General features: G+C 32.6%; 10 protein-coding genes, 2 long non-coding RNA genes and 2 other non-coding genes across 25 annotated transcripts; 5 read left to right on the top strand and 9 right to left on the bottom strand.

Annotated features, from left to right (window-relative positions):
- The first annotated feature begins 8,534 nt into the window (after nucleotides 1–8,534).
- On the top strand, nucleotides 8,535–16,387 carry LOC101260550 (beta-glucuronosyltransferase GlcAT14B). The gene is made up of 4 exons (XM_004243278.5): nucleotides 8,535–10,431; nucleotides 15,045–15,120; nucleotides 15,227–15,342; nucleotides 15,678–16,387. Exons 1-4 carry the CDS (start codon nucleotides 9,795–9,797, stop codon nucleotides 16,193–16,195), a joined length of 1,347 nt encoding a protein of 448 aa, XP_004243326.1. The 5' UTR covers nucleotides 8,535–9,794; the 3' UTR covers nucleotides 16,196–16,387.
- Nucleotides 16,388–16,858: 471 nt separating this feature from the next.
- On the bottom strand, nucleotides 16,859–19,684 carry LOC101260836 (formiminotransferase cyclodeaminase-like protein). The gene is made up of 3 exons (XM_004243279.5): nucleotides 19,450–19,684; nucleotides 17,712–18,123; nucleotides 16,859–17,538 (listed from the first exon to the last, which is right to left on the bottom strand). Exons 1-3 carry the CDS (start codon nucleotides 19,471–19,473, stop codon nucleotides 17,024–17,026), a joined length of 951 nt encoding a protein of 316 aa, XP_004243327.1. The 5' UTR covers nucleotides 19,474–19,684; the 3' UTR covers nucleotides 16,859–17,023.
- Nucleotides 19,685–23,845: 4,161 nt separating this feature from the next.
- Nucleotides 23,846–29,543, bottom strand: LOC101261133 (formiminotransferase cyclodeaminase-like protein). The gene is made up of 2 exons (XM_004243280.4): nucleotides 29,030–29,543; nucleotides 23,846–24,618 (listed from the first exon to the last, which is right to left on the bottom strand). Exons 1-2 carry the CDS (start codon nucleotides 29,424–29,426, stop codon nucleotides 24,104–24,106), a joined length of 912 nt encoding a protein of 303 aa, XP_004243328.1. The 5' UTR covers nucleotides 29,427–29,543; the 3' UTR covers nucleotides 23,846–24,103.
- Nucleotides 29,544–30,728: 1,185 nt separating this feature from the next.
- On the bottom strand, nucleotides 30,729–37,940 carry LOC109120799 (uncharacterized). The gene is made up of 3 exons (XR_002028283.3): nucleotides 37,363–37,940; nucleotides 31,532–34,969; nucleotides 30,729–31,071 (listed from the first exon to the last, which is right to left on the bottom strand). It is a non-coding gene; the product is annotated as an uncharacterized lncRNA (long non-coding RNA).
- On the top strand, nucleotides 31,268–34,302 carry LOC104648384 (intracellular protein transport protein USO1-like). The gene is made up of 2 exons (XM_010325419.3): nucleotides 31,268–31,699; nucleotides 32,226–34,302. The coding sequence occupies exons 1-2, from the start codon at nucleotides 31,520–31,522 to the stop codon at nucleotides 34,038–34,040; spliced, it is 1,995 nt and encodes a 664-aa protein (XP_010323721.1). The 5' UTR covers nucleotides 31,268–31,519; the 3' UTR covers nucleotides 34,041–34,302.
- Nucleotides 37,941–39,119: 1,179 nt separating the features above from the next.
- On the top strand, nucleotides 39,120–39,212 carry TRNAY-GUA (transfer RNA tyrosine (anticodon GUA)). The gene is made up of 2 exons: nucleotides 39,120–39,156; nucleotides 39,177–39,212. It is a non-coding gene; the product is annotated as a tRNA-Tyr (tRNA).
- A 318-nt stretch (nucleotides 39,213–39,530) lies between these two features.
- On the bottom strand, nucleotides 39,531–42,334 carry LOC101262434 (QWRF motif-containing protein 3). Its single transcript, XM_019214746.3, has 6 exons — nucleotides 41,107–42,334; nucleotides 40,903–41,022; nucleotides 40,702–40,818; nucleotides 40,469–40,558; nucleotides 40,241–40,348; nucleotides 39,531–39,959 (listed from the first exon to the last, which is right to left on the bottom strand). Exons 1-6 carry the CDS (start codon nucleotides 42,262–42,264, stop codon nucleotides 39,879–39,881), a joined length of 1,674 nt encoding a protein of 557 aa, XP_019070291.2. The 5' UTR covers nucleotides 42,265–42,334; the 3' UTR covers nucleotides 39,531–39,878.
- Nucleotides 42,335–44,294: 1,960 nt separating this feature from the next.
- TRNAD-GUC (transfer RNA aspartic acid (anticodon GUC)) lies at nucleotides 44,295–44,366 on the bottom strand. Its single transcript has one exon. It is a non-coding gene; the product is annotated as a tRNA-Asp (tRNA).
- Nucleotides 44,367–45,316: 950 nt separating this feature from the next.
- LOC101262734 (homeobox-leucine zipper protein HAT22-like) lies at nucleotides 45,317–46,113 on the top strand. Its single transcript, XM_004243758.4, has 3 exons — nucleotides 45,317–45,592; nucleotides 45,687–45,766; nucleotides 45,846–46,113. The coding sequence occupies exons 1-3, from the start codon at nucleotides 45,317–45,319 to the stop codon at nucleotides 46,111–46,113; spliced, it is 624 nt and encodes a 207-aa protein (XP_004243806.3).
- Nucleotides 46,114–46,590: 477 nt separating this feature from the next.
- Nucleotides 46,591–68,367, bottom strand: LOC104648385 (FBD-associated F-box protein At2g26860-like). Of its 6 annotated transcripts, none has more exons than XM_069287088.1 (6): nucleotides 62,639–68,329; nucleotides 59,367–59,473; nucleotides 48,048–49,051; nucleotides 47,556–47,735; nucleotides 46,970–47,225; nucleotides 46,591–46,883 (listed from the first exon to the last, which is right to left on the bottom strand). In XM_069287088.1, the coding sequence occupies exons 3-6, from the start codon at nucleotides 49,047–49,049 to the stop codon at nucleotides 46,876–46,878; spliced, it is 1,446 nt and encodes a 481-aa protein (XP_069143189.1). In that variant the 5' UTR covers nucleotides 49,050–49,051; nucleotides 59,367–59,473; nucleotides 62,639–68,329; the 3' UTR covers nucleotides 46,591–46,875. The 6 variants fall into 6 exon arrangements, with proteins under 6 accessions (XP_069143189.1, XP_069143188.1, XP_010323722.2 ...); XM_069287087.1 differs by adding an exon at nucleotides 60,081–60,370 and having other exon boundaries at nucleotides 46,591–47,225; nucleotides 62,639–68,278; XM_010325420.4 differs by having other exon boundaries at nucleotides 46,591–47,225; nucleotides 62,639–68,367.
- A 1,386-nt stretch (nucleotides 68,368–69,753) lies between these two features.
- On the bottom strand, nucleotides 69,754–76,913 carry LOC101263041 (putative F-box protein At1g49610). Of its 2 annotated transcripts, none has more exons than XM_010325425.4 (4): nucleotides 75,074–76,913; nucleotides 70,897–71,906; nucleotides 70,400–70,582; nucleotides 69,754–70,255 (listed from the first exon to the last, which is right to left on the bottom strand). In XM_010325425.4, exons 1-4 carry the CDS (start codon nucleotides 75,093–75,095, stop codon nucleotides 69,974–69,976), a joined length of 1,497 nt encoding a protein of 498 aa, XP_010323727.1. In that variant the 5' UTR covers nucleotides 75,096–76,913; the 3' UTR covers nucleotides 69,754–69,973. The 2 variants fall into 2 exon arrangements, with proteins under 2 accessions (XP_010323727.1, XP_010323729.1); XM_010325427.4 differs by having other exon boundaries at nucleotides 76,002–76,790.
- Nucleotides 76,914–77,883: 970 nt separating this feature from the next.
- Nucleotides 77,884–90,525, bottom strand: LOC101262025 (protein LAZ1). Of its 4 annotated transcripts, none has more exons than XR_742386.4 (8): nucleotides 90,162–90,506; nucleotides 90,017–90,073; nucleotides 86,026–86,134; nucleotides 83,469–83,653; nucleotides 83,282–83,370; nucleotides 82,658–82,919; nucleotides 82,215–82,471; nucleotides 77,884–78,647 (listed from the first exon to the last, which is right to left on the bottom strand). XR_742386.4 is itself a non-coding variant. In XM_004243282.5 (8 exons), exons 1-8 carry the CDS (start codon nucleotides 90,336–90,338, stop codon nucleotides 78,306–78,308), a joined length of 1,473 nt encoding a protein of 490 aa, XP_004243330.1. In that variant the 5' UTR covers nucleotides 90,339–90,525; the 3' UTR covers nucleotides 77,884–78,305. The 4 variants fall into 4 exon arrangements, 2 of the variants coding, with proteins under 2 accessions (XP_004243330.1, XP_019070497.1); XR_011210816.1 differs by having other exon boundaries at nucleotides 77,884–78,643; XM_004243282.5 differs by having other exon boundaries at nucleotides 82,215–82,466; nucleotides 90,162–90,525.
- A 4,084-nt stretch (nucleotides 90,526–94,609) lies between these two features.
- Nucleotides 94,610–100,431, top strand: LOC101262325 (uncharacterized). The gene is made up of 2 exons (XR_182939.4): nucleotides 94,610–95,048; nucleotides 100,148–100,431. It is a non-coding gene; the product is annotated as an uncharacterized lncRNA (long non-coding RNA).
- Nucleotides 100,432–106,391: 5,960 nt separating this feature from the next.
- Nucleotides 106,392–111,789, bottom strand: LOC101262828 (probable protein phosphatase 2C 52). 3 transcript variants are annotated; one of them, XM_026032090.2, is made up of 7 exons: nucleotides 111,547–111,716; nucleotides 111,350–111,423; nucleotides 110,026–110,447; nucleotides 109,600–109,944; nucleotides 109,391–109,508; nucleotides 109,083–109,306; nucleotides 106,392–107,188 (listed from the first exon to the last, which is right to left on the bottom strand). In XM_026032090.2, the coding sequence occupies exons 3-7, from the start codon at nucleotides 110,284–110,286 to the stop codon at nucleotides 106,718–106,720; spliced, it is 1,419 nt and encodes a 472-aa protein (XP_025887875.1). In that variant the 5' UTR covers nucleotides 110,287–110,447; nucleotides 111,350–111,423; nucleotides 111,547–111,716; the 3' UTR covers nucleotides 106,392–106,717. The 3 variants fall into 3 exon arrangements, with proteins under 3 accessions (XP_025887875.1, XP_004243332.1, XP_025887874.1); XM_004243284.5 differs by lacking the exon at nucleotides 111,350–111,423 and having other exon boundaries at nucleotides 111,547–111,789; XM_026032089.2 differs by lacking the exons at nucleotides 111,350–111,423; nucleotides 111,547–111,716 and adding an exon at nucleotides 110,777–110,916.
- Between the last annotated feature and the right edge of the window lie 6,553 nt (nucleotides 111,790–118,342).

Below are 118,342 nucleotides of genomic sequence, written 5' to 3'. Positions count from 1 at the left end.
AAATTTGAGTCTGTAGGTTTAAAATTATTTTTATAATACTTCATTATGAGAATTTTTAATATGTATTTAAATTTAATCTGACTATAATATGAAAATTGAACCGTTGGTGTAAAAACAAAAAGAAAACAAAAGGTCACCTAACTAATAACAATATTTCTGCAACTTAATTAACTAAATATTAATTTCTTGAAAGTCAATAACCTAATCCAATGGTTGACTTCGAGATATCAACAACGTCTTGCACATGTACACACAATTATTATTGTCTTGATAATTTAATAGAATGAATATTTTGTTTAATAGAAATAATAATGAAATATTTGTATACATGTTGATTAAATTTGAATTTTCGTTAAAAAGTAGAGTAAAATTTTTCTAAGGTAAACGACTCTATATTTGAGAATAACTTAAATCAGAAACTTTTGTTTGGAATAAAAGAGTAATTACTATCTGTGTTAATTTTATTTCTTTTTTTTAAATATTTGAAATGAAAGTGCCCTTAATTAGAGTTTTCAGATTCGAGCTCTAGGTATGGAGAGAATTCTATTGGAAGTATCACTTACAAATAAGTCTTGCAAAACGCGATTCAAATTTAATCAAAACCCTAATGTAAACTTCAGATACCAGACGAAAAAACAACAACAAAAAACTATATGTATATACATTGAATAACTCCAACCCCATAAAGTCAAGCTGGGATATAGTAGGCCTACCTTTTTTTTTTTTCTTTTTTATTTGAGCGACTATTAACCAAACTTTTTAAAATAAAATAAAACAAATTTTTTGTTGATCAATAAATTTTAAAAGTTATTCTGAGCAATGTATTTGACCGCTCGTTCTCTATTATTTTGTTCTTTTTTTTATTTTTATAAAAGCCTCTTATTTTTGTTTTGTTTAAAAGAATGTTTTTTGATGGATGATATTTTTTTAACTTATGATAAATTATTTTGATTATTTTATATAAATATTTATTTATTTTTCTAAAAAATTAGCTAATTCTTATTTTTAAATTAAAAAAATTATATTTCTGATCTCCCAAAAAACTTAAACAAACTATCACTAGTAATATGCAAATTAAAATCTTTTTAACCTTCTTAATTTATGTACACTAATTTAACTTCGTATATTTATAATAATGTGGCCCCTTAATTTATTGTAATAAATATATAGTAGCATAACTATTACTAGTACCTTTTTTGCTTTAATTAGAATCCGATGGATTTAAATTTTAAGATTTAAATTTTAAGGTTTTTTAATTTATTTATTTTTGTTGATGCCAGCTTGTAATGTTTATAATTTACAATTCCAATATTTTATTTATTGTAGATATAGACCAATGATAGTGACAAGTCTCTAAACATGTTTGTTGAATTGATATAAATGCAATTGGTTAATCTTATGATGTTATTTGTAATTTGTATTTACGTAATTAACTATTAGTAACATGTCAGCATTGTGTAGCATGTTATAAATTATATATTCAGAATTAACTGCATAAAGTATATTTTTATTTTCTTAGGTAAAAGAAAGAATTAATGAATTATAAAAGTACGGAATCTAAACGATAGATGGAAGTAAAAAAAGATACTACAAGTATTAAATTTAGTCTGTTATATATAGTTTTTATCGGTTTTATTCTGACACGTTAATTTAACTTTTTTATTTATTTTTATTTTATTATTTAATTTTCGGACTCAAATTCGTAAAGAAGTATCGAGTTAATTTTATGAAAAAAGGACTGAAAAAAATATTAGCATAATTTTGTTATAATATTAAATGTTTTTAGTTAGACTACATAGACTAAAACAAAATTTGTTGTTTTTTTCGTAATTAATTTGTTTTTATGTTTCTATATAAATGATCTGTAAAGTTTCAATTAAATGGGAAATATTTTTATCAATCAAACCAAAAAAGTAAATGAATACCTAACAAATTCCAGTCACAATTATTGACCGACATGAAGTAAAAACTAAAATAGAGTCGTTTCCATTTGTCTATTCATACTTATATTTGCTTTTAAAATATAATAATGTGAAATTAAAGTTTAGATTAAAATATCCTCAAATCAAATCACCAAAAATAATTGTATAATGGGTTGATATTCGAAATTCACAATTATAAAATTTTAAGATGATGTGTATGAAATTATTTCCACAGATGAAAATTTATATTACAAATCTTATCAGATTTTTGTGTGTTTATATATATCTAGATGCATGTATCTTGAGATATATGGGATCAAAATCAGGTTTTATTTGTTTTAAATACATTGTATTCAAGTGAATTCGCATGTATCTATGATACATAACAAATCTCGTTCGTCTCGCTCCTAATATCGCTTGCAACTATCTTGTGTATCTTGAATACATAACTATTTCGCTCACCTCTCTACCCATCTTACTCGTCTTTCTATTTTGATGTATCTAATAGCAAAATTACATATATTTAGATATGAATATATTAGTTTTTTCTAAATAAAAGTTTCTATTCTCAATTGGAATTTGGGCCCAAGTATTCTTTCATCTATGACAGATAATTAGCCAAGCCCACCATGAAATTTAGTAGTATAAATTAGACAAATGACATACTGTAAATGATTAATTACATTCTATCCCTATAATATCAATATTTACCAAAAATCTCTTATTTTTAAGAATTTCGGATACTTTATAAAACAGAAATGATACTTAAATATAAATGAATATAAATGACTGAATTTATTTTTTATGTAACTGTTATAGCTAAAATCAAGGGTAACTGATTTCCCTTAAATTGATTTATGTTAATCTTGTAACTAATAAACCATGTTAATTGCTTCAGAAATTACTACATTAAATAATCATTTAATGTAATGATTTTCCTTCCCTTTATTTATGTTAATTTTGAAACCAAATCACTGTGAAAACTGATTCCAAATTACTACATTCAATTTTATTCAATTTAAAAATTTTAAAATAGTCATTCAAAATCAGGAAAAAAAAACACTATTCTGCTTTAAAAAACTCTTAAAGGCCAATTCTAATTTTTCAAATATGAATATTTCGATCTTGTTGCGACGTTCTGGAATATGGGAAAGTGATGTTATGTACGAGCGATACAAAAGTGATGGAATAGTGGTTGGTGAAAATATTTCGTTCATGAATCTTATTTCAACAATTGCGGCTGAGTTGGGTATTGACGATTCGAAAAAAAATATAGATATTAGATATGTTGTTGAAGGAAATTCGTCTCCATTGTGTATTCGAAATGATATGGGTGTAAAATTGTATGTAGAAATTAAGAAACATGAGGCTGGGTTCGAAACTTAACCTTTATGCATTGATACTTCAGATAAAGGTGTTGAAGTATTGAGCGCATATAATAATATTAATGTTTTAAATTGTACTGAAAATTGCATAATGGTGATACTAAATATAAATAAACAGATAACATGACACTTACAAATACTATTTGAAACTATATATAAACGAAATATTTAATTTAAATATATTTCTTTGATACATTAAATTTCATGTCCAACACATAAAAAGATACTCAAATTCACAATTTAAATTAGATACTTAAATTTTTATATACTTATCAATAATTCATATAAATATGATACTTAAATAACAAATGTATGACAATATGATACACATATATTATTATTTGATACCTTAATATATATGAAATATAAGTAAAAATAAAACAAAGAATCCTTCTATCATGAGCACCAAAAAATGATACTTAATAAAATTAATTGAACATACTAACAAATTTATTCAAAAATCATGATAAGATTAAAAAGATACTTAATATAATTCATCTTATACTAAAATATAAATAAACAGGTTAACATGATACTTATAAAATACTAATTGAAACTATATATATAAACGAAATATTAAATTTAAAATATATTTCTTTGATACATTAAATTTCATGTTCAACACGTGAAAATATACTCAAATACACAATTTAAATTAGATACTTTAATTTTTATACACATATACTATTATTTGATACCTTAATATATACGAAATATAAGTAAAAAGAAAACAAATAATCATTCTATCACGTGATACTTACAAAATACTATTTGAATCTATACATAAACGAAAAAATTAAACTTAAATATATTTCTTTGATACATTGAATTTCATGTCCAACAAATAAAAAGATACTCAAATTCACAATTTAAATTTGATACTTAAATTTTAGTTACAATATATCATCTCACCGGAGCTCCGGCGACAAATACTTATCAAACGGCGACAAATACTTATCAAAGGGCATCGTTAACAAACGAGCTGTTGTGGTATTTGTAATGTTGGTCGAACAATAGGAGGTGCCGCCTTTCTACCCCTCTTTTGTAGGGTTTTCGGATCTTTAAATGTAGATGCCGCCTTTCTACCCCTCTTTTGTAGGGTTTTCGGATCTTTAAATGTAGATGCATCTTTGTTTTTTGAAGAATTTTTCTTGTTAGAGCTTGATTTTTCATGACCATGGTTTGATTCAACTATAAAGAACTCAGATCTACATAGAATTTGATTATGAAAATCAACAATAATAATTTTTGAACAATAATCATCGAAAATATAAAAAAAGGGAAAAAATTGAAAAATAACAATGTGGATGATGATATACCATCACTAAAAATACAAAAAAAGAGAAAATTGAAAAATCGTAGTAAGGATAATGATATACCTGATTTAGGACTTAAATTCAGAAAAGTATTGATAATAATCCTTAGAATAATTCGAATTTCAAATTTGTATCACAAATTTTAATTGAAATTAGTGGGAAAAAATTAGGAGAATTTTTTTTTTGGGGGGGAGCGGGGGGGAGGCGGAAATCTTGGGAGTAGGTAATTTTTGGAAGGTGATTTTTTGGGGGAAAGGAGGAGTCATGCATTGGGAAGGTAAGGTAAATATTGCCTTTTTAATATTTTAATGTATAAAATTTAATTAGTATCATTTGGGATAAAAAGGGATTTTTGTAATTTAATACATCAATAGGGAATTTATGAAATTAAATAAATTAAAGTAGTGTATTTTAGTAATTTTTCCAATTTAGTATACCGTGTTGAAGCCCAACTCATTGGATTACAAGAATTATTCATTTCTTGGAGGCAAATTAATAAATTAAATTAAATGTCTCTCTCTCTCAAACTCTCGCTCGTCACTCTCCCTCTCTCGCTCGCATCCTCTCACTTGTATAGAAGTGTAAGTGTATAAAATGCGTTTCTTTTTTAATAAAGCGAGAAAAAATTGTATATATACAGATATTTTCGTTCCCCTCTCTACCTTCTCCCAAATCTCGCTCGCCACTTTTTCAGGTCTCGCTCACCACCCTCGCCTCTATCACTTACACAAACAGAAACGAACTGTATAAATTGTGGTTCTGTTTGTATAAAGCGAGAGAAAATTGTATATGCACTTGCAAATACATATATTTTCGTCCTATACACTTATAATTATACAATAATATTTCCCTGCCCAATTTTCCTTTTTTCTTTCTGTCTTTCTCGTTTTATACATACACATACTATACGATTAATTTGTATACAACTGCTTTCTGTTGTATATGTATCGCGAATTATACAATTGGCTTCTTTGTATATGTGTAGAGAGTAATACATATTTATGTTTGCTATGTAGTGCAGGGATACAAACTTTGTTATAGCATATAAATATAAATTTTGTGTTTGCTATATGTGAAAGTTGCTCTTTTTTAAACACTGTTGTTTTATATGAATTTATTTTTTACTTTTTATTTTTTGGTATATATCTATTTGAATATGTGGTATCTAGGCTTAACGAGAAAAGTTCATGTACTTTTACTTGAGGGAATAGTGGTTAACCTTTAGACATATATAACAGAAATTTAAGTTAAAAAAATGGTTTGAGGGAAGCAAAATGACTGAACTTCAATCACGTGTGAATGAGCATCACTCATATAAAATTTCAAATATGCATTTTTGTGAAAATTTAACGAATTAAATGACAATATCAAAATCGCATATTCATTCACTCCGGTTGGAAAACAATCACATTCATACAAAACACTATTACAAGTTCTTTTTTTATGCCGAGTTATAAAATGATTATTTTTCAAAATAAAACATACTTTTTCTATCTCAAATTAAGTATCATCTTAGCAAATAGTATCACATATATTAAGAAATCAATGCAACTAATTACTAAAATATTTCTATCTAATAAATATCTCGTAAAAATTGAACATTACTAAAAAGATTGAAGTATTAAAATATAGTTGAAAAACATACTAATTTTTGTCAACAAACTCTTGAGATAACAATTATTTTGATTTTTTTAAAATTGAGATAATATTATTTTGAAACGGAATAAGTAATAGTAAAATAAAAGGAAAAATTCTTTTAGTCAGAAATTTTGGCCTATTTCACCTTTTTAAATATTTTTATTATTTTAATTTTAATATCTTTTAATTAAAAAAAATTATTTTAAAAAATTTAAAAAATTATCATACATTATTTATTTTTCTAATCATTTAACATTACTGTAATAAAAAAAAAAAAAACTACCAAAACAATTTGGACAAAGATTGATAGTACAAATTTCAAAAAATATTCATTTTTGTCTGCAATGTGCAGGGTCTCTATGAAACAAAAAGTGTACAATATTGAAAAACCAACAGACAAGATCCATTAATAATAATTACATATATTCCATAATAATATGATTAATAATTTGAAAAAGTAGTTGAAAAATAATTACATATATTTAGTTATAGTAATAATTTGAAAAGTAACTGAAAAATAATTGCTTTTCGATGAAAATACTATTTGGACGATAATATTTATAGCGAAAACTTAAAAATTTGTATTTATTTCCAGCTCGATGAATGATCTATGGAGTTCAAATCTTTATGAAAACAAACTCCAGATATGATTCATGTTAATCAAACTTCCACAATCGAAGTGTAAATTTTTGTTAGAAAGACCAATGAACAATTTATAAACTCAAACTCCTAAAAAGAAACAACCTAAACATTGAACAATTTTAAAGTATTCGCTAGAACTTGATTGACAAGGCAAAAAAGGACACATTTTCTCTCAATGTATATAGTATCATATCAATAACGATAATAATATATTTTTTTTCTTATATGATTTTGAATAATTTTTTAATCATGAGATATTTAGAAAAATTGAATTAGACTTGGATTTTTATTTTTAAAGAAAGAGTTAGGTGAATCTTTCATGTGTATAACTTTTTTAAAATATTTACTTTAGTCAACAGCATAATTAAAATTAACGACATAATTATTCCCAAAGCCTATTTTATAATCTGATCAAATTGTAGTTTGGTGAACTTATCAGTACAAAGAAAATAATAATTTTATATCGAAAGAATTATGAAATTTTTGTTAGGTGAAAGTTCTTTGTAATTACTATGAAAGTACATAAATTTTGCCTTAAAAAACATTTGTTTTAAATATAACTTTATTAGTATTCGAGTTCTGATATACATTAAATAGTATTTTATCTTTAATTTAAAGATTTTGAGCTCAAATTTTATGAATACAAAATTACTTTTATTTGATAATGTCTAATATTTTCATGACACTTATAAGTCATAAACCATAATTATTTTATTTTTCTTTCATTTATACTGGAACTATTGAATTCATTAGATACCGATTCCTATCTCGAAAACGCGTTTTCTCCTCATTGATTTTATTTCTCACTTATATGTGCTTAATTTTGAATATATCTATTAAATTAAAATCTAAATAAAATAAAATTTAACACGTCAAAAATATAAAAATCAAACACTCGAAACCAAAACTTTCAAAAATCCAGCATATATCCTATTTTTATGTACAAGTGAAGAAATCTAGGACCTCTAATTTTCTTCTTACACCAATAATTAATTTAATAACAAGGATAATCGATACTATGATATTGTGTTATTGGTTTAAATATGTTATTTATATTAATTATTAATTTTATTGGAGTACGCTAACTTATTGTTGGGAGATAATGAAAAGTTTTATTTATTTTTGTATAATAATATTGATTTAGTTTAAATTTAAGTTTGACTTTTATAAAAAAAAAGAAGAGAAATATTAATTTAGCGTGATTGTGTTATTATTTTTTCTCTCATTTTGTCTATATTTGTTATTTAGTAATTTTATTTTATATTTTATCTTACTTTTAAAATAATAGATCTATCATAGGTTAATCTTTTGAATTATCAATTTATAATATTATATTTAATATAATATTACATAATTCGATACATTATGAAATATTATATAACAATTATTTGAACATAATTAGATTATCTCATAGTCAATAATACTTGAGAAATCACAATCACCTCTTCGACATATGCTTAATTTTGATACTATCAATCATGTTAAAATTAAAATCGATCACTTAAATTAAAATAAAAAAAATATTTAATACATCATAACTCACTATATAAAAACTAAGTTTTATTACCAAAAACTCTAAATTTCTGCATATGTTTAATTGAATATACAAGTAAAGAAATCTTCAAACCTCCAGGGAAATAGAGTTCAACACGCCACAGCTTACAAAATAAAACTATTTAAACATTCAAAATTAAAAACATTAAATTTCTATAAATATTTAATATGATATGTTTCGTTTTTAAAATCTGCATATCATATTAAAATTTAATTAATTTAAATTTAGACGACATAAAACTTTTTTTTTAAACAATTATTTTTTAAAAAAAAATTAATTTAAAGAACGAACTGTTTCGTTCACTGCACCATATTTTTCGATAGAATATATATTCAAATTGAACTTGCAAGCGAAGAAACCTAAGACCCCTCAATACTTTCTTCTTACCTCCAACAAGTAGTTTATTACTATTAAATATTATCTTTCTTGTTCTTAAACTCCAAATTAACAGTTCCATTATATATATAATACTGTACTAATCAAGTGTATAGTATAATCATATACACAAATTAGGTCATTACCTACACTTTAAGCAATCTGTACGGTCATCTCTCCCTCTCCTGTTTTGAAACCCCAGCTTTCTTTAATCTTGCAACACAGCAAAATCAGTTTTTTTTTTTTTTGCTGATTAATTCAGCTAAAAGGGGGTTCTTTGAACTTTTGCTGCCTGTTTTCCCCTACCCAATTCATATTTCAGCAATTTTTTTGGACTTTTATGCTAAAAGATCAGTTCTTGAATCAAACCCATATGGGTTTTGAGTTTCTTTTATTGGTTAGATCACCAACTGTTTGATATAAGTTCTGTGAGGTTCTTGAAACCCATAGGGATAAAGTTAATTTCTTGAAGTAATTTGTTTGAATGGCTCATTAGATCTGAGGATTAGGGAAGTGGGGTTAAGCAGGGGGATCTGTTTGTTGTTTGTGTGAAATCTGATTACTTTGTTTGAATTTGGTTAGATAGTTTCATATGTTTTTTTCCCCCTTTTCTGTACTCCACCACAATTTAGTTGTACATTTTCTTTTTTCAATTTTCAACATTGCCTTTATTGGTTAGTTTACTTGTAATGGTTAGTTGCTTTGCTTAGTAAAAACCCAACAACAATAATTTTACTTTTTCGTCGGTGGAAATTTGGAAGCTTTTGAGCTTTTAGTGCTGTTTCTATAGAAACAACCATTTCTGCTTATAGCCCATATCATCCTTTTTTTCATTTTGATGGTAAAGTTCCATCCTTTTCGTTCTTTTGAGGAGATCAAGACGAAAAGGTTGAGTCTTGGAAACTTTTTGCTTGAAATTTATTTGTAAAATTTGGGTTCTTTTGTATACTGGTTGTTGAGTATGAGGAAATATGCCAATTCTTATTCAGGAAGAGTGTTTAATGATAAAAATGGTAATTCTTACTCGGGAAGGGTATACGGCGATAGACACTGGAAAATACCATTCTTTGTGAGCTTGCTTGTGTCGATTACGCTGTTCACAACAACGATTTTTGGGTTATATTCATCATCCTATGGAAGAAATCAAGTGCAGTTGGATATGGTTTCTTTTGCTAGGCCTGCTGAGTCGGATGGATATTTTGTGGAATCTGATTTCCAGTCATTTCAATCAAATGGATTTGCCAAAAATGAACCACCTAGGTTTGCGTATCTCATATCAGGCACAAAAGGTGACAGTCACAGAATGATGAGGACTTTGCAAGCAGTTTATCACCCGAGGAATCAGTATATTTTACATATGGATCTTGAGGCTCCACCTAGAGAAAGGTTGAACTTAACAATATCGGTGAAGAATGATCCCACGTTCCGCAAAGTAGAGAATGTTCGAGTAATGGCACAATCAAATTTAGTGACTTATAAGGGCCCTACGATGTTTGCTTGTACCCTTCAAGCTATATCTATTCTGCTGAAGGAAAGTGCAAAGTGGGACTGGTTTATCAATCTTAGTGCTTCAGATTATCCGCTGATGACTCAAGATGGTAAGTGTGCTACTTCCATGTGCTATAGGTCGTCAATCATATTATTTCTTTATGTACTCTTTATTATCTTCTTTTTACTTGGTTATTTGAACTTTTGAAGTCCAGTTGCAACATTATCTTTTTGGTGGAGTAATGACAAATTTCATTACTGGCATCCAGTAGAGGCATAATATACCAAAGTTAAATAAGCAAAAAAACTTGGTTAGCTGCTTTACATCAGAGACTATGTCAGGACTAGAGAGCTAACAGTGGGCAACAAATTATAAGGCAATATGCCAGCATATAAATATACTAAATATCGAGCCTTAAGGAAATGGATTGGAGTTGATAAACCATCAAAACATCTTCTCTGTCCAGACACACCAAAAAAATACTTGTAGTGGTCATTTCTCATACTTGTTTGATGGACTTACCAGTCCTTAAGATGCTTCTTTAGTACTTTGGTATCCCCTAGCTCAGCCCAAAGACTGAGAAGAGCTCAATCCATATGTCTGAACCACCATTCAGTGAAGGAATAGGTGTCTGTTTGACTCGAAATTCTGCCTGGTCATATAACATCTGTTGACAATGTGAATGTTCCTTTTACTGAGATTGTCCTGATTTGAACATGCTTCATGAAGGGCTGTCCAGCTGAATGTTGGCAGCTTGATCTTCCACATCAACTTCCATGGCTAGTTATCAATCAGGTCAGACTGGGCACATATTTTGGAATTGCCAGCTTTCATTGAATATATTCCTTCCTTGTCATTGCCCCATATTAGCTGTTGGGGGTGCCTACATATTGTCTTGTAGCCATCTATCCTATATAACAGATTGCTCATATTAACAATATCACAGTCTTATAGCCTTAAAGTTCCTTCTCAAAAGAAGACTCCATGTGTTGTTCTCCCTGTTCTGAGATACGGCGGAGTTTGGTTCACATGATAATTGATACAGGCTGGGTAATCATTTATCAGGATAGTGTTGTTCAACCACCTATCATTCCAGAACCTAGTGTGCTAACTATTTCCTCCTCTAGACTATCAATATCACCCTTAAAATATTCCCTCTCAATACAGTTTGCAGGTTACAGTTTAAATAGAAAAAAGTATTCACCCTTGCAGAACATTTTGTCTACTACTGGTAGATATTCGTTAGGGCAATTAGCACATTAGGTACATTCATTGCTACTTTACACGATTAAGACATCCTAATTATTGCAATGTTTAGACTCTGTGCTTAGGATGATTTAGCATGACATATTCGGTAGAATTATTGTTACAGTGACCGAGACACTAAGATATATTTTTAACCAGCTTACGGACCAAGTCCCTATTCTCTAGGGTCCCTTCAAGTAAGCTTTTATCTATTGCTGAAGCTCTCTTTTGGAAAACGCCTAAAAACATGTAAAAGAAAAATTGAGTGAATGAGCTTTGCTGATTAGGTTCTTTCTACTGAGAAGTAGTTCAATAGGTTCTATTACTCCTAGTTCATAGTCCCTGCTGGTGCGCCTTCCTTCTGTGGTTGACATTCTTAGGAACTGTTTCAGTAGTTTTTGCCGATCGGTAGGATAGCAGGGAAGAGTCAATTGTGTTGATGAAGTGGTGATTAAGTCAATGTATAAATTTATTTGTTTGACAAATCATATAGCTTTTTGATTGTTGATCCACTTCTCAGATTAGCTTAATTCATAAAAAATCGTTCTTCCTTAATGCCAAATTTAGTGATATTCCAGCTGTCAAGGCACCTTACAACCCTATGATATGGGTTTGGAAGGCCATCTTTATATTCTTCCCAAATATTTCAACAATCACTTAAAAATATTTCCAACAAAGCAAATGCAATAACCACATTTAGACTTTCTTCTCTCACATTGTGCTTTAGTCAAGAAGGTTCATTTATATTGGAGGAAGGTACTAATAAAGTATAATTGATAACAAAGGGGTGAACATCTAATGTGGTTTCTAATTTGCAAGCCTATCTCCACAAGGATAAACTTTGTTCCACTTTGGAACATTATGGAAATTGAAAACCACTTACATATGTCAAGTGCTATTTAATGTGGGTAAAAAACATGTCATTTAATTTATAGTTTCGTTTACCAATCTATGCACAAAGCTGATCATTAATGGCAATCCATGGTGATCTATAAGATTATGTGTTTGTTATTGTCTATGATGTTGAAAATAGCTGGTGAGTATCAATCTTGCAAGACAAGGTTGGATTGGTTGTCCATTCCTTATCATGCTTAAGAGCTGTTATGGAATTTAGTTATAGTTTTGTCGTGTAGGATAATTGAGAGGGTCTTCCGCTTGTTGAACCAAATAGATCATAATGAAAGGCTTCATCTCAATGCAGGGTTTGGGGCTTTAAAATCTTGGATCTCATGGCTCAAAATATGAAAGATAACTTATGCTGATGTTTGGTGGAGGTGGCATTAAAACAAAATGAACATTAAAACCAACAAATTGGGAAGTCGAATTCTCAATTCAAGTTTGATATTTAACTAGTTAAAACTTAAAACTTACGAATCTTTTGCGTTCTCAATGAAATTGATTTTGAGGTATCAAGAACAGACAGAAGGTTATCAAAATATCAAGAACAAGGAGAACTGGGCTGGAATTACAAGGTTGGAGGTGGTAAACATAAGTAAAGAGACAAATTCAAGGAATTACTTACAGCATTCAAAAAAGGACTCTTAGGGCCCGTTTGGATGGGCTTAATAAAAGCAGCTTTAAAAAAGTACTTTTAAAAGTGCTGAAACTTATTTTTAAAATAAGCAGTTATGCGTTTGGATAAAAGTGCTGAAGTTGTTATGTCAAACGTGAAAAGGAAAAAATGGAAGAAAGAAATGTTAGGGTTATATGGGTAATTTGGAGATTGTACAAAAATAGTAAGCACAAAAAGATAAAAATGTGGTCAACTTAAAAACAGCTTATAAGCTAAAAAAAAAAGCACCCCTACCCCAGCTTTTAACTTTTGGCTTAAAATAAGTTTTTTTTAGCTTAAAATAAGCTGTTTTGAGTATTGCCAAACAGCTAAATAAGTCAAAAACCAGCTTTTAAGTCAGTTTGATCAGCTTTTAAGCTGAGCCAAACAGGCTCTTAGACATAAACTGGTTAAAAGTAATCATATTTCTGATGGGCAATACAACTTTAGGTGCAATTCATCTATCAAATGAACTTTTGAGGCTATGCATAAAACTGTTGTCAAGAGGTGCTTGTGCCTATAAGAGCACCTTCCTGCATATGCTTTTGGTTTACCAAAACAATTAAGTAGCAATCAGTAATTTACTTCTCCTATCTCTCATTTACTATTTGATTGCCAATTTCTCTTTTATATCATTTTTAGTGATCACACATTAACTCTTACTGGTGAATTTTCTCTATTCCAACAAATGCAGAGCCTCCTCAACTTCCCACTCAACCTATTAAACATTATTAGATATTTTGATTGTACCTGTTGAGAAAATGTATATTTGGCCCTAAAGTAACTCAATGAATTAGCTCATGAAATGAGGATTGCCATGGCCACGTGAGGAGACAACCTGTTATCCCAATTAATATGGGATATTTTTACATCCACATGCCCAGAATTGGGTATTGGAGCATGAACAATAACATGAGCACTCGTCATTAGGTAAACTACGAATGAGGATGGCTTAGCTCTCATATCATGTTAAGAAAATGCACCTTTGGAAACTCATTTTCTCGACCTGTGTAGTATCATTGGCAACTCATTCCCTCAACCATGATACGGAACATGTGTCATAAATAGCATTCTTGTGGATATGAAGGCATGAAAACTTTGAAGATATATGGGTGTCCTAGCGGGAACCATGTATAATTAGAGTCAACTAACAAGACCTTCCTTGGACTTCACACTCCAAATTAGTCATCCATCTTATGTGGTTTTATGTATTATGAGAAACCTTCTTAGATGAAGTTCCTCCCTATCCTCAACATCAATCTATCAACCCACCACCTTCATCCTCTACCACTCAAAACGACAAATTCCTGAAAACCTTTTTTCCTTGCTGGCCACAATTCCTTTGTACCCACTAGTAAGTTCACTAAATCTGTGATGCCTGCATCATTAGCATTATGGCGCTTACATTTGGTATAAAGATGGAAACTTGTGGGAGTAAGTTGGTGATTTGGACGCCAATGGGGAAAGAGATGGTGGAGTGTATGCAAATTTTCTTTTTGAACATTATAGTATATGCATATTTATGAGGGCCTGATGCACTTCACCTACTAAAAGATAGCCCTTGCTAACAAGAGGATTGGTGGTCTCATGTGGACGTTATAATCTTCTGCGTAAAATTGAAAGGGACAGGTAGAAATGATATATTGGCAAGTGATACGAATGGTGGTTCCATATACTGGAATCCAATTGTCGGCTTACGTATGTCTTTTGATTGGACTTTTGTAGTTGGTTAGAAGGTACTTTATCACAAATGCATATGAAAGAAACCAAGAATTCGTTGTTTAGTAATTAATTTTTTCGTGTTAATCTTTTAAAATGTTAGGTTCTAGAATCTAGGGCATAGTGTAATTTATTGTCTTTTCGCTCCTTCAACCACTCTTTTCTTTCACGGGAAAGGAAAATCATTTGTCTGTTAAATGTTGCAGATTTGCTCCATGTTTTCTCTAATATGTCCAGAAACCTGAATTTCATTGAAAATATGCTACTTCATGGGTGGAAACTGTAAGTGAGTTAAAATCATCAATTTAAAAGTGCCTTAGCATGACTTTTTTTTTATTTGTACATAAAATACTTGAAATGTTAATTTGGTGCTGTTTTTGTGTTGTAGGAACCAGAGAGCTAAACCTATTATTATTGATCCTGGTCTTTATTTGTCTAAGAAATCTGAACTTGCCACAACTTCTCAACGACGATCACTACCTACAGCTTTTACATTGTTTACAGGTAAGTTTATTTAACAGTTGGTAATGGACCCAACTATAGTGTCACATGGATTATGTTCTTTACCTGTTATATTCAATTTGCGCTTTTTTCTTGAGTTTTAAAATATGAGACGCTAATAACCAGAGACACTCACAAACCAAATTTTGATATTATCTTTTTCACTTATATTTTCATGACCTGCCCCGCTGATATGATGATATACTCTGTATTGTTAAGAGGACTCGGCTTGTAGCCGCAGGATTTCTCTCTTTTTTTGAAATAATTGAAGCAGGATGAACTTTGAAACTTTTATTCATCTCATTCTTATATCTAGAGTTCTTCTTTTTGATGGTTAGGCTCAGCTTGGGTGGTTTTGACACGCTCTTTTGTGGAGTACTGCATATGGGGATGGGATAACTTTCCAAGAACTCTGCTCATGTACTATGCAAATTTTGTTTCTTCACCAGAAGGTTACTTTCACACAGTAATTTGCAACAAGGAAGAGTTCCGTAGCACAGCAATAGGCCATGATTTGCACTACATTGCTTGGGACACCCCTCCCAAGCAGCATCCTGTTTCACTGACAGTGAAGGATTTCAACAAAATGGTTAATAGCAGTGCACCATTTGCTCGAAAATTCCGCAAGGATGATCCTGTCTTAGACAAGATTGACAGAGAATTACTTGGTCGTACACATCGTTTTGCACCAGGAGCATGGTGTAATGGAACCTCAGCTGATGGAGCTGATCCCTGCTCGGTGATAGGAGACGACTCGGTATTTAGGCCTGGTCCTGGAGCCAACAGGTTGCAAGAGTTAATGAACAAACTGCTGTCTGAAGATTTTCGTAGTAAACAATGCTCAACTAAGAGTTGAAGATTACTAACATTGTTTTCGTCTTGTTCATTGTGTTCTTTACATAACTAATTAAAGAAAATCACAAGTGATTGAGCCTTCTGAGATGTAGTTTTGTCTCATAGGTGAGAGTTCAGATGACCCCAAATTGTACATGTTTTGTATGGATAGATCACAGTTCCAAATGTAAAATTTTGTTCTTTTCTTTTCTCAGTTGGCTTCTTTCAAGATCTGTATAATTACAATGACTGTTGATTTTCCTTATGGACAAGTTTATGAATCATTGGATGATTATAGTTATAGTCGCCAGATGAATCATCTACCTTCAAACTTCTCTATAACGCGATAATGTGTTAGAATATTTTTCAGATGCTATTGCGGAATATCTTAATAGAGAATATATAATATAATTTAACATAACATGAAAAAGCTATTCAACAAAAAAACATGTATGGATTCAACAAAAAAACATGTACGACTCTTGCTTTGTAATGCAAATCTTACAAATAACACCATCATATCCGCTATACTTAGTGTAATCCCACAAGTTGGTCAGGAAAGGGTCGAGTGTATGTTGACATTACTCCAACCTTACAGAGATAAATAGACTGTTTCTACTAAACCCTCGGCTTAAATGAAAAGCAAATCTCACAATCAACCATACAAAAAAAATAAATATGAAAATTATCCACTGGAAAGTAACCATTCTATTACATTTGTCAATGCATTTTCAGATCCATTCAAACATCATTTGGAATGAAAGGAAAATACAGATGAGTTAAATTTCTCTTATTGACAGAAGCTTAAAGGCAGAGTTGAGTAGTTTTATACACAGCTTACAGTGATAAATCAGCTTGAACTGGAAATTAGTTTCATATATCTTTCAATTATCATTTCAGGTGACAAGTCAGTAAAATACCCTTTCTCTACATCCAAGTTTTCTTGAGATGCCAGTGTCTCAACATGGTTCTGAACGCGATCAGCTCCAATTTGGTTCGGTTCTAGAAGAATGCAAGCTATCTCGGTTGAGTCCTCACCGTGAAACAGGCCTAGAGTTTGCACGGTTGGTAAGCCTCCACCTCGAGCACTCACTCTCTGAGCAATACGTCTAGCAGCTGAGAGATCCGTGGACATTATTGGGATGTTGTACATTGCTACCCATTTATGAGCTCCAATCATCACGACACCTCTAGCACGAGACACCACCTCTGGACCTTCATCAGGTTTGACCGAGACCTGCTCTGGTTGAGCCCACCCTGCCCATTGGATGCCCCTGAAGTTAGGCCGGTAATAACCTAGCTCCCTCCTTATGGTGTCCAGTGCTTTCCCCATTGGGTGAGCAGCAGCATATAAATAAACAGGTACTGTATTCAGAGGCGAATCAAGAATGTAAAGTCAAGAACGGCGTGCAAAAGTTTTTTCATATATACACATACTTTGAGCTCTAAAACCGGTTCGTTTTGCATTTTCAAGTCAGTACAGCACATCACATGATAGAAAAGAAGAAGTCATTTAAAGTTACAAACTTTTTACTAACCTTGAAACCGGTTTCCAATATCAGCTGCAATCTTTTTAGCAAGCCAAGAAGCTTCATCCAGTGAAGCTCGCGCTAATGGATGAATGAGAATGTCATCCACAACGCCAAGGCGAGGATGTGCACCAGAGTGCTGCTCAAGGTTTATCGCGTCATAGGCTGCAGCAACCATGGCTACGACAGTTTGATGCAAGGGACTATAAATAGGACAGCCTGTGCTGTCATGAATAACATATGATACAAGAGTGTAGTTCACACGATTGTAATCACGATCCTGAAATTTGTTAATAATGACTGTTTCCGGATCAAGTTTGGCAGCACGCTCAATAGGTTCAAGAGCTTCTCTGTTGCGTGATTCGGATATGTACAGCTTGCAGCAGAGCAGCATTGATTGTGTAATACTTTTCTTCTTGTCCTAACAAATAATGACACTAAGCATCAATTCAAGGTGATATGTTGAGTAGCACAATTAGGTTGACTATACTCAGAGGCGATTCCAGGATTTGTAGAACGTGAGAATTGATCCCTAGTCTTCTAGGTAAAGATATACATAAAATATCTAGTTTTACGAACGTATCACAGGTTCACACGCCCCATATTTTAGCCTTGAATTTGCCCTTGCTCCTATTGAAATGGCATGGTTGCATGCCACAGTTCTGTTTAATATCATTTTTTTTCTTGTATTTGTAGTGTTCATGTTATAGTTTTTTTCACATGATTAATTGTGATGACTTGTGAGTCCAAGAAATACACGATTTTACGTGAAAACCTCCTTGCTCAAGGGAGTGAAACCACGACCTATCATGTTAGGATTTCAGCAACAACTTCACTAAAACACAAGCAACAATTTCATTACAAACTCTTGTAATCGTAGAAATAAATCTCTTCCCTCTCGTAACAACTCTATTACAAGACCTTAATGCAAATAGCTTTATCGCACTTTAACTAAACCAACTAACTCTAGTTGATAGAAACTCCGAAAGATAACATTTTCCACAAAGATACACATTTTCATTCAAGAATTTTAGAACATTGCAAAACCTTAATATATTCCTTAAACTTCATGTTCGATTAAACTACGTCACGTAAATTATAACGAATACGGCCAATGCATTTTATGGATAATGCAGCCCATTATTTTAAGGGATGTGATTGGGCTACTTGGATATTTTGAGGCCCAAATATTAAAGGTTCAGACAAACGAGAATCACGTGTCTCACAAAAATAGTTCTAGAAAGTGGACACGTGTTGTCTTGTCCCTATTTTTTTAAATTTTTTATACTAATATTAGATATAGAAAAAAAAAGAAGCACAATGCTAGTACAATATAATGTGACTCATTGAGTAAATATCCAGAGAAATCTTATCCTTTAGCAATTTTTATATTGGAATATACAAATTATAATGAACCAACAAAATAAAAGAAGTTTTTATTATTTCGTTCGAAAGTTTAAGCGGTTAAAAAAACACATTTTTATTAAATAAGATATTTACGCACTTTAACATGCTATTAGAGTAGATAGATACCGTGATCGAATCTTACTATTATTCAAATTAATTTTTCTTTTTACGTACACACTTCAACATACTATACAAAAGTTGAGCAAAATTGCAAAATAGTTAATTCGAACACCACGATTAAGTCGAAAAATATGAAGCAAAAGTGATGAGAGCCAAATGAAAAGAGAAAATTTACAGAATGAAGAAATGTTTATATCTCTTTAAGAGGGAGAGTTTTTACCTTGCACTCTGAGTTGGAATCCATTTTTTTTCTTCTTCTTAGTGCTTGTGTTTCTCTTCTAATTTTGTGTGTGTTTTGTTGATGATGAATTTAGTTTTTTTTTGAGAAAAAAATGAATTGAGAGGAGGAAGGAAGGTGTTATATATATAGTATTATAATTATATATATATTGGAGGAGTCTATTTCTTGGAGCTAATTTTGGGGTTTATTGACTAAGCAATGATGGGGACACATTACAAATCAAATGTCACAATACCACTAAATAACACTTTTTCATCGTAATTTACTTGACATTATCTAATTAATGATGAGATTTTATTATAAATCAAATGTTATGATATTAATGAATTATTTTTTCTTTCTAATTTAAGTGATACTATCTAATTAATGAACACTTTTAAATTTGTGGTCTATCTGTATAGTTATAAATCATTTCAATAAGATAAAAGAGGAATATTCAATTGTGGAAAGATGATACGTTTTTAGAATGAATTAAAAAAAAAGAGTCCGTCAAATAAATTGAAATATATATAAAAGAAACCAATATTTTTTATTTTTTAATCTATTGTTTTTAACAATTCTTTGATTTTGGTTTTTCAGTTAACAATTTAAAATTATAGAATTAAAATTTTTTTTATAACATATATTTTCTATATCTTTAATTTAATTTTATTGAATTTTTTTTTCATTATTAAATCAAATTCAGATAAATAAATTAAAACAGATAAGTTATAAATTTTCTTATATTAATAGTCCATGAGCCTATATGCCTAATCCTAATTCCAACATCCAAACAACAAAATAAATAAATAAATAAACAGTAGGCTACACATGGTATGTTTAAAACCGTTTTCAGAAATAAAATAAAGTTTGTCACATATCATCTTTTGTTTTTACTTGTTAAATATGTCATCGTCTTGTTTATAAACTTAAAATTATTTAAAATATAATTATTTTATTTTATTTAATATGTGTCCATCTTTACGTGTGATTTGAGTTAAACACCTCTATATTTTTTTTTCAGTTTAAGTCATGTGCTATTTTTTAAAGTTATTTATATATTTCATTTAAACAGTTTAACTAAGATTATTATCTATTATGCATTTAAATTATTTAAAAATTATATTCATTAAACGCAAAATACTGATATGACAAAAGAAGTGTTTTTTTCACTTCCTATGTGCGCGTTAAAGTTCTTGAAATGCTGTTCTATTTTTATTTTTCCAAAAAAACTTATACTTTTACTTTTTTAATTGACACTTGACATTTAAATAAATTAAAATAAATTTTTATTATTTTTAAAAATATTCTAATCAAGTAATTAAACTTACAAGAAAAATGGTGAAAGTAGATTTTTGAATATTGAGATAAAAAAGTAAGTCGAGGTTTCATCTCCATTTTCGGTCACCTTAGAATAAATATTACAATTCAAATAAAATTGTAAATCCCTGAACTTATCAAAAGCAATATCAAATAATTCGTTAAATTAATTTAAGTCCTCTTGATTTCTCCTTACAATTGATTTTTTAAGATTATTAACCATTGACAGACTTCCTTATTCTTTACTCTTTTACCAACTCTTTGAATATTTTTTTCTATCACGTATTAGGAATGAAAAATAATTTTCGATAAGATCAATCTGGATCCTTTCGATTTTTCTTTGCAATCGATTTTCGAATGAGCAACCATTGACAAACTTCTTCATCACTATTATATCAATCTCTTTAAATATCTTTCTCTCACATATTAGGAATGAAAAATATTTTTTAAAAAAAATCAAATCAGCAATTAGAAAGGTTTTTGTTGTTTGAGAAAAAAATTGATGAGAAGAAGATAAAGAAGAAAGGGGATTGGGTAGGGTCGGGTTGAGTAAAATTGATTGTCATTTCATTTGTTTTTATTAAGAAATAGATATAAGATTTTTTTGAAATAATTATCATTCTTTTTAACATAAAAGTAATAATCTATAGTTGTTGGGGTCAAATTACACATGTCATATTTTTTAATTAGTCATTTTTGTCACATCATAGCAAGTATATCTCACATACTTTACCTTTTTTTTTTACTGATTATCAGAAAAGGTCTAATAGGAACTGATTTTGAATAAATAAAAGTGTTCAATGGGTACTAATCTTAGCTGATATATCTATGTGATTATGCGGATAACTTTAAGGGGCCGCAGATGACTTAAGTTTTTTTTTAATAAATGACAAGGATTATTGAATTCATGTGACTATTACACTTATTTTTATTTTTCATATTTTACTTTTCGAGAGTTATATTATACAAATTTTAATTAATATTTTGAGTTATATATTTTCATCATATTAGTATGAAAAGAATTTTGTATAATTTTTGAATATTTGAATAATTTTAAATGTTAAATTAATCTAATTTCATATAGTTTTAAAAATTAATTAATTTAATATTTGAAAAACGAAACGTGATAAGTAAAAAAAAATAGGATAGAAGTGAGTGTTACGCAAGAAACATTTTAAATGTGATCTCATTTTGATAGAACATATAAAAAAAACAACATCCATATAAAATAAAAGTTTTAATTTTTTTTTTTTAAAAAAAGGATCTCATTTTGATAAAATAATTCACACTTTGGGGGAGAGGAGTTTGGTTGCTTCTAAAACTAGATTTAAGAGTATATTAAAATAGGCTACTAAATTATTAATTTTTTATCCAGCTGCCCCTTTATTAATTAGTAATATTATTATTCAAGCAACAATTCAATTAAGAAATCCATGATTTAGGGTAGTCTAATAGTTTTCAAATAATGATGGAAAATTAAAATATTGAATACAACCAAAAACACGTAGTGAATCAATAACGTAATTAACGAGTAATAAGGAGCATTAAAAAAATCCTTTTTTTTTTGTCTATTTTTATTTATTAATTCTTTAATTTAACGCAAAGTAATGATTTATTAAGTTTTTTGAACTCTATAATCACACAATAATTAATAAAGATAGACTGTATAAAAAAAAGAAGAAGAAATGTAAAGATAAGGAATCATAATCCTTTTTTTTTTCTTCAATAAATGGTAATCCATCAACTTTTTTTATCATTTTTTTGAATTCTAAAATCACATAATAAATAATAAAATCGCTTTACATAGGGTTGTCTTATCTCACCCACCCCCACCCCTAAAGGGAAAAATTCAATACAATGGCTCGAGTTTGATCTAGATTAATAAATAATGCGTTATGACTATTATTAGACTCGTTTAACCTTGTAAAGTAATATCTATTCGTTTATTAAATATAATTAGTGAATTGTTTTCGAAATTTCATCCCACATAACATATTTAAGTCACGTTTTCTAGTTTGTGATTTGCAGGGTACTCAGTCTACCGTTGGAAAAATATCATCTCAAAATCTTGATAAAAGATATTGTTGAAGAAAGTGAAGGCTCAGTTTTTGTTGATATGAAGAACATGACAATTTGTAAATTGTACACAAGGACAATAAGATATAAATGAATTGACAAGGCAATGACTAGGACTAACCAGAAAACAACATTATCTATTATTTATTCCAACCATTTTGTATTTAGCTTTTTATGACAAACTCATTTTCTAATAAGACAATCACATCTAAACTATTGTTTTCTCGATTTTTATATTTAAATTATCTTCTTTCTCGTACGAATAAGTGATAGTTTAAGTTAAAGAAAAACAAAGAAATAATTTAAGTATAGTTTTGACACTCATCTCTTTTTTCTTACCAAAATTCATAAAAGTCAAATACTAGCTCCGCCGCTAGACTTAGGGATGACAATTAGGTGGAGCAGATGCGGTGCGGAGTGGGTTTATGGCTATGTGGGGCAGGTCAGATGCGGAGCGGGTTGAAGTGAGGTTTTTTTAAAAATTGATATTTGTGTGTGTTGGGGGGAAAGGGGTATATGCGATTTTATGTGAGTTTAAATTTAATTTTAACGTTTTACATGTTATAGAGTGATAGAACATTATTTATTAAGATAATTTCATTAAAACTACTAAAACATTCAAAATAATAAATGAAAATGGTTCAATTAAAAATAATACAATTTCTTACATGTTTTCTAGTTGACCTATAAAAAATAAAATTTAAAATCACTATCCTATTAAATTAATACAACATAATAAAAAAATAAATACATTTTTTAGTATCGAATATAACTAGAAAAAGAAGATATTAAAAAATTATGCGAAGCGGATTAATGCGGGACAGGGTGGACGGATTGAAAATGGAAAGTGTTGCTAGCAGGACGGGGCAAATTAAAAATTTTACGGGTTAAGCTCAACCTGCACCGCCCCCGCCCTAGATCATTGCCCCGCCCTACATCATTGCCATCCCTAGCTGGACTTCTCAAGATAGATGTCTTTATGTATATATGGAGAGAATCCTTAAAACAATGAGCATTAAGATTACAAAAGTTGGATATACAATAAGAATGTTTCAGAAATGTAGTATGAGCACAATATTGTGTGCTATGAACAAATGTGAAAAAAAAAAAAAATTCAAGATTTTACACACAAACATATATTGCTTAGTTCTGGAGGCTAGAGTTCAAGGTCAAATGCTCCAAAAATCATGGCAAAATACGCGAAAAGAGAGAAGGAAAATAGGAATGACGGATGGAATAATTTTTTCCTATAGCTTCTCTAGTCAGAATGTTGAACTAGTTTCAAGTAACTTTCGATTATTTTTTCTTCTGAGAGATCAGTATAGTATCCTTTCCCCACAGAAATACCTTCTTCCATAGCAAGTCGCTCAACTTCAAGCTGCACTTGGTTACCACCAATTATAGTAGGTTCCAGTAAGTTGCAAGCAACTTCAATTGTCCCACCTCCGTGAGTTAACGCCATGGATTGAACTGATGGAAGTCCACCTCCTCTGCCACTGACTCTCTTTGCAATTTTACGAACAATGGATATGTCATTTGTGAAGACTGGAATGTTATAGTTGTCAACCCACCTTGTAGCTCCAATTGTAATAACACCTTTCGCTTGAGTCGCGTGAGGAGGACCCTCGTCAGGCTTTAGTTGCAACGTCTCTAATTTTGTCCCACCTATCCACTGGTTCTCACTTGAATTAGGATGGAAATATCCCAACTCTCTTCTGATTGAATCAAGCGACCTTCCCTCTTGCTGTGCTGCTCCATATAAGAAGGTTGGAACTGCAGTCTACGTTTAAGACCACTTTTAGTGACATTAAAATGAATAAAAAGCAGTAAAAACTTTGACAACGTAAAGCACAACTTCGTCCTACTGCCATGAAATGGATTTGTCGACACATAGCAAAATGCAACAAACACACAAAGTAATTGTGTTCAAAGAACGTAAACAGCACTTAGTCAAAGGCTATGATGGTAGGTATTAGACGTTATCTCCATGATTTAGTAACATCATGCTTAATATCAGATCTTCTCGAGGAGATACAAAAATGATAAAGGAACTTGCCTTTAGCAATAGCTTTTGTATAATGATTTGATCCATCAAAGGCTCAAAGCTGGTCCAAATACATCGTCCACTAGATCTCAAGTTTATGTATATCTTGGCATGTGATATGAGAGAAATGCAAGCTAGCAATTGTTTACAAACATCCTTAGTAGCACTCAACTAAATGCAAGCTAGCAAGTAGCAATTGTTTACAGACATCCTTAGTAGCACTCAACTAAAGTGTATGATGGTACACCTTTTTTTTCTATGATGGCAAATCCTTGTCTGTCATATTTTCTGGCTTCTTCTCCTTTCATTTTAGTGCCATATCTTGAATTAGGATAGCCTCCATCATTGCCACATTCCGAAGTTTGCACTTCAGTACAAATTAGAGTAAATACTCTAAGTAATCCCCAAAACCTCACAAGATCACTCCAAAGAAAGGTTCAACAAGTGTTTCCCAACATTTACTCTCTTACAAAAAAAGGAAAGGGGTCATTCTCTTTGAAACAGACTAAAAGGGAAACTAAACCATTCTTTTTGAACCAGAAAAAGTATCATTTTAAATCTCTCAAATGAGGTTTTACGTGAAGTACCTGCAGAAACTACTACCAAAGGCATGTGGTAAAAACTAAGAACCTTGTATATGAAGAGGACAGTGGAAAACAGACTTTACCTAAAGTAAAAGTTTTACATATTTTGTATGGTTGAGGGTGCGTCTATACTCTTACATCTTGATGCATTTGATTCCATCCTTGTGGATTTGAGTAATATCGATGCTTAAGTTAATGATGAGGATCAAGTTGTCTTATTACTTATTTCCTTACCCCAATCATTTAAGCATATTAGAGATACTATACTTCACCGGAAAATCAAATCTATATTAAAATCAAAAGAACAGATAGATACAGCTATCTGGGAAAGTAGTGTAACTCATGGGAAGGCTTAGTTGTAAAAGGTAGATATAATAAGAAAGAATCAAGTAGGGAGAGGTCCATATCAAGGTCAAAGTCCAGATACAGAAATATGGGGCGCAAATATTGTCATAAAAAAAAATTGTCATAAGAAAGATCATATTATTTCTGAATGCTATAAGTTGAAAAACAAAGAAGAGCATTAAGAAAACAAAAATGAGCATCAAAATATTGACCCAGCTGTTGATGAGTCTGACAGAGCAATAATTTTAGCTACTAGTAATAGTTTTAAATCTAACGATGAGTGGATTTTAGATCCAGGTTGTTCTTATCATGTGTCCCAAAAGGATTTATTTACCATATACGAATATGTTGGAGGTGGAGTTGTCTTGATGGGAAACAATGCTCCCTGCAAAGTTTTTGGTAAATGTACAATTCAAATCAGAATGTACGATGGTGTGGTAAGAACTCTCACCGATGTTATATATGTTCCTGACTTAAATATCATCTCATTGGGCACTCTAGAATCTCTTGGGTGCAAATACACAGGTGAAGGTGGACTTATGAAAATATCTATAGGTGTCCTGGTGATAGTGAAAGAACACAGATCTGGTACGTTGTACACTTTGTTGGGAGCCACTACCGCAGGTGTCATTACAGTTTCTACCCAATCTGATTACGACATCACCAAATCCTGGCATATGCAATTGGGCATATGAGTGATAAAGGTCTTCCATCCTCAGAAAGAGGTCTTCAGGGTGGACAAAGTACCGGGAACATGGAGTTCTCCGAACACTGTGTGTTCGGGAAGCAGAAAAGAGTTAGCTTTAAATCTCCAGCAATTCATCGAACAAAAGGTACTTTGGACTATATTCATTCAGATCTTTGGGGTCCTTCACGTACCCCGTCAAAAGGTGGTGCCAGGTATATGTTCACTTTCTTGATGATTGTTCAAGAAAAGTTTGGGTTTATTTCCTGAAAAACAAAAGTGATGTTTTCTTAACTTTCAAACAATGGAAAGTTTTGATTGAGAAACAAACAGGAAAACAGGTCAAGCGGTTTAGAACAGATAATGGCTTGCAATTTTGTAATAATGAGCTCTTTCTAGGAGTATGAAACAAGACAATCTTGTGATAAGCCTATTGTTATTGTTAAATGATTTAATTGATTAGAGGTAGTTATCTACATAGTGTAAAAATTCATTTTCTATTAGATCTTAAGCTTATTTAGAGCTCTGCATGTAATCTCGCACCATCTTTGCTGTGGTTTAATTGAAGTTTCAATAATGGCACTAATGATGGAATGCCAAAGAGAACCATACATATCAGCTATGCTTGCCTCACACTAGTCAGAAGTCAAAACATCTTAAAGGAAAGTTAATGGGAAAGAGATAAATTAAGCTCTGGGAAATGTTGATTGAAATAAGGTAATTGTTTTTGATGAAGATGAAATAAGGCAATTGTATAAAACTCTTCTATTACATTTTGAAAAAACCACTAGGTAGAAGATTATCCTATGAATGAAAGCGAGCATGGAGGTGGTGAAGCACCTTCTTTACATCATATGGAAAATTGACTAATGAAGAATTGTGATTCACTATACACAGAATAATCAGCTATAGGCACCAAACACCATCCCAGTAGTAGCTTTTCTCATGTGTCTCTTTCAAATGTAAGAACTATATACCACTCAACAAGCTGATTTCAAGTCCATAGCAGCATATATTAGTCACAAATATACGTCGATTAGTTTCATCAAGCCTTCCCTATTCACTGTTCCAAACCTTATCTTCAATTTATATATAACTTTAAGCCTTCCTAATTGTGTAATTTTTCACTTTTGTGTTACAATTGCCATCTTTTGGAGCAGCCTTTAGAAAAATGAGTGAACTTTAGACCACAAAAAAAAGTGAATTAGTGACCAATGCAACACTCCTAAATGTGAAAAACAGCCATTTATTTGTCCTTTATCTTTATACCATTGAACAATGAACAAGCATAGATGAAACACGATCAATACCTCTCTATTATAGCAACATTCAGAAATTAAAGACAAACAAACCTTAAAATTGACTATGGTTCCTCCATGGTTTCAAATCAAAACACAATAAGTACTAATTATCATACGCTCCATATCATATTAACCACATACTTTTGCAACTCTTTTTTATGAATATTATGATTAAAGGTTTTGAGAAGGAGAAAGATTGGTTACAACTTAAAATAAGAGAAGGAAATGCATCAACTACATCTAAGTATCCATGTTATTGATCTTCCTGTTAATGCAAAACAAAGACTCAAATCTTTTTTAGAGCAATTTCACTTCCAAGGGGGGGCATAAGTCAAGTGGGACTACAAAAATATTTGAAAGACTCACAAGATTTTAGGTCAACTTGCGCTCTCAAATAATTCCATGGGTACATGCTAACTCCCACCAGCACAAGTACCCACCAACTATGTCCACCAAGCCAGACAGATGGAAAGAAATCACGTTTTGGCCTCCGCTAAAATTTGAACCTTCACACCTCATTATTCTCAACCCCACTTCATTGATCACTTGGACGCAACCTTGGGTGCCAAAAAATTAATCTTACTACTAATGCAAGAATTCAATCTTGCTAGCTACAATAAAAGCCAAACATACAATAAGCTTATCTATTTATGCAAAACAAAGACTCCAATCTTTTTTTAGAGCAATTTCACTTCCAAGGGGCATAAGTCAAGTGGGACTATAATTTTTTTTCCGAAAGACTCACAAGATTTTGGGTCAACTTGTGCTCTCAGCCTCTCACTAATTCTAGTATTCCATGGGTACATGCTGACTCCAACTATTACAAGTACCCACCCAACTATGTCCACCAAGCCAGACAGATGGAAAGAAATCATGTTTTTGTCTCCGTTCTCCCCTAAAATTTGAACCTTCAAACCTCATGATTCTCAACCCCACTTTATTGATCATTTGGAGGCAACCTTCGGTGCCATAACTTAATCTTACTACTAATGCAAAAATTCAATCTTTCTTAGCTACAATAAAAGCCAAACATACAATAAGCTTATCTATATATGCAAAACAACAAGATTCACTCTTTTGTAGCTACAATATGTGTACAGAGTCAGTACACGTGAAATTAATCGAGATGCACACAAGCTAGTCCATACAACACAATTATGAAAAAAAGAAAAACATCATTTATAAGGGGTATGTGTTGATATGACTAAAAATATAAAAAACAAACCTTTAAGATTAGAACCAACTTCAAATGCCAAAGTCTTAGCAGTGTCAGCAACCATGTCCAAAGAAGTTGTGCCCAAGGGATGAAAACAGATATGGTCCACAACCCCAAGCCTAGGATGAGTCCCACAATGTTCTTGGAGATCAATTGTCTCAAATGCAGCTTTCACCATAGCAAAAGATGCATTCTTTAAGGTCAAAGAACATGACCCAGATGAAGAATTGGGAGAAATTTTGGAAACAAGGGTATATCCAACTCTGTTGTAAATCTCATCTTCAAATTTGTTGATAATGGGGGATTCTGGAAACAATTTAGCAGCTTTTTCAATTGATTCAAGAGCTCCCCTGTTTCTGCTTTCTGATATGTACACTTTGCAACAAGCCAACATCAATTTCAGCATTTTCTTGTTCTTGAGATTAAATTTTTTTGGTTGAGTGTAAAGAAAAAAATTGAGAGGTTATGGAACATTCATTTCTACACCACATGAACAATTTTGAGATTATTTGGAGTTTGGGCCAGTGATCTATGTTATCAATTGGGCTTTAATAGTTGTCCAAGCCCATCCCTTTTTTGAAGCCCATCTTGTAAATGTAGTTAATTTGAATATTGAAAAATTAGTTAAGTTAGTACCCTCTTTTTAATAAATAATTACTAATTTTAGCGATGTTTTATTTATTACTACAATTTATAGAAGTATATAGCAATATTACGATATATATGCACTATGTATTACAAGTGGTTTATGCATGCTATATATGTATTATATATGTTTTAAAATATATTATACTTTTTTTAAAAAAATTGATACAATATATTATAAGTGTATTAAAATGTGTGATAAATATATTTTGTATCAACAATATTTATACTATATGTGCTTTTTTTTAATAAATTATTCCAGTGACAAAAATGTTATTTTTATAAATAATAAATATATTTTTAATATAACATATTTATGTAAGTTTTCTATATCGAAAGAAATGTGCAAATAGACAAATTAACAATTTCACCTTCAATGTTCGATTAAAAAAATATCAGCTTCAAGCTGTAGAAAAAATTACGGAGCATGAATTGTCTTGTCTCTCTTGACGTTTGAACTATACATTTGAAACTCTAAATATATTGTGTTTGAGTTTTTTTCATGTTGGAGATGGAATTTTTTTTCAAAATTTTATTTTTGCTTTAAAAATCATTTTGAATAATAGCTAAAAATTAATATGCGATAACTTAGCTTTTACCTTTTTGTCATGACTCATGAGCAACTTATATCAATAAGGATTGTAACAAATAATTTTTTTTATAACTTCATAAGAGGAGTCTGAAAAGCGTGAATTAGAGATAACTTCTTAATAATTTTTAAGTTAAGGTGCAGAATAGTTCTAGGGATTTATTCTTAGGAGTGAAGCTAGGCTTTTGTATCAGATCTGTTTGGTTCTACTCAATCATACTGCAATTACATAATAATGCTTATTAATAAAGGGTCAAACAACATAATTGAGACTGATTGCTTGTTGCTAAATACAAGGCCAAACCTTTTGACCTATAGTTCACTGCAAAAAATACCAAGGATTATGGACACTTGAAAATACGCGCAAAAGTTTATTCTATTTTTGAATCCAAAGTATCTAATAAGAATACTTTATCACGTCTTCAGATGCTCAATTGAAACAAGTCATAGTCAAATTTATATGAAACTTACTAACAAGTTTAAGAGATGGTCGATGTATTAAGCATATTGTATGTCTCAAAGATACATGTTATGCAACGGACATAAATATTCGACAACTTGTTTAAGATCGAAACATGATTATTATATCCAGCTTCTTACGTGCACATCAAATAAATAATTAGAAAATTATAGTTTTTCCATCTTTTCACTCTTTCACATCTTGGAGAGACGAGACTTTGTGCGGAGTAAAAATAACTGCTTTGCGTGGTTTCAAATAGGAAAATCTAGCCAATTCCACAACAACACATCTAGTATAATCCCACGTACGAGACCTGAGGAGGATATAATATATCCAATGTAATTCCGCAAGTGTGACCTGTGGAACGTAGAGTGTAAGCGAAGTAAGCAAATCCTACGCCTACATAGAAAAGTTATTTCTGGTAGACCCTCCGCTCGAGGAAAAAATAAGCGAAAATTAAAAATGTCAGAGCAAAATACTATAGGAAGCATGACAAAGCATTTTCGAGAAAGGAGCAGTAACTACAAAAACAAAAATTGTACAGTCACCATGCGATGCACATGTTTCCTTCAAACTCTCTACTCTTTCTTAGCTCCTTATAGATCAGAACTACAAATTTATGTGACTCTTCTGCATGTAGAGAGAGAGGGGAAAGCAGTTTGAGAACCATTTTGAGATGACAAGCAGCACTCAAGCTGTGAAACATTAATCTAAATTTACTAAAGACAGCCAAGTGAGGCCATTCTTGTTAGGTTACTCACAACTCTTTACACATCTCCTGGAGGACATAAGATAAAGCAAAAGCATGAAAAGGAACCTGCACAGTCAAAACACTGGAAGATCATATGGAGTTGTGCTGCTGCTCGCATTTGGTGCTGCCGTATTTGGAATTATGACTCTCCACAAGCTCAGGGACAGGCGCGTCTGCAACCTCTTTGTAAAGGAGAAAGAACGTGAACTCGATGGCCTTAAACACCTCTTGCAGGTTCCTCTCTCTCCTATGTGTCCGCTGAATGAAAAAAAAAGAAATCTTGTCCATGTCTAACAATCTATTTACATGAAAAATCAGGAAACAATACTTCCAAATAGACTTCTGTTGTTCGACTTATTTTGATAAAGTATGCCAGGAATTACACTTGAAACCATATCTGCCTCTAAAAAGAACAACTAACTGAAAGAGTACATGTTGCTTAACGGGGTTAAAATAAACAGTTTTATAACAATTTTCCGGGAAAATCTGATGTTAAATCAGATCAGGTGACAAATATCACAGACCCTAGATGTTAAATCAATCATTAAATGAACAAAAGTGCATTTTGATTTCATAAAAGGGTAAGATGGATGATAAATTTGTAAATCTACTGTTTAACAGCTAACTGTACAAAGTAATCTATTATCAGTAGAGTTTTTTCAATGAAACTAATGACAATAGGCATTGTCTTCTGCCACCATTAGCATAATTTTGTGTTTATTATGCTACCCAAGCTAACATTATTTGTCACCTGTGACAGAAAGAAAGAGAACAGGCAAAAGAAACCAGAAGGCAAATGGAGGACATGAAATCCAATATACACTGGCTTGGTACGCAGAAAACGGATCTTGACATTAAGATATCAGAGATGAAGTCAACAATCTCTTCCCTAAAAGAAGAACAAAGAACAATTGGAGTTACTCTTGAGGAAAAACAGAGTGAGATTAAGATGCTTAGGGAAAAACAGATGGAAACAAAGTCCGATGATTCCCAGGTTTCACTACTTTCTGAAACTTTAAGACAGAAAGACGCTGAAATTGAGGGTTTAAAACACCGTCTTGAATTTTCACCAACAAAGGTCTTGTCAGTAAGTGCAGATCACCCGTCAAATACAGCAACAAATTTCACCACCGAGGCTGCTGGAAGAAGAGGAAACAGTCGAAGAAGAAGCGGAGAATTGCATGAATCCATCAACTTAGAAGGCCAGGAAAATTCAGTAAAAGAGACCGACAACAAGGCCAATGATTACAAAAAGAAGGAACCCGCTGGAGAAGGTGAAAACACGGGAAAAACTGGGGAGAGATTTGACAACGTGAAACGGAAAGCTGGATACGGGCAGTCTAAGCAGCTGGCAACTTCTCAAAAAGATGTTCCAAGCAGCATCACCGCCATTTTTCAAACTAATAAAGGCCAAATACAAAACACTGACAATCATAAGAATAAGGAAGAATCTTACCTAGATGAGAAAACGTACACCAGTGAGACATCTAAGGAAAATGAGCATGATAGAAATCAAGTGCAAAAGCAAAACACTGAAGTTGGAACAAATGACAAAGGAGTGACTAAGATAGAAATGCAAAAGAATTCAAACAGCAGAGGAACATCAAGAGTGAGCAAGGACCGCATGAGAACCACAAGAGGGAAGAGACGGCAAATAATTGCTAAGCACCAAGTAGATGAAAGTGGCATGCATCTGGAAAGTCGTGGAATTGCTAGCATGAGAAACAGAAAATTCTTGAAAGTCAGAACGGGAACTGAAAGGGTCGCGAGGGTTGGAGGCACTATACTGGAAATAAGGGACCATCAGAAAGACAACGACATGGACATGGACATGGACATGAGGAAGAAATCTGACGAGGAGGATTACGGGATAGAAATGAAAAAAAAAATTCAACAAGGTGAAGATTCAGCATTACAAAACAATAACCAGATAAGGTCAGAACAAGGAGCAAATCCAGATACAGGGAGATATAGAATGCAAGATGTTGGCACAAATCATGATGATAGTCCACCTGGTAAGACACGGCCAAACCCTAACAATTTTGCAGATGCAGAGGAAGGGAACCAAGATGTCATGAAACATGACATGACTCAGAAGATTGAGAAAGAGCAGGAAAGAGAAGTCAGCAACAAAGAGACTGAGCTGCTCCACAGTTCTCAAGAAGAAGGGTTCACAAATACAGCTCTTTCAAAGAAGAGTAGCATCACAGAAGAGGCCAGAAATCAAAAGGCAGATGAAGTATTACAATTAGAGGAAATAATCAGCACCATCAGAGAAGATACAGAACCAAGGCAAGCTCAAAATCTTTCAAATTCTTCTGAACATGTGACAATTGCTGAAAGGGATGTCAAAGAAGATGACAACCAAGAGGTTGACTATTATCAGGAACCAAAAGAAGCGGAAGATCATTCTGGAGGATCACAAGATTCCAGAAATCAAAAACCAGATAACACTGCACGAACGGAAGGAGAAACCGACAGAGTCAGAGAATATAGAGACCAAAAGCATGCGCTCAATCTTCATTATCTTTCCAACCATGTAAGAACTGCAGAAAGGGATTTAAGAGACGATTAACTTGAAGTTGAGAATGATAAGAACACAGAAGAAGAGGTAAGCAATACGACAGGCTCTGCTGCCAGCTTGGGAGAGGAGGGAGAAGATAGGGACCTCAACGATGAGGTCTGAACTTTAGTCTAACAGCAGTGCGAGAAAGTGTTATCATTATGCTCCATTTAGATCAGTGTAAGTATTCATAACTAAGCTAGCTTAGGGAAATACTTCTATTTCTATCCCTAGCTGTTAAGTTTACGCATTTATTGCTTCCATTCACTAATTACTTTATGTCTTCTCTAAACAATTCAATGTCCCCAGCCCACACACTTACCCCTCTGATCAAAACCACATACACACGGAAAAGAAGTCATGCCCTAAAATAGATATTGGAAAGGAAAATAAAAAAAAGCATAACCAGGTACTATAAAAATAGAGCAAATGAAGAAGGAAGCCTCCTCAAGTTCACTGGGTAAAGGCAAAATCGAGGCATTTAACTTTTAGCCCCATGTTCTGGAAGACAAGTAAATGGTAAGAATACAGATGGAAACTAAAACACCCTTACGAATGTCTCATAACTGTCATTAGATATTACAGATTGCATGACATTCAAACTACGGGGTCTGAAATGCATGTGTAATTTAGACACTGCATTAGCAAGACGAAGATATCCAAGAGAAGTCAATGGGCAGAACCATTTCGTATATTGTTATAATATTAGGAGAACTGCAAATGTACCTGTGAACCAAGTTTTGTCTACGAGTAACTAGCTCAACAACTACTTTCATTTATAACAACAGGATGAAGCCAATACAAAGAAAAGAAAGGAACTTATGTCATGTCCACCTATTGGATTATTAGAGAGAAACTTTGAGACCTAGGACTTGAGAAATTCTCAACCATGGGATAACGCCTTGTGAATTCACACCTTACTGAGCTGCTTGCACCAATGTCTGCAAAAAAAAGAAATAAATACGAAGTGTAAGTCATTAATCACGATCAAAGAAGGTTCCTCTACCTAGGAAAGAAAGAAGGATTTACAAATGAATTGATTACTTTTCACTGTTGTTAGAAGAGAATCAATGTCAAACAAGACCTCTTTTTACTTTCTGAGAACTCGTATGAAAGTTGAACGAAAAAAAATTAGTTAAAGAATGAGAATAATATGATTGCTAGCTAGAACACCCTCGTCATCAAGTGAAAAAAACAGGATCCTGTTTTCCTCAATCTAATAATGCTTAAATAACCAATTCACCATGCCATCCGACAGTATGAGATTTCCATATTTGGTCTTCAGTAATGCCTGCCAAATATTCTAGCTCCACACAAATACAGGTAAGTAAGCTACAATAGTGCCTTCGTCTATTTCCTAATCAGTTTTTAATTGACTGGGCTTACAAAGATCTACAATTTGAAAATTGAACAGGCCACTGTGAAGTAATTGATTAAGAAGCAACATTATTCTTGCAGAAGATTTGATTCTATCCAATTATTGGAAGTTGGACTAGTGAAAAGTACAAGTATAGCAATGTTCAGGGTTTGTAAGAAACAGGTGAATACCTCTTCTTTGTTCTTCTAGCCTCCAGTGAACAACTAATATCCACAGTAGAAAAGCAAGCCCCATCCAGACAACGATACAATCACAAAATGCAAAGTTTCAGATCATATAAATGTGACACTGCAACTTATATCAAATGCTTCGAAAGCATGCCATATTGAGTGTAAAATAGACAACTGACTCCACGAACTGCAATTGTCACAGTCAGCTGAGAGAATTCTATATTTCTAGATCAATATTTTTTCTTCATCTCTACTAAGAAAACACGTGGCACAAATATATAGTACTCCCTCTGTCCCACATTAAATGACTTACTTTTTTTTTATTGGTCCAAAAAGAATGACACATTTCTATATTTAGTAACAAATTCACTTTAAAATGCCTATTTTACCTTAATGAAATGACTTTTAGCCACACAAATATCTATGACTTATTTTAGACCACAACTTTCGGAAGTCTTTTTTTATTCTTGAACTCCGTATCAAGTCAAACTCACTCATATAAATTGGAACAGAGGGAGTAATGATTAAGGTGCTGGAGAAAACTTTCCTTTCACATAAAGGGTCTGCTAAATCATTGACATATATTAGGGCTTTTCCCTCATTGTTGCAGGGGGTTGAGGAAATTTTCCAGATGGTCTCTTGTGGTGACTACATCAAGACCTTTGATGAAAATCCAAAGTCAATCTTTAGTGTATCCACATTCTCTCTTTATGAGGAGTCTCATGAACTCTAAGTATATTATCTAATTAAACTTTGTACCATACTTGCATTACTTTCATAATTATAAATATATTTAGGCTTTCAACTATCAAGCTAGTGTGATGTTGAAATATACTTATACCAGTCTTTGGTAGATGAAGAAAAAGAAGTAAGCAAACGAAAAGGTTCCCAGTAATGCAGAGTCCACGTTTCAATTCTATTATTATCATTCATATTGTTTTCTGCTTCCTATTAACGTTATTCAATCTACTACTCATAAAATTGGAACGAGAAGGTTCTCACTGCCACCTGCTACTTCCATTATGTGATCCATTCACCAAAAATCTCTATAAAGAGCTTCAAGTAAATGAAAACTAAATATGCAGATAATACATAGGTTGTCAACAGCAGAGACCTATATAGCCCCCCCTAAGATTATTGAGGTTGTTTTTCCCTTTGAATAAAATAGAGCTATCCTATCAGCCGCCTTCCTCAGATGAGATTTCCTCCCTAATGTGCCAGATGTCTACTTTTGCCCCGTTTATGCTCTCACTTCACATACAAGTACAGGTCCAAACCAAAGCCAAAGCTTCCTTCACTATGAAAGAAAGAGAGTGCCACAACTACTATTTCAAAAGCTCGGAAACTCCTTCTACACCATTGCCTGACCATTGAACTTCTCCAATCAATATGCATTTGCTTTTTCCAAATCACAACATACAATTAGTTTATGTTAGTTTAGTGCTGGTCAATCTATTTAGGCGAAAAAAATACATAAAGTTAGAAAGGACAGTTTCGAGTGCCTCAATATACGAGACACGTTCTCAATAAGTCATTTCATCAACTAACAAAAGTACTTGAACCTTAGAGGCACTGAAGCAAAGGAAATAGGAATACAGACAAACAAAAATACCATTCCAAGCGTTTTAATGAGACATGGAAGTTCAAATCCAGAAGTTATTCTTGTCCTTCCACTTATAGGCGCTACTTTTCAGTAATGCTGTCAATCTGTTTACTTCAAAAGGTTGTGGTTGCTTCTCTCACTAAGCTATTAGGCTAACTTGATACATGGTAAAATTGGGCATACCTCTGATCTAGCTGTCTGGAGTACGAAGTAAATCTGGAGCAAGTCTACCTTCCCTTTTGGGATTCTTCTTCCTCTTCCTCTCCGAATTGCGCTCTTTTGTTTTGAGGTCATTACAGAAGGACCTCAATGAGGCAGCCAGGTGATCATTCCGATGTGCGGAAAGAATAACGTCTTCCATGTTTACGGACTTCCGACCAGCATGCTGTGCAAATAATTCTAGGTCTTTTGATAGCTGTTCTGCAAACTTGAAGGCTAAATCAGATATACATGTGATGATCGGTTGAGAAACCTCCATACCGCATTGTTTGGCCTCATCTTCGGCAATAGAGATGGTGCATAATCGGAATCGATCTCGGAGTAAGTCGGTCACAGCTTCTTCCTCTTCTCTCTCTACATCACTTGCCATTCCTCCGTCGAGATCCTCCATTGTAGGAGAATTGTTCAACATATCGCACTCGCAAACTCCCTGCCGATTGCGAAGGATGCGCGGGAAACAGATTGGAAAAAGAAGAAGAATATATGAGAGATTGGTACAACTCGTTATGAATTGGCCGAGGCCTGTTATACCAAAACAGCCCAATCCTATATTCGAAAAATTACATAAATTGGTACATTTTAATTACTGATTTTAGTGATACATTTTATTTATTATTATTTATAATAATATTATATTAAATATCCAATATGAATTAAAAGTAAATTATGTATGCAATATATATGAATTATAAGTATTTTTTAAAATATATTATGTTTGTTTGGTAAAAATTTGACACATTGTATTATAGATGTATTAAAATGTGTGATAAATATATTATCTATTATTAAAACTTGTATTATATGTGAATAATAAATTGTTCTTTGTAATATGTGTTAAACTTGTATTATAAATGAATTAAAACTGATCAAGTGAAAAAAATATACTGTTGCTATAAATGGTAAATATTTTTTTATTATAATATATTTATGTAAGTTTTCCTACTATATTCCCCTTTTCACTGAGATAATAGCTGTGATCCCTAATTACTTGTTCATTTTTTTAGTCGCTCCAATTATTTGTTTATTTTGACAAATTAGGAAATGACAAAAAAAAATTTCACTAATTGTATCATCAATTGCTTACTTTGAAAAAAATTGAACTTAAAATCTTAAATTTTTAATTCACTCACTTTATAATTAATAGGGATAAATGGTAAGCTCACTATGTCAATCACTGTTTTGTTAATAGTTATGTCAATTCAAAATTAGACAAATAATTAGGGACATGAGGAGTATATAGTAATATATCTTGTAATTATTGTTTTTTTTTTAAAAAAATAATTTCTTCACTCGTAAAATTTCACTTTATATGTTATTGTTGTTCCTCCACGAGATAATAGTAAAATTTGCATACACTCTTGTTTGTGGCATGACAACAATAGCAAAGAAGAAAGTTATTCACTCTACTTTATTGAGAAAAAGGGAAATGAGAAAGGAATGACTATGATATCAATATTAGACTAATAAAGTAAGATACTGAAATTTAATTTTTTTGAAAAAATAATAATAAATAATTTGACGATATCAAAAATAACAATTAAAATATTTGTAACGTAGACTTATATTTTGAATTTTTGATAATGTGACATATATAAAAAGTGTGCAAAGGAAAAAAATTCAAAGAAGTATGTACTTATGACTTATATACATATAGGTGTAGAAAAAGATAGCAAAAATGTATTTAATTGTAATTAAATTTAGAAGCAAATATCTATCAGTAGCCGACCATAGCTCAGTTGGTAGAGCGGAGGACTGTAGTGGGCAAAGCCTTTCAGCTAATCCTTAGGTCACTGGTTCGAATCCGGTTGGTCGGATTTTTATTTTTTTAAAAATAATACAACAATTTATATGTAATCAACTTTTTTTTTTTGTCGTAACGGAAGTTATTAAATTAATTTTTATAAAAAAATATTATTTGTTTTCAAGTTGTATTACAAAAGGATAAACTATGTTAAAAAATAACATTATTTCGCAATCGTTAACTCAAAAAGAAGTGAAAGAAAAAGAGTGGGGCAAGCTTTGCCAAACTATAACTGAAGTTAAGCTATCAACAAAAATTATGATGGAATGGATATGATCTCTTTACTCTTAACTTGAAGTTTTAAATATTAAAAAAGTTCCCGTTAAAAATGTTTCCTCCTTAAATGAGCTTTACGTAACACAAATCTGGATTAATTAAAGTTCCAATACGAATACCTCACCACTATCTTCACGCTTGTACTAAATTAATTTGTGTACGTCACTAACATACATACAATGGATAAATCAACAAAATAATGCTACTCTTGCTTCTACCTTCAGAAAGTTGAATACGTGTATGTTAAGAAGTTCACTAAATATGTACAAATATTAAATTTAGAATTCAGATATTAACACTCGAAACTCATCCTTCTCAGACTCAACACCCATAAAATTGAAATTCTGACTCCGCCTCTCTCTAAGAGTAAATCATTGAGCATTTGTCTTCTGAGATCAAATGATTAAACATATACCATTCTCTTCTCTTTTTCTTGTTTCTGTCTTAATTGGATAATGCTGCATATTAAATACCTTTCTTGACTCTGCCAATACAAAACACAGAAAAGATTTACAAAGAGAGCTCAAATGCTAATCTTATCAAGTTATGTTGAACGTATTAAAATGTTTTTTAATATTGTGATTTTAAACATGCTACGTGAAATATTGAAACTAAAGAATTGCCATAAAACAGAAATAAACATTTTTTTTAAACAGACTAAAAAGAAAAGTAAAACAGATAAATTGAAACACAGGGAGTATATCATATGAATAATAAGTAACTTTGTATAATGTAAGCAATAGTTCTATAAATTGAGAAATTAACCTCTAGTGTTGAAATGTTATTGAAAAGCTCCAAGCATTCTTCTAACAACAACTTCTCTTGTACAACTACCTCTGCCATTTCCTTCATTACTTCTGCAGTTTTTTCAGCCTGATCGAAAATTTCAAGCACATTAAACTATCTCGTATAAACTTTGATATTGTCAGCATATATAAATTAAATCCGAGACAATATAAGCAATGCTAGAAACTAGAGCAACCAAAATCTTACTCCTGATGAGAAATTGGATAATCTCAACGTGATCGATGTAGATACATCTGATGCATGTTGAAGAGCAATAATAGCCGATTGTGGTTCCACCTACAAGCTTAATCTTGTCAGTGAAACGCTGTGTGGCATATACGTAGCCACATAAAGTGAAGGGTGGTTAATTGAACATCATCCATCGGAAAATTATAACAGATCAAAAGTTACTTTTTAGACATATTCACCATTAGACTTACCGTTGCTCCTTCAATGAGAGGAACCCTACACAATGCTGATTGTAAACAATCTACGGAATTTGACACTGCTGAAGAATGCTGCCTTTCGATAGAACCCCATCCTTCTAGTAACTTTATCTGCACAATACATCGCGAAAAAAAATTGTGATGGTTTTTTGTTGCTGTCTGATCAATATTCGTCAAGGTTAAATTAGTTCTTACTTGAGAATGAAGAACAAAACTCAATTTCATTTCCAGGTTTTGCCTCTGTATCTGCAGCTTTTTTTGTACCACAGATTGTCTCATTTTTATTAAACCATCCCAAGCATATACTAAATTTGTCTAAGAGAAAAAACAAATAAACAAGGTAAAAAATTACTCTTTGTAGTAATATATTAGAAAAATTTCTGACTCCGCTACTCTGACCTCAGCTTGTTTACTGATATTGTGATGGACTGAATCAGCTCTGGCATTTACATATCTCCACTGCAACAATTTGTTATGAAGTATCTTTAAACGATGAACGCTCTCCGTCATGCCTGGCCTAAGAGGAGATGCTGCACCAGAAGAAAATTTCTTACCTTTGAGCAATTCAAGCCCCATACTAAGCAAATTCCCAACACTTTTCCCTTTAGAAGGACTCGTAGGAGGCTTCATATTCGACGTAAAAATCCCTCTATTTTCAATCAATACAGGAGGCGAATTCGGCCTTCCAGGAGACCAAGCCCATTTAGAAGTTTTGCTAGTAGCAGCCTTTTGTATTGGATTTTTGAATTTGAGTCCTAATTTCGGAGACTCTGGCTTTGGAACAGTGCAATCTGAACTCCATCTTCGCGATTTGGATAATGTATCTTGCATATATTTAGATGGAACTTCGATACCTGACTTTCGCGAACTTATTGTTGGTGCCATATACCCAAAAACAGGGGAATCAAAACTGTTATTTGAACAAATGTCACTGTATTCGGATTCTGATTCATTTGCTATAATATCAGATAAAATATCTGATCTAATTCTTGCTGAATTACATCTTCTTCCATCAACAGAAAATCTTCCAGAGGCAATCTGGCCAGTACTACCATCCGATAAATTCGAAGACTTGGATGAACTATTCGAAAATCTCCCTGGAAACTTGATTTTTCCGGATCCACCAAAAAACGATCGTCTTTTCTCCTTCTCTTTAGTTCTTTCCTTCTCATTCTCAAATCTACTAAACCCAGTGCAGCTCTTTTGCTTACTTAAAAACAGCGGATGAGAATTTGAATTTTTGAGATTTTTTCGCTCTTCAACGTCTCTTGATCTCTCATTTCCTAAGTGATTACCAAAAGTATCCATGATTGAACTCGGAGAAGATGAAGACGGCCAAAGCTTACCCAGTAATCCCGATTTTTCGAGACTTTTATGCTTATTATAATCAGTTGATGATCTTGTTTTCGATACTATACTTTCTGGAGACTGATTCTTATCATCAATAATTGAAGAATTCGAAGTTGGAGACAAATATCTTGAACTCACTTCTCTAGATTTCGAATTTTTTGGCTTCAATGAATCACCAAATCCCACATTTTCATAGTTTTCCTTCATACCAACAAACAAAATTAGCAACAAAACAAGCAATAATCTCACAATTTGTTTGATTTTTTGGTTTATTAGCAAAAATGAATGAAACTAAAAACAAATACGTAAAATGTGGCGGCAACTTAGATGCTTAAGCCGGATTTTGGTAAATATATTAGTGTCTGTTTGGATTGATTTATTTTAGATAATTCTAAATTAAAATAGCTTTTAAATAGTTTTAAAATAGATGGGTAAAATTAAAAAGAGTTTATAAACACTTATTTTAAAGCCAAAATAACAAAAATAACCAAAAATCATAAGTTATAACTTTTGACTTATAAATTATAAGCTAAAAAGTCAATCCAAACGGATCTGGTTTTTTTTTTTTTGAGAAGGTGAAAGGGTAATATTGGGTTTTTAGATTTAAAAGTGAAAATTTGAATGTTTGTTGACTTGGATAGAGTCCTTAAGAAAACAAATGACATAGATAAGGATTAATTTTTGGGGTGAGGAGAAATTAATGGTATTTAATTTTTTATTTACAAAGAGTGATGTTTGAGGAGTCTGTTTGATTAACTTAGCCGGCATTTTTAGTATTAGCAATTTAGCAAAATAGGGTGCCACTTGTGGCTTTTAAGTTTGGGATTTGACTTGTGTTATTTAATTAATGTACTGAGTTGATTGTTTGATTACAAATTTTGAATTAAATTTTAAAATTTTTATTTATAAATATAAGTTTGATCATCATATATTTAAAAATCGACTTTCGGAGGAATTTAAAAATACTATATGATGGCTCCATTGCTTTATATGTTTATTTTTCTTTAAAACATCAAGTAATTTTTGAGAGAATTTCACTTTCATTCATAAAAATTCACTTTTTTTTTCAAAATAAAATTATGTATTCAAAGTTGAATGCAATTTCAAGAATCACAACTTCATAAAGTACGAAGAGAGTATAATATAAGCAGGCCTATTATGATACAAATATTAATTACTAAAATCAGCCAGAGGAGAATATAATATATACAACCTATTTTTAATATAAATATATATGATTAAGTTCAGTAATGGTGACTCGAGTTAATTAGTAGTGATGACTCAAATTTCTTTAATATTTCGAAATGAACTAAAAGAAAAACACAATATAATTTATTCTTATTAGTTATTTCCATAACTATTAAATTATAGGTCACACAATGATAATCTTATTTGCATCATGCTTTCATCACTAAACGATAAGAACCTAATATGGTAAATAAAAGATTCTAAGCTTTATATTTTTGCAAGCATATGCGTATATAGGAGGAGGGGACATCGGATTCCCATTATTACTTAATTCCTTTTTTCAATTATATCTTTACATAATATTTTAAAATATTATTTTACCCTTTACCTTAATTATTTAAATAGTCAAATCTCCTATACTAGAATGATTAAGGATATTAAATAACAACAAACAATACAGTTTGATCAAATATTGTATCTACCATATAATACAGTACAATATATATTATGAAATAATGGGTAAAAATGATCTAAACAAAGTATAAGTGAGAATTGGTAGCACTTGTTGCATTCTTATTAATTCAACACACACAAACACACACAGACATATATGAATTAATGTTAGACCTTTAATTTAAAGTTTTAACGATTTTTAGTAGAAGAAATCTAAAGATCGAACCGATCTAATATATATCATATATCAACCTTCTTATAAATAGTGCATTCATCATCTCAAAATCCTCAATACGCCTCTACGTGCGTGGAGAAACTATTCTGCCTATAACTAATTTTAAAACATTGGTTATCCCTCTAATCCTTTTGAAATTTACATAAGATGTTAAATTATTAGCTTGATATTGTTGCTACATCACTTAACCAACGGGTAAGTTTCTTTGTAACTTGTTTTCTAGATAAAGTTATTATAATATTTTATACAGTAAACTTAAATATTTCTTAGTTTTATACTTCAAAGTTAACCCCCAACATAAAAGGAAACAACCAACAACAAAGAAACACAAACACATTTTTAGAAAAAAAAAATTTTGTAGCGCCGTTGCCGGGGATCGAACCCGGGTCACCCGCGTGACAGGCGGGAATACTTACCACTATACTACAACGACCTTGTTGTTTGTTGGATTATTTAATTTGAGTTATCAAATCATTTTCCAAGGCCTAATAGCCGTCCACTACTGACTCAACACATCCCTGAAGAAACTATAAATAGAAAAGTAATTTTACTATATCATCATTTGAATATAATTAATACAATGTCTTGAAAAATATAATAAAAAAATGACTATAGTTGATAAAGGTAAATTAGGAACTAAGTGAAAAATTATCCATAGATTGGATAAGTATCTATTTTTAGTATAGTAGACAAAATTTGTTGTACGAAGGGAGTAGTATAAAACCTCATTTAATAGAGATAGTGTGGTGAAATATCTATATCAATAATTGTTTTCTTATTGGATGTGTCAAGCCAAACAGTAACAAGTACAAATGAACAGAAGGAGTATATGGTTGATTTTTATTTTTTTTAGAATGTTTGTCTGAAAAGAGAAACACGATAATTATTTTGGAATGGAAGCAAAATAAACTCCTACTCACTTAATGGGGTTTTTATTTTAATTTTTAATCTAATTACATGATTCTTTTTGTCATGGATAATAATCGTTACTAAATGTATGAGTCAATCCTATCTCATTTATCAATAAATGTGTTTTAATAGTTTCTATAGTGAATTGGAACAGGAAAAGCCTTTTTGAATACATTAAAATTATTATGGGAAATAGTCAAACAAAATTCTTGTTCAAAGTGTAAGTTATTGGTTTCCTTAAGAGGAGTCAATTGTTTTAAACGCATGCCATAATTATCATTAAACTCATACTTAATTATTAATGACTCTTGTATAAGTAATTAATACACAATTAATCAAAATCTCATTCATTTTGTTGAAAATAAACCACATACCATATAAAGATCCTTCTCAATGCAAACAGTTTCACTACCATTCTCAAATCATATCAGACACATAAAACGCTTTCTAACACAGACGACTCCGACTCCGACTATGGGAAATAATAGCAATGAAGCTTGTGACACCAGGCTCACACTTGGACTTGCTACAAGTGATCATCATAAGAAAAAAATTACATGTCTAGATCTATCTATTATTCCTCTACATGACACCAGCAAGATTGATGGATCTAGCTCAAAAACTTGTAAAAATTATACCAAATTTAACAGTGAAAGTAAGAAGATTGGTATGAGAAAGAAACTGAGGCTTACAAAAGAACAATCAACTTTGCTCGAAGACAGTTTCAAACAGCACACTACACTCGCTATGGTATCGTTAAATGTATTTAACTTATACACTGACTGACTGACAGGTTAAACAAATCTTACACTTATCGTTGTACGTATAACATAACCTGATGCAGGGTCAGAAACAAGAACTTGCAGCAAAATTAAAACTCAAACCAAGACAAGTAGAAGTTTGGTTTCAAAATAGAAGAGCAAGGTAATTAAAAACTTATTTACTATATCTATTTTATTATATAATCATTCTTAATTTTTGATTCTGAATATGTGTTATAAAGGACTAAACTGAAGCAAACAGAAGTAGATTGTGAGTTCATGAAGAAATGGTGCCAGAGTCTGAATGATGAAAATAATAGGCTAAAGAAAGAATTGCAAGAGCTAAGATCAATCAAGATTGATCAACGGGCGCCGACGCCGACGCCGTTTCATCTTTCTAAGGCTAGGACACTGGCTCTGTGTTCATCATGCCAGAAAATTTCAGGAGGTGACACTGATGAAAAACATGAAACAGGACTGGATGATGGATTGTCCAAAAGAGCAAATTGAAACAAAAATCTTGTTTATGGAAAGAAGAAATAATAGAGCCCATTATTTACCACAAAGTTGTTATTTAAAACAAAGCATGACATGCTAATATAGATATTCAATCTTACAAACATGAAATGAACCTTTATGTTTCTCTAGTTCATCAATGTTTGGTTGATAATGTATAGTACAAGCTTTTAAAATCTGCTTATTTCAGAAAGTGCTTTCGAAAAATAGCAGATTGTATCCAGAGAAAAGCTCTGATACTTTCAACTTTCTGAAAATTTCCTGCTAGTACTCAAAAGCACTTACGCGTTCTCTAACACCTCAACTCTCTAAAATAAGCACTTTCAAAAAGCAGCAGCAAAAAAACACTTCTGGTTTTCAAGAAACTTGGTTAAAACAGAATAGTCTTGTGGAGTACTTTTATGAAATGCATGTCAGTGTATGTATGCATGAATCTACCTTTCTCCTCTACTAGGTACTCATGTAAAGCAATTTCACAGAAGAAAAACTTAATAACATCCAACAGGAAAGCCGTTCAACAGTTATTACAGAAAATGCAGGAAATTGTGTCCACAGCACAATTCATTGTGCATATTGTTATCAGGAGTTTTACACCTTATACCAATAACAGCTAGCTGTTTATTGCAAGAGAGTTCCCAGAAACAAACTGTTCGAACTTAAAGCATCTGTTAAATACGTCTGAAGGGTTCGCCTCAGTAGAAGAAGACTGCAGCAGCGGCAGAGGCTTTTGGTGCATTCAGAAGCCTCTCTTTATATTCATGAGCCTTATCAGATGTAAGACTATTTGGGTTAGAGGTTGAAGCTTTATCGGACGTAAGACTATTTGGGTGAGAGGTTTCATGAGCCTTACCAGATATAAGACTATTTGGGTTAGAGGTTCCATAAGCCTTACCAGGGGCTTTCTTTTTTGCAAATATCTTCATTTTCTGTAACACCATGGAATGCCCGAGCAAATATTCCAGAAACTGAATCATCTGTTTCTCCATTACGATACCAGCTACCTTCACCATCTTGAGGTGATCAATCAAGCACTGGACAGGAACATCTACCATATTCCGATATTCACCAGCATCAAACTCATATAGGTGAATCCAGGAGAGTGCATTCTAAAATAAGCACAAGAAAAAATCTCCACATTACGAGTTGTACCAACTTAATAATAACAGACACTGAATAGGACTAAAAAATACAAATTCCTAAGGTAACACTAGACGAGAACACATCTAGATTACTTTCAAACAATATATATAAAACCATACAAGTTCTGAAAATTAAGTATCCACCTTAAATACTATGTTTATCTTTTGGAGAAGAAAATAGATTTAGAAAACATGATATCCCAGTCATACCTACTCTGGTTAGTGAACTGTCCAAACAAACATTGCAATAAACACAGATAGCAACAAGAGCAATAAAACAATTAAAATTTGTCATACGTAGGGTGTAAATTCATCGTAAGAAGTAATTTCGATGATAAGATTCTCCAAGCAAGGACAGCACTTCAGCAAGTTCAGTATTCCTGGTAGGTGCCATATCACAAAATCCAATTGAAGATGAAGAGATTTGCAGCTGAAGGTTGGAGATGGTAGATTGTTCAACTGCCACATAGAAAATGCCTAGGCAGACAAAAATTAAACATAAGAGTTCAAGAAACAAAATAAATAGTGATTTTTGTATTGATCTTAATGAACAAGGATTTGTACCGACTACAACAGGGTAAGTAACAAAAGCCTTAAAAGGCTGATTACACAAGGTACATAAAATATTGACAGATGCCTGAGTCTGAGATGTTAAAGACAAAACCCAACACCATAACCCCTCTAATCCAGTTTATAGTTAGTATATCACCCTAAAAGGTTATCTTTCCATAGAGTCAGGAATCATAATTATACCTGGAGAATTTATGAAGAAAGAGAAAAGGTGTGTACCAGAGCAAGCCAGGAGCATAGTTTTAGAGTTTTGGCCCCGCTAAATATTTGGAGGAATTTACTCATGTTTTGGTAATTATTGTCCTCATTGAAGTCAAATATTAGATTACGCTTGACAGATACTTCAGCAATAGATGCTACATTTGCAATATCCAGCAACTCCACAGCTCCAGACATATCAAATGATAGGAGAGTTGGACAGGAGATACGTATCCTTTGTTGAAACCATCTAATGTGAAGCTTCAATGTCTTTAAATTTGAATTGAGCAGAACCATTCCTTTACGGGAATAGCAAAGCTGTAGCGTCAATTCCTCAAGCATCGGACAACCAGATAGAATATAATTTATTGACTGTTCCATTAGCAAAACATTATCAAGATATAATGTTTTTAGAGACTTGAGCTCACTGTTCCTCTTTAAATTTATCTTACAGTATGTCAACCGGAGTTCAACCAAATGAGGACAGCTTAGAACACAATTAGGCAGCTCATAAAACGCATGTGGGTGGTCTGTACCATGCTCATAAAAAGACAAGTCAAGGACCTTTAAATTCTTATTTAGTGCGAACTGGATCCAGGTACCAATTTCATTAGCCATCCTTTTCTCACTCCTCAGGATATCATACTGCCATATGTTTGTTCTGCCGGATGTTCTTTGCCAAAATTCATAAAATGATCTAAAATGTAACTTAAGGCAGAACTTATGAATAGTTGGGCCCTTATGAAGAAGAAGCACATGACGGACGAAGTTAACATACTTCTCATCATAGATTGGACGACTACCTCGAGCATAACAGCCACATATGTGCCGCGGCCACATGCATTGTTCGAAATTGAGTGTGTGGATGAATGGCCAGAGGTTATGAAATCTTCTAATTAACATTATGTTGACGACATCTTTTGATGGCAACAAGGAGAGAATATGGATGAGGATGGCATCTGGTAGTCCACTGAAGAGGTCTTCGTCAAAAACAGTGCTTCTTTGTTTTGCAGACATATTCATTTCTGTAAAACATCACAACACATTTTAGGTGCGAAAAATTGAAAACTATGAGCTGAAGAAAATCTTCAGCCTTAAATTGGGATATTCAGAAAGAACAGTTTTTTCCAGATTGAGGATTAATCTATAGAGAGTGACTGGCATATGTTATTCCTACAAACCAAGAAGAAGGGAACAAAACTTTTCATCCCCTCAAGTTAATCAGATTGAGGAAATCCTAGGGTGCATCAATCGCAACATATCAAATTTCCATTTAGAGATAACAGTTCATGATGATAAAGCATAAGATCAATCATACTGGGAAGTTTTCAGAAGTACTTAATCATTAAGTTAAAATTGAAAAGAGGTTCTAAGACAAGAAAATACAATCTTAAATTTAATAACTTTCTAAGAGTAATCACTTATATAACAAACAAGTGTAAACTCAACTATTCTTACACAAAACATCAAAAGGATACAACAACTAAGTCTCAGCCCCAAAAAAGTTGAGGTCAGCTATATGCATCCTAGTATCCTACAACAACATACCCAATCCTATAAGTGGGGTTTGGGGAAGGTAAGATGTAGACCTTACCCCCACCTTTTTGAATAAAGAGGTGGTTTCCAATAGACCCCCGGCTCAAGAAAATCATTTCCCAGAACAGGTTTGAACAAAACAAAAGATATCCAAAGTAAAGTAATAGAAATGAAGAATAAGATAATGCTAGCACAATAACAATATTCTTAAGTATATAGGTGCCCCAGTCTAGATCCCTGCTCCACCACTAGGAAGAGGTCACTCGACTACCAACTGATAGTCTACATTAACCTTCGACCTCCATGCTCTCCTATCTAGGGTCATCTCCTCGGTGAGCGGAAGATCTGGAATGTCTGGTTTAATCACCTCTCAATTTTTCCTCGGTCTACCTCTACCTCTCCTTAGACCTATCGTTTTCAACCTCTGGCACATTCTTATTGGGGTATTTGTGCTCCTCCTCTTCACATGCCCAAATCATTGCAGTCTCACTTCGCGCATCTTGTCTGGCATGGATGTCACCGCCACCTTGCCCCTGTATATCTTCATTCCCTAACGTATCTCTCCTAATATGCCCATATATCCATCTATTCATCCTCATTTCTGCTACTTTAATCTTCTGAACTTGAGAGTTCTTGACTGACCAACACTCAGCCAACACTCAACTCTGTACAATGTACAACATAGTTGGTCTAATCACCACTCCATTGAGCTTTACCTTAAAGTCTCAATGAAACATTCTTATCACATAAGACACCAAATATGAACCTCTATTTCATCTACCCATGTTCTAATATGAAGTGTGATATGCTTGCCGATCCTCTTTTCTTTGTATAATAGACCCAAACTACTTAATTCTTCATTTGAGTTCATATCATCATAATTAATAAAATAAAAGTAAAAAGTACGCTAAATATATATAACTGATACTAATAATAACTTTTAAAACCTCTAAAGGATGCCGCTTAAAAAAATTTCAATGGAAAAACAAATGTATATGCACACACATCAAAGGCATTGACCTAAAAGACAAACAAAGAGATCATAAACCAAACAATGACAAAGGCTTGCGAAACTAAGTAGGGGCCTTTTCTTTTTGTTTGAATAACCCATTGTCACTACCTTTAATAAGTAAGGTAGGTAAACACATAGGTCAGTAGCAGTATTGACAAAGAAGAAGGAGCCGTTGAAAAAAAAAAGCAAATATTTTCAGTTTCTTATATAATAAAATAAAACAGAAAGAAATATATTATTACTACTACTACTACTACTACTACTATTATTATTATTATTATTATTATTATTATTATTATTATCAGTATTATTATTATTGTTAGATTATTATTATTATATAGGCTAGCTTGACAAGCAACCCTTCCTTTTGAAAACCTTAACAAGTCTCTAGTATCTAACCAAAAAATATCATTCGAGCTCATGGAACCATAAAGTAGCGATGTAGCTCATATTATAGAGTTACATAACTACATTTTCATTTCGAGATCCAAAAATTTGAAAACAACATAGAAATCCAGATTTTCTATTCTGAATGGCCCCTAACAAGAGTTAACCTGCACACAGATGCAATAAGTGCATGAGATTTATACCAGTTTCTGAACAGATTTCTTCGCTCTAAGATCAGAAATGGCACATATATGCACATATTTAGACATATAGATAATTTGTAGATAGAAAGAGCTACTATTCAAAATAGTACACAAGCACAAACCAAAATCTCATATATAGCATGGAGCTTACAATAGATCTGATGAAATGTGTGACCATCATATCTAAAAACTTAAGTTGTTAAAGAGAACACACATTTATTTCTCAACACGCCCCCTCACGTGCAGGCCAGATTCCTTTTCATGAGTCAAGCACGTTGAAATTCCTTTTTGTATGGGTGGCAGTGAGATGACTCTGATACCATGTTGAAGTGTGTGACAATCTCATCTAAAAGTTTAAGCTATTGTAGAAAGAATGCTTTTATTATGTAATTGTATTCTCAACAAGATCCAAACCAAATTTTAACCGAAAATGGAGATATAATTTACAAGATCCAAACCAAATTTTAACCGAAAATGGGTCAAGACAAAATTTAACTATCTTGAAAGCAGAATATTTGGGATTTTTTACCTGGAAAACAAAGGATAACAAGATACGTTGGCAAAACAAAGATGCAATACAAGTTGAATCAAAGAAAGATTCTCATTTCCAGATTCAACAGTTGAAAGAGGTTGCAGGTTCAATTCTTGCTCACTCACTTTGAAGGGAGGTGTGTACTTAAATATATTCAACATAACGGAAAGGGGGAAATGCTCTCTGAAAACCTAAACCCTTTGTAAACCTATCTCTCAACCACCATGAATGGCCTCATCGGCCAGCGGCCAACGGCCAACCCTACACAAACTCCGAAGCTGGTCTTCCCACTACAACAATTCATTTCCAAAACGCAACACCAATGCCCTAAATAATGCTGATGTTTTGCACAATACCCTGCTACAACAAGAGGAAGAGCCTACAATTATCAAACCAATCACCTTCTTGCATGGCGAACCAACGACAATGTGGACCACAAAGGAATTCGATAGATCAATCGTAAGGCTAAATTTACAATTCGCATTGGTAGCAATATTCTCCTATGGTACAGATTTATATGAGTTGAGGAAGGTAATTCCAATTCAATTGGAGATCAAAGGACCATGTAATATTGGTTTTCGAGAAGACAGACACATTTTGATTAGACTTTCCCGACTGGAGGACTATGCGACGTTAATGTCCAAAGCATGTGAATGAAGAGCAAGGAATAGATATTAGCCATTGACGTTTTTGAAGTGGGATCCTTGGTTTAACCCAGAGGAAGAAACAACCATTACAATAGCATGGGTATCAATCCTAGGATTGCCTACAAACCTGTTTGACAAAGAATCTATGTTCTCTATTGTATTGGCAAACGCAGTGGGTGAACCCCTAGTGATTGACAAAGCCACAAATAACCAAACTAGACCTAGTTGTGTTCAGGTGAAAGTGGAACTCAATCTACTCAAAGAAATTTCTAAGAGAATCCAAATAAACCGTGCATAAGAAGACACTGAAACAGTGAGATCTAAATGTTAGAGACTTCAGTATGACTATCTCCCGAAGTATTGCACACATTGTAGAATCCAAGGCCATGATATGCAAGGATGTTGGATGTTACATAAACAAGAGGATAAGAAGAAAACTGTCAAAGACAAGGCAAAGGGTCAGGAAAATAAAGAGAACCAATCAACCAGCGCGCCAAAGTTGAATGGAGTTTACAAGAATGGAAGATCAACCCATCATAACAGGAATGTGGTTGAAAATAGGAAGAATAAGGGAAAGCAACAATAACTCACCCAAAAGGAACAAGAGGAAAGACAGGAATAACACAAAATTAATCAGCCGACCAATTATATCAAAGGGAAAGCATCTAGTTATACTAACAAATATGAGGCCCTTGTAGACCATATAGAAGACAAACAGGAAGAAGGAAAAGAGATGACAAAGGGCTAGCAAAGGAAAAGAGATAACAGACAAGCAAATACAAAACCCAATCAGAGTTATTTAATCTCGGTGTTTAGGAGAGAGAGAAGCAAAAAAAAAAAGCGACAAGGGCTAGCTTCACCGAAGCAAGAAGCGTGAAGCGAAGCGCACACCTTTATCAACTAAAGCGCTATATAGTACAAAAACAAAAATATATCAACTATGCATAGATAAATAACCAAGAATTCAATAGAAATGAAATGTTTAGAAAATCTTCCAATCCTTGAATAAAAAAGTAAATATAATTTACTACCAATGAAAGAGAAACGGTGAAAACAGAGACTTAACAAAAAAAATAATTATAAAACAGAGGGAAAATTGCAGAATTTGGACCAAAAACAGAGCATATCAGAGAAAGCAATACAAAACAGAGAAAAAAATTTGTGAAAGTGAAAGAAAAAAAAACAGAGAAGATTATATTGCAAAACAGGAAAAAACAAAACAGGGAAAATTGCATACTGCAAGTTGAAAAAAAAACAGTAGCCAGAGAAACAAAGAAAAGAAGAAGAGATGAAAAACTGATCTTGCAGTCAGTTTAAAGAGTGTCACAACAAGAGAAGTGAAATAGAGGGAAATGTTTGGAAAAAAAACACAAAGTGTTTTTACGAAATTAAAAAAAGCCCTAGGAACTGTCGATCTCACTTAAGCAGAAAAGCGAGAAAATTCTCGCTTTTACTGAAGTATCGCTTCTCGCTTCTGGGACTGAAGCGCTTGCTTCTTTACCATAGCTTTGCTTCACTACAAAAAAGCGATACAGCTTCGCTTCATTTTGCTTCTCGCTTTATGCAACAAAGTGCCCACTTTTAATAACATTGTAATTAATCTACTACAGACAATTCCACACAACCCGTAAACAATCAAGAGACACAAGGCTTACAACAGAAAGATAATTCACAGGGTAACCAGGACAATGCCAACAGCAAAAAATAAAATACAGAGACAACATCAGAAGAAAAAGGGGAACAAGAAGAAGATCATGAAAAAGAGGCAGATATTGGAGATGATGATTATCCAAAACACTCTGTAAATACAATACAGAGAAACAACAAAAGAGATTTATCTCCTAGACAGATTGCTAAGGTAAAGAAGGAAATAAAAATCACTAAAAGCAGAGATAAAAGTGTACCTCATAAAAAAGGTATACTAACAAGGAAAACCTCGCCAAAACCAATTCTCAATGAATTGCTCACTTATATGGAATAATCTAAGGTCTGTTAATGCAGAACAGGCTTTTGAAAGAGTAGTGATATTGAGCAGACAAAAACACTTCAACATCACAGCTTTACTGGAACCATTTCAACATCATAGGAACATTGACATGTATAGACTATGGCTAAATATGGGAACAACCAGCCATAAATTGAAGGGAGAAACATGGCTCTTTACAGAAGACAGATTCCAGATGGAAGTGCAAATTGATATAAAACAATTGTTGTCCTTCAAACTCACTGACAATGATGATGGACAGGAAACACAGGTTACAATAGTGTATGCCAGTACTAATAGACACACACGAATTGCTTAGTGGGATGACTTATGATATTGCAACAAACATGACTCTCCCACGGGTAGTAGTAGGAAATTTCAATATGATAACAGATGATATGGAGACACTTGGGGGTCTACCAGCCCAATCAATGGAACTAATTTCATTCATTATATAAACACTCGTCAACTAGCGGATTTGGGTTTCAAAGGAAGCATGTACACTTGGTGGAATCGAAGAACAGATGCAAGTTGCAGATTTGGGTTTCTAAGGAAGCATGTACACTTGGTGGAATGGAAGAACAGATAAAAGTTGCAACTTGAATTTTTTTAAAACTGGATAGATGCTTGGGTAATCAAGCTTTACAAAATCTATTCCCCAACTTGGAAGTAGAACACCTCACTAAGCAAGGGTCTGATCTTTCTCCATTAATCTTAACAACCAAATCAGAAGACAGGCCAAACAGGAAAACATTCAGATTTTTGATCTTTTGGGTGGAGCATGAGACATTACAGAAATTAGTTGAAGACAATTGGCAGGAAGTGCACAGTTCTGACCTCCTTTTCAACTTTCGTAATAAGCTGAAGAAGGTGAGTAGAGCATTATCAAAATGGAGTAGGGATACATATGCAGACATCTTCAAACAGATAGCCACCTTGGAGGAAGTGGTGCAGGTTCATGAAAAGAAATTTGAGACACACCCAACGAACACAAACAGAGAAAATTCCAGAAGGTACAAGCAAATCTAATCAAGTTCTATACAGTGGAAGAAAATTTCTGGAAACAAAAAGCAGAAATGCAATGGTTTGCAGATAAGGATAGATGCACTAAATTTTCCACTCACAAGTCAATAAAAAAAAGGAGAAGATTGAAGTCACAGAGAGTACAAGATGACAGAGTGTGGCTGGATAGTGAGGAAGACATCGCACAGGAAGCTATCAGATTTTATACAGAAGAGATAATCTCAAATTCTCAATACTAGTTTTGAGATGCTAAAATATATCCCAACAATAATAACAGATGATCAGAATGCACAGATTATTGAGATGCCAGACGAGGTGAAAATAAAAAATACAGTGTTTGGATTAAATTCAGACAGTGCAGGAGGACCAGATGAATATACAGCAAAAAAAAAATCTCAGGCTTGCTGGAACATAATTGCCAAAGCTATGACAAAGATGGTGAAGTCATTTTTCTGTGTCCATGAAGCACCAAAGGTAAATAACCTGTAAATTCTAGTATTAATCCCTAAGAAGAAAGACATCACTACTTTTTCAGACTTGAGAACTATTAGCTTAAGCAATTTCACTAGCAAGGTTTTCTTCATTCATGATAGATTGGTAAAGCCCCTTCCTACATTGATATCTCCACAAGAGTCAGGTTTTTTAGAGGCAGGAGTATCATAGAAAACATCCTACAAGTGCAAGAATAATTCATTATATCAGAATAAGGGAAAAGTCAGCTAATATTGTTATTAAGATAGACATGACAACAGCTTATGACAGAGAATCATGGCTTTTCTTGACGAAGGCGTTGAAAAAAAATGGATTTTGGAGAGTCCTTGTTTGATATGGTATACAGGATAGTGTCTAATAACTGGTACTCAATACTAGTACTTCAAAGATTCTTAATCTTCCAGTGGTGTGAAACATGGAGATCCCCTGTCACCTACATTATCCAAATTGGCTGCTAAGTGTTTATCCAGAGCAGTAAATGCATTGCACTATAATAATAGATACAAGAAATATGGAACGCCAAAGTGGAGCCCTATGTGAATCACCTAGCCAATGCAGATGACACAATTCTATTTGCTTCAGCTGACAGGTAGTCTTTAGAACAGATTATGAATGAATACTCTAGCAAATTATGAAAAGGTGAGTGGGCAGCTTATCAACAAAGTCAAGACTCGAGTGCAGTTTTCATGCACCATCTGACCGTACAAAGGTTGGTGGAGCAGGTATATTCAGTGACCACGATCCCAAGAAAAGAGTTTCCTTTTACCTATTTGGGATTACCAATATACTTTAGCAAAAACAAATACTTCTTACAAAGAAATGCTGGAGAAAGTTCAAAATAGATTAAGTTCCTGGACCGGAAAGCTCTTATCTATAGAAGAAAGGACAACCCTGATTAAATCAGTCCTGCAGAGTGCCATCCATTTGCTATCAGCATGTGACCCTCTGCAGTAATCATAACTCAACTTCACAGAATGTTTGCCAAGTTCTTGAAGCAACTTAGTAGGAAACTCTAGTAGACACAGGGCTACTTGGACAATCTTATGTCATCCACAAGAGGAAGGAAGGAATGGGTTTCAAAAGTTTACAAAATGTGTCTAGAGCTTCATTTGCAAAGCTATGGTGGAACATAAGGACTAAAGAATCATTGTGGAGAAGTTACATGACCAACAAGTATCTAAAAATACACAATCTAGTGGTGGTACAAGCCAAGACAAGCACTTACATATGGAAGAAAATGATCAAAGTCAGAGAGGAGCCAACCTGAAATCTGGTGGTTAATTAAACAAGGGATTCATACTTCTGGCTAGATAACTGGACAGGAATGGGGGCACTTCATAAATGTATTCCTCCGTGAGTAGATTATGACCAAACAGTGATCTTAGTCAAGGATGAGGCAGAAGCAGGACAATGGAATGAGCAGTACCTCAGGAATCTACTCCGTCAAAATCTGGTAGAGCATATCCTTCACAAAATTAACCCACCGAAGGATGAGGAGGAATCGGACAGACCTTATTGGAAGTTGAAATCCGCAGGAAGGTTTACAATCACTTCAGCCTTCCATTATATTAGACAGAGACAAGAAGTGAATAAAGTGTAACACTACATATGGACAAAAGGTATGCCTATTAAAATCTCATTTTTTATGTGGAAGCTGTGGAAAGCAAACACACCACTAGATAATACACTGAGAAGATGGGGAATTCGATTTCCCTCCAGGTGATATTGCTATGAGGACCCTAAGACAGAAAACAGAGCTCATGTGTTCCTACGGTCATCAACTGCTCAAATGGTATGAAAATACTTCTGTGGACCAGCAGGAATGAATACAGAGAACAATGTTATTATTCCAAGTGGTGGGACATAAATGTTCATCCCAGGATTAACTACACATTTCATGCTATTCCTTCTATAATACTGTGGGAATTGTGGAAAAGGAGAAACACCTTGAGACATGGAGGGAAGACGCCCAGTAACAGATTGACATACAAGATCTTGCACACACTGGCTTTATTCATAAAAGTTAAGAGGAGGAATTGCAGAAATGTCCCTTACAATTGGAGTACAATGGTGGAGGCTCTATATAACTTCAGTCCCACAGACAAGGTAACCAAAGTCATTTCACCTGACACAGGATGGGTTAAAATTATTACTGATGGAGCATCTAAAGTAAACCTAGAAAGGAGTTCTTGGGGGGTTTGCATAAGAGATACCAAAGGGGATGTACTACAGGCACAAGCTAAGGAGATAGAAGAGTTATCCTGTACTAATACACAAGCAGAAGCATGGCTATTTTACGGGCTCTGAAGTATATAGGGACAGCACATTTGGACAGGGTGATTACTGAAACTGATTCACTACTAATTAAGAATATTGTAGAAAAAACTTGGAAGGTTCCATGGAAAGTGGTGACTACATCAGAGGAGATATGGAAACAGATGCAAGGCAGAACAATGATCACAAGTCACATTCTCAGGAAGCAAATAAATTGGCAAACTTAGCACTGGAGAAAGGGACTGTTAAAGTGAACAATTTTTAAGAAATGGAATTTCCAAGGCAGGAGAGTTTTAAATAGTGATAAGCTACTGGTGCCTACCTAAGAATTAGACTATGCAGAAAGTGAAGGATAGTCAAGAGAAGGAAAAAAAAGGATTCTCAAGTTCAAATCCTTCGGGAGGAGAGCTATGAGGATACGATTAACACAAACTGTTTGCTCAATATTGTAGGTATAGCACACCTGCATCATGTATCAAAGAGAAACAGTACAGAAGAACCAAAAAAATCTAAATACATGGTATACAATTTTAATACAAATGAAGGATCAAAAAAGGAGACACATACATGGGCAAGCTGATTATGTGTATGGGCATCTTAAGATACTCATCTCACTGTTCAAAGGTCGATGGAAAACAGTAAAAGGCCAAAACCACCAGAGTCTATTAAAAAACAGCCAGAAACATTAGATTGAAGAACAGAGCAAAAGCAACAACCACAAAAATCGAGACACGTACATGAAAAATTACCAGAAACATAACATTAAAAATGAAAGGACTAGAATGAGAAAACTCATACGCCAGATCCTCGAGTTCAAATCCTTGGGAGAAGAACACAAGGATATGATTAAAACCAACTGTTTGCGCAATTTTGCAGGAACGGAGCGCACATGCATCATACATAAAAAGAAAAAACAGAACATAAGAACCAAGGAAATTTAAGTACATGGTATACAATCTCAATACAAAGGAAGGATCAGAAAAGGAGACACATACAAGGGCAGGCTGTACTGAATAAATCGAAGTTTGGACAGTGGTGGTATCAACATCGTAAGATGCTCATGCCACCGTTCAAAAGTCGACGAAAAGCAGTAAAAGGCCACAACCACCAGAGTCTCTTAAAAAACAGCTATAAAGATTGGATTGAAGAACAGAGCAAAAGCAATAACCACAAAAATTGGGACAAGTACATGGAAAATACCGAGAAGCACATCATTAAAAAAGAAAGGTTTAAAAAAGGAAAATTCATACCTTACTGCCAAGATCAACACAGAGCCATCAGAATAGTAGATCTGGAATCACTTTCAACAACAACGAACTTCACCAACAACAGATCTAGAATCAATGCCTACAACAACCTAGGAATAAACAAGCAAACGTGAGATACATTTCGCAGAAAAGAAAAAAAAATGCAACAAAACGCCTACAAAAAGGCCAGCAAGCTAAGAAATGATCGGGAATCTCCATACCGGAGCTAAGAAGACCGGCGGTCATGGAGACGGTGGAAAGTTCGAGACATTTCAGTTTCAACTTGACAGAGTGTTACTTTCAGTTTTTTCTTTATTTATTCTAAAGGCTTCTATTATTTATAATAAAATAGTCATCGGGATCGTGTCCCACTGACCTCTTTTCCTTAAAAAAATATATATTTAAAACAAAAAAGCAAAACCGTAGATTTTCCGAACCTAAATACTCCCTACTAAAGATGAACCATTCCAGCCATAAATTTAACTATCTAAAAGGAAAGAGAGTGAATATCATAACATTTTTTGTATACCTACTTAAGGATCGATTTTCTAGAATTAGATCAAAAATCAAGCGCTCTTTTAGCACAAGTTACAGATTTGCCTATTCAGCACAGAAACAGTATGAATTTTGCTTAATAAAAGTTACAGAGTTATACCAAAGATTTTTTATAGAAGATAAAAGGCTTTTTCGGCAAAAATGTCTTGCCTCTAAACTTACTCCACTGTGTGTTTTGTTGACAGTAAATTACACTCGACCATCGGCTACAAGCATTTCCCACTCACAATAAATAAGTCCCAAGCCCAGTGGTCTTGGCTTGGGACTTCCATGTTGGAGGTCTCAAGTTTGAAAGTCCATGCCAGCAAAAGCTAGGGGTTTGCCTTCTGGATCGAGCTCGTCGCACCAGACTTGTCTAGTGCAGGTTACCTCTCCTAGGTGGTTTGCGAGCTAATGCATAGAAGCAGGGTTTTATCATATGCGCAACCAAAGGGCAGTAGTTGCGGGATTCCCTTGTCATAAAAAAAATATATGTCTAAAACTGTATATCACAAGGGTTTATAAACCCAATCATAAAAAAACAGCAACCATTGCAAATTTGCAATAAACCGATAATACAACATAAGCATAACAAGAAACCTAAAACTACTCATATTAAATGTCTAAACTCTCTGCATGACTTTGGTAGCTACCAAGGAAAATAAAAATCAAACTGAGAAATGCTTATTTAAATGAAAAGGGAATAATCAAGGCACCTGCCTCAACTATTCACAAAAAAAACAAATTGTTATCAGAATTCATATTAGTGCCTCTAGCTTGACCTTGATTCCAGCAATTACAAGCATCCAAGAAGACCCCTTTGTCCATAATCGACTGCATTTTCTCATTGAAGAGGAACAAACATTCTAGTTCCATCATATAGAAATATGAAAATGAGGTACCCTGACCCCAAGTACTATTTATCTTGATAACCATGATGTCTGGGCCAGCACTCCATAGATCAAAATCCTCTCTTTTAAAACGAAAAAAGAGGTCCAGTCTTTTACTCTCCATGCAAATTGCAAGGTACTTCCTAACCCCACTCTCTATCAGATATGTTTTTCTCTAAAAGAAGACATATGGTTCAACTCGACCAAACAATAACAGGCGAAGTGTCTACCAAGCTACCAGTAAATTTTTTTACTGCAAAACCTAAAATATAAGCTTATAGCATATTAAAATAGAGTAATTACAAAATTAAGTAGCTCTCGTGCTTCCAAGTACACATTTTAGAGAGAGCTAACACTCTGCACCTCAAACAACAACAACATATCCCGTGTAATTCCGTAGATGAGGTCTGGGGAGGATAGGATGTACCCACACCTTACTACCTTTGTGAGGTAGAGATGTTTCCGATAGAATCTTGACCTCAAAATAATCAAAGTAGAGCACAAAGGAAAATAATGATAGCAGAATAGCAAGATAAACAAAACAAATAAGGTAACAAATAGTACTAAAAGGGAAAGATAAGATACAATGTGAATACTAGCTAAGACTGCCAACAAAGGAGAAGAGGAGACTTGCTCCCTGCCTCTCTAATGTCGAAGTACTACAACACTTGTCTACCTACTACCCTTCTACCCTAATCCTCGACCTCCGAACTTCCTATCTAGGCATACTAGAAGTGGCCTCAACTCGATAGAAGACAAAAACGGAAAATGAGGTTGAGATCGTTTGGGCATGCCCAGTGCGGAGGTGTGAGAGTTTGGCTATGGATGGTTTCAATCTTTTTTTTTTTCGAACAGTCTCAACGTCCTCGTTGAGAGTCGCGACATAGTTGAGCGATGTTTCGCTTATACTATTAGTCACAGTATTACTTTTGTAGTTTCTTGTCCTTTGAGTTTGGTTATTATAAGTGGATATTTTACACTTTGATTATTGTTTTATCTTGATATGACTAATGTCTAGGATGATTTGCCTGGTGGTCTATAGTATTTTTCCACAACTTTCTTCATTTCCGTAATTTATTTCTGTATACTGCTTCAGACTATTTTTCCCTAGGGATGAGGGTCTACAGGAAACAACATCTCTACCTCCAAGGTAGTGGGTAAGGTCTTTGTATACTTTACCCTCCCCGTACTCCACTTTGTGAAATTACACTGGGTATGTTGTTCTATATATGTCGAATCTCCTTGACTTCTTTCTATTTTGAATCTCCTTAAAGCAAAACTCCTGACTCTGTCACTGGATGACCTGCCTTATTTTTCAAGATTATATTTACAGGAAACAACATCTCTACCTCCAAGGTAGTGGGTAAGGTCTTTGTATACTTTACCCTCCCCGTACTCCACTTTGTGAAATTATACTGGGTATGTTGTTCTATATATATTGAATCTCCTTGACTTCTTTCTATTTTGAATCTCCTTAAAGCAAAACTCCTGACTCTGTCACTGGATGACCTGCCTTATTTTTCAAGATTATATTTATTAACTCTAGTAACTTGGAATTTTAAATGGTTAGATATTTTCAAAGAAAAAATCTTTAACTGGTGAGAGTTTACAATGATAGGCTTTGGATTGATATGCAGGATCAGAAACAAGAACTAGCAGCCACTTGAAACTCAAGCCATGACAAGTAGAAGTTTGGTATTAGAATAGAAGAGCAAGGTAATTCATGTGCACATTATTATCATGACTTTGACTTATTCATACTGATAACAACTAACTGTTTATTGCAAAAGACATCCAGGAACAAACTGTTCGAACTAAAAGTATCTAAGCAAACAGGTCTGAAGGGTTCACCTCAGTAGAAGCGCGATACAGCAGACGCAGAGGCTTATGGTGCTTTCATTAGAGAAGAAATTAGTTGGGCCAAAGGGCCTGCTTTTCCGCGAATATCTTCACTTCCTCTAACACCACGGAATGCTCGAACAAATATTCCAGAAACTAAATCACCTGCTTCTTCATTACATGACCAGCTACCACCACCTTCTTGAGATGATGAGTCAAGCACTGGACAGGAGAATCTACCATTCGAATATTCATCCGCATCAAACTCATATGGCGAATCCATGAGAGTGTGTTCTAAAATAAGCACGAGAGAAAATATCCCGTCAACAGTTGTACAAACCCGAGCATATAACGGACACTGATAGGGACCAAAAATTACAAATTGCTAGGGTAACACAAGATGAGAACACATCTATAGTTACTATCAAACAATCCATATAAAGTAATAAAACCATACAAGTTCAGAAAATTAGTTCCACTTTGAATACTGTTTTTGTCTTTTGGGAGAGTAACAGAGAACTAGCAAAAACATGATATAATATGTTTCTATTGATGGTTTCTCAGGATTCCCAATATAATGAGTAAATAGAGAGGAAGATTAATAAATCATCCTATTTCCATATAGTAGAGAAACACACACATTTCATAGTCGGGACAATGTATATGAAATTTGGAAAAAAAATATGTTCATATAAAAAAAACATGAAAATGCCAGAGTCAGTGCTCAACACATCCCAGTTATACCAACTCTGGTTAGTGTCTTGCCAACGTCTGAAACCAAAATGTTGCCAAATCTTTAGTGTACCTGATAATAAGCTCCAATCAAACATTCCAAAGAATGCTATAAAACAACAAGAGCAATAAAACAATTATTTTTGGTCATACATGGAATGTAAATTCATAAGAAGTTATTATGATAAAGATTCTTCAAGCAAGGACAGTGCTTCAGCAAGATCAGTATTCCTGGTAGGTGCCATTTCACTAAATCCAATTGAAGATAAAGGGATTTGCCGCTGAAGGCCAGAGATCGTAGGCTTTTCAATTGCCACGAAGAGAACACCTAGGCAGACAAAAATTAAACACAAGATAAACTAAACTAAATAAATAGATTTTCATATTGATCAAATTCTTTTGTTGCTGTGTGAAACATGAGTATCTTCTATAGTTGAACAATGCATATCTAGACCATGAAAACATATTGTTTTTAAGTTCAAATTAAGCTCAAACACATTTGATACGATGAACAAATTTGGGAGTGTACTTCAGAACATAAGTAAATGGTGTTGGCGAAGGATTATGACAAAAGGGCAATGATATTATGCACTATGAACATGCTATTAATGATCAAGAAAACAAGGGAGGGTCCATCTTCCTTAGGAATTGGCATGATAAAGATGTCATCAAGGATTTCTTACAATAGCAAAAAATAATACATCAACCAAATGTGATGCAAAGACTTCTTACTGAACCATGAAAATTAGCCATCTAAATTGCATAGAAGACCCTTCCGGGTGGCCCAGTGGTTTGAGCTTGGGACTTCCATGTTGGAAGTCTCACGTTTGAACCCCTTGTTAGCGAAAGCAAGAGGTTTGCCTTCTGGGTCGAGCTCGTTGCACCAGGCTTGCCCAGTGCAGGTTACCTCTCCTATGTGATTTGCAAGCTGTTGCATTACCCTGTGCGCACCAAAAGGGTAGCGACTGTGGGTTTCCCTTGTCATAAAAATTAAAAAAAATTGCATAGAAGAAGTAACCTAGAGTCATATGACAGCTTCACTATATTTTTGAGTTTTTACTGTCTAGCATTGAAGAAGTAACCAACTAATTATACTGATATATCTACCATTCTGAGTTTCACAAAAATGTGAAAGCTTCACTATACAATATACATGCAAAAATATGCTAACTATGCTGTAGGAAATATCATGTTGTCTTATTTACCACTCTGAGTTTTACGAAAACAGCATGAGGGGGGTTATTCTGATGACATTGAAATAAATCTTTCCTTTTCCCATAATTTTTCTTATGAGAAGTAGAGAAGCACAAAACCAAAGTCATGATCAACTAGGACTTGTCCTGACTACCACAAGGTAAGCAACAAAAGCATTGGAACGCTGATTGCATACTGTACATGAAGTATTGGTAGATGCCAAAACCTGAGGCATTAAAGACAATATCCAACACCATAACCCCTCTAGTCCATAAATGTACTGATATTCTACCTCTTGAATAGAAAAGTCATAGTTAGTAAATTCACCTTTTAAGTTATCTCTCAATAGAGTCAGAAATCATAACTATACCAGAGAAGTTGTGAAAAAAAGAGAAGTGTGTACACAGCAAACCAGGAACGTAGCTTGAGACATTTGGCCCCCGTAATAGTTTGGAGGAATATTCTCCTCTCTTGGTAATCCCTGTACTCTACGAAGCCAAATTCTTCCATACAATTGACAGACACTTAAACAATAGATGCTACATTTGTAATATCCAAGACCTCTGACCTCCACAGTTTCAAACATATTTAATGATAGGAGAGTTGGACAGGAGACATGTGTCCTTGTTACAAACCATCTAATGCCAAGTACCAATGTCTTTAAATTCGAATTGAGCAGAACCACTCTTCTATGGCCATAGCAAAACTGCAACGTCAATTCCTCAAGAATTTGGAAACCATATAGAATATAATCCATTGACTGATCCATTAGTATAATGTTATCAAGAGAAACTGTTGTTAGAGACTTGATCTCACTCTTCTTTTTTGTATATATCTTTTTTGATAAATACATAAAAGAAGAGAGAAATCAAGTCTCTTTTTTGTATTTATCTTACCAAACGGAGTTCAATCAAATGAGGACTGATTAGAACACAATTATACAGATCATATAAACATGTGGTCAAGTATACCATGGACAAATAATGACAAGTCAAGGACCTTCAAATCTTATTTAATGCAAACTGGATCCAGGTACCAATTTTTTTAGCATCCTTTTCTCAGTCCTCAGAAGATCATTCTGCCATATGTCTGTTCTACTGGATACTCATTGCCGAATTGAATGAGTTGAGCTAAAATGAAAATCAAGGCAGAACTTATGAAGACTTGGGCTCTTACTGCGAAGTCACAGTCATGTTCTGGAAACAAAATCAGAAGTGAGTGTGTGGATGAATGGCTAGAGGTGACGAAATCTTCTAATTAACATTGTTTGACAACAGCTTTTGATGGCAATAAGGAGAGAATATGGATTAGGTATGACATCTGATGCTGGTAGTCTACTCAAGCGGTCTTCATTAAAAATACAGCTTCTTTGTTTTGCATACATATTCATTTCTGTAAAATATCATTACATATTTAACTTTTATGGTACGAGAAATTGAAAACTATGAGCTGAAGAAAGTCTTTAGCCTTAAATTGGCATATTCGGAAAGAACAGGTTATTCCAGATTAAGGATTAATATATAGAGAGGAACTGGCATATGTTATTCATACAAACCAAGAGGAAGGGAACAAGACCTTTCATCCCTCAAGTTAATCAAATTGAGGAAATCCTAGAGTGCATCAATCTCAGCATATCAAATTTCCATTTAGAGATAACAGTTCATGATGATGAAACATGCGATCAAACATATTGGGAAACATTTTTTAATGTAATTAACTTTTGAAGTTTGGATTAAAAAATTTCTAAGATGGGCAAATGCGATCTATATTCAATAATTTTCTAGGAGTACTAATATAACAATTAAGTGCAAACTGAACTATCTTCTTCGAGTCAGTTTGCTCCCACTCGACTAATTCCACGGGATACATGCCACCTACCACCATCAGAGTACCAAGTAACTTTGTCCACCAAGGCTTGGACAGATGAGAAGAAATTATCTAGTGTTTTTGTCTCTACTGGAATTTGAACCTGAGATATCATGGTTCTCAACCCACTTTATTGACCACTAGATGACACCCTTGGGTGTCAGACTCAACTATTTGTTGCACAAAACATTAAAAGGATGCCGATTATAAATATTCAACGAAAAGGTATATGCATACTGATCCAAGGCATAGACCTAAGACAAACAGACAGATCATTAACCAAGAAAATAAAACATAACAAAGGTATGAAGTATCAATAACCAAAAAATATCAACAGAACTAATTGGCCATTAAGTGGAATGTGGCTTGCATTACTAAGTATGTAACTACATTTTCACTCGACATTTTGAAACGACATAGAAATCCAGATTTGCTATTCTGAAAGTGAAAGGCCCCTATCAAAACATAACCTGCACACAGATGCGATAAGTGGATAAAATATATACCAATTTCATAACAGTCCTCTCTTCGCTTTTCGATCAAAAACTGAACATATCTGCACATACTTACACATATGGATAAGTTGCTGCCTTGAAAGACCCAACATTTAAAATAGCACATGAGCAGAAACCAAAATCTCATATATAGCACACAGCTTACAATAGATTTAAACCAAAATTTTAAGCCAAAAGGCGAGCAGGACAAAATTTAAGTATCTAAAAACAGAACACTTGGGCTTGATATACCTTGAAATGAAACAAAGTGAACCTTTCTTTCTTTGTATAAAAAAGAAAAAATAACATAACATTTTTTGTATACCTTCTTCGGAATCAATTTTCTGGTGTTAGATCAGAAAACAAGCCCTCTTCAGCACAAAAACATTTACAGAGGATATTAAGCATTTTCAGCCAAAAATAATTTGCCACTGGGCTTACTCCTGTGTGTGTTTTGCTATCAGTACATTCGATTCAACCATCGGCTACAAGCAACCCCCACTTCACACTAAATAAGTCATAAAACTTTATATCTAAGGGTTACATATACTCAAATCATAAAAAGCAGCAAAACCATCACAATAATACAACATAAGCATAAACCAGAAAACCTAAAACTACTCATACATTAAATGACTTAAAGTCTCAACATGACCTTGATCCTACCATATAGAGCTTCCAAGGAAAACAACTCAAATCCAGATATGCTTATATAAATGAAAAAAAGAAAAATCAAGGCATCTTACCTCAACTATTCTGAAACCACATCATTCCTTTATCTGAATTCATATGAACAGAATGTAAAAATGAAGTATCCTGATATAAACAGAATGTAAAAATGAAGTATCCTGACCCCAAAACACTTACTAATAGATAAAAATCCTGTCTTTTACAACGATTAACAAAAAAAAATTAAAAAAAATCCAATCTTTTACTCACTCTGCAAATTCCAAACAAATTGCAATATGCTTCCTAACCCAACTCGCTAAAAAGAAGAACTATATCTTTAATAGAGTAATTTATAACTAAAATGTGAAATTCTTGAACTCAAATATTAGGATCAAAATCATACACATAAATCAAAATACACAAACCAAACACAACATGATAATCTCAAGATTATAACTATAATTATAGTCTCAAAATTAAAACTTTAACTTCTGAACCAAACAAACACCGAAATTAATAACCAACCCTTACGATTCCAATATTATTTAGAGCCAAATCTTCTACTTCCTCCCCCCCTTATGCTTTTCAGAGAAACTAATTTTCACTATAACTTTAGGTATGAAAATTTTAAAATAAAATTTATATATTTAGAAATTAAATAATTATTAATTTATACAAAGAAAAATTATTTGATTTAATTTTCAAAATTCGGGAGAATAACAAATAACGGGGGAGTATACAGCTATTCTATATAGCCAAAAATATATTCATGGGATATACGAATTCTTGACATTTTGTTCAATATAAATTTTTAAAAAGTTTATTTAAAATTTATGTGACATTTATTGGTGATAATTATAGTAAGTTAAAACCATAAAAAAGATTAGCATGGACCTCTAAAGTTCGATATTTTGTAAAAATATTATTTTACTTTTAAAGGTTAATTTGTATTTTTTCGATATTTTGCACTAAAAATTAAATACTAAAAGTTAATTTTATTTTAATTAAAAAAATCGTGAAATCTAGTTCTAAAAATTATTTTGTATTTTTTGAGCTAAAATAACTACCTCTAGGCTCCAGATGTTAATTTTGTTTAAAATAATTTTAATTTTTTTTAGATTAATCTCTTGAGGTCGATATACATAACTATTGAAGGCTAATTTTCTTTCACAAAATAATTAATGAGAATAAATATTTGAAAAATCCAGTAAGAGCTTGTGTGGATAAGTAAAATAAAATTTAGTAGATTTATTTAATAGGGATTATAATTTAAAATTGAATCAGTGAAAAATATCATATAAATTCTAAATAATCTTTTTCCAAATTCAGTATTGATGTTTGTCAAAAGGTATAACTATATTAGTGAGCCAAAAATATAATTGAATGAGAAATTTTTAGTAAAATAGATGAAGGAAGAATATAATAGCCATTTACGAGAAACCAAAGACATTCTTTAACCCTTTTCCATAAAAAAAAATTACACAAGTAACAAGTATACAATTGATAATTACAAAGTAAATCAGATTCTATATATTATACATATTTTCTTATCTTCTATTATTACTTCTTATCTAAATCATCTTGAAGGAGAGAAATATTACACTTTTTAATGACTTTTTAAAAGATGGCGTGAAGTTATAATTTCAGTAATGTGTTTGGACAAATTCAATGTGTACTGAATAAAAATGAATTATAAATTTGATGTGCGTGTGTTAAATAAAAACTAACTATAAATTTGATATGTTTTTGAGTAAAAACGAACGATGAATTTGATGAAAAAAAATCATAATACTTCAAATTACGAGTTCACCTTTTTAAGTGTAAGGTCTTAAGCAACACATTGTTGTTGTTTCTCACTCGAGTTATTCAATATTTACATTGGAATTTTCAACTTGTGGAAAATTTCTGCTAGTACTCAAAAGCACCAATAATAGTAAAGCCTCAGGGATCATTTGGTCGGGAATAAGTTATCCTAGATATCCGAACTTATCACATCACTATGACAAAAATAGTGAGATAAATAATTCAAGGACTACCTAATACCTTCAACCACATTCCTATATTTATCTTGGATTTATTATATCTTATACCTCATGCCAAACAACTCTGAACAACGAAAAAAAAATCCCAAAGGACAATCTTGCATAATGTTTTAAAGAGTAGAAAACAGAATAACTAATAGAAGGCCCATCAATCTGCCTTTCCATAAATGCAATTTCACAGACACTAAACATCCAACAAGATAGCACTTCAACAGTTATTACAGAAAATGGAGGAAACTGTGTCCACATTGCAATTCATTGTGCACAGACCAATAACAACTAACTGTTTATTCCAAAAGAGTTCCCAGAAACAAACTGTTCGAACTAAAAGTATCTACTAAGGGTTCACCTCAGTAGAAGAGCACTGCAGCAGAGGCAGAGGCTTTTGGTATATTCAATAGCCTCTCTTCATAATATTTAGCGGTTTGCTTTTCTGCAAATATCTTCATTTTCTTTAACACCATGGAATGCCTGAGCAAATATTCCAAAAACTGAATCACAAGATGCTTCTCTACGAAACCAGCTACCTCCACCGTCTTGAGGTGATGAATCAAGCACTGGACAGGAGCATCTACCATGTTCCAGTATTCATCCGCGTCAAACTTATATAGGCGATACCACGATAATTGTTTCTGAAATAAGCACAAGAGCAAATCTCCCATAAAGACTTGTACCAACCCAAGTATAACAGACGCTGAATAGTGTACTGTCCAAACAAACATTGCAAAGAACACAGTTAATAACAATAGCAATATAACTATCAAATTTTGTCATACATGGGATGTAAATTCATTGTGAGAAGAAGTAATTTCAATGGTAAGATTCTCCAAGCAAGGACAGTGCTTCAGCAAGTTCAGTATTCCTGGTAGATTCCATATCATAAAATCCGATTTAAGATGAAGGGATTTGCAGCTGAAGGTCGGAGATGGTAGATTTTTCAACTGCCACGCAGAAAATACCTAGGCAGACAAAAATTAAACGTAAAAAGTCAAAGAAACTAAACAAATAGAGATTTTTATATTGAACTCAATGAACAATGTAAGACTTGTGCTGACTATCACAGGGGAAGTAACAAAGACTTTAAAAGCAGATTGCACAATGTACACAAATATTGACAGATACCTGAGCCTGAGATGTTTAAGACAAAACCCAACACCATAGCCCCTCTAAGACAGTTTATAGTTAGTATATCACCCTAGAGGTTATCTCTCCATAGAGTCAGAAATCATAACTATACCTGGAGAAGTTGCGAAGAAAGAGAAAAAGTGTGTACCAGAGCAAACCAGGAACATAGATTGAGAGTTTTGGTCCCGGTAAATGTTTGGAGTAATATTCTTATCCCTTGGTAATCCTTGTGCACATCGAAATCAAATATCAGATTGCGTTTGACAGACACTTCAGCAATAGATGCTACATTTGCAATATCCAGCACATCCACAGCTCCAGACACATCTAATGATAGGAGAGTTGGACAGGAGACATATATCCTTCTTAGAGACCATCCAATGTCAAGCTTCAATGTCTTTAAATTTGAATTGAGCACAACCACTCTTATATGGCCATAGCAAAGCTGCAATGTCAATTCCTCAAGCATCGGGCAACCAGATAGAATATAATCTATCGATTGACCCATTAGCACAACTTTATTAAGATACAATGTTTTTAGAGACTTCAGCTTACTTTTCTTTTTTGCATTTATCGTACAGTGTGTCAACCGGAGTTCAACCAAATGAGGACTGTTTAGAACACAATTAGGCAGATCATAAAGAGCCTGTGGCCCAACTATACCATGCTCAGAGAAAGACAAGTCAAGGACCTCCAAATTTTTATTCAATGCGAACTGGATCCAGGTACCAATTTCGTTAGCCATCCTTTTCTCACTCCTCAGGAAATCATACAGCCGTATGTCTGTGCTGTTGGATATTCTTTGCCAAAATGAATAAGACAATCTAAAATGAAACTTAAGGCAGAACTTAAGAATAGTTGGGCTTTTACTACGAAGAAGCACGTGACGAACGGAGTGCAAAAAACTTTCGTCATAGTCGGGACGACTAGCTTCCAAATAATAGTTACAGTCATGTTCTGGAAACATGCATTGATCAAAATTGAGTGTGTGGATGAATGGCCAGAGCTTATGAAATCTTCTACTTGCGTTACAGATTCCTTTGACAGCATCCTTTAATGGCAATAAGGAGAGAATATGGATGAGGATGTCATCTGGTAGTCCACTCAAGTGGTCTTCGTTCAAAACACAACTTGTTTGTTTTGCATACATATTCATCTCTGTTAAACATTATAGCACATTTTAGGTGCGAGAAATTGAAAACTTTGAGCTGAAGAAAATCTTTAGCCTTAAAAATTGGGATATTTGGAAAGAACAGGTTTTTCCAGATTGAGGATTAATCTATAGAGAGGGACTGGCATACGTTATTCCAACAAACCAAGAGGAAAGGAACAAGACCTTTCATCCCTCAAGTTAATCAGATTTAGCCATTTTGGAAATCCTAGAGTGCATCGATCTCAGCATATCAAACTTCCATTAGAGATAACAGTTCATACACTCTACCCTCCCCAGACCCCACCTAGTAGGACTTCACTGGGTATGTTGTTGTAGTTCATGATGATAAAACATGAGATCAAACATATTGGGAAATTTTTGAAGTAATTAGTTATAAAGTTTGAATTGAAAATTTTCTAAGACAATAAAATGTAATCTTAAATTTAGTAATTTTCTAAGAGTTCCCACTGATGTAACAAACAAGTGTAAACTCAACTATCTCTTACACAAACCGTCAAAAGGATACAACAACTACACCTATACCCCAAACAAGTTGAGGCCAGCTATATGAATCCTTCAACAACGACAACACACCCAATCCCACAAGTGGGTTTGGGGAGGGTCGGGTGTATGTAGACCTTACCCCTACCTTTGTGGAATAGAGAGCTTGTTTCCTATAGATCCTTGATTCAAGAGAATTCATTTTCCACAAGAGGTTCGAACAAAATAAAAGATAGTTAAAGCAAAAGTGACAACAATAGTAATAGAAATAAAGAAAAAGATAATGTTAGCATAATAATGATATTTGTAAGTGGATAGGCTCTCCAGCCTAGAACCCTGTTCTACCACTAGGAAGAGAGAAGTCACTTAACTACCTACCAATTGTTACATTAAACCTCAACCTCCATACTCTCCTATTAGGGTCATGTCTTCGGGGAGTTGAAGATGTGACATATTTGCCTAATCACTTCTCCTCAATTCTTCCTCCATCTACCTCTACCTCCCCTTAGACCTATCATTGCCAACCTCACGCATCTCCTCATTTAGGTATCGGTGCTCCTCCTTTTCACATACCTAAGTCATCTCAATGTCCGCCAAGGATGTCACCCCACCTTGCGTTGTATACCTTTATTCCCGATCTTATCTCCACTAGTATGGCTATAGATCCATCTAAGCATCCTCATTTCTGCTAGTTCATCTTCTAAACTTTGAGATATATTGGCCACCACTCAACCCTAATACAACATAGTTGGTCTAACCACCACTCTATCAAACATACTTAAAGTCTAGGGTCCTTTATCAAATAAGACACCATATACGAGCCTCAATTTCACCACCCACGTTCTAATATGACGTGTGACATAAAATAATCCTAATAATAATATTTAAACCAACAGAAGGATGCCACTTAAAAAAGTTTCAATGGAAAAACAAATATATCTGCACCACATCCAAGGCATTTACCTAAAAGACAAACAAACAAATCATAAACCAAACAATGACACAGGTTTGCGAAACTAAGGGCCTTCTCTTTTTCTTTGAACAACCCATCCTCATTATCTTTAATAAGTAAAGTAGGCAAACATATAGGTCATTAGTAGTACTGACACAAAGAAGGAGTCTGTGAAAAGAAAGGAAATATTTCCATTTTTCTTATATACAACAACAACATACCCTTCCTCCTATATAATAAATAAAATAGAAAGAAATTTATTATTATTATTATACATATATAGACCAGCTTGACAAGCAACTTCCTCTTGAAAACCTTAACATCTCTCTAGGATCTAAACCTAAAAAATATTAACAGAATTCATGGACCATTAAGTAGCAATAGTGTAGCTGACATTATAAGGTTACATAACTACATTTTCATTTTGGTATCCAAAAATACGTAAACAAAGTATAAATCCAGATTTTTCATTCTGGATGGCCCCTAACAAGAGTTAACCTGCACACAAATGCAATAAGTGCATGAATGTATACCAATTTCTGCATAGTTTTCTTTCCTACTTGCTCAGATTTAGACATACTGATATGTTATGCCTAGAAAGATCCAACATTCAAAATAGTATACAAGCACAAACAAAAATCTCATATATAGCATGGACCTTACAGTAGATCCAAACCAAAATTTAACCGACTGAGGGAGCAAGAAAAATTGAAGTATCTAAAACCAGAATATTTGGGTATTTTATACCCTGAAAGGAAGGATCACAAGATACATTGGCAAAAGAAAGATCCAATACAAGTTGAATCAGAGAAAGATTCTCATTTCCAGATTCAACATTTGAACACAAAGCAAAACCCTAGATTTTTCAAACCTAAGTACTTCAGGATCGGTTTTCTAGTCTAATATCGGAAATCAAGCCCTCTTTAGCACAAGTAACAGATTTGCCTATTCAACACAGAAACAATACAAATTTTGCTTCTTAAAGTTACAGAGTCATACGAAATTTTTAACGATCTAAAATGAAAGAGAATGAATAGCATAACATTTTTTGTATACTTTCTTCGGAATCGATTTTCTAGTCTAAGACAAGCCCTCTTTTAGCACGAGTTACAGGTTTACCTATTCAGCATAGAAACAGTATGAATTTTGCTTCTTGAAGTTACAGAGTCATACGAAGCTTTTAACTATATAAAATGAAAGAGAATGAATAACAACATTTTTGTATACCTTCTTTGGGATTGTTTCTAGTCTAAGATCGGAAATCAAGCCCTATTTTAGCACAAGTTACAGATTTGCCTATTCAGCACAAAACATTGTGAATTTTGCTTCTAAAGTTATAGAGCTCTACGAAGCTTTTATAGACAAATAAAAGGCCTTTTTTGGCAAAAATATATTGCCCTAGGTTTACTCCATTGTGTGCTTTGCTGTCAGTAAATTACACTCTATCATCGGCTACAATCAACTCTTGCTCGTAATAAATAAGCCAAAAAATATGTCTTAAACATTATATCACAAGGGTTTATATACTCAATCATAAAAAAGCAGCAACCATTGCAAGTCAATAATACAACATAAGCATAACAAGAAACCTAAAACTACTCATATTAAATGACTAAACTCTCGGCATGACATTGATCCTACCATATAGAGCTATCAACGAAAACAAAAATCAAATTGAGAAATGTGTATTCAAATGAAAAGGGAATTCAAGGTATTTACCACAACTATTCAGAAACCACATTGTTCATTTATCTGAATATATATAAGTGCCTCGGGCTTGACCTTGATCCCGGCAGTTACAAGCATCTAAGAAGACTCCTTTGTCCATAATCGACTACATTTTCGCCTTAAAGTGGAACAAACATTATAGTTCCATCATATAGAAATGTGAGCAGACTATGAGGTACACTGAAGCCAAACTTCTACTTATTGATAAATGTGATGTCTGGTCCAGCACCCCAATAGAACGAAATCCAGTCTTTTACAACAGGAAAAAAAGGTCCAGTCTTTTACTCCCCTGGCAAATTGCAATGTACTTTTTTTTTTGAGAATGATAACTTACTCCCCGAGCAAATTGCAATGTATTTCCTAACCCCACTCCCTATCATATATGCTTTTCTTAGAAAAGAAGACAATATGGTTCAATTCAATCAAACAACAACACATCAAGAATCTACCAGAGCTACAGTAATTTATTTAATATGTAAAACATAAACCATAAGCATATAGCAAACTGAAATAGACTTTTACTAAAATAAGTAGCTCTCTTGCTTGCAAGTACACATTTTAGAGAGAGTCAACATTCTTCACCTCAAACAACAACAATAGCATGCCCAGTGTAATCCAGTAAGTGGGATGTGGGAAGGGTGAAATTTACCACACCTTACTACCTTTGATGGCTAGAGAGGTTGTTTCCAATAAAACCTCAAAAGAAGTGTAATCAAAGTAGAGCTAAAAGAAAAATAATGACAGCAAAATAGCAGGATAAACACAGAAAATAATGTAAGAAATAATACCAAAATGGAAGGATAGGATACTATGTGAATACTAGGTAATACTGGTAACAAAGGAGAAGAGGAGATTAGCTCCCTGCCTCTCCCACGTAAAAGTAGTACTACCCTTCTACTCTAATCCTGGACCTCCATACCTTTCAATCTAGCATCGTGCCATCAGTACGATGTGCCATGTCTTGTTTAATTACATCTTCCCATTTCTTCTCTGGGCTATAATCAAACGTTTACGCCTCCTTACTGCCTCGCGCACCTCCTCTTCACATGTCCAAACCACCTCAATCTCACTTCTCTCATTTTATCCAACATACAGGTCACTCCACCTTGTCATGTATAACTCTATTCCTCTTCCTGCCACTCCTATGCACATCTCCCTTTGTGCTACCTTCATTTTCTGAACATGTGTTTTCTTGATGGGCCTTCACCTCGTACAAACAATATAGGTCTAACCAGTTACCACCACATAACTTACCTTGTGACACATTCTTATCACACAATACTCCATTCCACCCACCCCACTCTTAACACAATAAGCACCATCATCGCTAATCTCCCTGTTTATTGGATTATAAACCCTAGATACTTGAAACTCCCTTTTTTTGGTATCCCTTGTGATCTGACCTCCATTCAAATACATTTCGTCACTAAACTTAGACTCCAACTTGCCCGACTTGATTTGAAGGTGTATCTCCAAACTACCAGTCTATCCTTTAACTCCGATACGTGTGTCTCGTCGATCAATACTATTCAGCATATCGGATTACTTTGAACTTCTATATAGCTATTCAAAGTCTTTCTTCCGCTAATTTCAGATTTTCAGGTATGCTTCCTGAAGTTTCACAATCTTTAGCTTACTTAGACACATGAGTTAGTGATGTATTATTTTTTAGCGTTTTACGTTTAAACAGAGGTTTTGAATTTGAAACAAAGAAAATTTTATTGGAAGTATCACTTTTAATAGGCTCGAGGTTTTGAGTTTCAGATGAAGAATTTTTTTATTAAAAGCGCCACTTTGAATGAATCCGTGCGATCTAATCGAGCTCCAATATGAACTCCGAACAATGGATTAAAAAAAACAATCTTTAGGTTACTTATGCCATTTGATTGAGGCTAACATTTGAATCTAAAAAAGAACTTACTTAAAATATACGAGGTAATATATTGCCTAATTTTTTATTTGATCAACAAATTAAATTATTAAAAAGAAAATTATAATCGATTAATGGAGGTCGATATTTATTTATTTTTTTTATAAAATAAATGTGTAATGTAAGACTATTTGAATTTTCTCTAAATTTGTCGTAGTTTAAAATTTGACTACTAATAAGATGTCCTATAAAATTTCAAATAAATATATGTAAAATTCTTTATGAAAAGTTAAGTTTGGACAAAAAAAAAAAGACAAATGTGAACTAACTGTATTACTAGACTATTTTTTGCAAAATAGATAAATAAAGAGTATTTACCACTTTTGTGATAGTCCCCCAAAATATAAATTACTCTCTTAATTTAAAAAAAGAATGATTCTATTTTTATTTAATTTGTTTTAAAAAAATAACCCTTTTCTTTTTTTAGTAATATTTTAATTTTTCACGTGGCATAATTAAAACCAGAAGATTATACATTTGACATAACTTTAAATTAGAACCACAAAATTAAAAAGTCTTCTTTTTTTTAAATTTCATTCCAAATCAAACTAAACCAATCTTTTTGAAACGGAGGGAGTACATTACTATACAAATTAAAATGAATTTTACGGCAGGGTTATACACAATACTCACTCTATAATTCACAAAGAAAATCAAATTCGATAAAGTAAAAACATTTTCTTTTACTTTTATCAAGACTTTTTATCTAAAAATATCTTGAATGAAAAGAAATATTTTACTCCTTAATAAGTGACATTTTTTCTACCAAAACGAGTTGTGGTGCACTGCTTATGCACTAACGATGTCAATTAAAGAAAGAGGTCTAAATATTTATAGCGCCCCTTCCTAAAATGCGGTTACCTAAACACCATTTGATGAGATAAATAACTGCCATTAGTTAATTTCATCAAGGAGGGACATACTTCTTCCTAAGATTCAAAATCTGAATGCAAATCCTTCTATATGAAGCAGACTGATCCTGATACAACACGGGATCATACACCGATGAGGATACATCTATCTATACACCATTGAAGACCATTATGTGCAAGTTGCAACAACAATGACAAGAGAGAATGAATATGTATGTAAGTGCTTTCATAATGTAGCACTTTGAACTCTGCAGAGAGCAAAAGCCCCAGATTGACTTTGCTGAAGCAAATACTTCAACTTCCTTGGAGCAGAAGAATGATGTTGTAGAGAGTTAAAATAATTCTAGATTTTCAGGCAGAGGTGTGCATACTGTATAGAAGGTCTTCAAAGCAATTACTTTCTGCCCTTTCTCTTTCCTGACTAATCCTTAGTAAGCCATCTACGGCCACGAACTTGGATACCACCGTAGCTCTGATCACTGCTACTTTCTCCACCACTTTCTGCACTGGTATATCCAGATTTCCGACGATGCTTCTTCTTCCTTGAAGCTCCACTGTCACTAATGCTTCCATGTAAAAGGGGATCATCTATCCCACGTATGACCCTCCGTGTTGGAGATGAAGTTGCAATGCAACTGTCATCCTTCGTTCGCTTCTCTTTCTCATGCTTCTTTATGTTCTGAGAGATCTTATGCAATTTTTGAATTCCTTTTTCTACAGGCTCCACTGCTTGGGTTACCGTGAATTTCAAATCATTCACTATCTGTAGAAAGTATTTGTTAATGAACGGATCAACGATAACAGGGAGAAGGAACAAAATAAAAGTGTCAATTGTTGCAGATACATGTTTTAGTTTTCCCAAGTACGTAAAGATCAACACCATACACAGCAGCCAACTATATTAGTTAAAGTTTGTCTATAGGGTCCTTTATATACATTCCACTCTATCGAAGCCTATTTTCTTCCAACAGTAGATAATTTATTGTTTAAAGCAAAATCTAAGATATACAAAAACAGAGGATATCTGGATCTCACACATCTCAACACACTGATATACAAGTCTAGAGCCAACATAAAGTACTCTTGACAAACATCGAACCATTATTTTTTTTTTCGATGAGATAATATGTCTTTTGAAACTACTACTGTCCAATATAATTTTAGATCGATATCTTACCCTCTTTACTATCTTACTCTATAGCACCTATGAACCACTACATTTGGAGTTTTGCATAGTATATGGTGTCAAAACCGGCTCAGATTGACCTGTCATCCTGTCCATCTGTGCTGCTTGAATCCAATGTTAGATATGATCAATTCTAATTTCACCAAATCCTTATGACCGCACATCAATCTTAACTTTTATAATATTTTTATCAGGTAAAAAGAATGCTTATACATTTATAATATCCATCTTACGATATGGCCTTTGAAGACCTAAGTACATTCACTGTCATATAGCTTTATTAGTCTCGCAATTATTTTATATAACTTGCATTTCACTTAATTATGCATCTGCTTATTGCGTAATGTTCCTGTAGCACTCCTCCATTTCAATCATCCAACGTATTACATTGTCATCTAACAATTCTCTTTAAAAGACTAAGCTTAAATATTCAATTTGGCTACATCAGGTGTCACAATCTCGTCTAATCTCACTTCTTCATTCTTTTTGAGGGACTAAATCTATAATGCATATATTTTTCTTACTTCTACTACTCCCAAAACACATTACCATCTAATTCCTATAATTCTGCTCCATTGTTCCAACTTCTAGCCTACCTTTTCACGAGTTTCAAAAGTTTACACTATAATTTTTAAGTAGATTGCACCATGGAACCTCATCATCTATACTATTGACTACACCATCCACGACCAAGGTAAACAAGTATGGATAGGGGTAGGTGCCCGGCAATGCAGTTTGGATTATGAAAACATCCATATGAATTTTTGAATTTCAGATTTACAAAATACAAATCAAATAAGCTTGATTTGGTTTGGTTATTTAGAGTTTGATTTCAGATTAATCGGTTCGGTTTGAGCCTATAAGTTTGCTTATTCTTCTCACAAATAAGGAACACCTCTAAATAAAGTATTCACAACGAATTGCCTTAATAGTTCATGTCTACTTTAATCGCTACCCAGCTTCGGCTACAGTGTTTTGAGCAAAGAGCAATAAGCAGTAATAGAGGTGAGTAGAGAAGAACTATAAATTTACTTTTTGTTATCAAAGTTAAACTGGAAGCTCAAACACTATTCCTTCTTTTTGTGGGAATAAGGTAAGATAGTTTTACTAATGGACAGTACCAAGAATAAATGCAAGTAAACAATTTCCAAACCAGAAAATCTCAACAGTTACAGCACCAAGTTTTCCAAAAATTCCAAAAGGAAGGTTAAAATTAACATGCGTAAATGTAACCTTAGAACAACTAGTCTACCAACATGCGTATATTTGGTATAAAGTATACACTACCTATACACTCGATATATTTTGTATACTAGATGGTCGAATGGTATTTGGCGTTAATTTTTTCCGCCAACTAGTTTGCCAACATGTCCGACGTATACACTACATGTGCACTGCAGCTGTATATGATGTATATAGGCATGTATTGTATATGTACATCATATATATATTCAGTATAAAGTATACACTACCTATACACTAGGTATATGATTGTAAACTAGATGGCTGAATGGTATTTGGCTGTAAATTTCCCAAAATTAAATCTGAACACTGCATCAAAATCCAGAATACTGAACCAAAAATCAAGATTTTGTTATTACCCAAATGATACCTACCTTTCACAAGCTTTCCTCGTGCTTAATTATATAAATTTCCCCTTTACTTCAAGGAGTTCAATTTAAAGGAATATCAAAGATCCAACCTTGAAGACGCTTGTGGCACTCCACTTCATCTGAATTCAAGTGTCCAATTTTCTAGTGCCTTTGCCAGAGATCATTCTTAGAGCTTTGTTCCACTAATAGATCTTTGCTCCTATTCCATTTGGCTAAATGACTTAAGGATTCCTTCTCTCTCTTTTTAGTGAAAATTGATAATTAAAGATCCTTAAATAGGCAAATAAATTGGAACAACCAAAAATGATTATTACCATTAATATAGTTCACACGCTTCTATCTAAGAGTGCTCCAAGACTATTCTTAGCTTCATAAATTAAACTAACAGGTTGTCAACATCACCAACGAAGCTAGTCAGTGAACTAGTTACTTATGGAGAAAGTAATAGCAACCAGCCAATCACTTTAGAAATCACAGTAATTGGGTCATTTTCAGATGCACTGGAAAGAACAAATAATCACTAAGATGATTCTGTTTCACTTAAGGTAGAAAAATAAACCTAAAATTGGCCAATCATGGTGACCGTGTGACGAGATATGGTCCATTGGGGCATCCCCAAGACCGGGTATCCTTTTTATCAGTCTATCATTATGTCAAGCATAGATCCTGCAACTTCTTGCACAAGCCAAGGAAAAGTATAACAAGATAACTCAGACCACTAAGCAAAACACATCTTCCAATATCATACCAAAACAAATGATGGAAGACGGAAACTGTCGGATAAACTAGGAAAGTCAACAGTCTCCCCACATTTCAGTTGTCCAATACCACCGAAATTAACCCGAATCCAGATCGATTCCAAATTTTTAGCATTGGCAAGACCGCAAGAGATATCAATTCACATGGTTGGAACTGAACACAGCACCGTAGGTTCGATATCCCTTTTATTCACCTCTTGTCCCGTGTTCTTATTTTGGATCATATATTCCTATCTTTGACTTCTGTACATGACAGAGTTCATGAAACCTGAAAATAACTAGGAACTTAAAGAGTTCAATCACAGGTACGATCATTAGGACCCTGCTCCTGCACTTGTCATTAATCAAAGCAGGAAACTTGATTTTGGACGTGAGGATATCTTAGAAAGTTAAGGAGCTATTCTGAAAATGGCAAACAAACTCTTTACTTTCAATATATTTCTGGGTAATAGCAAGAATGACATCAGTTGATTCACCAATATCACAGTGTATTACCCGGTATTAAAGAACAGAAAAGAGAAGGTGCAGAAAACACATTAGGATAAATTCCTTGGAATGTTCTCCCCGGAAAGACTTTCTCCCCCACTTTATTAGTCATCTCTTTTATTATTAACTCTCTCTCTCTCTCATGACACTAGGAGTATAAACATCCGGATGAGACTTTAGTTGTCTCAACATTTGTAAAACAACGTTGTGAGGTTTTGGTACAGCTGTATGGAGATGCACAATATATAAGATAGCTCGAACCTTTTAGCAAAGAGAAAGAGACTTACATATTCTCGACCTCCGATAAAGACGTCCTTAACACTTTCTCTAATTGTCATTCCACCCTTAGTATCAACATCAGGTTGAGGAAGACGTAATTTGGTCGGACGCTCACTGTCTCTAACTTCCTCGGGGTCTACTGGCAAGTCTGCAGACACATAATCCCCTAGAACAGCAACAGCCCCAGTATAGCGCTCTCCCATCAGCTCGTATGGCTTTGCTGGGAAGACATAAAGATGAACTACAGAAGCAACACCCATCTGTACTGGATAAATAAACAGCGCTGTGAAAGTCAAATTGTTGAAAAAAATATCAAGCATCCTTAGACAACTGATAAAAACTTAAAAAGCATAACACTGCACCTGAATAGAATTTTAGAAATCATAAAGGAAATATTCTTGTAAGAATACACTACAAGAAATAAATGCATGCCCAATTCCAGAACAATTACCTCGATGCATATGATAAAATCCTGAATGCTGGATTCAAATTGCAAAGCTCCAGCTATTGGACTTCGAAACAAACCGAGGGTAGAGAGAAGAGCTATAGCCACACCTTGCCACCAAGTTAAGAATACAATTGATTTGAACGTTAAAAACTTGTACAGCGGTTTGATGTGAGATAATTCATCCTTTGTAATGGCATAAAATTGTACTAAGCAATACAGTGCCCATGATTGACTGAAATTTAAAACCACAGCTACATAGGGATACCTACAAAAAAGCAGAATTAAAGCAAGAGATAACATTAATAACAAATGGATCAGCCCAGTAAGACAAGCACAGCACTGAAAATTCTGCCAGATTACAATAGTTTGTAGGAGAATGCTCTGAAGTTTTTATTCAGAGCAACTTCATGCTAATAAAGGAAGATATTTTCCTACTTTAGAGAAATGATATACAAAGGAGAGAGCTGTAAATAGATAAACTTGCAACTTTTGAGGCATGTGCAGTCACTATCCATAAAATAATAAGAGGTCTTTCTTCTTTCTTTTTTTTTCTTCTCCTGAGAAGGCAATGATTTTAGCACAAAGGGAGTGCTAGATTTTCTGTACAAGAATACTAAGAGTTCTTACCCACAATTCAACTTGAAGTCTCCTTCACAATAGACACCAAAAGCTTCAAGAATCACTGCTAAAATAGCAGTAAATGCTTTTATGATCATCTACAAAGAATATTTTGCATCATGATAATCACAAGGAAAAAGATGAGCTCAGCTTTATGTCCAGAGGAATATAGATCTAAGTCAAATAGCATACTCACATATTGGACAATTCCAAATTTGATAACTTGGAAGACCCACTGACCAAGTTTCCATGGCTTTAAAAAATAATTCATAGGAAAAAGATGTTTGACAACTCCCTTCTCAGAGTCATGCTCTAGTAGTGGCATCTTTGAAGCTGCACGTCCTTCCCTCTCCATAAATAGTATAGCCCGCTCCTCCCCACCTAAGTCACAGAATAAAATAAGATTAAAAAAAAAAAAAAGAGGAAAAAGCAATGATTTTGTAAGTAATGATCAAAAATCATTTTTCAAGTAATCCAAAATGTGCATGACTTGTAAATAAAAACTTCCAACACGGTTTAATCTTGGCAATCTTCGACGGGCATTTTCATGATCGGGACTACTAAGAAGTTCAGGAAGCCAAGAAGACATGCCAACCCTTTATATCAAAGAGTTAAACATGTGCTAATATGCAAAGAGAGAAAAAAAGAAAATGATTCATTGATGGAATTAGACTCCAGTGATTCTTAGAGCTCTATCAAAGAAGAACAGAAGAACAATTTACACAACCAGAAGTCCTCAACTTGCTAAACCAAGTAAACCACATATTTTCCTTCCATATGCAGTAAAGCATATAAGTTACTGTCCTAAATTAAGCAGCAGCTTTGTTGTCATAGTAAAGATAATCCCTGCATAAAATTCTGCATACACAATACTATGTTTCATATTATGTAACATTATCTCCTGACTAGTCTGTTCCAAAACGAAATACACATTTCTATGTTTGGAAACAATTTAACTTTGAACTTCTTATTTTACCCTTAAAGAGAACCATTGCTGCAAAACAAATGTCTTTATAATAAAAACAAAACCATAGAAGTGTTGTGATATGCTTAAGAGCACAAGTTTCAAAAGTCTTATAACCACAAAAATGTTATGGCGTGTTTAAGACCACAAATTTTAAAAAAATTCTTCATTTTTTTCTTTAACACCATCTAGAATCAAAGCATGTCATTCTAGTTGGTTGCATAAGAAAAGATAGATCTCTGCATAACTAATACAATATTTTGTGGGCCGCATAAGTAAAAGGATCTGCACATTATTAATGCAATGTTTGGTTGGCAGTATAGTATGCATACACACATAACTTTCTTTTTTTATAACGGGGGTGTCTAGGTCAGCTTGCGCTATCTCAACTATGCCACCTAGAATCAGCATAGGAAGGGACGGACCCACATAGACCCTTATGAGCGCTCGAGCACCCATTACTTCCGACACGGAACTCATATATTTATATAAATTATTGATTAAATTGGATAAATTAAGAAGAACCATCACGCAGGAATTAAAAGAGCCATTGGGTGCATTGGTAGCTATGGCGGGGAGACAATCCTTGTTGTCTCACAATGCGGAAGATCGATACACACTTCTAGCAGTTCTTTTCTTGCTTTCCTTTATTTGCTTTCTTCTTTTTACTTCCTTTTTTCCATTTTTATATTGTTAATTTGTGCATATAAATCAAAATATACAATATATATGTTTAAAAAATAAATTTGGTGTAAGCAATATGATACTACACATAATTTTCAAATTGAAACATCGAGAATGATTGTAAATAAATTGATCTCTTTTTAAAAGGGAAAAATATTTATTGGAGTTTACTAGTTAGATACTTTAAGATCAAATTCAAATAGTTACGCACTTGGTAGTTGTAGTGACTATGCATTAGTGGAGTCAGATCCAAATTTAAATTTAATGGATTCAACCATAAATCTTACCACTGAAACCCATGACACTTTCCAAATTACATATTGATTTGGAATTTAATAATTTTGAAATTTTGATGTGCTTTTAACTTATATATCTATGTTTTTTTGTCGAATGCCCATATCCACTAAATTTTAACGAGCACCCATTACATTAGAACTCTACATCCACCATTGAGCACAAGTATCGAATTAATCTGGCCACCAAGGTTTAGGCAGATGAAAAGAAATCATGTAGTGCTTTTCTCTTTACAGGGATTTGAACAGCGGTCTCCAAGGTTTTCACCCACTTGATTTACCACTGGGCCAGACCCTTCTGTGTTACAACGTAATGTATAAGGCAGTCTTTGTATTATTTTGGGAAAAAATGTGGAACAAGAAAGCACGTATCAGTAATACGTAAATAAGAGTATCTACTATAAAAAATATCCTTAAAGTGGATAATCATTGCATAAATATTGAACATATTGTTTTTCTCTGCAAGTAAATCCTTCTATTATTGTACTCTTATAACTGTTGTGTCCCGCCATCCTGTGGGTACCTCGACTAATTCCACGAAGTATTTACTACCTTCCACCAACACAAGTACCAGTTTTTGCCTCCGCTAGAATTTGAACCTAAGACCTCCTGATTCTCAAACTACTTTATTGATCACTAGGTTACACCCTTGAGTGCACAAATCCATCGATTGTTATTCACAAGTTAACAATTTCTACATTATTACTCACAACATTAAAAAATGCATTTTAATACATAACTAGTATACGAACTGAACGACCCCTAAATTTAAATTTGTAAGATGAAGTATAAGATAAGAAACATAACCATACCTAAGCAAGCAATAAGATACCTCCCAAAGCAGTACATAGCAAAGGATTCATAGCAATCTCGCAGTATCCCAATGTCAACACTAATTGCTGGATGTACCAATGACACGAACTGTGAGAAAGAAATGATGCATTAGAAAATTGACAAAATATATTTTTGAACGGGAATACACATTCAAGTTGAGATAGAACAAATACTTAGAGTTGATCTTCAATAAGAATAAACGCCTCTAGGCAACTAAACATTAACTCTGTCAATGTCAGAACCCTAACTTTTTGAGAGAAATATCTTGTATCAATTTCATATAATATAGATATTGTAGAAGCATGCAATGGTAAATGTGAGAAATACAACATAATGCCTAGTGAAATCCCATATGTGGAGTCTGGAGAGGATAAGATGTATGTAAACCTTACCCCTACCTTTTGCGGGGTAGATAGGTTGTTCCGATAAACTCTCGGCTCTAAAAATGTGAAAAATAATGGAGAAAAATACTCCCTCCGTTTCAATATATTTGACCTACTTTCCTTTTTTCACATGACGTGTTTCAAACTACAAAATTAAAGGATATTTTGGTACATTTGACATATCGTTAATTTAAAAGCACAAGATTTAAAAGTCTTCTTTACTTTCTTAAACTTCGTGCCAAGTCAAAATAGATCAAACAAATTGAAACAGAGGGAGTATTAAATAGTGTATCTATATTGTTACAAAAAGTCCTATTTATAGAAACTACATTACAATTCTTTTCCACGTAAGATACTATACACAATCTTATTCTTATTCCTATTCTAATGCTTCCCTTTAAGCCGGTGCATTTAAGTCATATATACCGAACTTGTTACAGATGTAATTAATAAGAGGATAAGTGAGGGACTTCGTAAAAATATCTACAAGTTGATCACTTGACTTCACAAATTTTGTAACAATATCTTCTTGAGAGTATCTTTTCACTGTCATAGTGATAGTCAATCTCAATGTGCCAAAGCCTCCCACGAAATGCGAAATTTAATGCCATGTGAATGGCCACTTGGTTATTGCATGCAAGTTCTACCTGACTGATTCCACCAAATTTTAGTACTCTGAGCAACTAGCTCACAAGATGCTACAAACATTGCTCGATATTTTGCTTTTGCACTAGATCAAGAACCCACACATTGTTTCTTACTCTTACAAGACACCAAATCATATCCTACTAAAACAAAATATCCGAATGTCAAACGTCTATCAAAAGGTGATTCTGCCTAGTCAGTGTTTGTATATCCAACGATCATGTCATGGCCTTGATCCTCGAAGAGAATCCCTTTACCTAAAGCTGACTTTATGTATCGTAGAATGCGAATAAATGCATCCCAATGACTTTGATTGGAGAATCCATTAACTAACTTACAAAACTCATAGGAAAAGAAATGGCAGGTCTAGTTACCATGAGATAGTTCAACTTATCAATCAGCTGCCTATGTCTTCTAGGATCACTAAATGACTCTCCTTTCGATAAAAGTTTAGCATTAAATGAGTCTACATCTCATCATTCATATCTCCTCAAGAATGTCTAAGACATATTTGCATTATGAAATCACAATACCAAATTTGAACTGAGCAATCGCAATACCTAGAAAATACTTTAGTTTGTCGATATCTATAGTCTGAAAATGTCGAAAGAGATGTTGCTTTAATTTAGTGGTATTATCGTTATGATCATTACTGATAATCATCATTACCGATAATCAGTGTTACTTTAAACGCGCTTAAGCCCTAAAGCGAGGCTCTAAACATGTTGAGCGCTTTGCCTCGCTTTGTGTGCTTCAATGTCGTCATCAAGGTTCTAAGACAAACTTTTCCTTGTCAATGAGCCTCTTATGAAGAAGTAACACTAAAGAATTGATATTTCACTTTATCATTAAAAGAATTCAATTTCTTTGGTCATATATTTGTCATTCAATTTACAATTATTAGTCTTGGATTAAACATATACATTTGTATTTTTTCTCTCTCTTTGCACCTTTTCTCATTAAAACTCACGCTTTATTTACGTTTTTCGCCTTTGATAGAGTTGCTGATTATAACGATATGGTCAACATAAACCATCAAACAAATAAATAGATTTGTAGCAGAATGACGATAAAAGACAAAGTGATCAACTTCACTATGAATAAAGCCAAACTCCTGAATTATTGTGTTGAACATCCCAAACCATGCTCGAGGAGACTGGCTAGACCATTAAGTGATTGCCCCAATAAATACACTAGGGCTTGAAGTTGTCTATACTCTATAGCCTAGTGTGCCGATTGCGCCAATCACCTTATGGTGTGGAACAGGTTTGGATCTTGCCGAAAAGATGGAAGTGATCGACAATGTACAAAAATTATATAGGTAAGGTCGGAATTTCAGCATGAACTGACTGGGGGCAAAAATCTCGAAAAAAATGGCTGAGAATAGCTCATACGCCAGCACGTGTGAAGAACTCTGGCAGGTGTATGATGGTGCATCACTGATTTTTTAGGGTTTGGTCACAAGTACCTTTTGGACCTTGTTGTGGTATTAATTCTCATGAACTACTATCATGGGTGGAGGTGGTGCAAGTCAGATTTGAAAGTCACGGAAATGAAGGTGTGGCATAAGGCTTCTCTATCACAAAGATTTCTCATGAAAGCTCCATGTGAGAAATAATGGAGGAAAATCTTGAATACACACATTGGTACAATGAGCTCTATTTATAGACAATAAATATATGTCTCATTTATTCAATTTAACCAAATACAGTCCAAAGCAAAACATCTTTGCTGATAAATGTTGTTATCTTATTTATAAAGAGATGAAAGGACAGGTAAAAGAACTCATAGCTACTTATATAATCGAAAATGTCTTTTTTTTCTCCTTTCTACTAGCATTCTCAAATATATTCTTTCGTTTTTCCAAACGAACGTTTTCAATGTTGAGGGTGCACTAATCTCTTGAATCTGGCACAAACAGTTATCACCCCACCCCAAACTACATTCTCTTTTAGGTCCTTCAACCAATCAATATGACCCCACATAGCTGCTTTTGCTAAAACTTGAAAAGTTCTCCAGACAACTCATTTGATCAACTTATAAGATCTTGGCAGTCTATAAGTTATCGACTTTTATTTATGACCAATAAATATGGATATATTTACACCATATGTATTCCTTTTCTCCTCTATCCCTGGTAAACTTTTGACTCTTCGGATATTTAGGAACCAATAATCTTGAGAAGTAAGGTTGTTCCTCCTTTTCCCTTACTTTCTTTTCTGTTTTGGTGCTTTAATGTGCTTACTCGGTCAAACGGGATAAAACATAAGAAGATATATCCTTCTCTTTTAAGCTTCAGAAATATAAGTGTTATTGAATGTGTAAGAGAACTAGAAGGGCACAATAGAACATATAGGAAGTACAGAAATCCTTCATAAAACAAAGTTAAAACTTAAAAAAAAAAACACCACAAAACCAGTAGATTGAAAGATGAAGCTTTCTTCCCTTCAATGAACAACAAAAAGACTACACTGAGCAGCTATAATAAAAGGTGCATCACACTAGTAAGGAACATGGGATAGCACAACTTGATCTATGCTGACCAGACATGTGCTAGTCACTGTGTTTCTGCACTTCAATAGCCAGCAAAAGCAGACCAGCCTTTTAGCATTTGTTCCTTCTTTTTTTCCCAATCAGCAATCAAAACCTACCATCTGTTTTCCATTTCTCAGATGCTTACCCGCCAAGGGCTTTACAAAACTAGCTAAATCAAAATGTGGAGAAGCTGAAGAACTCACAGAACCTTCACCACAAAAGGGAAGGATAAGAAAACCCTCCTACTCTGCTAATGAAATCACTTTTTATTAGTAATCATCTAAAAATTATGCCAAAGAAACATACTTTTCCTGTCCTTGCAGAAAGATATAGCCTATATGCTACTCCCACACAGATACAAACCATTACAATTAAACAAAAAAATTTCTTTTCCAAACGAACTTACTGATTCAACTGCATAACAAGGCACCATCAAAATCACACCAATCAAAAACATTTGTTCCTGCAAAAAACAAATAAAAAAAAAAACCAAATGACAAAAAAATCAACTATTCATATACATAGAATTCTTCAACTGAGAAAACACAAACCTCAGGGTTTTTGTAAGAAGAGAGATGTTCAAAGAGGAGGTACATAGAGAGTGTGAGAGAGATGACGATGAATACTCCAGCAATTAGTGTTGCCCATACAGGAGGCGAGTAACTACTGAAAAGGTCATGGATGACCCGATTCAAATGCTCCGATGATAACGATATTACCCCTTGCATCAGCTACGATTTAGGGGTTCGCCGGAAACCTTGATTTTTCCCCGATGATCGGAGCTCATATGATTTTTTTTCTCCGGCTGAATTTTTGTAAATATATTAAAATAATATTTTTAAAAAAATTGAAGTTTAAAAGAGTTAAATTTTGAACTATTGGATTTTCCTAATTCCAATTTTTTTCGAATTTTCTGTATTTATTATTTTGGTCCCTTTCATTTTCTTCTGTTGTCAATTTGTCACCATCAAAGAACAGAATGGAATATCCGAGATCTCCAAGATTTTTATTTAAACGATAAAGACCCAAAAAAATATGAGTATCAATCTTACTGATATCAATATAATATTAGTTAAGCGAAATTAATTGGGGTATTATAGTATAATTTTTTAGTGGGATATGAATGCAAAAAAGGGTATATGTTTGTAATTATTTTGCTTTTATGTGGTATTTACTTAGTTTCTCCATAATTAAATGGTGAAACAGTCAACTAGGATTGGATATCAATCGGTTCGGTTCTATTTTGAAACTTATCGATTTGCTTTATTGATTATTGGTTTGTATAAATGCTAAATTGTTATAGAAATATTATGATAATGATTTATCGGTTATTAGTTATTGATCGTATTGGTTCGGTTATTGGTTTAACTATTAAGATTTGACACAAAAAAGAAAAATACTGAAAAACACTTAGAAATAAGGTGACAAATCAAATGAACATATGAGTTCACATATTACATCTTGCTCAAATGCAAATATTTTTACATTGTGGAATAACAAAGAGTTTGAGATAGCCAGAAATAAAAGTAAGAAAGCAAACTCTAAGGGGTCGTTTGGTACAAAAATGAATAATGCAGGGATTAGTAATGTAGGGATTAGCAATGCAGGGATTTGCAATGCAGGGATTAGTAATGCAGGGATTATTTTTATCAAGTGTTTGGTTCATTGTTTCTTATCTAATTTTGTGTGTGGTTTAAAAGTTTTAAAAAAAAACTTTCCAATTATACCCTAGAGTTATTATGAGATTTTGTATTTCATGTAATTGAGTCAAGTAATTAATTAACGGAGAATATTATTTTTTATAACATTTTTAACTAGTTAGGAGAATTAAATTTTTATTGTCATGTTCACTATTTTCTCACTTAAAATATTTGAGAGTAAATAATTGTCATATTAATAAATTAGAATTAATAACTCAAAGGTAACACAACTATAATGATTATAGAGAAAATTTATTGAACTTTGTTTTGTATCAATAAATTTTAAAAAAAACTCTTTATCATAAAATAAAATAAAAATATAAAATAAATATAGAAAAATAAATTAAACGATTTTTATACTCGAGATGTGTGTGTATATACACACACACTCTTGTTTTAGACTACTTGTGTAATGTTTAATGAACTTTCATTGAGAGACAATATTACTTATGAATTGTTCTTAAATTCACATATCAACATTAACATATTAGTCGGATTATAACATTTTATATTAATAATAAATATATTAAGTAATTCATATTTTAGAAACAAAAAAATATATCTAAATAATAAAATTTGTAAGTTAATTTATTTAAATAACTTTATTAGTATAAATATAAAATATAAAAAAAAATATTAAAAGGATTTGAGGGTTATTTTTGTCTTTACCTAGAATAGTCCCATGGTATTAGAGTTAATACCTCCAAATTGAAGGTAAGTAATACATCACATGATACCATGTAGAATGTATTAACTAATCCATGGATTAGTTATACATAGATTCACATTCCTACCAAACACAGTATTAAATTATACCACATCTAATACATGGATTATTTCTTTTAATACAGCCTACCAAACGCCCCCTAAGAGGATGTTTGGTATGAAGGAAAATATTTTTTGAATTTTTTTTTTTCAATTTTCTCATGTTTGGTTGGGACAAAAGTTTTAGAAAATATTTTTCCAAATCAACTCATTTCCCCTCAAAATTAAGGAAAATTATTTCCCTTCAAAAATTAAGGAAAACGTTTTTCAAAACTCTCCTCCAATTTCAAATTACATTTTTTTGGGGAAAAACATCAATTTTTTTTAAAAAAATAAAAATATTTTCAATTTCAAAATTTTATTTTTTCACCCGATCCCTGACCACCCTTCCCCCGGTCCCCCTCCCCAAAAAATTAATTTTGCTTTTTAATAATTTTTTCAACGTCAAAATTTTATTTTTAAACTCCTACACCCCCCCCCCCCCCCGCGGCCAGACCCCCTACCCACCCCTACCAGCCCCCAACCCAACCCCAACCCCCAAAAAATTAATTTTGCTTTTTAAAAATACTATCAAATTTAAATTTTTATTTTTTCACACCTACCCCCCTTGCCTCCCCCACTACCCCCACCCCCACCACACTACCCCAAAAAAATTGTTTTTAAAAAATATTTTCAATTTCGCTCTAGTAAAAATATAGAATGTTCCTCAAAAAAAAAAATTTCATTCATAAATCAAACACTAAAAATCATTTTCGAAAAATATTTTCTACTCACTAACCAAACATGAGAAAATAAGTCCAAAATCTACTTGTCTTCCAAGAAAACATTTTATAGGAAAACATTTTTCATGGAAAACATTTTCCTTCATACCAAACACACCCTAAGTCAAGGACTTTATATACAAAATGCTATAAATAACCGATAACTCGTTAAGAAAAAATTCTAAATCATTAAGAACCTATAACCCGATAACAAAAAAAGGTCAAAACCACTAAATCAATAATTTTTTTCGATTCGAATTATCGATTTCGATTCGATTTTGAATAACCCTATAGTCAACAATCTTGACAACTAGTTATTTTTTGATATCTTCTTTCATTGTACAAAAAGAAAATTCACGGCAAAATATGAATTTCTTTTTTGCAATTTTCGAAATGTTTGTTTTTGTTTTTTATAAAATATAAACTCTCAAGTCATATTTTTCATTTTCAAAACTTAGAAATAATTGGTTTTGGAATTTGAAATGATTTTAAATCATAATTTTAGTTTCCAAATCACACATCAGAATATTAAATTGAAATAGTCACTTTTTATACTAGTGATGACAAAACGATGTATATATATCGGGTGTGAAAAGCAATCTATAGTTTAAAACAGACTCTTCAAATATAATATAATGTCTTTACGAATTATCTTTCATTCATAAACTTTAATTATTGAGATAAAATGTAATATCTCATATCATATGTAAGTAATATATTGGCCTAAGTCATCTCCAGCCACTCAAAGTTGTCCGCATAATTCATTTAGACACGTTAACTAATTCTTGTGCCAATTGAACACTTTATTTGTTCAAAAGTCATTCCTATTAGACACAAAATGCTGACATGGCAAAAAACGTGTAATTCACTTTCCTTGAGCGCGTTAATTTATTAAAAATAATATTTTTCTTTTTTTTCTCTTAATTTATACCCCTAAGTTAATTTTTTTAAAAAAATTAACAAAAAAAGAAGAACAGTTGTCTTCTTCTTCTTCCCTATTTCTATCAACCTCACCCCACTCCACCCCAACCCCCATACCCATACACCAGTGGTTATCTTCTTCCCCCATCATTCTAATGATTTCAAAATTTTTAGTATCAGTGGTTATCTTCTTCCCCCACCATTCTAATGCATGGTTTCAAAATTCTTAGCATTTTGTTTCATTTATAAATTTTTCGAAGAGATTCTTTTTCCCATCTTTCTCTACCTAAAAAACTAGATGAAGTAAAAAGTTATAATTAATGAAAAATTTGATGAAAAAAATTATCGGATTAAAGATGGAACTGTACAGGGAGGGGAGGGTAGCCATTAATGGAGTTAGAGGAAATGTATGTTTTATTCCCGTTGAAGGCAGGGAAGTTTAGGTTTTACTCTTTCTTTTTCATTTTTTTTTACTTTAAAATAATTTTTATTTTTTTTACTTTATAATATAATGTTTAAATAATTTTTTGAATTAAAAAATAACACATATCATTATTTGATTGGTCAAATTGACATGTCAGCGCGAGTGTATTTCACACATCCTCTATTTTTTGTTTATTCTCGAAAAAATGTTCAAATGGTTCAAATTCAGAATGGTTGAAGTGTTCAATAGATAGTACGTCTAGTTGAGGTGTCTAAATGAATAATCGGGACAAGTTTGAGTGGCCGCATATGACTTTGGCCTAATATATTACGTGAATATTATCAAATCAACTCGATGAATATTATATAACAAAAATAACATAAAATTGCTCCTTCTATCTTAATTATACATATGACATTTTGTACATCAATTTTGATTTAATATATCAAAATGTAAATTTGTATCATATTGACACAACAAACTTATAATATTTATATCAGATAAATTTCAAATATTATTATAATATATTCTAATTAATTAACTTCAAAATTAATCAAAATTCTCAATAAACTAAAAAAATGTCACATGGGAGGGAGTATGAAATAATATAAAACAACTGGTGTTCAAAGAAAGGGCATAAAGAAGAAGAAGATAGAGAGATCTATTTGATCTGTGGATTTTTGATTGTGAAGAGTTATGGCGAAGGTGGAGCTAAACGGAGATGACACAAAGCAGACAAAGAAGGTGGTGAACAGAAATCATGGATCCACCAAATTCTTTGTGTTTATTGATTATCTTTTCCTCTTCGTATTCTTCTGTTTCCTATGCTACATTCTATTCAAAATAGCGGGACTTTGATCTATTCAGGTGAATTTTAGCAACCCCTTTTCAATTTTCTCTTTAATTTTTGTTTCTTTTGATACCCATTTCGTTTTATACTCTTGTCTTTTCACATTGCATTTGGCCTTGAATTTGTTTGTTTTGTCTGTTTGTGCGGTAATGTGAATGTTGGGATCTGAAATTTGGGAGATTGATGATGCCTGAACCTTTTGATTAGATAAAAGGCTCAATCTTTATTTGTTCTTTAGTTTATTTTCGAATTTTGATGGGTGTCTTGCTGAAAATCTTGAAATAGAAACCTGTATTATGGTAGTACATATACACAATGCCTAAGGGTGTGGCCTAATGGGTCAATGAAGTGGGTTGAGCATCATAACGTCTCGCGCTCTAATCCCGAAGTCTCATACTTAAATTCAAGCATGTGATTTTTTTGCATCTGTCCTAGCCTGCCAGTGATGAAGCTAGGAATATTGCTAAGGGTGTTCAAAACTCTACTATATCTCTACTAAGTTGTTTTTGATCTATATACATAATATTATTTTCTACCAGTGGTCCTGCGCAATATAATTTTTCGACGAACAGTGTTCAAGTGGCCACCTTTGAGTCAATGTAGCTACGCCCCAGCTAGCCTCGGTGGGCAGCGTTACCTGGTACATATGGAGGTGCGCACAATCTGGCCTAGACACCATGGTTATCAAACGAAAAAAGAATATGGTAGGACATATTAGTTGTAGAATTGATTTGATAAAGTGGATCCTTTTAAAAAATAAATCATAAACCATATGACTAATGGGTTTTATGTCCCCCAATAATTAAGTCTGATGTTATTATCTTCTTTCCTTGGGACAGACACTCCCTTAAGCTTATTATGAGATAGCTTAGGAGATAAGAAGTAGTTTTAGGCAGAAGATCAACGTGGACAAGAGCTATTTCCTTACTGCTACACACTCTAATAGACATGCCAGGAAAATACTTAGGGGTCGTTTGGTTGGGAATAAGTTATCCCAGGATAACTAATCCTAGGATAACTTATCCCAAACATGAAAATCAAACAAGAAATAAAAATTTTATATCATCACTATTTTCTTATCCCATCACTATTTATTTGTATCCCCCACACCAAACGAACCCTTAAAGTAGAAGGGTGTTTCTAAAAGGTATATACCTCCTACCAAACTTAATTGAAAGGAAAATGTGTTTAACTAATAAGTACAACCAAAACCGGAACTTTTGTCAATATTTGTGGACTAGAAGTACTAACTTCCCTAACACAATCAAGAAAAAGGGGAAATGTATTAATTGGGAAATTCATTTAATGGGGTTTTTAAATACCACAAAGTGCTGTAAGCTTGTGAAGATATACTTTATTATCCAAGTGTTTTATTTATTTGGATTTTTTTTAGTGAAGTGTATAATGGAGAAATTTGATACGTTGGTTCTCAGAGCTTAGATCATATTCTTTACTAAAAAATTTAGTGTTGAGAATATCAACAGTCTTTGGCTTGGATTAGTACCCCCTTGTTAATTTGGGAAGTATAAATATATCTCTAGCTTAATGTTGGGATGTTTAGCCGTCCGTGAATACAAAAGGCCTTAATGTAGTAACTTATATGTGTCCCGTAGCCAGCGTCTATCTGTCATTTTGTCACCTCTTGTGATGGAAAAATTTGTCTTTTTACTTTTTAGTTTCTGTTTCATTCAATTCTATTGAAGTCTCAGAGTCTAATTGATGAAATTTATCTATTTCAATGCGATCATGATTGATGTCCTGTCTAGAAATCTGTTAAAATCGCTTCAGCGACTTAACATAAAAAGTAGATTGGAGTAATAGTTATTAGGCCGAATATGTAAAGCTTCCATTTGGATCATTCACACAGACTCCCTCCTCGTTAATGGCAGTTTAGAGATGCTAAAATGGCCATTTTTCATGGAGAGTACAGTCAGCAACTGGAAAGCGGTCAATCATATCTAGGAAATACATAGGCACTTTTGTTTCCTTAAGATTCAAATTTGTAGACCCTCTCTTTTAATTCCTTTCCGGGGAACAACTCAGACTGAATCCCAGTATGACGTCATGGTTTTAGATGGGAAAAGGATCAGATTCTTTTTACATTTCCTTCTTTGTGTTAGAGTAGTTGTTCGCCAAACTCAACTGGGAGAACCTAACCCAAGAAATCACAAATCTCTTACTCTTCATCTTCTTTCTGTAGTTGTATTGGTATTAGATGCTTGAGTTTTATTTATGGAGAATCAATGTTGTTCAGGGTCTGTCAATAATGTTTGCTTCATCTTTGCATGAAAAGAGAAAACTTTTGAATTTGCTAAATAAGTTTTCTGCATAACTAGCAAATAAATATAGTTTTCATTTTTTTTCCCCAGAAGAGCTAATGAAAATTGTTGTATGAAAAAAAATTGATTAAGAACTTATGGAAACTTTGCCTGATAAAAGACGATGAAAGTCGGCTAGAATTGCACAACCTCTATGCCTTGAAACTCCGTATGATTGAGAAGTAACCTCATGAGTGAGTTGATTTCAATTATTGAAATTTACCCTGGTAGTACTATAGATATGTAAGAAAGGAAGTGTGGAAGACCAAATGTCCTCCTAAAGGTAGCTTGCTTTACTCGGTTTTTATGCAAGAAGGCTCGCCTATCCAATGAGATGCTCCAGAAAAGGAGCTGACAGATCTGCTCAACACGTGTATAGTGCGAGCAGGATGCTGAGGTCAATGCTCATTTATTCATGCACTGTAAGGCAGCTATGAGTTTATGGAACATGCTTATGTGTCTGCTAGGAGTTAATTGGGTGATGTCTAAGACAATAATGGAACTTCTAAGCAGCTGGGAAGGTATTCGGAACAGAGGAAGAAAGGAGCACTGGTCGAGAACTATCCCAGCAAGTATATGGTGGACCTTATGGAAAGAAAGAAATTCAAGGTGCTTTGATGGTCAAAACAGGAACTTACAGAAGATTAGAATGAATTTTATAAGCCTCTGTATTTTTGGTGTAAACAGAAACTGGTAGGGAGATAGACGAGTTAGTTGATCATATAGGAAACTTGTAAAAGTACCATCCCCGCTGATGTAAGTTTCCAATTCATCATTTTTTGGATGATGAATAATTGTTTGGTATGAATATAATGTTACCTTTTTCTAAAAAAAAAAAGGTATGTAGGAAAGAGAGTTAGGTTTTACCATACAAATCAATGTAAATCGAATTGAAGCATGCCATTTAATAACATAAGAGTCTGTTTTCCCAGTTTTTACATATATTTTGGAAAAGCAGAGGAAAATACGTATAAGCCAATCCAGACAGGGTCTTAGACAACTTAATTTGTTTTGAGTTGTTGACTGCAGTCTAGGGGAGTGTCTGTGTTTTGGTGCATAACCAGGGTGAATGGTTATTTGCAACAATTTACTATAAGTAAGAGTGGAATAACTGGTTGGAACTTCTATTTTCATTTCATCCCAATCTGGATCTTTTGTACTATGAATAACCTTGTATTTTCGAGCTTAATATTATGATGTCAGTTTGTTCCTCAACCAATTTAGTTTGGTGGTGGTTGCTGATTTGAGCTTAAGCATATTAAATTTGTAACATCAACTACGCATGGATCGCAAACAAGTTGGGGTTGGCTATATGAATCCCCATTTCTTCATTGAAAACCATGTCGTATCATCATCATACTAAATAAAATAAAAGTGAAAGATAATTTAAAAATAATAATAATAATAATGATAATAACTACAATAACAATAATAATAGAAGTTGTCTCTTCTCATACTGACTAAAGTGCTTTTCGATAGTTCAAGCTTTTGGTTGACACCCTTGCTAATTTCGTCAATTAACATAAATTTTCAACATATAGCATAAACCATGAGATCTCAATTTCTATTGTGTTGGTTAGCACATCCATAACTAGGGTAAACAATTAGAGGCTCAATGCCGACCCCTGGTGTAAACCCATTATTAGTCAAAACTCCTTCATATCACCTACTACTGTTTTCACTCTAGTAACTTCTCCTTTATACATGTCCTTTGTGACATTTATATATTTAACATGAATTCCTTTCTTCTCCATCACCCACCATAGGTTCACGAGGATATTGAATTGTAATGGCCTAAAATGATAGAGATCTTGTTAGATGATACCAAAGTTTCACGAGGATATTGAATTGTAATGGCCTAAAATGATAGAGATCTTGTTAGATGATGCTATAATCTATGAGACACATTGGTTGCAAACTACCAAATCTTCTTAATCTTTTTGGTCAAAGTTATCAGCTAATCCATTTCTGGAATGATGTTCACAATGTTTTTGGTAGTTTTGGCTATTGAAAATAAGAGTATATTCTAGTGTTTTAGTAAAAGGGGTTCAAAAATTTCTTTAGGTTACAATTTGAAATCCTTGGTGTGACACTCTAATATTTTTATTTGTTAAAGAACTAATATATTTCTATTTCTTAATGAACCTCTAATAATATTATTGTTATTACTATTTTCAATTGGTAAAAGTTGTATTGAAGAGCAGAAAAATGTTGCCTGGTGCAAAGTATATACAAAGAAAAGTTGCATTACAGATTGCATAGTGAACTCAAAAGTCAATCATGGCTTCTGTATGAATAGCTTTTGCCATGTTACACACAGAAAAAAAAAAGTAGAGATTGATGATGACATCAGCTGAGCTTATGGGGAAGTGATGCTTCGTAGAGCCGACCTTAACTTGTTTGGGATTGAGACGTAGTTGTTGTTTAGGCTATTGAGAAGCTCTAGTTTTATCTACTTAAACTGATCTGGCTATTCGGAAACATGTCCAGCCTCTTGAGTTTTCCGTGGATCTCCATCCAGAAAACACATGCACTTAGGATAGGAGTGAATCTATCTACACCAACTTAGAAAATTTGGGACTTTATAAAAGTCGAAATGCTTGAAGTATGGTTGCTACTATTGAAAAATAAGTTGGCGGTCATGAGTATTATCTATTAAAATATTTATGCCAAATCACTCGCGTACATAGAAATTGCATATCCCCACCCCACCCCTAAAACACATGGATGGAAGCTTGCAATTATCTCATTTTATTGTGAACTGTTCTTTTGACCATTAAACATGTCATAATTTTCAGGTTAACTATAAGCTGTATCCAGATCAAGAGAGTCCAAGCTCTAATGACACAACTGCTGGTTTTATTCCAGTTTAGAGATTGTTTTCTTCTTAGGCTGAGATATCTAGAGGGAATGAAGTCTTCACAGTACTCGCGAAATACGTCAAAATTCTTTTGTGTCACATGACTTACCTATTTAATGTACTTGATATATATATAACATGTAGTTCTTTTCATCATACAATTTATATGTGGATACAACACTGAAGTTCTGATGCTCAATTGACAATTATTACTATCTGAAATCATCTTCATTCTTTTCAACTGAGGCATAATTATTGTTGTTTAACATACTCTACTTGTAATACTAAAGAGTTTTGCTTGGTGCATGTCCTTCTAGCTTATGGACCACATCTTTAAGGGTCACCTGCAAATTGCAGCATTAATGATGGGTAATTCTATTATATTTTGTTAGTTCTTAAAAATCTAGCCACTGTCCCTCTGTTGTAAAAAAAAAAAAAGGTGGGATGGTTAGCAGCTAGCCGTGTAACTAGGAGGTCACGGGTTCAAGCCTTGAAAACAACCTTTGGTAGAAATGCAAGATAAGACTGCACATGATAGGTCTTGTGGTCGGACCTTTTCTTGAACCTTGTGTATAGCAGAAGCTTTAAGTGCACAGAGTACTTTAGAAGCTTTTCAATTCCAAATTAGAATTTACTCTCTTCGATTCATTTTACTTGTCATGTTTTGTTTTACACACATGTTAAAAGAAAACATTAAGTAGAGGGTAATTTGATTAAAATATTACTCTCTTTTGCGCAACACTAAGACCATCTCCAATCTATCTCTATTTTACGCTTTATTCTCTATATTTGAAGAGAAAAATAGAGAATGAGTTTTCCAACCACTCTCTATTTAACTCTTTATTCTTCAATTATAGAGAGGTGAATAGTAGTTCTCCAAATTCTATTTTTTTTTACTTTTTGATTATTATAATATTATTTCTATTATATAGCTAATTTAATTTTTATCATTTGAAATTATTTTCTAATTAGCAAACAGTTAACAAGTTACGTACTTCCGCCAAATTAATTATTTTTTATTTTATTTTTTAAAAAGAAATTGTCACTTTAAATATGTAGCTTAAAGTTATTTTAATATTATTTATACTATATAAGATTATTAATTAAATCTCTAATATTTGTAAATATTTTCTAAGTAATATAACATCTAAAATATATTATTGATTTTTAATTTTTTGATCATTTTTAATATGTAATTTAGATTATAATTAATTTCATTATGAAGTATGCACAAAATTTACATGTTAATTCAAACAATCTACTTTTTTTTGTTATAGTGATAAATATTAAACTATATTTTTTAAATAGCATGAAAGTATTTGAGTTAGAGTTGATTTTCTGAAAAAATAGAAAATTCTATATTTGGAGAGTAAAGATAGAGGATAGGGTTGAAGATGCCCTAATACTTTTCATATTTATAAATAACAATAAAGGTGAAAACAAACAACTAATTATGTCTTATTTTTAAAAAAAAATATTTTAGATCATTTATTTTTAATAAGAACGGCAAGTAAAATAAATTCGAAAAAATAAATTACACGGAAGAATACATCATATATATATATATATACACACATTCAAGATCTTGCTAGACATTAGAAGATAACGTCTGATCTATTTGTGTGAAAAAGTGGTTAGAAATTAAAATTTGTACATATGATTGTTGACTTGATGTTAATTAAAAAGCACCAGTACTATTGTTGGGAACATGATCACATAGTTATGAATAAAATGCAGATATCTGAAATTTCTGGTATTAAATATGATATATCATAATAAATAATAAATTAATTATATATTTAGCGTTTATCAAGCCCGTTTGGATCATAAGGTCACTAAAACAATCGCTTGAGATGTCTATTTTTTTTTTACTCTCATTATATATAAATCTCATGTATTGATTTTTTTTGGATAAAAAAATATAATAATTTTTTACCTCATTTACTATAGGGATTAACAATTGAGAAATGGAATAGTGTTAGTTAATCGTGGCATCATTCTATGTGGTTATCTATATTGGAATTTTACACTACATGCATTGTGTAAAATTCCAAATGAAACGAGAAATACGATAATGACACAACTTAAACTTAAATAATAAAATTTTAAATTAAACGAGAAATACGATGATGATACAACTTAAACTTAAATAACACATATTCAATGTAAATTCATATCGCTAATTGATCACACCTTATATTTTAGATTGAACCAAATATATAATACAACTATATTAAGTAGAATACTAATTTAATTTCACAAAATTAATACACGTCGAAGATAATGAAGTTTATTGGAGAGAAACACTAAAAATTAAATTAAAGACACACGTGCACGCACACATCACACTATATATATTTTAAAAAAATACATAATTAAATTAATTTCGACATGCAATAATTCCATGTTTATTTCACAAAACCAAAAATAAGATATTCAATGAGGTGACCTGAAAATGCTATATGCATGCATCAGACTGTCCTTTTTTATTTTATTTTTATTAATGACGATACCTATGGTGGTACAGGAATTGTACCACCACTAGGGACTTTGACTCCAGGGTTAGGAATAAATGTATCGTCACCACCTGGAATGTAAGAGCCAATGCCAGTGCCAGAGCCAGGAATTGGAATAACTAAACCGTTGCCATTATTAGAGCCGGTGATAGGGTTATACGTAAACGGATTAACATGGGTGCCTTTAGGTGGGACAACAACCCTCCCTATACCGGGAATTAGGACCGTTCCATCGTATGGAAAGAACGTATCGGGGTGTTTGATTTTATCGTTGATTTTCGCGATATCGCGTCCTGCTAACGTGTAACATGAGAAAGAGAGGAAAATAATGTTGATGATGAAAAAGGGGGAGAAAATGGAATGAATACTGTTGGCCATTGTTGAAGTAGATTGGAGTAAAATGGAGAAATAAGTTTTGTTTATATATAGGAGAAAAGTTGGTGGTGTTTTTGGCGGTGAATTATGAGCTAGGCCATGTTTAAGTGGTGCACGCAAGACAATTTGATTTGTTTGTCTGATTTTGATTTGATCGAATGGAATTTTAAAAAGTAAAAGGACTTTTGAATTATGTAATCATAGATTAAAGATACGTGGAATATATCAAAATATTTTACAAGCTTTTAACATTTAGCCATTTTCAATATGAAAATATTACTAAGGACTAAAATACCCCCAAGAAATATTAACTCCAACAAACAGGGGCGGAGCCAGCCTTCTGATCCCCCCGCTAAAATTATTATTTATACATGGTTAAAATTATTTATTATATATATATAGTAGATCTGAACCCCCTTCGATTAGTTCATGTGTTTAGTCTTTCATATTTTGAACCCTTTATTAAAAATTTTAGCTCCGCCACTGCCAACAAACGCAACTAAAAGGATTAACAAGTGAAAACTAGTAACATTATATGTTTTCAACGGTGCCAAAAAAATTCATAGCGTGCTCAAGATATATCATCCTACCTAATTTTTACAAAAAGAAATTCAGAGAATTATTTTTGGCAAGTTATATGTTTGGGCGGTCGCTAAAAACAATTACATCGCTAAGTTAAATAAAGAGCAATTTTTACGTGTAGTAAACATAAAAATTATATTTATATGTTATAACTATAGTTTGTATAATTGTGTTCAATAATAAATTTTATGTTTGCTATGGAGCTTTTGATTTGTATAATTCGCTGGATATACCTAATTTTATACAATTGTTCAATTTTGTGTAAATTTATTTATATTGTAAATTGTATAATAGGATCTGTATTTGTATAATTATAAGTGTATATGAAGAAAATATATGTATTTGTATTTGTGTATACATTTTTCTCTCGCTTTATACAAACACAAACACAAACACATTTTCTACATTTGTATATTGAATGAGTAATTGTATACCAATTAGATGGCAAAAAAAGGGATATTTGTTGCGAATCACAAATAAAATAAATTATAGCTATAGCATTTAATTTGAATTATAGTTTGTTATTTCATATAATTTTCCCTTAAATGTATAAGAAAAAACACTATTTTTTTGAATTTTTAAAAAAATATTACTTTCTATCTCATGTCAATTTGTATGTAAATATTTTCTAACTACTCTGTTATATGATTTAATTTGACTTGATATGGAGTATAAGCAGGGGAGGATCTAGTAAGGTTTGTGGGGGGTGCTAAGGGTCATAATTCTAACACGAAGGTCGCGAGGTCGAACCTCGTAGAGGCGGTAGTATTTTTTTTAACTTGCTCGCATGGCAGTTTTTTAATTTTCAAGTTTAACTTGCTTCTTCCTTAATATGACAACGACACTTTTTTTTTTTCTGTTTCTAATAGTTGTCTTAATATGGAGTAGTAATTTATAAGTATATTTGACTAACGTGTTACATAAAACGTGATTTATTTGTAAACATAAGCAATGATATCGTCATTGATCGTTTTCAAAATATGAAAATTGTCGAGTACAATTTTAAATGAATAATGAATATTAATGATATTTATAGTATAATTGAAAGTTTTAACTTGTTTATTTTATGATCTCAATCAAATGTGGGGTACAAATTTGTATTTATATATGGAGGTAGGGAAAGCAAAATGGTAGCATGAGAGTTCAAATAGTCAACCAATTGAGCTAAAGTGATTTTTCCCAAATATTACATGAGAAAAAAATCATCTTGAATTCGACTTTTAGCAAAAGCATCTAAATTAAAACAATAAACTTTTGCTTCCTTAAAGACATCTGATAAAATTGAAACAATGCATAGAAAATTAGTATGACTCATGCAAAAATAATTTGTAGTATATATAATACATTAATTGTCATCTTATTATTGTTTATACTTGTCATAGACCGAAAAGACGAATAATTCGACTGAAGGCTAAAATTGATTTAACCGATGAATCTGTTGGCACCTAGAGATTTGAAATCCTGAATCTGCCTCTGAGTTAGGAAAAAAAAAGTTCAAACTTATGATCTAAAATAAGTCATAGATATTTGCATGACATATAAATCATTTTTATTAATAATAAAATGAGCATTTAAAAATTAAATTGTTACTAAATATAAAAGAATATCATTCTTTTGGAGACTAAAAAAAAAATAATAAGCGGATCATATAAAGTAAGATAGAAGAAATAATATTTGTGGATATTTCTCAAAAATCTTCACCCAATTTTCGGTCCATTTATCACAAAATACCTACTTTTGCAAGGACAATTTTCTTTAAAATCTAACACCTAATTTCTACACCAAAAAAAATAAAATTGAACCAACAGAAAATTGCTTCTTTTGTGTAAGGATTTAATATCTAACACTTTTTGGTATTTTTCTTAAACATATTATTAGTTATATTGTGATTTGTGACATGTGTTATTGGCCAACACAACCTAAGTGAAAAATTAATTACAAATGGGACCTATTCTGATTAATATCAATAGTATTGTCAAATGACCATAATTAAGTGACCTAAATATGAATCAAGAACATAGATATGAACATATTAGGGAGGAGTTGTATAAATCCTTATGAATGAGTCGATTCACGTGATAACTTTAATAACGTTATCGCAAAGAAATTGAGAATGATGGAAAATATACTTTAGGAGATGTGTTAAATAAAAAAAAGACGTTATTCGTGAACGAAAGAATAATTTCATTGAAAAAAATGAAATCGCAAGTTTAAATGTGATTTAAAGATAAAAAATTGTTTATACGGGTGTCTAATTATTTGTTGAGAATTATTGATCAATGCTGTCTAATCATATGGATGAATAAGTACATGACACGTTTAAAGATAAAGGTATTTCATAATTATGTAGGGAAAATAATTATGTTGTGACTGATTTGTCAATTTAAAGATAAGATTAAAGTAACATTTCTTTTAATTTTTTCCTGATTAAAGTCACTATTTTCATAATTTTACGTAAGCCAACTAATTTAAACGAATAGAAAAACTTATCCGCATCAAATGCTTATATCAAATTAATGTAATTTTTATAATTATGTAATTTAATAAAATAAAATACACATTAACTAATTATGGTTAAGTATAATGAATTATAATTTTAAACGCATGACATGCATTTATTAATTTAGTGTAAACATCCAATGCGAATAAGTTCTTCCTCGAATGAACATATGGCTGCATTCCTACCAAAAAAAAAATCACGCCTAGGACTTGAACTGAAACCTGTGACTAACGAAAAAACAGTCACTGCACCACATTATTTGATGATAAATATATCGTTTTTTATGAAAGAAAAGTAACATCATTTTTTAGTACACATAAAAGTTAAAAGAATACACAAAACAGCTAATGTATCTTAAAAGAAGATTTAAGACTTTACAGTTAGATGGATGTGAGTTTAATCCAGTGAACAAACCAAACCCCAAATATGTCATAAACAATACTAGGATATGCTGCAGCAAAATTATATATAAATCCATAAAACTTTTTAAGATAAGGGATCTAAATAACAACAAATATATATATATATATATAATTTAAGGTCTTGGCCTTTCTTCAGAAAATCTTGGAAGCTGAACTAGGGAGTTTACCCTAGTGACACCTTCTAATCCTAACCAGTTTTGTTCTTCAGTTGACATAGCTTCTTGATTTGCTTCTACTTCTGCAACGATTCGTTTGTAGGTGTCGTTTTCTTCAGCTGATCTAACCGTGAAGTTCCTCTGCAGAGATGGCTCGGAGTTCTGTCCATCGTCTGATTCCACAGCGTTACCAGAGTGGTTGCTCTGAAGGGTAGCAGAGGAGAAACATTGATCCTCGTTATCGGATTCAGAGTCCATTTTCCCATCTAAGAATAAGCAAACAACTGCACAATCATCCATCTTTGATGTTGGATATTTAGTTTTCCATTCGCGTGCAGCTGAGTCAACCAGGATTCGGGCAGCTGATGCTCGTGTAGGAGCTGATGACACTATCTCAATCACTTCCTCGTTGCTCAAGACGTCCCAAACCTGAAACAATATAAATCTTAAATATGGAAACTGCAACTGTCTAACTGATGCCAATATCTCTGTATTCTTTCGTATAACACACTATAGTACTGCGATGCATTTTTCCAATAGCTAGGCTAGGAATTCTTTGTTTCATTTCACAACTCCCTAGCATGAGCCATATATATAATCAGCCTAGTTCTTTGGGTATGAAAATAAACTAAGTTCATACCTACTTCATTGAACGAGTACAGAGACTAGCCCACGGTTAGACAAGAATTGAAGGGAAGACAGTAGCATTTTGTAACAGCATGAAGTAATTAATGACCAAGGCATAAGCAAACCACATCTCTTCCAGCATGGGAAATGCTACTCGTCTAAGTGAGAGCTTCGAATGCAAAACAAAATGATATTTCGTAAAATCTTACAAATATTTTTTGAATATTTCTTATTAACTGAAATCACTGAGGACATGTTCCAACCATATTCTGCTTTACTTTTTGATATTGATTATAATGTGTAACAGGTTATCCAATAGAAAATCTGTCTCTGAAACCAATTACCATCAAAACTCGGCAGTGACAGGTAGAGAAGAAATTAGTTTAGTCATGGCATCAGCAATAAAAAAGATAAAGAAGATATCTAAATAACTTCAGAATGGGAAAATTGTAACCAAGAAGTAGATACAATACTCGACACAACAAGTAATTTGCATTTTTGTAATTACGCCTGATGGACTGACTTAGTGCAAATACAAGAAAAGTTCTTATTACTCCGTTTAAAAAAAAAATTGTGAGCAAAAAGGATATTGCCCAGATATTTCAGGATATGCAGTTAGTGAAATAGAAACATAATCAGCCATTTCCTGGAAAAGGAAGAAAGTTCACAGACATTCAAAGAAAACAGTAAAACAAATTCAATAAGCTGACCTTTACTTAACTTACGGGAATTTAAAGAAGAGTACGACTACACAGAACGAGCCAACGAGGTAAAGTAGAATGCAATACTTTCTACATTTAGAAACCAAACTATAAAAAGATTTGTTCAAGAATTGTTAGTATATTATGCATGTGCAAGGCTCCTTGCCTGCGGCAACAAACAAGCAGCAGGAATTGTCTTTATCTAGGCTAAACTCTTCATCTATCATATATCTACTAAAACATCAGCAATTAATCAAAGTGCATCGCATAAGGAGTTTTGGCAAGTCAGGTACTAAAACCAATGACATATCCCTCTGCCAATCGTATTTAATGTTACTACCTCATGCAGAATATACCACACTCTAGCAACTGGCATTATCCTCATTCTGTCCCCAAACCAGAATGAGCCAATACTTTTCAAAGTCCTGAAGTGACCATTAGCTATGAGGATTCCAGGCGCATTTAATTCGAAAGGAATCTAACTCCTTTCCTACAAAGATCAGGTGGTGAACACTTGTCCAATGTACTAGATTTGCAGAAAAAAACAAAACGCTTCTTCCTTCCGCTTTATAGCATACTTACAAATCAAGACACTAAGCACCATTAATATTTGTGAGACTGACAACGGAAAACACCTTACTACATTGGTATAAATAATCACTGATGCTGAGAACTTAAACATTTAATTCTTAGCTGATAATGGAAGTCCTGTAGGCTAGATCATATATGCAGAATCATCTTTCCATTTATTTGTGTATTAGTATATGAAAAGAGAAAATTGAATTATCAACTTCATAATATTTTCCATAGATAACTCTTCTTCCAGATCATTACATGTGACCCCATTAAAACAAATAAAAAAATCCAAGATCACAAAGGTCGTCAAAATCATAAAGGACAACTCGGCATGCTTAATTTCATTTTGGATTCAACTACTTCAACAAACTGATAACTAAGCTACCAAAATATTCATAGATTTCAAGAGGGATACCTACCCCATCAGAAGCTAGAACTATGAACTTGTCCCTTTCAGTAAGAATATGGTGAGAAAATTCTGGAACAGAAATCACCCCATATTCCTTCAAGCAGAAATCCCCAAATGCCCGAGCCATTGCTAAACCAGGGGCATCATCAAATGGCAGCCACACTCTCTGCACCTCAGGCTCATCTTGCAAAGCAAAAACCCGACCTTTACATCGTTTTATCCTCTCAGCTTCCTCTGGTAACACAAAACACAATATCATCAAAGAGAATCCAGAAAGAGATCATATAAAATGAAAGATAAGCTATTACATAGACATACTGGGTAAGTCAGGCTTGAGATCAACAGTCAATTGAACTGCCACCATTGAATCATTACTGTCTTTTGATGCCATGATAGCCCGAGAATCACCAATATAGCCCATAAAAAGATTTGAACCCTTTTGACACAAAAAATTAATAATAAGCTTAGAAGAAAAGGGAATGCAAGAAATTGCAAGAGGAAAATCATAACCAAATGCAACTGGCTACCTGTTTCACAAGTGTAATGGCAGTGCTCCCACTACAAAAGCAATCTAAATTAGGATGGGACCTTAGTTCTTTATCCATGGCCTTGTATGATTTAAGGAAAGCTTCTCTCCACAAGTAGTCCACTTTATCCTCCATCCCTCCATCCTTATCAGGATCCACCACATCCAATTTTTTATCACCACTGCAGCAATTTGCAGTAGAACCATTGTGCTTTGAGTCAAATGATTGCAAAAACGACGCTAGCTTCAAGGGCAGTGCATCCCTTACTTTGCGTGCGACAAGATGGCCATGTGGACCATGACCATCAAATACCCCACAAAAGGTCACATCTTCAGCCATGAAATCCTGCACACAGATACATAAAATTTAAAACATAACACACTCCAAGGCCACAATAGTAGCTCTAAACAAGCAAGCGGTACTTACTTCCCAGACAACCATGGCATCCTGGTTTATGCCTTTACGACCCTGTTGAGTGAATATGCAAGAAGTCCTGCTCTTCCCATTTTTGAATATCCGATTAGGTATTGAAGTCAGATGTTGCAATGTAGTGACAGGATCAGAAAAAGTTTTTCTAATCCTCTTTCGACTAAACATACTTATCCCCAAACATTCAGGGGAAACTCGTTCTCCGTTGCTCCTGCTACTACAAGTACTATGATTGCTGGTAGAAGCACAACCCCCCATTTTCTCAGAAACACAAAGAGACCATCTGATCCACAACAAAAGAAATGTTCTTCCTCCCAATGAAACTGGATCAGACTGAATTGTGAACTAAGCAAAAAAAAAAACTGTAGAACTCACAAGCATCCAACGCGATTCTTTTTAATCTTGGTCAAAATATTGCACTAAACAACACAATAAGAGATTAATTAATATACTAATATATTAATACCACATAACAAGATGGATATGACAACAAATATTGAAACTAGACTAACTAACCAACACACAGATTAATAGATTAGCATGTGATTGATGCATATAATATAAATATTATGCTGTCTTAAGCTTTCATCATCCAATGGGAATCTCCATTATACAAATCAAATTTGAGAGATTTTATGCACCCTTAATCTACAATTAAAAAACTAAGCTAAGTAGACAGAAAAACAGAATATTCTGGAAAACATTTAAAAAGAACACATAAAAACAGGAAACTAGGTAGAGCACCCACAGTTATTCAAATTCTTTAATCTGTCACCATGTTCACAAAAATCAAAACTTTATCCACAAAATTCTCCATTTCCAAAACAGAGGGTGAAGATTTATCACTATCCAAATTCCAAAAAGATCTTACTCTTTCTTATAGATCTTATAATTAAAGATTTTATAGTTAGATTTATAGATAAACACCAAAAGAAAACAAAGTATAAAGATTTGAAAAAAAAAAGTAACCTGAAAAGGAAAAGTTACTAGTCACAAATGTCAAAAAGATTCAACCTTTCACCTCAAATGTCAAAATTTCAGTCTTTTCCAGAGGATAAACAAAGTTAACAAAAAAAAAAAAAGTAAAACCAAAGATAGAGGAAAAACAGTCTGATAAAATTTGAATCTTTGCACTACTTAGTGGAGCAGACAGATAAAGCAAAAGAGTTCTAACAAAGTGGTAGATTTTGTCGACACAAGAATCCTTTTTTACGTAACCCCAAAAGCAAAACAACATCAGATCAAAGCATTAAAACTTAGAAAAGTATAAACATCAAAAAAAAAAAATCAAAATTCAAGAAAGGGGGCAAAAAAATCAAACCCCTTTTTTCATGCAATCAAAACCCAAGCTGCAGAATTAACCAAAACCATGAAATGGGGTTTCATTTCTGAACTCTACACAGAAAATTGATAAAATAAGGCAAAAACAAGGGATTTTCTTGAAAAAGATGAAATTTTTAATGTTCAAAAAGCAAAATGAAAGAGATATACAAAGAGGGGGTTGGTTAAAAATGGTACCTTCAAGTTGGTTTAGTGATAGCTGGGAACAAGAATGTGATTTATGTCTTTTTTTTGTTGAACAGAAGAGAAAAAGGAGAAGAAGGGAAGAGAGTGAGAAGTATGGGAATAGATAGAAGTTGGCATTAATTAATTACAAAAGCATAAAAAGGGAAAATAATGAAGAGGAGAGGGTACGCTCATTCTTTTAAGGAAGAAAATATATTGGTCCTTCATCTCAATTTACGTTATACTAATAACCACTCGGGCTGCGATAACATGATTGAGATTTTTATTTTAAAAATATAAAATATTTAATTTTTCACCTCAATTTATATTGTAATAACTTGCCAATTTATGATAAAATGATTATAATTCTTAAACGATGAATATATTAATTCTCTATTAAGCTAACAAATTATGGTAAGATGATCAAAATTTTTGTACTAAAAAATTATTGATCATTTATCCAATTCTATGTTATACTAAATTGTTGTGAGACAATTAAGATTTTTACGCTTTTAGTTAAAGTAATTTTTTTAAATTTAATGTTTGAACATGAAAGAGTTTTTAATAAGAGTATTATTGGTAAAATAACTCAATTTATTAATTTAATCAATCAAACTATAATATAAATATAATAAGATTTGGTTTGTTGGTAACCATTTTTTTATACCATCCATACGTAAAAAAAAATTAGAAAAAAATATTTGTGAAAGTATAATGTAATATCATTCGTTATCATAAAACAATATAGAGCATATAAGTACAAATGATTTTGTGTGTGAAATAAATTGTTGAAATTCTTTTACATAAATGAAACTTGTCGAGAAGTATTGAATGTAAGTTAATTTATTCCAAGTTATAGGTTTGATTTCCAACTATGATATGTTTTACATTTTTTAAATCAATTTATTATAATTTTTAATTCCATCATTAATTTATTTTTTTAGCAAATACAAGAAAACTTTTTGGAACTTTCCTAATTTATCTTAGATTTTATTTTTATTTTTTTTGAAAAACTCCTATTCTATGGGGTAGTTGAAACTAAACTAATTATAACTAAATATAGAAAGGTTCTGGAAAAGCAAGGAATTAGGAAATTATATTAGAGGTACAAAGTATCTTAATTAAGCAGAATAAGTTGTAAAAAAGCAAAGAATTATATTAATGTCATAATAGACATGATGTATTAACTACCCTTTTCAAAGTAATTGGGACATGGTTTGTGAGGACAACACAAACCTAAAACCTTCTTTTGGCGTTCGATATTTATATTAAAATTTGATTAAATTTAAATTTGTATCGAAAATTTTCATATTGAAGACAACAGTGCCTGACAAACGCAACTATATTCAGGGAGACTTGAATCTAAGATTTTTTTCTGATTAAAAATGAAGAAAAATTTACCGTTTCTGCTTCCAATTACTTGTGGTGATACGCAAAGTAATAATGGAAAATTATATATAATAGCAAATTATTAATTAAAATAAATATTATAATCATAGTTTGATTTAAGTATACCCCATAACAAATTGTTGTTATTTCACCTTTCTCCAGATGAATCTCGCTCGCCACTCTCGTTCTCTACCTGGCCTCTCTTGCTTTTTATACAAACGCAAATGTATAAAATGCGTTTGAGTTTGTATAAAGTAAGAGAAAATCATATATATATACATACATATATTTTCGTTCCTCTCTCTCCCATCTCCCAAATCCCCCTCGCTACTCTCCCAATTCTCGCTCGTCAGTCTCTTCTTCGGCTCTCTCGCTTATACAAACAAAAATGTATAAACTGTGTTTCTGTTTGTATAAAGCGGAAGAAAGTTGAATATATTTATGCAAATACATATATTTTTGTCCTATACACTTATAATTATATAATACAAATATTTTTCTGCACAGTTCTCTTTTGCTTTCTCGCGTTATACAAACACAAATTATACAATTGAATTTTCGTATATGTATGCTGAAACGGAAACAGATTATATACAATTGTTTTTTTTTTTTTGTATATGTATAGCGAAACATATATTTTTATGTTTTCGATGAAGCACAATTATAAAAACTATAGCTATAACATACAATATGATTTTTGTGTTTGCTATATATGAAAATTATTTTTTTAAAAAGGATAAATTTTAAATTTTCTGATCTAAAATAAGTCATGTATACTTGTGTAATTATAAATCTACTTCATTAAGAATGAAATAAATATCATACAGCTAAATATTAAAAAAATTTATTCTGTTTTAAATTGATTTTTTTTTTAAAAAGTGAGTCATATAAATTATTAAATAAAAAAAATATTCTCTTTATTCGTTCCATTATATCTGCCGTTCTTTCCTTATAGTACTTCCAAGAAAAGTTCATATCACTGTGATTGAAAATAATTTAGTTTTTAAATTCACCTTTTTAATCCTAAAAAAATAACTTTCAGCCCAAATATCTAAAAATTTATTTAAACAACAAGTTCTAAAAAAATATTCAACATTATATTAAATCCATTAAAATAAAATATTGAAAATTACTTTCAAATTCATCTCAAAATTAACACCTTTCGGACTTCACGTGAAATTTAAATATACAATTATTTTTAATTTTATGCTTCATTCAACACTTTCACATAAATTAAAGCGTTTAATTTTATAATATCCAACTTAATATTTCCACATAAATTGAAACATCGATTTTATAATAACATAAATTTTGTGGAAGAATAAATTTTTTTAAATTGAATGGTAACGTGGAATTTTGCCGCTAAAATCAATCAATTAGAGGGAGAGTGCATTACACGCGCGACAACATGAAATCATGATACAGCTAAGCACCCGACAGCCTACATAACATGGCTAAATTTGTGGGGCCACCTTACGTGCCATCTTGTGAAAGCGTTGACCCTTGCTTCTCCAAATTAAAATTAATTACGCAATATAAAATCATAATTTAAAAATTAATTTTTTCTTAATTCTTATATATTTTGTTTTAATAAGTAAATCATAGACTTAATAAGATATCGAAATATGTAAAATCGCAATATGAATGAGAAATTTTACTCTATTAAGCCAATTTGAGATAAATTTTATTAAATAATTAAATTTAATTAAATTCGTATCGAAAAGTCGAAAGAATAAATGGTGGGAAAAGGGTAGGCTGATGCAACATTCAACTACTACACAGTTTACACACGTAAAAGAAGTAATCAAAAATCTTCAAGATATTTTTTCCACTTCACATCCTTTTTTTTTTTTTAATTTTTTCGTATATAATGCATAAAAAGGTGTTCACAATATCTTTTTTTCCTTCTTTAGATAAAGTAGTGTAATGAATTGTGTAATGGGTGATTTAGATAGTCGGATTTTAATATAAAATATTAATATCAGATTGGGAAATAATTAAAATAGTGTTAATTTGGTTTGCATTATATTCGAAAAGTATAAGAGAGTATTAAAAATATTTTTAAATTTGATGTAAATTATTAGTTTCTATTCCTAAAAAAAGTTAGCAGTGTTAAAATATATTCATTTACTTGACAAAATGAACTTAAATGCAGTCACAATCTTACAATATGAGTGAAATACATTCATAAGTTATCGATAAGTTGTGAATGTTTTTCATACTTTCTCTCGGCTTTTTATTAAGAAGTATATGCTATCAGAGATGTATTAAAGTAGATGAGTGTTTTTAGGAAAGTTGATATTTCAAAAAGTAAAATTAATAATTTGTGTAAAGTTTAAAAGTGTTTTTTATACTTCTCGACTTAGTTTTCTTGTGAATATAATTTTAATGTGATTGGTTATTATCTGATCTTTGATCTAATGATTAGCATGAATGGGATAATTAATTTTTAATTGATTATGCTACACATAATTGTGTACACACTAGTTGACAATATGTTATTCTAAATTGAATATTTAAGATTGGGATTACTTTTTCATTAGAATGTTTAATGTCCAAGGAATATGTTAGCTGTGACAAAAAATATTCTTGCTTCAGTGTGAGAGTAATTATTAAAGATGTTGAAACTGAGCTTTGAATATATTGGAAAATTTTATTAAAAATATTATATTTAAATAAATCATATAAAATTCGAATTTAATTAAAACTTGACTAATGAAGTTTTTTTTGGTCAAAGGTGGGAATCTGTGATGGACTTCACAAGTATACTGTTGTCCAACCAAAAACTGTTAAATTAATATTTATAAAATAATAAAAAGTGGCAACTTTTGAATCCACTTGTAAATATATAATAAAATAAAAATCGCGAGAACTTTTTTTTGTCTCAAATTGATACGATTTTATATACTAAATTCTGAAGTATAAAAGACAGCAAATTTTATATGTAGCTGTAGCCATATTTTTTTTGTGGTCAAATAACAAGACACACAATTTTACCAAAATGATTTTTTGTCAACTTGTTTTGTTCCTTTACAACATATCTATGTTAAATAAATAATTAAGAAAATATGTGTCACTATTAGAAACAAAAAACTTGTTAAATAATTAAGAAAAACAGTATCACTATTCGAATTAAAAAACAATTCATTGGAGATCAAATATCGTAGGGTATTATATAGTAAGAACAAATAGAAAATAGAGAGAAAATTGAAAGGATTGGAAAGAGGAACCTTTCGGGTTGTTGTTGTCGTTTGATTTCGACTTTGAAAAATGATCGATTGATAGATTAATCAAAATGTTTCAATAAAATTTTTGTCACCTTTGGAAATGACTATTCTGAAAGGATGCAACTTTTAGAAACAGACATGACTATTTCAAAGGTTGCTAACTTTCTCGAATGGTCGTGTGGATTTCGAAAGGTTGCGACCTTTCAAAACTAGTTTCTCTCGGCTATAAATACCTGTTATTCTTCAGACTTTTTACTAACGAAAATTTCTGATTTCTTCTTTTTCTCCTGCACAAAGTTTCTTCGTGTACTTTACTGTCGTTGAGTGGGAGGACATACTTAAAATCATTCTATTATGGGAGGGCATATTCCAAATCAAACCTTGAATATTAGAGGGTATTAATTTCCTCAATGAGACACTGTGCATTTAGTGGACTTGATCTTTTCCTTTTCTTTTTTTTTTAAGATTTCAGTTTTTGTGAATTAATTTATGTTCTTCTATTTTTCCACTGGTTTATTAAATTGTTATTACTTCATATTTCTGCAAAATTTGTTTTACCAGTGATACTGTTTTAGACACAAATTAGATAATAATTATAGAAAATAATTTCTTTTAATTTCTCATTAAATCAGTTCATTGAAAAGATTTAAGTTGGAAAAGAATTCTGATTGAAATAGTAAGAAGATGATTTCTAACTTTTTTGGTATGAAAATATTATTGTATCCCTTTTATCTTTCTTACTTACTAAATTAAAAAGAACTTACGAAATAGCCATTAGACAATTTTGAATGAGAAATTTCAGTAAAAAAATAGTATTTTTTTAATAGTGTGTCCATTATATTCTCATGTCCATTGGTAAAACAAATGTCTTTTCACAAATATTTTTAAAAAATCACTTTTAATGCCTCTCTTCAATTTATTCAATAATTTCTCCGTCCTAAGGTTAGAAATGCCCCAAAAATTAATTCCATAGTTTTAAATTTTGACCTAACTCTCAAAATCTAATTAATAGAGTATGTGATTTTCCTTTTAATTTATTTGGTGGAGTTCTAATTCAATTATGAAGCAAAAGCAATTAACTATCACAATGAATACACTAGGTTAAACGTATCTGAGGTTTTTAGTTCAAACATTGTTAAAATATATGGAGAGTCCTTTTTATCAGAGAGCGATTTATTTTTAACGTCAGCTATTTCAGTATAAATTTCTCACTAGATCCAAGAAGAAAACGTTAAGTGACTATTCTTTTTTATATTTTGATTGAATCGGTGAAAAATAAAAATAATGAAAAATAATATTGCATGTGAATTTGTTTCCCACGATGAACTTTCTGAGTAAGCTAATATGTATGGTAAAAAATAAATTTCAAAAAAAAAATGTTTTATAACATAAATTTTCTATATATTCGCTATAGAATAAATCTTTCTTTTAATGTTGATCAAGTATTAATTAATACTAATACACAAGTAAATCGGATGAGAAATTAAAAAAAAAATAGGCATAATGTAGAATATTAATGTTTAAAAAATATTAAAGCTACAAAACAGGAAAACCCACTAAGTTGGATTAGCATCTAATTAGTTAGTATAACTTTATTTTATCAATTGAGATTATATAAAAAGCTCTCTTTCCATAAGTGGACTAAACAGTAATCACATATTTCTACTTTTTAAGTCTTATTTGTCCATTAAATCTATATAGTTTTTATATGATAAAAAAACAAATGGAATTTTTATTAATAAAAAGAATCTACAAAGATTTAGTGTATCTACCCACTGCCCCTACATCCCTTTCTTTTTTTCTCATTTTGCATGTTCATATTATCATATATATATATAAACATTTGTCCCTTTTTCCTCTTTAAATTCTTAGCTATATGTCGTTTTCTTATGTCCTATATTTACAATAAACTTTTTTTTTTAGTATTTTGTCCATATATTAATTAATGAATAAATTAAATCACAGAATTGACTCTCTAAACAAGTATATAATACTAGTGGAGTTAGATGATATTTATTTAATAATTTTAATTCAAATTATATATTTATATTAATAACTTTATCAATTTAATCAGACTAGAATCACAAAGCTATAAACTTCAAATTATGACTTTATCGCGAATTCCAACCATATATTATTTCCACTCTCACTTCACCACCCCCCAACCATGACCACCTCATCCCCTAGTTATA

The sequence above is a fragment of the Solanum lycopersicum genome, chromosome 7, assembly GCF_036512215.1.
Source record: "Solanum lycopersicum chromosome 7, SLM_r2.1".
NCBI classification, from domain to species: Eukaryota; Viridiplantae; Streptophyta; class Magnoliopsida; order Solanales; family Solanaceae; genus Solanum; species Solanum lycopersicum.
Note: the sequence above shows the minus strand (reverse complement) of the source record. Positions and strands in the feature narration are given on the sequence as shown.

Excerpts from the sequence above, each read along its gene's own strand:
- LOC101262734 (XM_004243758.4), top strand. The coding sequence starts at position 45,317 with ATGGGAAATAATAGCAATGAAGCTTGTGACACCAGGCTCACACTTGGA. Across the intron at positions 45,593-45,686 it reads AGCACACTACACTCGCTATG|GGTCAGAAACAAGAACTTGC; the intron begins GTATCGTTAAAT and ends AACCTGATGCAG. Across the intron at positions 45,767-45,845 it reads TTTCAAAATAGAAGAGCAAG|GACTAAACTGAAGCAAACAG; the intron begins GTAATTAAAAAC and ends TGTGTTATAAAG.
- LOC104648384 (XM_010325419.3), top strand. The coding sequence starts at position 31,520 with ATGAAAAGGAACCTGCACAGTCAAAACACTGGAAGATCATATGGAGTT. Across the intron at positions 31,700-32,225 it reads GCCTTAAACACCTCTTGCAG|AAAGAAAGAGAACAGGCAAA; the intron begins GTTCCTCTCTCT and ends CACCTGTGACAG.
- LOC101263041 (XM_010325425.4), bottom strand. The coding sequence starts at position 75,095 with ATGTGGTTTCTGAATAGTTGTG. Across the intron at positions 71,907-75,073 it reads GTGGTTTCTGAATAGTTGTG|AGATGAATATGTATGCAAAA; the intron begins GTAAATACCTTG and ends AATGTTTAACAG. Across the intron at positions 70,256-70,399 it reads ACAATGAATTTACATCCCAT|AAACAATTATCGTGGTATCG; the intron begins GTATGACAAAAT and ends TGCTTATTTCAG.
- LOC104648385 (XM_010325420.4), bottom strand. The coding sequence starts at position 49,049 with ATGAATATGTCTGCAAAACAAAGAAGCACTGTTTTTGACGAAGACCTC. Across the intron at positions 47,736-48,047 it reads TATGCTCCTGGCTTGCTCTG|GCATTTTCTATGTGGCAGTT; the intron begins GTACACACCTTT and ends TTGTCTGCCTAG. Across the intron at positions 47,226-47,555 it reads ACGATGAATTTACACCCTAC|AATGCACTCTCCTGGATTCA; the intron begins GTATGACAAATT and ends TGCTTATTTTAG.
- LOC101260836 (XM_004243279.5), bottom strand. The coding sequence starts at position 19,473 with ATGGATTCCAACTCAGAGTGCAAG. Across the intron at positions 18,124-19,449 it reads ATTCCAACTCAGAGTGCAAG|GACAAGAAGAAAAGTATTAC; the intron begins GTAAAAACTCTC and ends ATTATTTGTTAG. Across the intron at positions 17,539-17,711 it reads TATTGGAAACCGGTTTCAAG|TACCTGTTTATTTATATGCT; the intron begins GTTAGTAAAAAG and ends CTCTGAATACAG.
- LOC101261133 (XM_004243280.4), bottom strand. The coding sequence starts at position 29,426 with ATGCTGAAATTGATGTTGGCTTGTTGCAAAGTGTACATATCAGAAAGC. Across the intron at positions 24,619-29,029 it reads AGTTGGTTCTAATCTTAAAG|TTCCAACCTTCTTATATGGA; the intron begins GTTTGTTTTTTA and ends CGTAGACTGCAG.
- LOC101260550 (XM_004243278.5), top strand. The coding sequence starts at position 9,795 with ATGAGGAAATATGCCAATTCTTATTCAGGAAGAGTGTTTAATGATAAA. Across the intron at positions 10,432-15,044 it reads TCCGCTGATGACTCAAGATG|ATTTGCTCCATGTTTTCTCT; the intron begins GTAAGTGTGCTA and ends TAAATGTTGCAG. Across the intron at positions 15,343-15,677 it reads AGCTTTTACATTGTTTACAG|GCTCAGCTTGGGTGGTTTTG; the intron begins GTAAGTTTATTT and ends TTTGATGGTTAG.
- LOC101262025 (XM_004243282.5), bottom strand. The coding sequence starts at position 90,338 with ATGCAAGGGGTAATATCGTTATCATCGGAGCATTTGAATCGGGTCATC. Across the intron at positions 83,654-86,025 it reads GTATCTTATTGCTTGCTTAG|GTGGGGAGGAGCGGGCTATA; the intron begins GTATGGTTATGT and ends TCTGTGACTTAG. Across the intron at positions 82,467-82,657 it reads ATTTTATCATATGCATCGAG|ATGGGTGTTGCTTCTGTAGT; the intron begins GTAATTGTTCTG and ends TATCCAGTACAG.
- LOC101262434 (XM_019214746.3), bottom strand. The coding sequence starts at position 42,264 with ATGAAGGAAAACTATGAAAATGTGGGATTTGGTGATTCATTGAAGCCA. Across the intron at positions 41,023-41,106 it reads ATATCAGTAAACAAGCTGAG|ACAAATTTAGTATATGCTTG; the intron begins GTCAGAGTAGCG and ends TTTTTCTCTTAG. Across the intron at positions 39,960-40,240 it reads ATAACATTTCAACACTAGAG|AGTCAAGAAAGGTATTTAAT; the intron begins GTTAATTTCTCA and ends TTGTATTGGCAG.
- LOC101262828 (XM_004243284.5), bottom strand. The coding sequence starts at position 110,286 with ATGGGGGGTTGTGCTTCTACCAGCAATCATAGTACTTGTAGTAGCAGG. Across the intron at positions 109,307-109,390 it reads TCTCAAGCCTGACTTACCCA|AGGAAGCTGAGAGGATAAAA; the intron begins GTATGTCTATGT and ends TTGTGTTACCAG. Across the intron at positions 107,189-109,082 it reads TAGTTCTAGCTTCTGATGGG|GTTTGGGACGTCTTGAGCAA; the intron begins GTAGGTATCCCT and ends ATATTGTTTCAG.